Raw genomic sequence first — 144,179 nt, forward strand, 5'->3', positions numbered from 1 at the left:
GAATAACGGTGAGACAGCAGGAGGAAGGCGGGAGTAGGGGAAGGAGAGAGAAAGAGGGAAACAGAGACAGAGTATGCATGTGCTAGCTGACTGAACGTGGAGCCCTGGATCTAGGTGTTCCTGAGGCCAGTTCCATGTCCCAAGCATGGTTATGTCAATTAATGCATTCTGCCTCTCGGCTTACGACATTAGAAGTTAGGCTGTATCATTTACAGTCCAAAGAGTTACTATTTCAGTTGTACCTAAAGACCCTTAAAAATCTATAAAGGCACCTCCAAAATCACATCATTTCTGGAAAAACTAAGGAAACCAAAGTTGGTTCTCTTTTTTCTTTTTTTGAGACCCGGGTCTTGATCTGTCGCCCAGGCTAGCCTCGACTTCTCAGGCTCAAGCTACCTACCTCAGCCTCCTCAGCAGCTGGGACTACAAGTGCACACCACCGTTTGTCTAATTAAAAAAAAATTTCTTGGAGTCTTTCTCAAAGAAGCTATTCAAATGAAAGTATATTTATTTTTATACATGTTTCCTCCAGTAAGTTTATGTTTGACTGTATGTAAGAAACAGGAAAAAAAACAACAACCTGTAATTAAACTGGTGCCAAGATTAACCAGTAGCCTCCACTGCTTGTTTCCCATTATTACAGATTGGGTATCCCTTATCTGAAATGCTTGGGAGCAGAAGTCTTTTAGACTTTGGATTTTTTGTGTGTTTTGGAATATCTGTATTATATTCACTAGTCGAGTATCCCAAATCTGAAAATCCAAAACCTGAAAAGCTCTAATGAGCATTTTCCTCCAATGTCATATCAGTGCTCGATATGGTATTGCTCTGTGTCCCCACACAAATCTCATGTCAAATTGCAATCTTCGGTGCTGGAGGAGGGGCCTGGAGGGAGGTGACTGAATCATGAGGGCGGACCTTCCCCTTGTTATTCTGTGCTAGTGAGTTCTTGGAGATCTGGTGTTTGAAAGTGTGTACCATCTCCCCCTTTGCCCTCTTCCCCCAGCTCTAGCCATGTAGGACATGCCTGCTTGTGCTTCACCTTCCGCCACGATAGTAAGCTTCCCGGGGCCTCCGTAGCCATGCTTCCTGTACCACCTGCAGAACTGTGAGTCAATTAAACCTTTTTCTGTACTTATAAATTACCCAGTTTCAGGTAGTTCTTTCTAGCAGGGCAAGAAAAGATAAATACAGTGCTCAAACAGTTTTAGATTTTTGGATTTGGGACGCTCTCAACCTGCGCCATTAGATTATACTCTCTTGGTATAAATTATTTAAAAACAAATCCCAAACTAGTACATAAACAAGCCAAACAAACCTATCAACATACACTTATAAACACAAACACAGGCAATACACAGACACCAGGTAAAACAGAGATGGTATTTCCGGATGGTTTAATCATGAATGGCAGTAGGCAGTGTAGGAACAAAGTTCCTAGAGCATGATAAATCTTGGTTTCTAGCACAGGATAAACCTTTCATTTCATGGTGTACATTTCACAATATTAAAAAAAACCCCAACCTGGTTCACATGATTAAAACCACGGGGAAAGGACAATGTTTCCAGGGAGCAATGACTTGCAAGCTCACCCTTGGGCTATGTGGTGGCCATCGGCAGGGCCCAGCTTCACAGTCCAATCCACAAAGCACAGGTTTTCAAATCTTTACCTCTGTGTACAAGAATGTACATGGAACTTTAAAAACGTGTGTTCCCTTATCTGTGTTGAACACTCTTAACGACGATCAGTTTGGGGGAGACGTACCCCTCCCTAATCACAGGTAGGATCACTTCCCAAATCAATGAAACGACCGTCCTCTTTTGTGTCTTGACTTCAGGTGTCCGGCTGAACGACGGAGTCTCTTCCTTTCTTGTCGATGCAGTTTCTCAGCCTCCTGTTGCTTCTTCTGCTGTTCAGACTAAAAGAGAAAATTAAATGAGTAGAGGGAAACAGAGAAAATCCTATACCTCTTTTCTGGTAACCGTCAGGATGCCAACAGTACTGCCACCAATCTCAGACCTGCTGCCAGGAGAAACGCTGCCCACAGGCTCCAGGGGACATGGTGGGGCTGCCTGGACTCCGCTCTGACAAACGCTACCCTGGCAGAAACAGCAGGACCAAGGCCAACTTTCACCATCAATGCAAAAGCAGAAATTCTGAACCCCAGGCAAGAGAAGGGCCCTAATAGACCAGTCTACTACAAAGTAGGAGACTGGTTTTTCAACCAACACACTCACACGACCACTGTGTTGTTTTAAAAGAGCCTACAAAAGAGCCACCTTGAAGATGGTATCACTTACAGAGTGTCCACTTTCCTTTTAGAGATCTTTGTTTACAAACTAGAGCCATTCGTTTATTCCCACTGTTTTTAAAAACAAAAGAAAAAAATTCTTAAATGTACTAAAAGCACGTTATTAAAACACTCATTCATAGAACTTGCTCCCAAGAATTTTTAGCTGTTTCCCAAAACTCCACCTCTCCTTCCTTAAAAGCAGCAAACTGCTCTCATTAATCACTGATGAAAGCGAGGCAGACGATGCCCAAGTTCACAGCTGCAGTAAGCATGTGGACTCTCAGGCTGACTGCTGGAAACGTGCTCACTTTTGTTCTCAATGCTCATTGGCTCACATGGGAGCTGGAACTCCTCCCTCCCCATCCCCAGCACCAAATGGTTTAACTACTTTCAGCAGAAATCCTTAGAAGATTATCAATGCAGAAGCCACAACAAAGTAAGAATTATACAGTTTTAAAAACACATTTGATGGTTTTGAAAATACAAACACCTGAATGTAAAGCTCAAAAAAAAAAAAAAAAATTCTTAGTGGTGGAACTGCGCAGATGGTAAACTGAGAAAGCATTGTCAGGGGCCTCAGTTGATAAAGTGGAAAAGCATCGCCTTATGGACACCCAGGGAACCTGCTTCACTGGGATCTGTATTTTCTTTTTCTTTTTTTGAGATGGAGTCTTGCTTTGTTGCCAGGCTGGAGTGCAATGGCACACTCTCGGCTCACTGCAACCTCCGCCTCCCGATTCAAGCGATTCCCCCGCCTCAGCCTCCAGAGTAGCTGGGACTACAGGTGACCACGCCTGGCTAGTTTTTTTTTTTTTTTTGAGACCGAGCCTCCCTCAGTCACCCAGGCTGGAGTGCAGTGGCGCGATCTCTGCTCACTGCAAGCCCCGCCTCCCGGGTTTACGCCATTCTGCCTCAGCCTCCCGAGTAGCTGGGACTATAGGCGCCCACCACCATGCCCGGCTATATTTTTTATATTTTTAGTAGAGATGGGGTTTCACTGTGTTGTCCAGGATGGTCTCAATCTCTTGACCTCGTGATCCACCCACCTCGGCCTCCCAAAGTGCTGGGATTTCAGGCGTGCACCACCACGCCCAGCCAGGATCTATATTTTCTACACACCTAACACAAAACATGCATCTGTATGTTACCCTTGAGGAGAAAGTCTCCACATTCACCTCTTGTGGATATTACCCAATCTTCTAAAATTAAGCAGTTGAAAGTGAGAGAATAGTGGGGAAGGAAAGCAATTTGTAATGTCAAAAAAAAAAAAAAAAAGATGCATTTCTCCTATTCTAAGAAGCTCTTAAACCGGGTTTCTGAATAATTCTTTAAGTCCCTTCTCTGATTATTACCATTCTTCGACTGTCTTTTCAAAGTAAATCCTATCCTGTGTATTCTGATCCTATCCCAAACTCCTCTACTGTGCTCTGTCTTGGAGGGTACCACCCGAGCCCAGGCTGCTGCCCGTCCTAACCATGGCCACCACGGAGTTGCCTTCCTTGTGCTCTGCTTCCTCTCAAATACCCCTTAAGGCAACTCTCCATGCAACAGCCGGAGGATTTAAAAATAAAATAGAAATACTATGTCAGTTCAGTCCTGTGCTTACTGAAACTGTGCAAAGTTTGGTCCTTTACCAAACAATCTCACAGCCCTCTGCTCACCTTTGAAGCACTTGCCATAGTTCTAATGACATAATTAGAGGTATATAATTTTTACCCGCTGTCTCTCTCTCCCATAGACTGAGAACTGTGGTGGCAAGAGCCATGTCTGTCCCTAGCATGAAGCACAGGGCAGGCATCAATACACACGCATTAATGGAAAACTCAGAACTCCTTCTAACACTCCCTAGCTGAGCGAGTGATGACATCACCAGGAGCCCGGTAAAGTGAACCAATACCAGTTATTCAATATTTCGCTTCTTCATGTTAATCAGAATTTATTTAAAAAGGGTTTCTTCAGGCCAGACGTGATGGCTCACGCCTGTAATCCCAGCACTTTGGGAGGCTGAGGCAGGCTGATCACAAGGTCAGGAAATCGAGACCATCCTGGCTAACACGGTGAAACCCCGTGTTTACTAAAAATACAAAACATTATCTGGGTGTGGTGGTGGGGGCCTGTAGTGCCAGCCACTTGGGAGGCTGAGGCAGGAGAATGGCGTGAACTCGGGAGGTGGAGCTTGCAGCAAGCTGAGATCGCACCACTGCACTCCAGCCTGGGAGACAGAGCGAGACTCTGTCTCAAAAAAAAGAAAGAAAGAAAAAAAAAAAAGGAAAAGAAAAAAAAGTTTCTTCATATAATTTTGGAAAATGATGTGCTAAATACAGATAAACAAGGTGTGTTGGAGCTTCTAAGTTAAGGCACCTTCATGAGTCTTCAACATGGACATCAGTCCAAGGTTTTTCCCTTATCTGTCTGATAGCAAAAGTAATCTTCCAGGGTCACTATTTACATCTCCTGGAACACATGGTGGGAAGCTCTGTCAGACTTTCTCCACCAAGGTAGGAGCTTGGAGAGGAGCTTGTAAGCAGTGGTTATTGTTCTGCAGACAAATTTCAGTGCAGAAAAAGGACTAGGACTAGCCTCTCTTCCACGGCTGCATCGGAAGGCCTTGCCGCCATGTGGCGGATCCAGGAGGATCTATGGGCCCGTTAGCGCTTCTCCCGGGTGCTCCTGCCTCCTCTTGCCTACTAGTTCACCACAGCCTCCAGCACTCCTGTCACAGAGGGAGGAGAAGGACAGGTGCAGACAGACACACTTGTATCAGCAACAGCCTCAGGCTTGATGAGGAATTGTACTAAAAGAAATTTTAAAATTAGATTTGCGACTGAATCCCAGTTTTACCACTATACAATCTTAAACGACATTAAAGCATAGATTTTTCCTCTTAAATTTTACTGAAATTTTAGGAGATACATATGCAAATATGGGAAAAACTCAAGATTCTACCTGAGCGTATCAAACATGCAGTATAAAAAGAGACTTCTATGAACAACTGCCTGAATAAGTAAAATTTACTGAAAACCTGAACTCAAGTAAAACTGAGATTTAATAATTAAAATGTTTATCAAGTAAGGAAACAAACACATCAAACATTAATTGACACATTCATCAAAAACAGTTTCAAAGCCTCTGCTTGATTCAGTTATGAGGCCATAACTTAATTTAAGCAATTCTTCATACTTTTTTTTATAAACAAAAATATAATTTCAGAGCCATCTTATTTTCATTTTACTACAAATTTTAAACTGATCTTCAACTCAGTTCCTTCCAATTTAGAAAACAGTGGGAAAAGGCTTGTATTTTCAGGTTACTGCAAAGTAGGTACTCACTCAACCCAGCAGAGGGGCCTCTGCAGGAGCTGAGGTGGCCACGCTGCAGACCTGGGATCCTTCCAGGCTGTGCTGCTCCTGCCCCATTTGACATCATTTGAGTTTCAGAGGGAATCAAGGATTGCTTCCAGGTATAAAGAAAATTGATAAGGAATTAGGAAGAGGCACAATGAGGTCCCTCTGAATGTGTATTTGGCTGATATAAGTGATAAATGTAAGAGGGCAAATTTGCTCTCAGCAAACAGAATTAACTGAAAAGCTTTTTGCACTTAGAATAATGAAGTTTTTAAAATTACTTGGCAAGCCTTCTGATGCAGGTTGGGAAAATTTTAGAGAAATCAGAGAGGAATGGGTACAGGATGTGATGAGGTGGTTCTCCAGAGATGATACACAAATGACCAATAAGCACATGATAAAATGCTCAACTCATTAGTCATTAGGGACCGCAAATCAAACAACACACCACTCACACCCACTAGCATGGCTATAATAAAGATGACAGACAGCAACAGGTTTGGTGTGGATGTGGAAAACCTGCAACCCTTATATGCTGCTTGGTGGGAATGTAAAATGGTGCAGCCACTTTGGAAAACTGTCTGACAGGTTTCTTAAAAAGTTAAATAGCTACGCTGTATGACGCAGCAATTCCGCTCCTAGGTATAGACCCAAGATAAATGAAAACACATGTTCATGAAAAAATTTACACATTCATTTTCATAGCAGATTATTACTCACTTCCCCCAAAAGAACACAACCCAAGTGTCCCTTAAAAAAGAATGAATAGCAAAATGTGTTATATACATACAATGGTATATTATTCAGCCATAAAAAGAAATGCAATTCCGATGCAAAGTTACACCACTGAATGAATAAACCTTGAAAACATTATGCTCAGTGAAGAAGCCAGTTACGAAAGACTTCACATTGAATGATTCCATTTGTATGAAATGTCCAGAACAGGCAAAGCTATAGAGACAGGAAGTAGATTAGTGGATGCCAGGGGCTGGGGGATGAAAATATGGGGGTAAATGCTAAAGGGTATAGGGCTTCTTTCTGGGGTGATGAAAATGTTCTGGAATTACATAGTGTGATGGTTGCCCAACTCAGTGAATACACTAAGAATCATTGAATTGTACACTTTAGAAGGAGCATATGGTCTGTGAATTATATCCCCCTACTACTGCTTAGGAAAAAAAAAGGGATGAAATCTTTGTCATTCTATTTGGTGACTATATTGAAGAGGACTGACTACGAATGAGAAAAAATTTTTTTGAGAAATACAACTGGATCCAGTTAACAGTAAATACTTAAGCAGATTACTCTCCCTATAATGTGTGACAGGCATTATTACCAGTGGCTAAAAAGATGGATCTTATAAATCAATTTAGAATAGGATGACCACTGGCAGAGTAGTTTGTCTTCTAAAATGATAGTATCTGGGCAAGCTGGGGGTGACTGTCACGAGGTATCAGAACTCACCAATTCCCATTCTTCTTCAAAGTCCATATACATGCGAGGTAGCCCTACATCCTTAGAGGGTCAGGATGGGACTTTTGCTTTATAAGCCACACCTCAGGCCACAGAGCGATCCAGAAACCAAGATAGCTGGTTCATCTCCAACAGAGCTAACTCTAGGGCCACTAAGTCCCTGTCTCCCTTGGGACACCAGTGATACTCCTGGCTCTACTGTAGTCACACACTGTGCTCTTGGCCCACCAGGGGCTCTGGTTGCAGAGAAAACGCTAGAACAGGGAACACAGCTTCCTCAATAGGGAAGAGGTATGAGAAGGCTGGTCTTAGGACACACACACAAAATACTATTGAAAGCCTATTATTCTTTTGTGAATTAAAAAATAACAATAAAAGATAACTCACCCTCTTTAATGTGAATGTCAATTGTTTGCTGCCAACAGTGGTATCGGATACACTCAACGTCCCATTTTTTGCTTCAATTTTCAAACGATCTTCAAGTGTTTTGCTACGGGAAATTTAAAAGAATGCCACATTAATCAAAATTATGTTTTAATTTACTATTTGAAACAAGTTTTGATTAGAATTGATTGCGAAGAAAAATGTTTACACATGTAAATGAAAATATCATTCACTTAACACAATAAATTGAAAGAATTAGGCGCACTCAAATAGTCATTATTCATATTCCAGAGATAGACTGTAAAACAATGACTGGCAAAAACACCCACTAATTTAATATCTTAAGTGGCAGTATCAAACACTTCAATGCCTGCTACTTTTCTTACTAAAATCAATCATATTTCTGAAGACCAAATGCAAAGAGCAATCTACTTCTGAAGCCTGTAATTGACCATAATGGTCAATGGCATTTATGATATAATGATATATTTAAACAATACACAAATTCGGTATGTGAGTATTTTAGCCACTCGTCCACCTTTTACAAAGGAATGAGCACAAATTAAGTCCTCCAGGTCAAGTCACAGAGAAGAGCTATGATAATTCTTATTTTTCCTTCACTCAGTCTTAACTCAGTAGACTGCAAGCCATCATCCCACAGCATGAACAGCTTGAAACATGAATCTGTCTGATGACACTGAGAGAAAACAAAAGCAATTACACTTTGGGTAATTCCACCTGATTCAGCTCTAGTCACTGATATCTCTCCAGGTATCTTCCCTTTTAGTTTCTTACTTGACTTACTCTTTCTGACATACTTTATCCCAAATTTAAATCTCATTTCATTTCTCTCTTTTTTTTTTTTGAGACGGAGTCTCGCTCTGTTGCCCAGGCTGGAGTGCAGTGGCCGGATCTCAGCGCACTGCAAGCTCCGCCTCCTGGGTTTACGCCATTCTCCTGCCTCAGCCTCCCAAGTAGCTGGGACTACAGGCGCCTGCCACCTCGCCCGGCTAGTTTTTTTTTGTATTTTTTAGTAGAGACGGGGTTTCACCTTGTTAGCCAGGATGGTCTCGATCTCCTGACCTCGTGATCCGCCCGTCTCGGCGTCCCAAAGTGCTGGGATTACAGGCTTGAGCCACCACGCCCGGCCTCATTTCATTTCTTGATCACATTTTCCAAATTTTTCTAGGCTCTCTTTATATAATCTGTGTCTCTGTTACAGTCTGCTGTGCCCTGCATTTCACTGTTATCTGTATAATTAACACAACCCCCCTCTGCTTTCCAATAAAGAGGTTAAGTATGAATTTTGTACCCGTTATATGAAACTTCACTGAATGTTATAATAATTTTTTATTATAAACTAGAACACTGGCCCTTTTTGTTAACTTGGTTTAGAGGGAAATAAACTGAATTAAGCCTAATGATATATATTTTCAGTATGTTTAAACAGTTACTTTAACTTTTCTAGAAATGGCTAAAGCAATAGATTCTTATTCCCCTGATAAGACTGAGATAGATGAGACGGAAGACAAAACAAAGAATATGGTTCTCTTCTATTCTGTTCCCTCCTCAAAAATAGTATACTCCGTCTCCTGCCCCCCGTGCCCCAAATCACATTCAACGCAGCCTGTTAAAGTGAGGGCTAAGAAACCTGACTGAAGAAAAAAAAAGTCTGAACTGTGTGAAAGGGTCTTCTTTTCCCTGAAATATGGTCTTTGTAACTAATCACTGAGGAGAACACAGCTCCTAAATGATCCCCCAAAGTGATCCTTCTTTGAAATTCTGAAGCTAATGTTTGATGTTCACACCATGAGAAATTTATCTCTAGTTTACAACTTGTAGTAACGTACTAAACACACCTTCTTTATATAATTTGAGACATAAAGTGGTTAGCATAAAAGTGGCACTCTTTTCTAAGCAATAATGTTATTAAGAAGCACTTTTAAAGTACTTTTCATCTTCAAAGTTCTTTATAGACTAACTAATTAATCCTTTCAACATCCCTGAGACAGAAGTATTTATCCTTTATAGATGGCAAAAAAGGGAGGTAAGATGTGAAATGACTTGCTGCAGGCCACGTAAGATTCAGTTCTAAGCCGGATTCCAGTTTCAGAATTGCTGGTTTCCAGGCGAGTGTCAGGCCATACTTGATTTACACAGTTTTGTTCAGGAAACTTGTCCATTAAGTATACTCAATGACAAGCTTCCACATGACAAACGGAATGAAATTAAGATTTAGGTTAGCTTTTTTCCTCTTCTAACAATTCAAAAGTAAAGTGTAAACGGACTGTAGTGTGTATGTGAATTATGTGAGCCTCAGCAAATTCCTCAACCTGCTCATTTCATTCTTCTTTCTTTTCATAGCTATAAACTCTGAGGTTTCAAAGTTAACAGGGCTGCTGTGCCTATGGAGTAGCCATTCTTTTATTCCTTTACTTTCTTAATGAACTTGCTTTCACTTAAAAAAAAAAAAAGTTAACAGGAATTCCAAATAACTATATAACCATTGAGAGAAGACGGTATACAGAAAACACTAATTTAGGAAGAAAAAGACTTTTCCAGTCAATTGTGGGCAATTATTACTCTGTTAAGAATGACCTTACTTCCTCCATGATAGGGCATACACATTCTGGGGTTTCTCTCAATGTACTTTCAATGTGCACTTGTAAAAACTTGTTCTGTCTAGGCTATTTGGAAAGACAAGCTGAGTTTTGGAACAAACCATGGCAGAAGATCAGACACAGAGACCATGTGTGGAGATTTCTACATTAAAGAAGTTCCACTTCCCTCCCTTTGAAAGTCAGTTTACTGAAAGCGTTTGCTAACCAGCAGTTCCACAGCCTGCTTCTTGAGTGTGACTTTGGTCAGAGATGACCTAAGTAGACACTGCTGTAGGAACACCTGAAAACTCCTTATTGAACAGAAAAACAAAAGGGAGAACACCACACTGCATGCGCTTCTCAGCATGTTTCTTCCAGGACACTGGCAGGTGGCAGAGGAGGACTGCAGAACTGGCCTTTCCCTCCCCCTCCTCTCCCCTCCCCCACACCCCGCCCCTACTTCTTTTCCCTGCCTAGGCTTTACTTTAGGTCTGACGGCCATGGGGGACTTTTTCATTGGTTTATAGTAAAGGATTCTAGGGGAAAATCTAATTGGAACAAGTAGATAAAAACAATCCCCAAATTTGTGATTGGTAAGAAAACAGATGTAGGCTTTACAATGGTAAAAGTGGGTAGAATTACTCAGTATAGAATGTAGAAAGCTCCCAGGGGAAGAAACGAGATTATTAGTATATTTATCTTAAAATAAAAAGGAAAGTGGGCAGAAACTACAAGGAAGAAAATCAAATTAAATATTTAGATGCACCAGGAAGGTTGACTGATTTACTTTGGGGTTTTAAAATACGAACACACGTGCACACACACATATTTAATTAAAACGTAGTGCTCCTCAGATGAGAGGTTTTGAATCCCGCTGCAGGGAAGGGGCAGTGTGGGGGGTGGGGGTCATATTCATAAAGGCATGTGCTTCAGGACAGAACTGAGAAGAGTTAATTAACTCTAATTAAAGGAGCCCCCGCTCCACAGTCTATACCGGAGGGAATAAATTAGAAAATGGAGAAAGAGAATCCGCAGATAAAGGATTAAGTATTTTTTAAATTTAAGTACTTTGCTTTAAATAACTACCTCAGACAAATATTTACATATGCCATAAAGTTTACTAAAAACTTTATTTGAATGCTTTCTGTTTCCACGTGTTGCTTCAAAGGCCCTATTTCAAGAGACTGAAACTCAGGCAACCATCAAATCTGATGCTTCTTCTATAGGCATAATGAAGATTTAAAAGATTCCTAACATCCGGCGATGCTGGAGTGTGGGGAAACAGGCGGTCTGGCCACAGTGCAAAGTGCTCAAGCCTTTTTGGAGGGTGATCTGGCAGTCTCTATCACACACCCCTGCTGATCCAGCAAACTCCTATTAGGAATATACTCTAAAGAAATACTTGTCCGTGTGCATACATATTTGTGACTGTGAAAAGGGTAAGAGAAAAAGCAGCAACCTAAACACCTACAGTTAGAGGAATAGTTACATAAATCACAGCACATCCACCTTATGAAATATTTATGCAGCCAGAAGGTAAGCCTACTGAACTTATAAAGAAACATTTCTAAGACTTGCTGTTAAATGAAAAGAGCAAGTTAAACAGTATAATTAGGCTGGGCACAGTGGCTCATGCCTGCAATTCCAGCACTTTGGGAGGCTGAGGCAGGAGGATGTCGTGAGGCCAGAAGTTCAAGACCAGTCTGGGCAACAAAATGAGACCCCAACTGGACAAAAAATTTAACAATTGTGGTGGCCTGTAGTCGCAGCTACTCAGGAGGGAGGGCGAGGTGGGAAGATCTTTTGAGCCCAGCAGATCGAGGCTGCAGTGAACCATGATTGCGCCTCTGCACTCTAGCCTGGGCAACAGCATGAGACCCATCTCAAAAAATAACATAAAGAGTATGAACCATTCACGTTAAAGAAAAAAAGCTACAGGTATAGATCTGTGAGTGTGGACACATATAGGAGTGAATGTATTTTTTAAAGGCAAGAAATATGGTGCGCACACAGCCATGACCTCAGGAAGGGAGGTGGGGGATAGGAGAGGCTTTAACCTTCAGTCCACACTCTTAGGTATTACAATGATAACATGCCTACATAGTACTGAGGACATATTCATTGAGTAATACAAGATTCTCTTTTCAAAAATGTAAGTCTGGAATTTAATTACTTCCCAGACTAGATTTTTAAATGCTTATATTAAAACAAAGCTGCATTACCTCAGCTCTTATCCACTATCAGAGGAACGTGAGCTGAAGAGTAAAAACATGCCATATTAATTAACAAAGTGGATAATGTTGCAGACATGATAAAAAGCTCACCCAAAGCTACCAAGCTACCCGGTGAAGAAGATGAGCTCCCCAAAGGCAGGAACTGTCTTAAACAATTTCTAGGACCTACCACAGGGCATTTGAAAGCATTCAAAGAATGCTTTCATAAATGGAACTGAAAGGCTGCCTGGCAGCTAGTATTGACTACCCAAGAAGAGAAGTTATCCCCATCTACTGAAATGTGGAGAGTTTTCATTCTAAGGACTCTCTTCTTCCACTGTTCACCAATGCACACAGCTCCACTCCTATACTTTGCAGGCCACGGCTGCTCCAGATACCAGAAACGGTTGATGTGCCCAGATTGGAAGGCATGGCCTTCCCAATCTTTCTACCTCTAACCAGAATTATGTCCCCTATGTCCATGCATCTGGAGTTCTTTCCTCCGTGTCTCTGAGGATGCACACCTTGTCTTTTCTGAGGCTCTCCTTACCTGGTTCTCGGGCCCACTGCCACCCGGTTCCTTACCAGATGCTACTTTGTCAATTGACTCAATTCTCTCAATTCCTTACTATCCCCTTTCTGTGGCTGAGTCTTCTCTGCCTACTAACAAATCATGTCTCTCGAGTCTATAAACCGCTTCCCATCAAGTTATTGGCTTTCATCCCTTTCTTTCACTACCAAACTTCTTGAAAGACTTACCTACACTAACTGTTTACCGTGTTTTCTATCTCCCAGTCACTCGTCTCTCTACTGCAGTTGGCCATTTGGCGGGACGGAGAAACAGTGCCAGTGAGGCCAGCTGCATACCGGCCTTTTCCCAGCCTTCGTGCCTGGGCTTCTCTGTTCCGCTGGGTGGCAGGACCACTCCCTTGCCTCAGACACGCTCCAGGTTTGGCCCTTGCCAGTTTTCCTCTCAGCTGGTTACTGCCCATCTTCTTTGTCTGCTTTCTAACAGAATTCTTAGTCCTAGGCAATCAGTACCTCTGTGAAGTCTCTAAAATTCTATGCAAATACATCACAGGCATTTGTAATTTTCTCTAGAGAGGTGTATGGTATGGATTTTATCACAGGTTCAAGTAAAATAATTGTTTTTCCCCAAGGTTCCATTCTTAGCCCTAATCTTACTCTATACAATGATAGTAAATCTCTTTTCATTCATGATCTTGACCACACAATAAAGGCTGGTATCTCTCAAACTGACATCTCCAGCCTCCTCTTCCTGGGCCTGATGGACATTGCCATTGATTTACTGAATGTGACACAGAAGACGCATGGGCTCAACCCAGCTCATTACTTTTAGCCCTAAACCTACTCTGCATTCTGTATTTTTTACCTCAAGGGCAACATTGCTAGACATCTCCACATCATCCCTGACTATTCCCTTCTCCTTTGATATTATCAGGAACCGACGGTGGAGTTTGTGCCCATTTTTCTTTCTCACTCTTAGTCTTCTGGTCTGTCTGCTCCTCTCCACCCCATTATTCAGGCCTGTGTCCCTTCTAACTGGGACGATTCTAATAGTTTGAGAGCTGGTCTCTGGGTGTCCAGCTTCTCCGCACATTGTCTTTCTAAAATGGAGGTATTTTGCTAATGGGTTTCTGGGATTAGGGACTTTTTATGCCTATGCTTTTATTTGCTATAACAAACATGTACTGCTTTTATTATAAAAGTACTTATAATACTAGGGGAGGGGTTGGAATAGATTTGATCCCATTCTTCTAAGCTGTTCAGATTGTGGCTTTCCAGTGCTTGCTCGGCCACCCCTTCAGGCACCCGGTGCTCTGGCTGCAGGAAGGCACCCCCCACCCTTCGAATGGCTCGCCTGTGGCTGTGCTGTGCCTCTGCCAGGAATGCTATCTTTCCCACCAGCCCTGAGTGCTCCACTCTGCATCTTTCCACAACCAGTTTCCATATGACTTCAAGGCCCCCCAAATTCAGCTCCTTCTTTCTTATGGTCTTTTCCCATGAATGCTTCAGGTACACAGGCCACGTCTTTCTTCCCATCCCCTGGGTCTAGAATGCGGGTCTGCTCGCACTGAGCAGTTGATAAATGCTTGATGAATGGGTGGTGGAGAGGCTGATAAGTGGATGAACAGACTCACAAATAACGTTAGCACACTGTAAGGCATAAAAATACATGTCAACAGACACACGTTTATCTAAAGCCATATGACCACACCAAGCAACGCAGACAGCTCACTCAAGGCTCCAGTTACCATTCATGATCCACCTTTCCCTTTATAGAAACAGTTTTAAAGCTGGGCAAGTCCAAGTCAACATTTAAATAGAACACATTCAATCTGATGTTGTCTCTTGTTAACTGGCTTGCGGTAACTTGCAGAATAAACATACAGAGTCACTTTAGTTCTCTGAAGGATCATGGTTTAATGCTTCACTAAATACTCATGTAAATATTATCACTTGTATAGTTCTCAAAAAGGATGTTTAACTTGGTGATATTTAACTTAGTAAGAATGTTTAACTTGGTGATATTTAACTTAGTAAGAATGCTTAACTTGGTGATATTGCTTGGTAGAATGTTTTAGCAGGTGATATTTAACTTAGAATGTTTAACTACAGTTTATTCACCTCACTATGGTTTATTCTTAGATATAAATTTTTATTCCCTTTGTTTTATACTTCCATTTCCTACTACAGCCCCCAGGCAAAAGGAAGAATGTTAGAGAGATTAGTCAGACCGCCTACCCCCAAATCACAGCCTCCTGTTGCCGTGGTCACACTCAAAACAACTGCTCCCAGATTTTCCTGGTCAATGGCTATAGGGAAAATGAGTCCTTTCTCAGCAGATTTTGAAGGAGTAAGTTCTGAGTTACCTGATGTGTTGTCACGGCAAAGAAGATTCAACTTTCAGCAAGTATTTCTCAAGTGCCCACTCTATTCTAAGTACTTAATCAAGAGCCAGAGATAAAGCAGTAAATAGAGCAAGACAAAAACAGCATATACTCAACAAATAAATTTAATCCACAGAACCAGAACAGCACAAACCAAGTAGGACTCCCAATAAAACACCTACACATAACAGCTGTATAAAAAGTGAGACTGCACACACTGCTGGAGAATGTAAAATGGTGCAGCCTGTGCACAAGTTTGCTGGTTTCTGAAAAGGCTAAACGTAAGAGTTACTATATGACCAGCAATTTCTTCTGATTCTTACACATAGATGAAAACACATGCAAAACACATGTAAAACTGTATAAACCAATGTTCGCAGCAGCATTATTCACAATAGCCAAAAAGTGGAAACTACCCACGTGTCCATCAACTGACGAAGGAATACACAAACTGGTCTACACACACACTGGAATATTACTTGGTAATGAAAACAAATGGAGTGGAGTTGTCCCTTGGTATCCGCTGGGGAATTGGTTCCAGGACCTCCCTTGGATACTAAAAATCCATGGATGTTCAAGTCATATAAAATGGTGTGGTTATTTCCATATAACCTGTGCACATCTTCTCCTATATGTTAAATTATCTCTAGATTACTTATAATACCTAATACAATGTAAATGCTACATGCATAGTTGTTATACTATTGATTAGGGAATAAAGTCAAGAAAAAAGTCTGTACACGTTCAGTACGGTTACAAATTTTTTCTGAATATTTTCAACCCATATTGGTTGAATCTATGGATGAGGAACCCTCGGATACAGAGGGCCGACTATACCAACAGATGCTACAACACAGATGAACATTAAAGACACTGTGCTAAGAGAAAGAGGCCAGCCACAAAAGGCCACACATCGTACAGTTCCTTTTACATGAGATGTCAGAATAGGCAAATCGAGAGACAGAAAAGGAAACTACTGGCTGCCTCAGGATGGGATATGGGGTGATGTGGGGTGACTGCCCATGAGGCATGGGGTTTCCTTTTGGGGTGACGGTAATGTTCTAAAATTATGGTGATGGTTCCAGAATTCTGTGAATATACTAAAAACCAGTGAACTGCATGCTTTTAGTAGATTAATTGTATGTTACATAAATTATATCTCAAGAAAGTTGTTATTTTAAAAAGTGAGGTTGGTCACTAAAGAAAACATCTTCAAAAGATATCAAGAACACTAGAGTTGACCCTCGAACGACATGGGTTTGCACTGTACTGCTCTACTTACACAGTTTTTCCAATAAAAGTTAACACCATTACTTGCCTCCCCTGCCTCCCTTTCACTTCCTCCTGTTCTGTCTTTGCCCCTGAGACAGGAAGACCAATCCCTCCTCTTCTTCCTCCTCAGACTACTCCACATGAAGACAACAAGGATGAAGACCTTTACAATGATCCTCTCCCATCTAATGTATAGTAAATATATTTTCCTTTCCTTATGATTTTCTTAATAACATTTTCTTTCCTCCAACTTATCTTATTATATGAGTACAGTATACGATACATAGAACATACAAAATATGTGGTAATTGACCCCTGACTGTTAAAAATTCTGGTCACTAGTAGGCTATTAGTAATGTTTTCGGGGATATTCTAGGATCTAAGTCACCAGGAAGGTTTAAAAAAAAAAAAAAAGTTTTCGAGAAATCAAAAGTTGTATGTGTTAGGTCTAGACTTTCTAGTGAAAATAAATAAGTAACACAAAAAGTTAAATGCATGCATATATATATATATATCTTCTTTTTTTTTTTTGAGATGGAGTCTAGCACTGTTGCCAGACTGGAGTGCAGTGGTGCGATCTCGGCTCACTGCAACTTCCACCTCCCGGGTTCAAATAATTCTCCTGCCTCAGCCTCCTGAGTAGGTGGGACTACAGGCATGCACCGCCACATCAGCTAATTTTTGTATTTTTAGTAGAGACAGCATCTCACCATGTTGGCCAGGATGGTCTCAACTCCTGACCTCATGATCCGCCCATCTAGGCCTCCCAAAGTGCTAAGATTACAGGCGTGAGCCACCGTGCCCAGCCTAAATGCACATTTTTTTTACTTTCCAGGGCATTGGCACTCCTAGCCCTCAAGTTGTTCAAGGGTCAACTCTACTAGCTTCTTTATTCATGGACACATCTTTTGTTAGTTCATCAGAACCAGAATTTTGAGGTGCTTCTGAATTCTAAATTGAAGGATTCACTACCTCTGGTGTTGCAGATACTTGCTAGAAGATGGTGAAATAAAGATGAGTAAAATACATCTCAACCCCAGAAACAATTCCACCTGTTCACTGATGTCCTCCCCACCCTTTTCCTCCTCCCACTTCGGAAAAAACACCTTTTCCTGCATGGAGAGCTGGGAGCTGGAGAAGTGCAAGGTACAGAAATGTACTGACCCCAAGCTAACACCTCGTCTATTCTGCCCAATCCTTCTGCTCCACCTCAAGACTGCTCCCCTGGCTCCCCAGACATTCCAGTTATTCTTTTAAGACACCTCCTGTGACTGTCTATCATATTCCAATCCTGTGCATCAATACTTTGCCTAAGAATTCTCAAAGCAGAGAATTGCATAATTTAGAGTTTATATACAACTTGGGCTTGACACCTAGCTTGTTCCTCATGCAGACTCTTGACAACTGAAAATTATTCAAATAAAACTACCTTTTCTGGGGAAGGTTAATTTTTTTGGAGTGGGGGTAAATATAACATAAAACCTACCATTTTATTCATTTTTAACTAGACAGTTCAGCAGCATTAAGTACATTCACACTGTTGTACAACCACCACTACCAACTATTTCCAGCACATTTTCATAATCCAACCTGAAACTCTGTACCCATGAAACACTCGACAACCACCATTCTGTTTTCTGCCTCTTTCTACATATTTGCCTATTCTAGAATACCACTCTTTTTCATCTCTCAATTTTCCTGAAAAAGACTTAAAACTTCTGGCAAATTTTCCAAGTAACTTTTTCAATAACCAGGTAAAGCGAGATGGGGTAAACATAACCGAGGTTCTAATTTTTTAAAATAACTTTGTGAAGAAGCAGAAAAGTTGTCACCTCCTAGCAACCACTGTCCAAAAGGCTTCAAAGCACCGATCTGTAGGGCACAGAATAAGTATTTGTAGGTGAGGGAACCTCATGGGGAAAAAACAAGCACAAGGAAAGTGTGTGGCTTTTGCAGCTTAAAAGTGTTCCACTGATACTCATAAGGCTACCTCTACCCTATATTTTACTGCATGTAAACTATACCTCAAAAAGTTGTGACAAATAAGTAAATCCCCTAGAGACCAATGTACTTCAATAGCAACACTCCCCTCAGGCCTCCTGCGTGCTTCCCTCACATCACCTCCCACATGGCCTTACCTCCCGCTTCCCTCGTCCCCTCTACCCTCTGCACCTCCATCATCCAAAGACAGAAATGTCATCTTTAGGGCAATGTGCCAGAGAGGAAAAGCAAGGGCTTGGCTACATGTCAACTGTGTGCTCAGGCAGTGCTACTCACTTCATCAGTTTCTGCTTTGTGGCAGAATCTTTGAAGCTTCTAAATTCTTCTCCTGCTTTGATCTCATAAAACTGGGGCTTTAGGACTGTCTGCTGGTCCTCCTTGAGTCGTTCCTGTCGCTTCACTTTTTCCTCCTGCTGGAGAAGTCTGCGTTGCTTCCTGACCTCTTCAACCCAGGCTTTTTCATCATCTGAACTCTCCGAACTTTCTGCATCACTCGGTTTTCCTTCCGGCTCTTCCTCCTCTTCCTGAGAATAAAAATAGTAAGCAGCAACTCCTTTCCCCCAAACACAGACCCCTTGTTTTCTCTGAAGCAGCAACTGGCCCATTAATGAGTGCCTAACAGCTACTCTACTGCATGCATCAGGAGAAATGCCTTTAATTAAATAAGAGAATACTCCTAAGCCCAATGTCAATCACTTAATATGGAATTAATTACATCTCAAGTATAATCGAAGACTCTTCTAACTTACAAAGAAAACATTATATTAAAGAAACAGTAGCAAATTCTAAAAGATAAGGAGTACATTACTTTTTCATGCAGTTCTTGTTGCTCTAAGAGTCTTAGCTTCTTTTTCCTTTTTTCACTAATTTTTGAAACAAGTGGATTCAGAAGCCTGAATTCTTCACTCTCTTCATCTACTTGGAAGTCAGGGTTCTCAAACATAACTTTAAATCGATCATCGGTGAGAATACTAGGAAGACTCTATAAGGAGGAAAAAGTATGTAAAAATTTAAGTTAATATCTGATTAAAATTTGACCAGAAACATGGTTTTAAAACACTGATTCTATTATAAATTAATAAGCGGTACGAGGCATACATTATGAACTCATTATGAAATTTCTTCCAGGACTTCCATTGTGCCCCTAGGTTTCAGCTGCCACCACCAAAAGAACCTCTACTAATCTACTTTGCAGATGATCTACACCAGTTGGCCATTACACACAATGAGCTAAGAATGAGTCTTTTGGCTAACTTTATGCTTAACGCATTAGAAAGAATTTCTTCAATTAACATTTTAATGCAAAAAGTACCTTTTAAGAAAATACGTAAGTTTTTAAAACATGGCTTTTATTATTTTTTAGAGACAGGGTCTCACTCTGTCACCCAGGCTGGAGTGCAATGGCACAATCACGGCTCACTGCAGCCCCAACCTCCTGGGCTCAAGTGATCCTGCCACCTCAGTCAGCCTCCCAAGTAGCTGGGACCACAGGTGCACCACCGCACCTGGCTAATTTTTTATTTTTTGTAGAGATGGGTCTCACTATGTTGCCCAGGCTGGTCTTGAAGTCCCGGGCTCAAGCAATTTCTGATGCCTTGGCCTCCCAAAGTACTGAGATTACAGGTGTGAGCCACTGTACCTGAAAACAGGGCTTTTAAACAAAGCTTAGTTACTACGCTGACTTAAAATAAGCAATTCTTTCAACTTCAGATTCCAAAACTGGGAGAGGAAGTATACAAAGTCAGTAACTCACATGGTGGGATGGAGGAAGCTGGTGATGTAAGTTTACCAATTCCAGCTGAGTTACTGGGAAACAGAAGGGACGTTTCCATCTCCTACCGGGTGATTTCATTAATATTTCCCCTCAGGTCAACTAACTGTTGTCAAAGGATATTGTGTATCCTTCAGACACAAAAACTTTGGCTACTGAGACCCATTTAGATAGCTCGGGACTGACACTAAATTCCTTTTTATTTGTACCATTTTCAATGGAAAGTTTTCTAAAACTGTACTGTAAACTTACCTGTTCACTTAAGTAGATGACAGAGAATCTTACACATTTAGGACTGTCTTATCGTTCCTTCTCTGCTATAGGCTTGGAAGCCAGATCAAACAGCCTACTTAGAATTGTTTGTCAATCAGAGTAAACAGCCCTGAACACTGCTGGAAAAAGCTGACCTGTTTGTGATGGACTCTGACTCTGCTGAACAGACTACTTTACTATTTCTCCACTGTTGAGAGTAAATAAGGTTGCAGGCAGTTGAGTTCTGACTATTACTTGTGATACTGACAGACCTATACAAAAGTTTAATAAATCATAAGATATTAAGGAACTTGGCCTGTTTATTATTTGTATATACCTAAAAACAGATAAACCCTTACCTAAAATTCTGAGATATTAAATGCAACAAGTCTTCCCTGATTAAACATCATTTCCAAGAAAGACTTAGGACGAAGGGAAAAAGAAAGGTAAGATTGGGTTCCTGATCCTAATCTAGTAAGGAAGAAAAAACACTGCAAACACATTTGCTACTAGGCCCCTTCTGAGGGCTGCTTGGTAATGCTGAAAGTGTCACAGGAGAGGACAGATAAAGGAATCCCAACAAAAGACACCCCAGGAGGGGCCTTGGGGGGTGTGGCATCAGGGAGGGGGCTTGGAAGATGAGGTTTCAACAAGTAGAAATCTGAAGAAACAGCATTTCCAGCCGACAGAAGTGGTGAATAGTCTGGTGACATAAGAATGATGCAATTTCAAAAACAATTTTTTGATCAGGCCATACTGTAAAGGATTTTAAATACCATGACTGTTATTTTGAAGATATAAGGGGAAACCACTAGTGAAGAGGAGGAGGGGGAGGAAGAAGAGGAAGAGGAAAAGGAAGAGAAACGAAGAAGGAGGGAGACAGGGAAGCAGGGAGGAAGGAGAAGATGGATGATCAACAGAAGTGTGCTTCAAGACTCTTCAGATGACAGAACTGTGCTTCTGGCCAGGTGTTGGTTCACACCTGCAATCTCAGCACTTTGGGAGGCCAAGGTGGGAGGACTGCTTGAGGCCAGAAGTTCGAGATCAGCTTGGGCAACATGGTGAGACGCTGTCTACACAAAATATAAAAAATTAGTCAGGCGTGGCGGTGCACGCCTGTAGTCCCAGCTACTTGGAAGGTTGAGGTAGGAGGATCGTGTGAGCCTGGGAAGTCAGGGCTGCGGTGAGCTGAGATCATGCCATGCACTCCAGCCTGGGTGACAGACCTTGTCACAAACAAACAAACAACCCAAAATTGTGCTTCAAGAGTCTGCAGCAGCATGATGTCTGACGGACTGCCGAGTAAGAAGTTAGCATCATGAGAAGACTAAGAAGCCATTTTAAGAAACTGGCGAGAGAGATGGTCTGAATTAGGGCAATGGGAACAGTTTTTAGGAAAGAATAATTGTGAGATACAGTTCTAAATTAGAATTGACAGATCCAGCTATGGAGATAGGAGGGTTAAGAATTAAAAGCGGTTAGAAACCTCTCTCAAACATGTAGCTTAAGCAACCAGAAAGCTGGCGACAGTGAGTTAGGATCCATCACTGGTGAGCATTAGGAAAAAACGCAGGGGTGGGGTAAACGGGAAGAAATCACGCTCCATTTAGGGCTGCCTATGCCTGTGATACAGGGAGAAGAGCACCAGGATTCGGACGGACACCACTAGGTGTCTGGGAACTAGGCGCCATGTCTCAGGAGAAAGAAGGGGGCTAGGATGTAAATTTTGGAGTTATCTGTAGGTATCGGACAGGTGATATTGTCAAAGATATTTTCAAATGAATACCTAACTGCCTATTACACATTTTCAGGTTAAAAAAACACCAAGGGCAAATATTTTCTTTTCATCTTACTATATTTATTAAAGTAATAGTCATATTTAATAAATAGATAAAATGTTACAAAGACTATGTATGTTGCTGGTATTAAGCTTTTTTTCTTAATTTAAAACAAATCAATTGCTTTGCCTCAAGACAAGTATGCTTTGGATGAACAACTATAAAATAAAACCTCTTCTGACCCATCTGTAAAAATATTTCCTTCAGGGTTTTTTCCTAGTCTGTTTGTTTTCACAGCTGTCTTAAGGAAAAAAGTAGGATAAGGTATAGCTATTAATGTTCTATAGGAGCTTACAAGTGTCTGGCTAGTGATTCATCCTATAAACACCTGTCTACACATGCTCAACTTTACCATTAAAATACAGAAAACATTAAAGTACTGTCCATACCACAGTCCTACCTGGAAGAATGGTATCTGTCTACCTGAGTGGGATGCCTATTATTATTTTGTTCCACATAGTAACATATATGAAGAATGACTGCCATTTGAAACAAATTAGTTCTTTTTTTTCTTTTGAGATGGGGTCTTGCTCTGTCACCCCAACTGGAGTGCAGTGGTGTGATCTTGGCTCACTGCAATCTCTGTCTCGGGTTCAAGCGATTCTCCTGCCTCAGTCTCCTAAGTAGCTGGGATTATAGGCACGTGCCACCACAGCTGGCTAATTTTGTATTTTTAGTGGAAACGGGGCTTCACCATGTCGTCAGGCTGGTCTCAAACTCCTGACCTGGTGATTTGCCCGCCTAGGCCTCCCAAAGTGCTGGGATTACAGGCGTGAGCTACCACGCCCCAGCCAATCAAATTAGTTCATTCAATGCTATGATACCTATGAAGTTAGGCTGGTACAGACTTCTGAGTAAAGACGGTAGCTTGCACACTAGTATCTTCTTCTCATCTCTCCTAAAACCTCACTAGAACAACAGAAAAGGAGCTTTTTAAAAAGGACATAAACCCTCAAAAGAAGGAAAGGAAACAGGGGTAATAAAAATTTGAGAGTCAGAAAGAAAGCCTATTTAAAATCACACCCCAGCTCTGGAAAGCCTGGTCCTGGCCCTTTCCCACTGAGTTGTTGTCTGGCTGGGGTTGGCACTGCAAGAGCAAGAGAAGTGTGCTGGCCACAAAGAGGGGAGGACAAGGCTGGCACGTGGGGGTGAGGTGCCCTCTGGAACCCTCCAACCTCTTGTGACCTACGGTGGTCAGTTCTAGGAATGCTGGTAGCCAGGCCTTTACCCCCAAGCAGGAGGACCTGACCAGCCAAGAGAAAGACTTAAGAGACAATGACATGTGCAGCGTCCTTCCCCAAATAGACAGTGTGGCCAAGTCACCGCACAGTGACTGAGGGACCCTGTCCCCACCTAGAGTTTTCATTCACTTTTTAAACTCTTATTCCTCACTGCCAAAAAATAACTATGGATCATGGCAGGAAAAACTAATAGAAATTTTCTTTCAAGAAAATTCCCCAGCACTGAAGACCGAACTTCTAGACTGAGATGGGCTTGCAGCACAGTACAGTCGTTTTGTGTGAGGTTTCCCAGGATGCTTCCTCTCTCTGTTATTTTAGAGAAGCAACTCCTCTAGCAATTTCCCAAGGAAACACAGCATTTAAGGGGAATTGGCTGCTGTTGAGAACTTGCACGTCTGAAAAAATTTACCATACTCTCACATGGATTGACTGCTTGTCTAGGCTGGAAACTGTATTTCTTCAGGAAACTGAAGGTTCTTGTAATTCTCTGTCCAACATGGGTTGAGGTGAACTGAATCCACAGGATAATGGTAAAGGGAGGTCCCAGGATTAGAAGGTGACCAGGCCAGAATGGAATGGGGTAGAAAGTTCTAGAAGCAACTTCTTCAGGAAGGTAAATAAGTATAAGTCTAACCTATCTAAATACCTCAAAATAAGACTTAGAGAACTGGCATAAATTGGGGGTTGATTAGTGATAACTACATAGAAAACAAGCAAGAGAGACAATTATTAACTTCAAAGGACACAAAGATTGAACAAGAAATGCAGTCACAGATTACTACTGACTCGGCTGGAAATAGCACCTACATAGGCCAGGCATGGTAGCTTGTACCTGTAATCCCAGCACTTTGGGAGGCTGAGGTGGGAGGATCTCTTGACCTCAGGAGTTGGAGACCAGTTCAGGCAACACAGTGAGACCTCATCTCTACTAAAATATATACATACATATATATTAGCTGGGTGTGATGTGCATCTGTAATCCCAGCTACCTGAAAGGCTGAGGTGGGAGGATCACTTAAGCCAAAGAGACTGAGGCTGCAGTAAGCTATGATTTTGCCACTGTACTCCAGCCTGGGTAACAGGCCCTGTCTCAAAAAAACAAAAGTTACAACAATGTAATGCTGAATACCAACTTAATCAAAACCACAATATAGCTTCCTTGGAAAGTTATCAAAAGATAATGCCTAACACTAAAATGTTAAGAGGTAGGACGACAGGCAAGAGGGAAGGAGGGAGGAGACAGAGAGAGACAGAGAGACAGATTCATACCAAAATAATCAGCTAAAAAGGCAAAAGTGGTTGTCTGAGAAGAGGTGAAAATGGAGGAAGGGGGAGGGAAGAAAAGGGGGGGACAATGGGATGGCCTACATTCCTAACAAACCTTGGAGAAATGTTTAGTTTTTTTTGTTTTTGTTTTTGACAGAGTCTCACTCTGTTACTGGGCTGGAGTGCAGTGGCACGACCACGGCTAACTGTGGCCTTGCAGGGAGATCGTCCCACCTCAGCCTCCTGAGTAGCTGGGACCACAGGCATGCACCACCACACCCAGCTAATTTTTGTAGAGATGCAGTTTCGCCACGTTGCCCAGGCTGGTCTTGAACTCCTGGGTTCAAGTGATCCTCCCTGCTTTGGCCTCCCAAAGTGATGGGATTACAGAAATTTTATTTTATTTTATTTTTGAGATGGAGTCTTGCTCTGTTGCCCAGGCTGGAGTGCAACGGCGTGACCTTGGCTCACTGCAACCTCTGCCTCCCAGGTTCAAGCAATCCTCCTCCTGCCTCAGCCTCCCAAGTAGCTGGGATTACAGGTGCGCACCACCATGCCCAGCTAGTTTTTCTATTTTTAGTAGAAACAGAGTTTCACCATGTTGGCTAGAGTGGTCTCAAACTCCTAGTCTCAAGTGATCTCCCTGCCTTGGCCTCCCAAAGTGCTGGGATTATAGGTATGAGCCTGTAATGTTTGTGTTAGGCATTGTGTCCAGCCTGAAATATTTAGTTTTTAAAACTATGTATGTATAACTGTAATTTTAAAAAAAATTGATACTAAAAAAGCTTTAAAAATAATATTTTGGATGTAAAAACTAATCTGATCCAACCCAAAGTATCTTTACCTAATTGTATTCCCTAGACAGATGAAGTATTACTTTAATATAAGTTCTTAGTGGTATTTAGTGATTCTTGAAACTGCTAAAATATCTCTTCCATGGGTTTCTAGCCACAGAATACACATGGCCTAGAACAGTGGTCCTCAACATTTTTGGCACCAGGGACTAGTTTCGCAAAAGACAAGTTTTCCACAGATGGTGGCAGGGGGAGCAGGGGTGGAGGGCGAGGGAGTTTTGGGATGATTTCAAGCGCATTACATTTATTGTGCACTTTATTTCTATTATTATTACACTGTAATAATAATGAAATAATTATACAACTCGCCATAATACAGAATCAGTGGGAGCCCTGCACTTGTTTTCCTGCAATTAGAAAGTCCCATTGGGGACTAATGGGAGAGAGTGACAGATCATCAGCATTAGATTTTCCTAAGGAGCAGGCAACCTAGATCCCTCGCATGTGCAGTTCACAATAGGGTTCATGCTCCTATAAGAATCTAATGCAGCCGCTGATCTGACATGAGGTGGGACTCAGGCAGTAATGTGAGCGATGGGGTGTGACTGTAAATACAGATGAAGCTCAAGGCTCACCTCCTGGTGTGCAGACTGATTCCTAACAGGCCCCAGACCAGTACCATGGCCTGGGGGTTGGAGACCCCTGGCTTAGAGATCTCATGCACAGTCCTGCCTGAGCTGTTGCAGAATGCAAGAAAAGTACATTCATCAGAGACTTTAAGGCCACAGCCAGAAAGTGACAAAAAAGGCTAATACACAAAAAATGATACCTGGAGGAAAAACAGCTCTAATCAAAACTCGTACCCTCACAAATCAAACAGATCACAGATGCCCATGCCTCTCAAAGCTGTTTGTGCCTACTGGGAATTCAACACCTATGTGTTGAAAGAATGAATACATTCCCTTTTTTTTTTTTTTTAAAGAGATGCTGTCTTGCCCTGTAGCCCAGGCTGCAGTACAGTGGTGTGATCATGGCTCACTGCAGACTCAAACCCCTGAACTCAAGCAATCTTCCCACTTCCCAAGTATTGGGAACACAGGCATGAGCTACTGCACTGGTCCTTAATTGTTAACTAGAATTAATACAACCAAAATTTCTGAGTTTGGATAATGTCCACTGATTGACATTATGTGGTGGGCCACCTCCCATTTGAGGTTCAATATCAACCATACAGTAAACATCTTACTAGATTTTTGTGTTATCAGTGGCAGCAATATTTGGGAACACTTTTCACTGTCTCCCTCCAGTAAATTTCAGCTGCAGACAAGGCAAAACATACCTTTCAAATTGGTATTGCAAGACACCAACTTTCAAATCAGGAGGTATCATAGCTAGTAAAGCTCTCAAGCTTTTGAGGAGCTGAGTTCAAAGGCGAGACTAATGATCTGCTGATGGGACTTAGCAATTCTTTCAAGTATTCTTTTAAATTATAATAAAGGATTCTTTCCTTAATTCATGAGTGATTTCTACGATCTTCACTTTACCTAAGATGAAACTGTTCAACAACAAATTATACAAACTTTTTCTAAGCACAGCCTCAGATTTTCAAAAGACCATATATAAATATTTCTGGAATGAAACTGAGCTCTGATAATAGGTCTGATTTGGGCTAGGAAGTCACCAAAAAGCAGATTAGGGGCACATTTTACAAATACTACTCTTTGGAAGAATTCTGTTATCACGTGATATGGCTACAAAGATCGCATTTCCAGCTATGAAGAGCTGAAGAGAAACTGCTGTTTGATGGAAGAAGATAAGAATTTCTAAGGTTCTTCCTCCTTTTCACTGGAAGTAAAATGGTACACGGCTTGGTAATTCTTTACAGGGTGACCCACAAATAGGTTCTAAAATAATCAAATGCCATCCTGATAGTTAATTAGAGAATATGTAGCAACAAAATGAGCGAACACCAACGGAACGTAGATGTGCCTGGAGATAACAGAAAGGCAAGTCCTTGATTCGCACAGTGCCAACAGGAAGGAGTAGCCAAGGAATGTAGTTAAAGAATACCAGGTGCCCCAACAAGATGGTTCAAATTTCAGTTATCTCTGTTCATCAACTGAGTATGTGCATAAAGTGTAACTCCGCTGCGAGCTCTTTAGTCCACAAATCCCTGCGTAAATAATGGGTCACTCTTCTGAAAGCCTGTCAGTGACTGGTCACTGCATTGGCAGTGTGATGCGCAATGAATTTCCTGTTCGGTTCATGCAGACAGGATGCGTGTAACTGTTGCGTTGCTTCTTTAGATACCAAAGACAAACTCTTTACAAAAAAGTACAATTTAGAGAGAACTAATCAACAAGATAAAACTGCAACAACAAAAATGTGAATCAAATGTAAAGAGACTTACATAAGAAAGAGCTGGCTGTGGGAATATAGGGAATGTGGCTGCTGTCGCTGGCTGGCACTCTTTAAGTCTTTAGTGAGGGGAGCATGTAATGGTAAACTTCTCTAAACAAATGAGGAAAACAGTTGTGACACGAAGAAGAAAAGTGTCCCAGTGGAAGTGACGCTGGCAAAGAACTTCACATTAAAGGAACTCTCAGAGACATTTCATAATGTCAAAAGAGCAAAGGATAAAACATCGGAAGCTTATCTAAACTTAGAAAATGAGTATGACAATTTGCTAAGGCAAAGAAAAATGCTGGCTCCATATCAAAAGTTTAGGAGGAGAAAAAAGCACTGTTCCAAGTACTACTGACAAAAGAAAGAAAGAAAACAAAGAAAAAAAAATCACGCTTTATTCCTAATGTTTTAAATTACAATATACTAAAAAGATCCTAGTTTTCCAATTTATAATGGACAGTAAGAGAGTTTTTAATGTTTTGTCAAAAATGTTTAAAGGCATGGAACAACGCTAATTTTCCCTACTGACCATGAAGACTGCTCTGCATGTGTTCAACCTGTAAGGTCATTTCTACCATCCTGCACTACTGTGTATTCTAAATCTTCTCTGGCCGCCCTCAACCTCAACAAAGGTCTACCAAAGAAATGGGGGGAAGGGAAGGGCCGCCCTCAACCTCAACAAAGGTCTACCAAAGAAATGGGGGGAAGGGAAGGGCCGCCCTCAACCTCAACAAAGGTCTACCAAAGAAATGGGGGGAAGGGAAGGGCACTTCTGCATCTTGATAATCACAGGGCCTTATCAAAAGGCTCTGGTATACCATGCCGCACAAAGTAGCAACATTACATTGTAACTTACGTATTCTCATCTCTATCAGATAATAAGGACTCTGAAACCTTAGGGCATGTACACCCAAAGATCACTTCCATTTAGCTTTTACTGTGAAATGACATTACAAAGCTGAAAAGTTACCTCCCTAATCATGCTTAGGCTTGGCTAACAGGAAGATCAGTGTGAATACTCTGAGGAGAGAGTCAACACAGCAGGAAGGACTGGTATTTTAAGCACTTAGACATACATATTCATTTATACACATTGGTGTAACTCAGGAAGGTGCAGAGCCATAGCACACAGACATAAATTCAAATATTAATAAGTTTGAGGAATTATTTCAACATTGGCATATTATTCATGTCATGAAAATGGAAACCTAAAAGTCCTCTATTTACTTGAGAGGCTTCCAGAAATTAAAATTTAAATAACATATTAAAGAATGTAATAAACGAGGATGAGGCGATGCAGGGAGAGGCTAAGGAAGCAGAAGACAGCAAGGGGGAGTCTTGAGTCTGAATTCATTTGGAAATCACAGCTCTAAGAATGCCCATCTCCGGTCCTTGCATGTTACAGATGAAAAAACTGTGACCCAGTGAAGATAAGCAATCACCCAAGATTACACAACCGGTGTGCAAAGAGCTAGGAACAAGATCCTTTAGTTGCAGTCCCTGGGTATTGAAGAGCATGAACAGAAACGAAGACAAAAGGAGCTCACTCATCTTAGATGCACGTACCTGGTTAAAAACCAGAGGACAGAGAAAGAATAAGCTAACAAAAGAAACCTCACGAGGGCACCACACAGCTGGCCCAAAGCTACTAGGTCATCTATCTGAAACCAGAAAAATCTCACCTCTGGACAATACCAACTAAACAAAGTGTGAACTTTTATTTATTTTATGACTGATCTTTGTCTATTTTCACATTTATAAAGGAAAGCAGGTAGAAGTTACACTTCAGCCTGCATATATGCCCTAAAACACCAAGTCTCAATAAAAATCAGTTACTTCTGGAGTTATAAACAAAGAAAAACAATAACCTAAATGTTCAACAATAGAAGGATTGAGTAAATTATAATCAGTTCATAGAACAGAATATGTAGCCATTAAAAATATCTACAAATAATTTTTAACAACATGGGAAATGACCTGAGTTATTTTAAAGAATCAGGATAAACATTTTACACATACAAGACTCTTGCTATTGTAGTTTCTAATTTTGAGACAAATAAGACAGGAAGAAAATTCACTAAAATATTAACGGTGCCTTTCTCTGGTATAAGAATTATAAGGATAGTTTTCTTCTTGATATTCTTTTCTGTTTTCCAGACTTCCCATCTTAAGCATATACTAATCTTATAAGCAGGAAAGAAAAAGTCCTACATGTACTTTTAAAGTAAAAAGAGACAATAAAAAAGATGTAAGTTACTATCAACAAAATGCAGAAACGATTTCCGATACTTTTACATCTTACCTTAACTTTCTTTTTCCATGTAGATTTCTGCTTCTCCTCTTCTTCCTCAATTAATTTAAGTGCCAGCTCTTTGTTAACTTTTGGCAATTTCTAGAAAGAAAATAAAAGCTGATATTTTATTTTATTATAAAACCTAACATATTTACATATTAGCTTAAAGGTTAACAGTTCTGTGAGTATAATCTCATAAATAGGAGATAACTAATTCTTATTTTATTTATTTATTTTTTTGAGACAGAGTCTCACTCTGTCGCCCAGGCTAGAGTGCGGTGGCACGATCTCGGCTCACCACAACCTCCGCCTCCCGGGTTCACGCCATTCTCCTACCTCAGCCTCCTGAGTAGGTGGGACTACAGGCACCCGCCACTATGCTCGGCTAATTTTTTGTATGTTTAGTAGAGACGGGGTTTCACTGTGTTAGCTAGGATGGTCTCGATCTCCTGACCTCGTGATCTGCCTGCCTTGGCCTCCCAAAGTGCTGGGATCATAGGTGTGAGCCATAGGGCCCAGACAACTAATTCTTATTTTTAAAATTTCATTATCCTCATAGTAGGAAATGTAGACAGGTGATGATGCCGGGTGGGCCACATGGCACAAAAACGGCAACCCCAGCTCACTGTTGGGGAACTCGCCCTCATGTCTCTTCCCAGGGCACTGAGAGCCTCTTCCAAGCAAACTGAGAGGCAGTGCAGTGGCTCATGCCTGTAATCTCAGCACTTTGGGAAGCCGAGATGGGAGGCTCGCTTTGGTCCTGAAGTTCAAGACCAGCCTGGGCAACACAGCAAAATCTTGTCTCTACTAAATCTACAAAAAATTAGTTGAAATGGTAGTATGCGCCTGTAGTCCCTAGCTACTTGGGAGGCTGAGGTAGGAAGATCACTTGAGCTCAGGCGGAGGCTGCAGTGAGCTCTGATTGTGCCACTGTACTCTACCGTGGGCAACAAAGCAAGATCCTGTCTCAAAAAACACCAGAAATCTTTTAACAGTCTGGAAAAAGAAAAAAGTACTGAGGGTAAATGCAGAAAACAGTCACTAGTCTTTTACAGTGACAGAGTATGTACGCATACCAGTGTTCAGTTACAAACACTGGTATCATTTGGTGGTTGAAATGAACCAACAGAGGCGGCTGCAGACAGACTGCAAGGCAGGCGAGGGAGCAGGGCCTGCCCTTCCCTGTCTGCGCTGGCACCACACAACAGCAACTCTTTGTCCTGGAAACAACAGATGATCCCACAGCAGTGGTGGATTCCAGTTTGCAGTTTCCAACGCTCCCGGGAACATCCTTGCTATGCCTCAAGGGCCCTGGAACCTGCCTGCGGCCTCTCCTCAGAAGCCTGAGTCCAGCTCCACAGGGCCTCCTCTTCCTATTCCCCAGGCTGCTCCCCAGCCCTGAGCTGGTGGCTACTTCCTGTAGTTCACCACTCTCCTCCATCCTTTAGCAGTTCTGCCTTTTCAGTTCTTGAATACCAAGTTAATCATTCTTTACATTAAATTCTATGTACTCAGACAGCGAGTACAGTTTATGACTGTCGACCATTTCTGATGATCCAAATAGCCTAAGATACGGCCAAAGGTCAGTAAGAAATGGGGATTAGCAAAGCCCTGATACTCCAAAAATCGAAAACACATTTAAAAATGCTATCAGGTTTTTAGTGGAGGTGACAATATCAATCATCCTAGCATTATTTCCCACAGTACAATTACCACAGAGGTCATAATGCTAAAATTGTAAAGAGTTTTTACATCCTCATGACAAACATGACACACTGATGACAAACAAACTATACCAAAAATATTAGCAAAAGACGCAGATTAAAGATGGAAAACCAAGAAAAGAATGGCAGATTTCTTTGGAATAATACACAAAATGAAAATTAAGTACTCTTCTCTGATAAATTCAATGGTAAGTATAATATTTACCTTTAACTGGACTCTCTGTGCACGCGTTTCTTCTATTTTCTGTCGTATTTTATCTTTCCTATATTCTTCATAAGCAAATGGATTTACCATCAGTTTCACCTTTTCAAAATGAAAAAAGTTTTTAAAATAAAAGAATGGTATTTAGTAATATCATTTTCATATACACCATGACAGTTATACCAAAGAACAGGCAGATCCCCTACAAATCCCATGTATGTTTTATGAAAGTGCGAGTAGCGAGGAAATGGCTACAGATTGCTCATTAGTTACCTGAAACATAATAACTGTAGTTTTCTGTTTACCTTGTGATAGAGTCTTATATCCATGAAAAACCCATGCATATATGCCCGGAGGAAAGGAGATCCAATGAGGTGGGTGAGCCCTGGGAAAGGTCAAACAGAAGACAGCAGGTCCTTATGCAATCAATCTTCATTAAAATTCAACAGTTTTTCTTGGACCACAATTTGATTATAATAAGATTTCACTTCAGAGTAAAAATTTGAGGATTAGAATTACTAATCTTCTTTGATATCTATAGAGAACATTCAATCGACTTCAGCAATATCATCCTTATTTATTTTAATGTTATAATACTACACACAAAAATGATGAGAAAGTCCTTATGAACCATGACAAAGAGGATTCTCTTACACCCTCTGAGTGGTCCTCAGATTTTTTATTTCCACCAACCAGTTCAATTTAGAAAATAATACTGTGAATCAACAGTAAGTTGCCAAATTGAAATGAGAAGGGAGTGAGGAGAAACACTGTTATCTCCCACCATTTGCAAAAACAAAGGACACTCACAAAAACAAAGTAGAAAGAACCGTCTTCCAAGAAAGAACAGCTGACAAATTCCTACCACCATATAGAAACATACATACATGCATATTAATACATCACATACGCATTCCTCATCAGGGACTAATGAAAAGTCCACTGCCAGTCAGGATTTGAGAACCCTGCCTCAAACGATACCTTTCAGAGTTTCCCAGTTGTAACAGATTACACTTAGAACTTGTGGTGCTGGTGGTCACAAAAGAACGCTCCGACTATGTCATAGAAATTATTTCTTAATTGCAAATATTGACACAGAAAAAGGCTGAGACTATCTTCAAAATAAGGCCACATGTGATGTAGTCACATGCAGAACATTTATGGTATATGTCAGTGGTCCCCAACCTTTTTGGTACCAGGAACTGGTTTTGTGGAAGACAATTTTTCTACGGATGGGGGGAGGGATGGTTTCAGGATGAAACTGTTCCACCTCAGATCATCAGGCATTAGATTCTTACAAGGAGCACACAACCTAGATCCCTCGCATGTGCAGTTCACACTAGGGTTCACGCTCCTATGAGAATCAAATGTCATGGCTGGCAGGAGGCAGAGCTCAGGCGGTCATGCTCACTTGCCACTCGCCTCCTGCTGTATGGCCCAGTTCCTCATAGGCCACCGACTGGTACGGACGGGTCCATGGCCCAGAGGTTGGGGACCTCTGGTATAAGTGACTATCTTTCTAAGGAAAACATTACTCTAATTTCCAAATTTTAGAAATACCCATCCTTCTATACCTGAAAATCAAGCACTAAGCAAAATCATAAGGTAGTGCAAAATAGTGTATGTTGTAGAACAATATAAAGAGCAAAAATAAATTTAGGATACTCTCATAAAGTAATTCTAAAACTTGATTAGGAAAATACTATTATAGAATTCATTAGGTTAATAAAACTATGGAAAAAAAATAAAAAAATAAATAAAACTATGGGGTTTGAACTTTCACAATGGAGTCTTAAAAAAAGAGGGCTGAGCCTTAATGAAATGTGAATGTATACAACTGCACATGTATATTCTCTAAACCTTCCTCAGGATAAGGGTCTGATTAACCACTACATTATAAAATACATATACCAGTGATTCAAGTAATTTTTTGTTTCCTTTATTAATCTCACAGAATTATTCCAAGTCAGGCCATAAATAAAAACCGAGTGAAGTGCTTTTCACAGTGAAACAATCCTAACCCAAGAATCGGATGCAGCAGCATTTCCTACAGTTAACCCCATGGATCACTAGTCCCAAGAGATCTTCTGAGAAAACAGGGCTCCATGGTCAAGTAAGTTTGGGAAATGTTTCATACTTTCCTCCCGTGTTTGGAGATTTACAATGTATAATGATATTAAAGGCTCTAAGAAGTGAGACAAAGAAATTGATTTAACTGTGTTTAATCTAGCATTTCCCAAATTTATTTGCCACAAATCTCCTAAAATAACAGGGTGCTGAATATTTTCCAAGCATTTTCTGATTCATTCCCCAAGCAACCCTATGGGTAGGGACCAATATTATTCCCATTTTACAGATGAGGAAACCAAGGCTTAAAGAGGCTAACTAAACTGGCCAAGTTGTGCAGATATTAAGTGAGAGAGGTGGGATATAAACCCATGTCAGTCTACCCGTGGTGTCCATGATATCAGCCACTATGCTATCTACCCCAGTCCTTTTTACAGAAGTAATATTCCAAAGAACGCACTGTGGGAAATACCAAGCTATAAGATCTGCTATAGGCCATATCCAGAACAGTCAGAACTTGCAAATCTTCAATATACTAATGTTGCACTAAAAATAATCTTAGGAAGTAAGGGAAGTTCATTACTTACTTCTACTCTTAAGATATCTATTTAGAAGGTTTTATATATTATGGGGAAAAGATAAAGGCTCATTTGACATCAAAAGATATTAGTAATATACATAAAATGCTTTCTAGTATGACTGTCGTTTTGTTGAATATCTATTTCTATAGTTTTAAAAATTAGCAGTACAATTACATTTTAACAAAACATACCTAAACTTATATAACTGCTTTCTTCATCCAAAATAAACCCAGTAAAGAGACTGAAAAAGAACCCAAAATGTACTAAATATAGTAGTTTTTTAAAAATCCACAAAAGAACAATGACCTTTTTTCATTCAATTTAGGAAAGTAGGTGAGTGTGACATAGCATATTATAAAAATTACTCTGGAGACACTTAAGAAGGCACTGCACTAAGAAGGTCCTATTTCATTCAAGTCATTTTTTAAAAGGCTAAACTCAGTTCTTTTTTGGTAGTAACTGACAGAAAGTAATTCTGCCTGGATTAACTGTGCTATGAGATATGGGTTAAAAAGGAAGTTTAATTAATCTAATGGTAACATGATTCTGTTTTCTTTTAATACTCAACTGTTGTTGCACATCTATTTGTTCCAAAGACAACTAAGTTGCCTTGCCTTGTACAGAATGGATCCTCTAAGTTTTCCCACTCTCAGTAACTTCTGCAGTAGCCCGTTGGCAGCAGCAGAACAAGATGAGCACCATCTACTCTAACCTAGAGGAGTGCTAGGCAAGCAGGCCCAACATGTCCTGCAGGGGCTGGGATGGCTGGGGGAGGGGCATAGACTCTGGATTTAAAGCTCAACTCTCAAGTTTACTACGACTGAAACTTCTGGCGACGTACATTTATCTCTTTTTTTTTGGCCTCAGTTTCCTTATCTAATGGAATCATAATAGTACCCAATCCATAGGGATGTGAAGATTAAATGAGTTATGTGTAGAACGCTTAGAATACTGCCTGCACAGACTGAGTGTGGTGGCTCACACCTGTAATCCCAATACTTTGGGAGGCTGAGGTGGATGGATCACCTGAGGCCAGGAGTTCAAGACCAGCCTGGCCAACACGGTGAAACTCTGTCTTACCATACCGCATGGTGGCACACATCTGTAATCCCCGCTACTCAGGAGGTTGAGGCAGGAGAATCACTTAGCCTGGGAGGTGGAGGTTGCAATGAGACAAGATTGGGCCACTGCACTCCAGCCTGGGTGACAGAGCAAGACTATCTCAAAAGAAAAAAAAAAAAAAAGAAAAAGAAAAAGAAAAAAAATACTGCCTGCACATAGTAAGCCCTATCTCATAAGTATTTGCTGTTCTTTCAAGACATTTCTTGGCTTATGACCTTTAAACATAAAGTAACTATTAAGGTTCTTGTAGATCTAAAGTTTCAATGTATCACTTCTACGTTTTAGATTGGGTCTTCTATAATTAAACCTAAAAGGGAGGCAGGAATCATTTACTTGCCGTCTTTGAGGTATTTTCAAAACCTTATTATACTTCAGATAATACTGGGAAAAAAAAAATCACTGCTTTTGTGACAATTTGTTTTCTCTATATAGCTAGTATGCTAAAAGAAATTATTTGCTAAAATAAATTCTCATTTAAAATACAAAAAGGCTTCAGTATGTTAAATTTATTTTAACTTTTCTCTAAGGAGAAAGGTTACAAATCTGGCAATTTATAATATGTTTAATATCTGATTTGGCAGAAAGGGAAGATTTGGGAGATGAGGGAAACATGGCTCAGCCAATTCTCATGTTCAAAACTCAAAAAAAAAGTAGAAATAAAATAATTACATAATATTTTATCACAATTTTTTTTTTACCTAAATTTTCAAGGTCTTTCTTGGTGACAAATTTATAATCATCATAAACTGTGCTTTCTGGATTCTCTTCTAATTCTTCGGTCAAGTTGTCTAAGAAGGAACACCACCGAGGAGCAGGACCTAAAACCTGTTGGTATTTATGAGAAGGTCAGCAAAGGCACAGTTTCCCACACCATCCAAGTCTCAGTCATTTATAACCAAATTGTGTTAAGTATGATTTCTAAATCCTTTTTTCTCTCAGAAGTATTGACAAATAGATGCAATATGGATAATGAACAAGTATATAACAGAAGAGAATAAACAAATCAGTAAATTTTTAGGCTTGTAAGAGAAAACAATCTCAGTCTATGGCACAAAAGTATTAATGAATGTTCTTATATTAGCACTATCAAAATATAGATAAATAATTCAGATACTTATTAACATCCATTCATTCATGTATCACCTCCTTCCTTCAAAATACTACTAGAATTTTACAAAAGCATTATTTGGTATACTAGATTTTTTAGGTTTGCCAAACAAAGGTCTAAAAGAAAAATTACCTTTTTTAAAAACAATATTTATTAGTATTATTATTATTTTGTAGAGGTAGGGTTTTGCCATGTTGCCCAGGTTGGTCTTGAACTCCTGAGTTCAAGCAATCTGCCAGCCTCAGCCACCACACTCGGCCCAAAATTACTTTCTTTTAAGGTTTTTCAACTAATTACTTGACAATTACATTCCATTCTGCATGGTCCACTTCATTTAATTCATTTAACTCATTAAAAACTAAAATTCTAGACTATAATTAATGGCAATATATTGTATTCTTGAAAATCGCTGAGAGTAAATTTTAAATATTCTCATTACAAAAAATGGTAAGTACTATGTGATCTGATGCAAATGTTAATTAGCTCAATTTAGCCATTCCACAACATACACGTTTCAAAACATCACGCTGTACACAACTAATACATATAATTGTTATTTGCCATTTAAAAATAATTAGTTGATTTTTAAAATTTCTGTATAAAGAATTCTTCAAAACTAAATGGGTGACCAAGCTCCATGAGTTATCCCAATGAAAGGCTGAGGAACAAAAGGCTGAACAGAATTATAACCAACTAATAAAATATGAATCATTAAGTTTATAATCCAACTATGAAAAAACATAATCCAACTACTTTCATAAAATACTATGATCGCTTTGTACATTTTTGCTATTTTTACAAACCTTTCCTAACAAAATGCCACACCCACTGAGGTGAATGTATGCCAAAGGAAATCTGCTCAGTCAACAGAGAAGATATGCTAGTGAAATCCTCCCTTAAGCCAGAGGTATTCCGATGAGAGAACACTGGGCTTGGGCAAAATGGAACTTCCAGTGACGACTTAACCTGTTTATTTCAGTAACGATCAAGCATACCGGAAAAAAACCCGGAAATCATAATGGAAATCATTAAATCTAGCTTGAACTTTCTGAAGAAGGAAAGGTAGAAGGAAGAGAGTTATAACAAAGAAAAACAGCCCCTGTTAACACCCTCTTCAAATAAAAAGAAAATGTTAGATATGGCCATAATAATTTAGTTATAATATTTTGCCTGATTAGAAAGAGTGATTCTCTTCACCCCAACACAGCTATGGTACCCATAAACATGAAAACACTCGAGCATAAAGAGTCTTCCACAGAAATTTCATATTAGCGCAATCTACAATTTTTAAAAATAGAAGTAAAGGTTTTTACATACTAAGTGGTTTGACTCCAACCATAAAAGACAAACCTTCAAGAAATGCAAGGCATTTTTTAAAAATTCCATATAGAACACTTTTTTAAAGAACTGCCAAGGTTTTAAGCAATTTTAGTATAGTAGCTTGAAGTCAACAACTAAATGCTACCACATACAAAGAAAGCACTGTGCTAAATTAAAGACACTGACCACAGTCTCCCTGAAGAAGTTTAAAATGCAGCTGAAGCACATGTGTGCACTTGCGTGTGCACATGTACGCACACACAATGTGTGCGCAATGAACTCAGATTGCACACTGAGTCCAAGGGGAAGATGGCTTAAAAAAAAACCAGGGAAGGCTGGGACACCAAATAAGTCTATTTGAAAGGACTTCATGTCGGAAGGAGCACATGAGCAAGCCAGGAAAATCACAGGCATCTTCTGAAGCCGAGAGAGTTGAGGTGTTTGTAACTACAGGGGTATTTGCTTCCAGTGAGTCATAAACCTGCAAATGCAAAGCTCTATCAGATAATGGTGTACTCCCTAAAACAGCAATCTTTTCTTTTCTAGACTAGATCAAAGTATGCTATTATTGCTTTTTTAGAATATAATATCCAAGATATTGTCCTCTGAGGAGAGGAGAGACATCTGTTTTGTTAACTGCTGAATTTTTAGTACCTAGAACAGTGCCTGCCAAATAGTAGGTGCTCAATAACTATGTGATAAATAAATCTATTCATGTATAAAACACATTCGAATTTCATATGCATGAAGTACTAAAACTTAAAGGGTCCTCTGTGGCAAAAGTATTCCTAAATTGGTCTAATATTCCTTATTCAGATAAAAACAAGCAAATACCTCACCATAAGGCTACTGGGTATATGAACACTTCTGGTGAAAGTCAGATCTATCTTGACTCCTATGCAAGGGTACACTGCTACCGAAAGAACATCGAAATAAATTGTTCCACCTTTTTAAACCAACCATAAACATGGGCTTCCAAGACAATAAAAAGATTATACTGTGTGCACTGACTTTTGGAGGTGAGGGGAAGGAATACTAAAACAGTCTAGATGTGAATTTACTTTCATATAGCCCTCTTTTATAATGTTTCACAACATTCTTTCTGATTATCTAGATTTTAATGGAAGTGGTTTAAATTGCCTGTCAGGGGACACGTCTAGTTATGGCAAATAATCTCCGCAATCAGATTCATGGCCATTAACTTTTCTAGGAAAAAATATTTCCATCAAAAACAAAATTAAATCTAGTAGTTGACCTTATTAATCACATTTCCTGAGTTCCTTTTCAGAGAAAAAAACATCAAAACCACCATAACAAAGTTGAAATGACTGATTTACACTGGTATAAACTGCAGGTTTTATCCACATTAGACCTTTCCTCAGAGGCCTACCATTAAGTTTCAAAACAGTGGCCGGCTTGGCCGATAAGGAAGGCTCAACCACAGGCACGTCATACTCTCTGATGTAGCTACAATGACCACAATGTCAATGTGTAAAATGTCTTTGTTGCCTTCACAGCCATAAAATATGTTAAACCTCAACTAACCCTTTAAAATATATTAATTTACTTTCTAAATTCCACATTTTACAACTTGAGGAAAACATCCTTTTTAGCCATATCTGGACTATCACTACTACCTCAAACTTTCCAGTTTTCTGTCCTGCTGTTACATTGCTGTATTCTATGTTTCGGTCACACCATGTTGCCCATGCTGTGGTCAATTTACAAGCCTTTCTTTTTTTCTTTTTATTTTTTTAGAGACAGGTTCTTGCTGTGTTGCCTAGGCTGGTCTTGAAACCCTGAGTTCAAGAGAGCCTTCAGAATAGCTAGAATTACAGGCACTGGCACTGTGCCCAGCAAATATTTCTTCAACTCACAGGTCAGTATTAACAAAAGTAGAAAATTGAAAACTGATTCATCAGATTGCTAGAAAGGGACAATGCGGCTCCCTTAGTAACTTTAATGATAATCATATCAACCAATCTAAATGGAAATACTTGATTCTCCAAAACATGAAAGAATCTTTATGTACCAACATGCTACAAGAAGGCTGCAACTCAAATGCAGCAAAGTATCTGCTTGTGCCAATCTATTTGAGCAGAAGAACCAATTTTAAAGGACATGAAAATACATGCCATGTGCCCAAGATGATCACTGCTTCTATGATTACAATCTGTCTTTAAGATGCTAATTATAAAACTCAAAATTCTCATATATTTCTGTAAAGGACTACAAGCGGGGAGGAGAAAGGGTGAATACTAAAAATCTTAGGGGCTGGGTGCAATGGCTCACGCCTAATCTCAGCACTTTGGAAGGCCAAGGCAAGAGGACTTCCTGAGCCCAGGAGTTCAAGGCAGCCTGGGCAACACAGTGAGATCCTATCTCTACAAAAATACATATTGTTGGCCAGGCGCAGTGGCTCACACCTGTAATCCCAGCACTTTGGGAGGCTGAGGCGGGCAGATGGCCTGAGGTCAGGAGTTCGAGACCAGCCTGGCCAACACGGTGAAACCCCATCTCTACTAAAGATACAAAAATTAGCCAGACGTGGTGGCGCATGCCTGTATCCCAGCTACTCAGGAGACTGAGGCATGAGAATTGCTTGAACCCGGGAGGTGGAGGTTGCAATGAGCCAAGATTGTGCCACTGCATTCCAGCCTGGGTGACAGAATTAGACCCTGTTTCAAAAAAACAAAAAACAAAAAACAAAAAAACAGATTGTCAAAATCAGCTGGGCATGATGGCATGTACCTGCAGTCCCAACTATTATCCCCGGAGGGTGAGATGGGAGGATTCCTTAAGCCCAGGATCTGGAGGCAGCAGTGAGCTATGATGGTGCCACTGCCCTTCAGCCTGGGCAACACAGTGAGACCCTGTCTTGAAGAACAATACAAATAAAAATAAACTCTTAGGGAGCTGAAAGAGGATACTCCTTCCCTCACTCTACTTTAGAAAAATCACTGTGCTACATCCCAAAGCTGTGCTGAGACAAAATAAAAGACTGAGGATTACCAGATAAATGGTTTTAACAGATCAAGGGTGATTAAAACAACAACAAAGTACTATTAATATTACAGACAAAGAACCAAAGTCTACTAACCCAATACAAATGCCATCATTTTTTTCTGCTTGCTTATAATGCTACTGAGTATGACAAAGCATTTCATTATCTAATGTACTATTAATGGAACAAACAAGAAAATAACTGATAACACAGAACAGCCATTAAATCTGAAATTATCTTTTTTCAGAAATTTTTGTTTTCTTTGAGACACAGTCTCCATCTGTATCCCAAGCTGGAGTGCAGTGGCGTGATTTAGGCTCACTGCGACCTCTGCCTCCCAGGTTCAAGCGATTATCATACCTCAGCCTCCTGAGTAGCTGAGATTACAGGCACTCACCACCACACCCAGCTAAATTTTTGTATTTTTAGTAGAGATGGGGTTTCACCATGTTGGCCAGGCTGGTCTCGAACTCCTGACCTCAGGTGATCTGCCCATCTTGGCCTCCCAAAGTGCTGGGATTTCAAGAGCGCCCAGCCTAGAAATATTCTTTTACAATCCTGGGCAATGTAGTGAGGCTTTGTCTCTACACAAAAATTAAAAATATGAAAAAATTAACCAGGTATGGTGGCATGTGCCTGTGATTCCAGCTATTCCGGAGGCTGAGGTGGGAGGATCACTTGAGGTTGAGCTGCAGTAAGCCATGATCACGCCACTGCATTCCAGCCTGGGCAACGGAGTGAGATCCTGTTTAAAAAAAAAAAAAAAAGAGACAGAAAGAAGACCAGAGAAGACCAGATAAGACAAGACAAGAGAGAAAGAAAAAGAATCATATGGAAAAAGGACCTAAGTATATTATTGTAATTTCAGGAATAAAACTGAAACCATTAAACGTAACGAGATAGATTTTAATTCAATTTTTATTCATCACATATTTATTAAATTCCATATTTATTATGTTCCAGGTACAGTATACTCTATAAAAATAGGTAGTAGAATGAAACCCAAAAGGAACAGAGTTGTTTCAAATATAGCAATACTTATGTGGAAGGACTAAATGATTCTTAATTTCTTCAACTTCATTCATTCATTCAAAAAGTTAACTGAGCATCTGGTAAAAGTTAAGTGCTAAAGTCAAACATAAGTATGGAAAACAATCAAGTACAATACAATGGGATTAGTGCCAAAACAGAAATTTTTAAAAGGTTCTAGGAAGCCCTTTATCTGCTGAGGCCGATCAAGATAGCTTTGCAAGGGGGAATTGAGCAAGACCCTGAACAACTGAGAGGCTGTGGTTTCATAGTCAGTAAAGATTAACTGCCACACTAAACAGTTAGAATGTAATGCTACATAAAATTTATATATTTAACTGGTTGATTACACAGAAGATGTTTAGTTAGGAGAACTGTCATTTTTACCTTTTAGTGATCTTATACTATTACAATCCTAGAAATTCAATTTAAACTTTTATGTTATGATGACACTATTAAATCAAACAGGTAAGAACCACATTTATTGACTAGCAGGAACAGGGAGTTTGAATATAAAAGTTTTTTTACCACCTAGCAACTATATCAAGTATCTAGTTATTTTACTATAGAACTGTTTTGAGGACACTCTAAAAATAGATATAAATATCAGTTCTGGAACTGGAACAATAATAAAAACAATAATAGCACTAGCAACCCACACTCTAAGAGGTAGACGGTTTTAACCCCCATTAGAATTTTTTTTTTTTTTGAGATGGAGTCTCACTCTGTCACTCAGGCTGGAGTGAGGTGGCGCAATCTCGGCTCACTGCAACCTTCGCCTCCCGGGTTCAAGTGATTCTCCTGCCTCAGTCTCCCTAGTAGCTGGGACTACAGGCGTGCACTACCACGCCCAGCTAATTTTTGTATTTTTAGTAGAGATGGGATTTCACCACGTTGGCCAGGCTGGTACTGAACTCCTGATCTTGGGTGATCCGCCCACCTCGGCCTCCTAAAGTGCTGGGATTATAGACATGAGCCAGAGCGCCCAGCCCCCTATTAGAATTTAAATCCAGGTCTAACCACAAATCTGTTACCCTTACTGTGAGGCCATGATTCTTTTTGGGAAACAGGATCTTGCTATTGCCCAGGCTGGAGTGCAGTAGTATGACCGTAGCTCACTGCAGTGAGGCCCTGGTTCTTTATCAGAAACAACTGGGGCCAGGGTTTGAAACAAATAACGTTTTGCATTTTAAAAAAGTAATACCGTATGTATGCTGTATATAACAAAAAATCTTCAGTGAGGTCTGTGTCAGTGGCCCATGATCAAACGATATTAACATCTCTGCAGCAAAACCTACACATATTCACACCAGTGATGTGGGATAAACACAGACCTACAAGGAAACTCATTATTTCACACAGGTTGAAGTCCTAATGAATCAGGTCCAGTCGGGGTTCACCACAGAGTTATAAACAAATTTTCAAGGCTTTTTAAATTTCAGAATTGCAGGTAAGAGATGATGGAGCTGTACTATAATGTATATACACACCATACATAGCTACATATGGTAAATATATACTAAATATAGATATAGTATAAATATCACTGACCACTATTATGATTAATGATAATTTTTCTAATTACATAGCCTGCATCTCCGGTGGGAAAATGGGATTTTGCCAAGTAAGAAAACCAACTCTGCATATAAACTCAAAAGAAAATTTTCTTTTCCAGCTTTTCTTCCATTATTGGTGGAAAGGCCCCACTAGCAGCAGCATGTATTTTCAAATTCTGACAGCTGAGGCTTAACAAATGATCATAAACCCAAGAGAAACAACTGGGTGAGCCAGAGGGAGTGGCCATGACCTTAAGCATGTAATTGCATTTGCAGCATAATGAGCTGCCTAATTGCATACCCAAGTTTACATGCATTTGTGTGAGTAATTATGAGTCATTTAAATGTACTCTACTTGTAGTGTTTTGTTCTTAAAAATCAGATTAGCAATGGAGTGATTTAATTTCAACATTTTAAAAGATTTTTAAAAAAGAAAAACTATTATCTGCGACAACTTGATTTACTATTTGAAAAGATAATTTAGGGACTGAAATGAAATAACAAGAAAAATAAGGCCAAGTTAAAAAAAAAAAAACCTGTAAGATTCCTTAAGCCATTATCTCACTAATAGCCCCTCAAGCTAGTCAATCTACGTGACACTATGAGTACAAATATGAATGACAGAGTGCCTTCAATCAAGGGCTAGCGCAGACGGAGACGGGACGCCCCAAGCAAACACTTAAACACCAAATTGAAACTGATGTTAAGAAACACAGAGCTTTCGGTTAATAATGGTACCCCCACCGCTGTCAAGCCTTTTTCAAATGACACTAAATGAATCTAAAAAGGTATTAACCTTTAAGAACAAAAAGAACTGAAGAAGAAGATGCAGTGGTTTAAGAAACTTAACCTGGTAAATATGAGAGCTTACAGAGGTGGACAGCAAAGAGAAAAGAGAGCAGATTCCTCCCTCAGAATCCTTGGGACAAGAACTTCACGGTTCTAAGCATGGGGAACGACAGGATGAGGCACAGGCCCGAATAAAGGGGGAACAATGGAGCTGATGAACACCCAAATCCCCACCATGCCTAAAGAGACCAGAAGATAATTATCTGGAGGAGGGGAACCAAAGCTGCCCTATGTGGGGGTGGTGGGGAGTATATCACCAGGCACAGGTGACTTGAGCTGTGGGGCTCAAGTCAGGACAATTAATGGCAGTCTAGACATCAAACTGTGGGACCCTCGCCGCCTTTTCCCAGTCCCTGGAATGCTGAAGTCAAGCCTATGCTGCTGTGCGTCCACTCTACCAGCCCAAACCCCTGACACCTCCGAAAGAAACCGGGGGTTTCTTCTCTGGAGAAAATGAAAGCTCCCAGAAGACAGACTTTAAGATACTGATATCTGGGTAGAGTCATTAGCTGAAGGGTCAACATGAAAACTACCAGTGGACAAGACCACCCTGCATTTTTTTTTTTTTTTTTTTTTTTTTGAGACAGAGTCTTGCTTTGTCACCCAGGCTGGAGTACAGTGGTGCGATCTCAGCTCACTGCAACCTCTGCCTCCTGGATTCTGGTGCCTTAGCCTCACAAGTAGTTGGGATTACACGTGTGTGCCACTACACCCAACTAGTTTTTGTATTTTTAGTAGAGATGGGGTTTCACCATGTTGGCCAGGCTGTTCTCGAACTCCTGGCCTCAGGTGATCCGCCTGCCTTGGCCTCCCAAAGTGCTGGGAGTACAGGCATGAGCTACCGTGTCTGGCCCCAGTTGGCATTTTAGGACATCATTCTTCATGTTGTTTTTTGAAACAGGGTCTCACTTTATCACCCAGACTAGAGTGCAGCAGCACAATCTCAGCTCACTGCCGTCTCAACCTCCCAGGGTCAAGCAACTCTCCTACCTCAGCCCCTCAAGTAGGTGTGCGCCACCATGCTCAGCTAATTTTTGTATCTTTTGTAGAGATGTAGTTTTGCCATATTGCCCAGGCTGGTCTTGAACTCCTGAGCTATAGTGATCCACCGGCCTCGGCCTCCCAAAGTGCTGGGATTACAGGAGTGAGCCACCACATCTGGCCCTCATTCTTAAACACGAACAGGTTGCCTAAGCTCCCTCACCATTCAATTATTCAACAAAGAGTTACGATCAGGCACTTTCCCCCCTCTCTAGATACTCAGTAACAAAACACAGAAGAATCCCCACCCTCAAGGAGCTCACCTTCCAGAAAGGGGAAACAACAAACAAGGGAGAGGCAGTGGAGGCTATGACAGACAAGAGATCAGTGCTGTGGAAACCAAAGGAGAGAAGGCAATGAAGAATAGAGGGGAAGGGGAGATGATGGACACGGACCCAAGGGGCAGGAGGGAGTGACCCTCAAGACTACCTGACAACTACAAAGGTCTAGAGGTTGGAATTGCTTGGCTTGTTTGTGAATCAGTAAAAAGACCAGCCCAGTGTGGCTTGAACAGAGAGAGCAATGGTGAGCAGGGGCATTCACAAGGATCACTCTGGCAGAGGCTGGGCGACTGACTGGTTCCGGGCATTGAAGGAAATCTCTGTTCATTCATTAGCTGACAATTCAGCAACCAGCAGAGACTTCAGTGGTCACACGTCACAAAGAAATCAGATTTTATAGAATTAGTCCAGGACAGTCACTCAACAAACAACCACAAACCCTGGGGACCTGGGGGAGGGACTGAGTTCCATAAATCCTAAATTATATTATTTAAAGCATCCAGATTCCAACAAAAAAATTCTAAGACATGCAAAGAAACAAGAAAAGCAGGGTCCATATGCAGGGAGGGGGGAAGTCGCCAGAGAACTCATCTTTAAGAGACTAGTTATTTCACTAAGTCCAAACACTGGACTTAGAAAACACTGAGTAATGACATTCATCCACTGACGAAGGTGAACAAATGTGATGTATCCATATAATGGAATGTCACTCAGCAATCAAAAGGAATAAAGTACTGAGACATGGTACAACATGGACGGGCCTGGAAAACATGCTAAAGAAAAAACAGACCACATACTGTATATGAAATGTCCAGAAAAGGCAAATATATAGGCAGAAAGTAAGTAAGTGGTTGCAGGGGCTGGGAGAGGGAGGAGAAGGAAGAAAAACTGGCATGGGGTTTCTGGTTAGTGTGACACAACGTCATGGAATTAGTGGCAACCACCACACAACTCTGAGTGTACTAAAAACCACTGGACTGTACACTTCATGTTTTCTTTTTGATTTGAGATGGGGTCTCACTATGTCACCCAGGCTGGTCACAAACTCCAGGGCTCAAACAATCCTCCCGCCTCAGCCTCCCAAGTAGCTTGGATTATGGGTGGGTACCACAGAGCCTGGCTTAGGACTACACACTTTAAAAGGATAAACTTCATGGTATGTGTATTATATCTTTAAAGAGCTGTTTTGTTTGTTTGTTTGTTTGTTTTTAAATTGAATTAAGGAGGTTATTACGTCTCCTTAGTTTCCTTTAATCTAGGAGCCCCCAACCTTCACTGACTTTCAGGATGTGGACATTTGCTCAAGGCTCAGGCGAGAGCTCTTAGAAAGAGCCCTGATTTGCAGAGGTCCCCACAGTCCTCTGCTGATCACTGCTCATAATCAGATGCAGTTAAACGTTTCTGGTGAGAATCACACAGGCAATGCTGTGCCAAAAGAATACTTCAGACTATTTCTATACTATAAGCAATTGGCTCTGTATGATTAATATTTGCAAAGTCGTGTGTTTACACACAGCACTTTATTTTCATGTGTTTTCATATTTTTGTATTTTTACTTTTTGGTATTTTGGGGATAAAATGAGGTTCTAGGAAGGCGGCCCAGTAAAGGTTTGTATGGGGACTATCTCCCACAAGCTACCCTGGCTTAGGAAGGGAGGCCAGAAAAATCCAAGAAACATTTATTCCCACCCACTACCCCAACACACAAATAAATTGGAAAGATGGTAGGTTTGGGGACGGGGCACACCTCAGTTCTTTTCAAAGGGAGGTGACAGGAAATTACTTTTTAGCAAACTTACCTGAAAAGACTATGCCTACACTCTGCTATTTCACCAAACAAAAATATATACAAAATCAATTCACTCCTTTTCCTTTTTAAACTTTTAACATTTACTTGAGGAGCTGGAATGTGAAGGAAGCTTCTGGGAAACCAAAGGAATAATTTGCTGAAAACTAAATTCACATACCTACTGGAGGTTTATAAACTTTGAACTTAAGCAGGATTCAGAACATGCAAGCTTGGTGAAAACCAGATATTCCTAAAACATTTAGGAACAGGACATATAGAGTTACTCTCAAATGAACCACTGTAGTATGTATGTAGGTATGTATGTATATATGTATTTATGAGACAGAGTCTTGCTCTGTCACCCAGGCTGGAGTACAGTGGCATGATCATAGCTCACTACAGCCTTGATCACCTGGGCTTAAGTGATCCTCCTGCCTCAGCCTCCTGAGTAGTTGGGACTACAGACACCCATCCCTGGCTAACTTATTTTATTTTGTAGAGATGGGGTCTCACTATGTTGCCCAGGCTAGTCTTGAACTCCTGGACTCAAGTGATCCTCCCACCATGGCCTGCCAAAGCAATGGGAGTACAGTTGTGGCCACTGTACCTGGCCAAACCACTGTAGTTTAAGTGCAAAAATTTTATTCAAAATCATGAAACTCACTCATAAAACAAATCTGTTAAAGTTCTCTTTTAAATATTCAAAACTGGATCTAACTTATTATTCCAATTTGAAGTAGAATAAAAAGCTTTACATGTCTGTCTGCTTTTCGTGAAACACTACAAATGACATGTTAAATAGCATGAAAAAATCCTCAGTTGACACTTTTCTTCAATTCTCAAGGAAGAAAAAGAAAATCTTAACATGGCCCCAATCTTCTTCAAAGTCCACTGTTAGCTGAACAAAAAAACAGATGTTTATTTTAAGGTCTCCTATTCATTCTTTCCTGAAGAGCCTGGCCTTGCACTTTGGCTACAGTCATTTGATGTTTATCATCATATTACACTTGAATTCCAGTGCAGTTTCCTAGAGTTCACTTCCAGAGTTTGCAATAACAATGACTCTAAGCAATGTTAAAGTCCTCTACTTCCAGCCTTTTCCTCTCCCAGTTTCCTAACTACACCAAATGCTAAACTCGCCCACATGCATACGCACACATGCCCCAAGGATGCTAAAGGCACTACGCCAATTTTCTTACATGAGAATGTATTTATCTTTTTGATCACGCACCTGGTAATGAGCATCTCCCAAGATCTTGTTTTGTCATTTTATTCCTGCCAAGAGTTAGTAACACAGATGGTTTAGTGTGTTATCCTTAGCACATCAGTAGTTTCCTGGTTCTACTCGACTTCCTTGCAGGCAAAAGTGTTTATTAACAACTTTTCTGCATATTCTTATTGCTTTCTAATTCTTAATTTTGAAATCTATGTAAAAACTAAGGGTACCAACATATTTTAAAATACCCAGGGTGGAAAACTCGGCAGAAAAAAAGGAAGAGCAAAACTTTAAAAAAATTACATGTACTTTTACTCAAGGTTCTATACCTTAACAGTGCTATTCTAGGAAGGAGAAAAAATATTTTAACACCATTTAGCAGTTACTGATTATCTTGGGGAGGCGGTCATGCACAGAACTAGGAAATCCTGAAGAACATATTTTAAATTCATACAAAATAAGACTTCCCATATGTTCCTTCAAATAAAGCTGAAGGAAAGAAAGCATGATACTGGCACAGCAAAGGATGTAAAGGAACTCAATCTGTACTCAGTGGAATAAAATGCGGTCAACCACAAAAGTACTTAAGTAGAGTCTTAAATATGCATAGTTTCCTCTGAGGTGATAGACAGGATTCCACGTGATAATATTTAGAATCTCACTAAGATGTATGATATGTGAGTGTGCATGACTGTGGGAGGGAAGCAGTGTGTATATACTGTTGATTTTTGTTGTTGTTGTTGTTTTTGAGACAGAGTTTTGCTCTATCACCCAGGCCAGAGCGCAGTGGCATGATCCCACTTCACTGCCACCTCCACCTCCTGGGCTCAAGCGACGCTCCTGTCTCAGCCTCCTGAGTAGCTGGGACCAAAGCTGTGTGCAGTAACACCAGGCTAATTTTCTGTATTTTAATAGAGACGGTTTTGCCCTGTTGGCCAGGCTGGTCTTGAACTCCTGAGCTCAAAAGATCCACCTGCCTCGGCCTCCCAAAGTGCTGGGATTACAGGTGTGCGCCACTGTGCCTGGCCGATGCTAATCATTTTTTTTAGTGAAGTTTTAGGATAGATCCAAAAAGAATATGAAGAGCTTTATTAAAAAAACGAAAACAAAAACAAAAAACACACATAATGAAATCTTTAAACTCAGAAGGAAAACAAAGTGATGAAATTTGATAGGGATGGTGGTGAGAGGCAAAAAAAAAAAAACCTGCTATAATTCAATAAAAAATTTAACTCTGGGGTGTGGTGGTTCGTGCCTGTAATCCCAGCACTTTGGGATGACAAAGCAGGAGGATCATTTGAGCCCAGGAATTCAAGACCAGCCTGGACAACATGGTGAGACTCCATCTCTATAAAAAATACGAAAATTATCTGGGTGTGGTGGCACATTCCTGTAGTCCCGGGTACTTGGGAGGCTGAGGTTGGGGAGTCACTTGGGCCCTGGAATTCAAGGCTGCAGTGAGCTGTGATCAGGACACTGCACTCCAGCCTGGGCAACAGAGTAAGACCCTGTCTCAAAAATAATAGAAATCAAAATTAACTTTGGGCTCCTAGGCAACCAAGGCAAAAGGAGATGCAGAGTAAGGTGGACAGACACACTTGACTTGCTGAAGGGAAGTACACTGATAGATCTGGAAGGAAAAATTCTCTGTTGGAACAAACTCAAGCAGCATAATATAGACCTTTAAGGGAGTCTGGCAACAAAATGTATTTCTTTGAGAGGCTTACAGAAGTTCAACATCAAAGAAAAATCATTAAACTATAATTTATGAAGGCCAAAGTAATGTGGTCTAAGGAAGTGGCCTAATGATCTCACTTGACTCTGGAATAGTTTAGAGCTATGCTGCCCAATAAGGCAGCCACTAAGCCACTTATGGCTATTTAAGTTAAAATTAATTAAATGAAATTAAAAATTCAGTCCCTTAGATGCAGTACTCACATTTCGAGTGCTCAACAGCTACATATGACTAATGGCTACCACATAGGACACAGCAGATATAGAACGTGTCTGTCATCATAGAAACGCTGCTGGCAGACTTTGGTTTAGAGAACTGGACAGTGCTGGTTTAGAGAAGTGAAACATGTAGATGGTAAATAGTTACACAGGAAACTATGTAACTAAAGTATGATACATCTATACAACAAAACAGTATGCAACTATTAAAAAGAGTGAGTTTGGCCTGGTGCCGTGGCTCAAGCCTGTAATCCCAGCACTTTGGGAGGACGAGATGGGCAGATCACGAGGTCAGGAGATCGACACCATCCTGGCTAACACGGTGAAACCCCGTCTCTACTAAAAAATACAAAAAAAAAAAACTAGCTGGGCGAGGTGGCGGGCGCCTGTAGTCCCAGCTACTCGGGAGGCTGAGGCAGGAGAATGGCGTAAACCCGGCAGGCGCAGCTTGCAGTGAGCTGAGATCTGGCCACTGCACTCCAGCCTGGGCCACAGAGTGAGACTCCGTCTCAAAAAAAAAAAAAAAAAGAGTGAGTTTGATTTATGTGCTGACCAAAATGATACTGTTAGTGATCAAAAAAACCTTTGAGAATAGTATAAGGAGACCCTGATTCTGCTCAAGCCCACGCCAGTACTGTGTGCGTCATACATGACTTGACAGCACAGCATGTGCACCAACTTGTTAATAACTTGTTAACAATGGTAATGAAGGACTTCTATTTTCTTGGTTATGTATTGTTACAAGGTTTAATTTTCTTTTAGTTAGAGCATTTTTCCAAAAAAAAAAAAAAAAGAGAGAGAGAAGAAAAAATAAACACCCCCCAAAAGAATACAGGCACAGATGCAGACACCAAGTGGTTAACAAGTCCCTTACACTATCAACTGAAACCTCAATTACTTCAAATACTCTGTAAAGGAGCAGAGACACGACCCCTAATTCAAAATCGAGGCTATTAGTGAGCACTCTATTAGAGAGTACCAATGCCGCTGGCTGACAACAGGTATTCAAAGTGTAGAAATAGACGGCTTTTTTTATTCTCCAGAAAATTCAAAAACTTAACGCATAACCTTTGATCTTTTCCATGGAGATGAACTAGAAAAACAAAAGCTCAAAGCTCTCTCCCAGGAAGCAGTTTAACTCATACATACGAAGAGTTAGAATTAAGACAATTCAACACGGCCAAAACTGAATTGAGTCATTTCTCCACCTTATCTCTGTGAATGGTATCACTGCTCATTCAGTTCCCCTCTCTCCCTCTCATCCATCACTCCCCACGAATCACCACACTCTATGAGCATACACCTTACTGTCTCTCACACTCAACTCCTCCCTCACCATGCCTACTGCCTTAGATGGCGCCCTCATTATTTTTTCTAATTAATTACAGTGTGTCCTATCCCTGGCTTCCAAAGCCAACCCCCATTATACAGGCAGAAAAATCTGACACACCTATCTGATTTCACTCCCTTGAATAAAACCCTTCAAAGGCATGCTACTCTTGTTAAAGCAAAAGCAAACATTTTAACACGGTACAGAAGGTTTGGCGTTAAGTCCTGATACTTCTCCAGTAAAACTGGAGATACTTTTATTGGAGAAGTATCAGTATCTCCTGTTCCTTAACAGCCCCTGAAAAACCCAAGCTCCTCCCAAACAGACTGAACGGACTGGGGCTCGGGTCTTACTTCAGCTCCCTCTGTACAGGATGATCTCCCTGATTCTGCCACCCTTCTACCCATCATCACTGCCTAATTCCTGAAACGTCCTTCACCTTCTACCCACCATCACTGCCTAATTCCTGAACGTCCTTCACCTTCTACCCACCATCACGGCTTAATTCCTGAACGTCTTTCGCCTTCTATCCACCATCACTACCTAATTCCTGAACATCCTTCAAAATTTGATTGAAACATTACTTATGGGAAAGTGACTTTTTTACCTCTTGTAAGATCCTGGATATCAAAGTCCCTTATCATCTGTACTATCCGTTCCTTTACTAGACTATCAGCGGCTAGGCAGCAAGGCCCGAATCTTCAACGTCTTAGATATCCTAGTACAGGTTTTGATATCCTACCCTTGGTTCAGGCACAGGAAAGATGCTCACTAAGCGTTTGTGCAATAAATGTTTGTATAATAAATGACCCAGCCCCCCAAATACTCAAAACTAACAACTAATTAACACAACTATCTAATTAAGCCCACAAAGACAAAAATCATGGTGTGTCATTTTCATGACTGACCAACATAAATAAATAATACTTGCAAATTAAAACAACAATAAGATACTATACCACTATAAATCGATTAGAATGGCTACAATGCAAAAACACTGACAACACCAAATGCTGACAAGGATATGGAGCAACAGGAACTCTCATTCACTGCTGTCGGCAATACAAAAAGGTACAGGCACTTTGCAGGGCCGTCTGGCAATTTCTCAAAACTAAACGTATTGTGACCATGACATAGCAATCAGGTTCCTTGACATTTACACAAACAAGGTGAAAACCTATGTGCACATAAGAACCTGCATGAGAATGTTTAGAGCGGCTTTATTCCTAACTGCCAAAACTGGAAACAACCAAGAGGCCTTTCAATAGGTGAATGGACAGACAAGCTGCAGTACATCCAGAAAAGAGAATGTTACTCAGTGATAAAGGGAAATGAGCTATCATGCCACAAACAGACATGGAGGAATCTCAAAAGCACAGGATTAAGTGAAAGAAGCCAATCTGAAAAGCCTACATACTGTATGAGTTCAGCTATATGACATTTTGGAAAAAAGCAAAACTAGAGCCAGTAAAAATACCAGTGATTGCTCGGGGTCTGGAGGGTGGAGGATGGGATGAACAGGTGGAACAGAGAGGATTTTTAGAGTAGGGAGACTGTTCTATGTGATATTGTAATGGTGGATACATGTCGTCATACATTTGTCAAAACCCACAGAATGTACACCACCAACAGTGAACTCTAATGTAAACTATGACCCTCAGGTGGTGATGTGTCAATGTCTGTTCCCTGGCTGCAGCAAATGGACCACTCTGTTGTAAAGTGCCGATGGTGAGGGAGCGTGTGGGGGAGGGATGTAAGAACTCTGTACTTTCCACTCAATTTTGCTGTGAGCCAAAAACTGCTCTAAAAAATAAAGACCACTGAATGAATGAATGACGTAACCATGTACAGACATGCAAGAGACATGGACAGGCAGATCTAATCTTTCTTTCAATGTCCCACTACTATCATTTATATAGTACTTGTTTTCCAACCAAGAATAATGTTCTGTTCCTCAGGAAGGTAAACATATAATCCAAATGAGGGTATGTGCCCATGTCAAGATCTAATATTCGTTCCCATTTAACAATCTGTAATAACTACTTTCTAGAGCAATTTACAGTGCTAGTAATACAATACAAGCTGACTTTATTTCCACCCCACCGACCCCCAAAAAAAGCCTGGGGGAAAAGCTTGATAACATGGAAGCAAAAGGATGGGTAGAGGATGGGTTTGTTACCTTTCTCTCTACTTTTATGTCTATTTGAAATTTTTTCTCCTCTGAACAATGAGAGAAAATTAAAATACATTTTTTTCATAATACATTAAAAAAAATGTATCAGGTCGGGTGTGGTGGCTCATGCCTATGATCACAGTACTCTGGGAGGCCAAGATGGGAGGATCCCTTAAGCTCAGGAGTTCAAGATCAGCCTGGGCAACATAGTGAAACCCTGTCTCTACAAAAAAAAAAAAATTTTTTTTAATTAGCCAGGCATGGTGGTGTGTGCCTATAGTCCCAGCTACACGGGAAGCTGAGGTGTGAGGATCACTTGAGCCCAAGAGTTTGGAGGCTGCAGTGAGCCATGATCACACCACCGCACTCCAGCCTGGAGACAAAGTGAGACCCTGTCTCAAAAAGTAATAAAAAAGAAAATAAATTTTAAAAGGGTCAATAATATTCATTACTTCAAACCAGCATGCATGTAGTCAATGAAAGCCTATGAAGTATAAGACACTGTTCTAGGAAGCAAGGACACAGCAAAAAGCACAACATACAAAGTTCCCACCTTGTGGTGCTTACATCCTACTAAGTGGGCATCAGAAGAGAAACTTGCGTGGGATCTGAGAACACTGAATCAAAGTAGAGACGGTGTAAGTCCCAGAACTTTCTTATTATTTTCTGTATAAGGTGCGCATTTTAAAAGAATGTAGTCTAAATTTCTGGCTTACTTGTATAAGCTACCTTCTTTTTTAAGGAAAAAACAAAACAAAACAGAACAAAAAACAAGAACAGATAATGGCCATGTTAACTAAAGACATCGCCACCTAAGTGACTACACAACCAGGACACTGAAATACTAGGTTTGATTCCCACTCTATCTCATCCAAAATAAGAACGGTAACGAGATCGACTAGGTAAGCACCAAGACGGAGGAAATGCTAGAACCAGGAGACAAGGCCTTTGGTCAACATTGAAGTCAAACTAGCATCTGAATAGGAAGTTGTAATTTATTTTCAAGAAAATGGACATGTCAGATGTAAGACTATTTAAGTAAAAATAAACACCATCTGATATACTAACACAACATATGTCAAATGTGTATCAAATATCTCCATGAAAATTACATATATTTTTACTCAATCAGAACTGAAATTAACTTTGAAAATGTGACCGGATGCTCAGAAAATTACTTCCTGATTGTCACACATTAATGCTTCTGTATGTCTACTATTCTTGTGATCCAATAAATTGTGATGGGAAATGGGGAGGATATCCTTTGTTGAGAAAAAGGCCACAGATACTGTTACTACCTCAAAGTGTTTAGATTAAAATAGGAAGCCCACATTTCCCCTTTGTAAAGTCACAAACAACTTGTTTGTGTTACAAAAGAATATGTATTAACCACCTGACTTTCATGCCTTGCTTCTCAGTTCACAGTTATGAATATATAACTGAAAAATTATAAAACAGAACTCCACACTTTTTCCCCATAAAATTAGGTCTTTTGCCTTCCATAAGATGTCTTATCTTTCCAGATCTTTCTTACAGGCTTGGGTTTATCATTGTCATACCTTTCTTGGAGAATAAAATTAGGCATGTTTCTTTTATCCTATTATGAATCAAGACATCTTAAAAATACACATCTTTTGGAGAGGGAGGGAGGGAGGAAGGGAGGGAGGAACAACTGTTGGATACTATGCTCACTTCCAGGGTGACTGGTTGAATCACACCCTAAACCTCAACATCACACAATATACCCATGTAACAAAACTATACATGTATCTCCTGAATCTTAAAAAAAGGTTAAAATTATAAAAAATAAAAATTAAAAATTAAAAATATATATCTGAATTCAAATTTGAACTCAATTTAAAGTAAATCATGTTTTTCATTCAAATTTGTCTTTTTCCTCCTTTGAGAAGCTCTGAAAGGCGAGTGCTTCACTGTCTCCCATCGTCTGACAGGTCTTCCCATACCCTCAAACAATGAAAACTTTCTTCTTCAGGCCAACGTCCTATCATTTTCTGTACCTCATACAAGGTACCTTTCTTGCATGATCCTACTCTTTTCCTAGATCCTAAAATCATGCCTTCTCTAGATGGTGCCTGGGAACACAATTCTTGAATTCTTTTCTGAGCTTTCTCCAACTCACCACCACTAGAAGAAATAACAAACATAGGTACACTCCGCACATGAAGAGCCCGAAGACAGCCCCTTCACTGTGCCATCCTGACATTTTCCACTCCCATTCACATGTGGAGTCACTGCCAACATTCTACTTAACCTTTATTCCTTTCACTTACAGTTGACTGAAACGGCTCTTTTTGTTAATAGATGCTGCTGCTAAGCACCATCTCACCCATTCTGCTAATTATATTTTCAAAATCATTCCCCTTCTCCTACTCTATCCACTGCATTAAGTATTTCTGAAGTTTAATTTCACTGGTTTAATCTCTCGTATAAAGATGAGGTTCTAAAGTCAAGCAGATAAGACTAAATGGAATATAAGCAAACCTAAACTTGAAAGGCCCATCAGAATATTTCCCTCTGGTGTTAGAATAGGACCAGATACAGCAGGAGACTTGCACCTGGTGACTATGCCATACCAAAAAAATCCCGTGTTTAAATGACCAGAATCACACTCAGTGTAGTGCTGCCACGAGAGGTATTAGGAAACAACAGATTTAAGCAAATCTTTTCAAATAGTCTTCCTCATCTCAACCAAGAACACAAAAATAACGGAGTAACTGTTTTCTCAATTCTCCCAACAATAATCCATCACTGGAGCCAGCCTAAATGCATGGGAGAGAAGGTAACTGATCACATGAACTGGACGCTTTAGGGAATTAGGAACACGTTCTCTCAGTTGAGAAAGGCCCTCCCATCTCAAGTTTAGTCCAGGACATATGCCCCCTGAGTGAATGGACAGCCACATAAGTGAAACTGCCTAAGAGTGTGAACATGCTCTCTTGCTCACTCCACCTCTCCCCTACATACACCTCCCTCCCTCCCCCTCCCGACCCCTACACCTCCAGCCTCCAACATCTTGAAGGGCTTTTATTGAAACTGACGTAAGCTAAATGAGCTTCTGACAGAATTTCACTTTAAATCCAATCAGTAGCCACTAAAATATCCCAAATGCAAAGAAAATGTAAAAGACATGTTGGCAAGAATGTCTCTGACTAGTGAAATTTATAGTTTTTTTTCATCTTTTTCTGATATTTATGTATTTTAAAAAATAACTATATTACTTTATATTCATACAGAAATATATTTTTAAATAATTTCCAAGAGTTTAATAAAGAGAAATATTTAGTGGGAAAAAAACAAGATATGAAACCATATTAACAAAGTTTCAGATTAAATATTGAAAAAATATAGCAAAATGTTAATGTTTGTCTTTAGGCGGTGGAATTTAGGGTATTTGAGTTTTCTTCTACTCATCTGTGTTTGCCACATTTTCTGCAAAGAGTGTGCCTTGATGATATACTCGGGGAAGATGAACTTCATTTTAAAAAATTAGATTTCTGGCCGGGCATGGTGGCTCACGCCTGTAATCCCAGCACTTTGGGAGGCCAAGGCAGGTGGATCACAAGGTCAGGAGATCGAGACCACAGTGAAACCCCGTCTCTACTAAAAATACAAAAAATTAGCCAGGCGCGGTGGCCAGTGCCTGGTGCCTGTAATCCCAGCTACTCAGGAGGCTGAGGCAGGAGAATGGCGTGAACCTGGGAGGCGGAGCTTGTAGTGAGCCGAGATTGCGACACTGCACTCCAGCCTGGGCGACAGACTGAGACTCCATTTCAAAAAAAAAAAAAAAAAATCAGATTTCTTATACAAACAACCAGATGTTATCACTGTTTTCTGTTTCAACAGTCAATGGCAAAACTAATGGCACAACAGACCTCTCTCAATCTATATCTTACACGATCATCAGACTAAACAATCTCAAATCATGTCTTCAGTCATTTTCCTTGCTCACATTCACAAGTTTGTCACAATCTTTTCCTGTAATTGTACAGCTTTATTTTGCTCAACACAATATTCCCTTCTAAAAGCTACATAAAAGTCCATGCTCACATAATGCCATAATTATTTTTTTCCCCTCAGTCTCCTGAGTGACAAAGACTACAGGTGCACGCCACCATGCCCAGCTAATTTTTTAAAACATTTTGCAGAAAGAGGGTCTCACTATGTTGCCCAGGCTAACCTAGAAATCCTGGCCTCAAGTGATCCTCCTGCCTCAGCCTCACAAAGTACTGGGATTACAGGCATGAACCACCATGCCCAGCTCAATGACTTAATTTTATCCAAATACTCTTTGGCATGGACCCCATGAATTCTGTTCATTACAAGAAATCAGTTGAACAGGAGAAATGACTGAATGTGTATATCCATTCTACATAAATGCCTTAAAATATTATTCCTCTTTTGTTGCTCAAGAAACTAGTGCTTGGAGAGAATAAGTAACTCATTCAAGGTCACAACATTTACAAATGGCAAAGCTGGTATTCAAACTTGGGTCCAACCAATTCCAAAGTCTAAGTTCTTTCTACTATGCAATGTGGAATGAAGAAATGCCTTTTAGATCCAGCTGTCACCAACTTGCCATTTGACCTTAAGACAGTAACTTACTTCCTCAGCTACAAATTAAGGGCTGGACTAGATGACTTGGAGATCCCTTCTATGTCTGATGGTCTATGCTCCAAAGCTTCCCCTTTCCTTTAAGGCACACTGAAAAATCCTTTAGTGTGGACAAGATTTCAGCAACGACTTTCCCGTTTACGTTCTGTCTGGAACATTGTTTGTAGGCTGATAAATTCCCTAGGGAAGAGTTTTCTTTTCATCTGACACTACCTTCCCAATAAAGAGAGTATGTTGCTACTGGTACTATAAAAGAGCAATTTCTAGCAAAATTACATCTGTCACTATTTCTAATAGCGCTCTGCTTAAACATGCACTTTAGATCAAAGTGTAATCTGTCATTTTTAGGATCCTACATGGACACTAACAGATTCAGGGCCATTTCAACATACACTAATGGGGCAAAGAGATCTCTTACTGGGGACTTCTCCAGAATATCAATTTAGTACACATAAATGATCCTACATTGTTGGCTTTGAACTGAAATACATCAAATGGACCAATCATGGTCCTGATTCAAACCCAAATCTTAGGGAATGGCATGTATAGCACTCCCAGTAACTCCAGTTAAAAGCACAGGGAGAAAAACAAAAGGCATTATTTTCAATCTTTAAAACATATAATAAGGCTGTCATACTCTCGATGCGAAGCCAACTTTCGCACAAATTGCAAAAAAGTTAAGACAAAAGTTAAATGCCCTTGCTTTCATATTCTCCTTTTGGATTTTTATAGGAAAAAAAGTTTAATTAACCTATCTTCTTAACAGAATCACTATTAAATCTTTTGGACAAGATATTACTTTTAAAAATCCGTTGGCACTCCCAAACACTATTGCATCATACCATCATTCTCAGATGTGGCTGATTAGAAGGCACTGTCAGAGCCAAAGAACTGATGCTAATCCTACTGTATAAAAATTATACTCTGGCACACATGAACCATGTTATCCCTTTCTATATTTTTTAATTTATTTTTAGATGGAGTTTCGCTCTTGTTTGCCCAGGCTGGAGTGCTATGGCGCAATCTCGGCTCACTGCAACCTCTGCCTCCTGGGTTCAAGCAATTCTCCTGCCTCAGCCTCCCCAGTAGCTGGGATTACAGGCATGTGCCACCACACCCAGCTAATTTTGCATTTTTAGTAGAGACAGGGTTTCTCCATGTTGGTCAGGCTGGTCTCGAACTCCCGACCTCAGGTGATCAGCCCGCCTCGGCCTCCCAAAGTGCCTTTCTACATTTTAACAGTAGTGGTAGAAAAGGGCAAATGCAAAATTTCAATCTGGCATAAGTACAGTCAAGAAGCACTGCAAACCAGCCATGGTCAAAGTATACAACCATTATTGAAGACGCTCCAAATTGTAGTAATCAGGTCACTCTCACATGTGTGCTCACTAATTTTTCAACACCCATTAAGTGAGGGCCTACAGTGTGATAGGCACTGCTTTAGGTGCTGAGGATATAACAGGGAAAAAGACAAAATAATGTCCCTGCATTCATGTCTTACATTACAATGGGGAAAGATAGACATAAAGAAGTAAATAACTGAAGAGAAAATATTTTAGGGCTCATGAGTAATATGGTCTCTGTCACAGCTACTTAACTTTGCCATTATAGTCAGAAAGCTGCTTAGGTAATACATAAATGAATGGGCTCACTGTGTTTCAATAAAACTTCATTTACAAAAACAGCTGGTGTTTAGTTTCCCAAACCCCAGTCTAGAGTACACCCTGCAAGATCATCTAATTCTCATTCTATGGGACCTATTTTACAACTCTGCAAATTGTAGGTAACTGGAAACAATGCAAAATAATTGTCTATAGACATGCAAATGAATTACGTCTGGTGGACAGTTTATACCTTTGGAAAAGGCCCAAAATAGTCCAAAATAGACCACTTTGTGTTTACTTGCACATTCCCAATTCAATATAACTTTATTCCATGTAAATTTGTCCTTTTTTACACTTCTCCTTTTAAAAGTTAAATTAAAATTTTACCTTTTGATTTAACCATAGGCCTGGTTCCCTCATTTAATTTACAGGTTAAATTAAAATGTGAAATTTTTAAATTTTTAAATATTATTTAAAAAAACAATAGAAACAGTGTCTTGGTATGTTGCCCAGGCTAGTCTGAAACTCCTGTGCTCAAGTGATCCTCCCACCTTAGCCTCCTAAAGTGCTGGGATTACAGGTGTGAGCCACCGCACTAGGCTTAAATTAAAAATTTTAACATGTATTTATCTCATATCTATATGAGAATCATGATTTCATGTTTTGGGGAAGTTATCTTTTAGCAGTTTTGGAGGTCTCACTACGATACCTGATGGACTCACCTGTCAGAACCAGGAAAACTTCCTCACCACAGTGTACCATACTTGGACTCCTTAAATCCAAGCACAGTTTTCCTTGGCTCGCAGGCGTGAATCCAAAGGAACAGTAGAACTTGGCTGTGTCTGTCTTTCTTTTTTATTTTATTTATTTATTCAGTTATTTTTTTGAGACAAGGTCTCACCATGTTGCCCAAGCTAGATTTGAACCAGGCTCAAATGATTTGCCACTCCTGAGTAGCTGGGATTACAGGTGGGTGCTGCCGCAAAAAGCTCTAATTTTAAATGTCTTATCTAATAATGCTTATCTAATATATAATTGATATATTAACAATACATTAATATACCATAACATTGGTACTAATTATATATTGATATATTAATATACAGCCCATAAGTTATTCCCCATTTATGGTGGCAGTGGCTGGGGATTTGGTTTAACAGTCTGACCATTTGGTCAGATCTTTATAAATAGATTAATGCTTTATAGAGATATATTCTCTGTTGAGTGAGAAGAAAACAGAGAATCTGATTCTTTAGTCTCTTTCTGCTGTTCTATTATGTAAGACTTTTCAAGTTGTAAGCAAACTAATGAGCCACTGGAAGGTTTTAAGCAGAAGAGTAACACAATCTGATTTATATTTGTTTTGTTTATATATGTGTGTGTATGTGTGTGTGTGTGTGTGTGTGCGTGCGTGTATAATTATTATTTTAAGCAACAGGGTTTTGCTCTGTCACCCAGGCTGGAGTGCAGCAGCAAGGTCATAGCTTACTGTAGCCTCAAACTCCTGGGCTCAAAGGATCTATAGGTGCACGCCACCACACCTGGTTAATTTTTAAAACTTTTTGTGAAATGGGGTCTCACTATGTTGCCCAGGCTTGTTTCAAACTCCTGCGCTCAAGTAATTCTCTTGCCTCAGCCACCGAAAGCACTAGTATTACAGGTGTGAGCCGCAGCACTGAGCCTGTTTTGTTTATATTTTTAATATTTTATATCAGTCTGGCTGTTACATGGAAAACAGGTTACAAGAGAGACAAAAGCAGAAGCAGAAAGATCAGTTATGGCCATTACAGTAATCCAGAGGCCTGATGGAAGAGAAGCACTGAGAAATGGCTGGATGTGCAACAAAATCTGCAAACAGCCAATGGACTGGATGAGGAGGCATGAAGTGGAAAGGAGAGGAAACAAGGATGGCTCCTGTGCTCTGAGCCTAGACAGTCGAGTGAGCAACAACAGGGCTTCAGCTGAAATGGAGACCCTGGCAGGTGCGGTGCAGGTGGGGAGCTGGATCAGAAGTTCTCATGTAGACACATTAAACAGGATGTGCTGTTAGACATTCAAGTGAAGACGCCGAGTAGACTGGTGGATATGTACCTCTGTAGCTCAGAGGGAAGGCTGGAGAGGGAAAACTGGATGTCATTAACACACAGCTGTTATATAAAGCCTGGGCATAAACAAGCTCCCTGGGAGAGAATATAAATAAAGAAGAGACAAGGACTAAGTCCTAGGGCTCACTAACATTCAGAGGTAAGGCGAGAGAGGCAAGATCCAAAGTCTAGGATGTTATCAGCAGGAGGAGGAGCCAGTGAAGACGGAAAAGAGGTAACTCGATGAAAGAAGGAATCCCAGGGGAATGTGGCCTTCTAGAAGTTGGGCACAGAGTTTTAAGGAAGCCTGGTCAACTGTGTTTCTAAATACCACTTGGAGATAAAGTAAAATGATCTGCATATGAGACGTATGTTCAAGGAGAAACGGGGGCTGACTGTACACATGTCTGTCCAGGAAAAGCAATACAGGCTGAGTAGCCTTTTTCTAAAATGCTTGAGATCAGAAGGGTTTTAAATTTTTGATTTTTTTTTTTTTTTTTTTTGCTTTTGGAATATTTGTATAAAAATAATGAGATATCTTGGGATGAGACCCAAGTCTAAACATGAAATTCATTTATACTTCATATACACCTGATACACACAGACTGAAGGTAATTTTATACCTTTAAACATTTTATATTTTTAATAATTTTTGGCAGGAAACAAACTTTAGGTTAAGTCCTCATGTTTGGATTTTCCACTTGTGGAGTCATGCTGGCACTCAAAAGAGTTTTAAATTTTGGAGCGTTCGCATCTCAGATTTTTGGATTATAGAGGCTCAACCTCTGCCTTCTCCATTGGCCAACATTCTCTCTGCTGTTCTCTCGTTTCCAGAGATTGTGGGACAAATATTGTCATTCACTATTTTGCCCTAGATACGTGCTATGATCTTAAGACAAAGAAAACCCCAAGTCTCCAACCCTGCAATTCAAATTTAAGATGAAGGTGGGGGAGATTTTCACAAATCTATATATAATATCTACATAAAAGAAGGGGGCTCATAAAATATCTATATAAAGAGACTGATACGAAGTGCCTGACCCTTGACTTAGGGAAAATGCTCAGGAAGCCACCGAACCCTGCTGCCTTCCTTCAGAGCACTTAGTCACAGATCTGTCTATCATCACCCCCTCACCTAGATTGTAAGCTCACAAGGGCGGTGAGTGTACAATAAAGAATACGCTGGTTTTCTTCACCAAGATATTCCTGCAGCCTAGCACCCTACTCAGTATATCCTTACTGAACAAATACAAGACTTGTTGGTCTCCTACATTTACTAATATAGGAAGACAAAATAAAAATATTAATAGATAAAAGAGCAAAACACTCATCTATCTAGGAATTTCATTTATTTTTTATTTTTTTTAAGACAGAGTCTGTGTCACCCAAGCTGGAGTGCGGTGGCACGACCTCAGCTCACTGCAACCTCTGCTTCCCGGACTCAAGTTATTCTCACGCCTCAGTCTCCCAAGTAGCTGGGATTATAGGTGTGTGCCAAAGCATGCCCAGCTATTTTTTTGTATTTTAATAGAGACGGGGTTTCGCCTTGTTGGCCAGGCTAGTCTCGAGCTCCTGGCCTCAAGTGATCCACCTGCCTCGGCCTCCCAAAGTGCTGGGATTACAGGTATGAGCCACTATACCTGGCCTATCTAGGAATTTTTGACACTTATTTTCAAGATATTGTCAAATCTACTGTTAAACTAAAACAACATATACTCTGGATAGCTGATAAAATACGGCATCTTTGGCTGGGCACGGTGGCTCACACCTGTAATCCCAATCCCAACACCCTAGGAGGCCGAGGCAGGAAGACTGCTTGAGCCCAGGAGCTGGAGACCAGCCTGGGCAACATGGTGAAACCCTGTCTCTACAAAAAAACAGAAACAAAAAACAAACAAAATTAGCTGGGCGTGGTTGCATATACCTGTAGTCCCAGATACTTGGGAAGCTGAGGTAGGAAAATCACCTGAGCCCAGAAAGTTGTGAGGCTGCAGTGAGCCATGATCACACCAATGCACTATACCCTGGGAGACAGAGTGAGACCCTATATTTAAAAAAAAAACATATTTTCTTAATGAAGCTGAGGAGTAAGGTTGTGTTCTTAAGACTTTGGAAAATTATGCCAAAACACACCAGAATAGTAATGTTTCAAATACTGAACTTGAAAAAAGATACCATCTATGAAGAAGGTCACATAGGGATGATTAAAAAATATCCATAAGTACCTCTCTAATAGACAACAGTCACTGACATAGTCATGGAGTTTAGAACTAGACTAACAAATTCAATTCACCACAGACAGAAGTTAAAATTGTTTGCACCTAAATTTGTTTTTGTCACAAAACCTCTTAGAGGCTGGGTGTGGTAGCTCACAACTGTAATCCTAGTACCTTGGGAGGCCCAGGCAGGTGGATCACTTGAGGCCAGGAGTTTGAGACTAGCCTGGCCAACACAGCAAAACTCCATCTCTACTAAAAATACAAAAATTATCCAGGTGTGGTGGTGCGCACCTGTAAGCCCAGCTACTTGAGAGGCTGAGGTAAGAGAATTGCTTGACCCAGGAGGCGGAGGTTTACTGTACTACTGCACTCTAGCCTGGGCCACAGAGCAAGACTGTCTCAAAACAAACAAACAAACAAACAAACAAAAAACACTAAAACCAAAAACCCTTACAGAAAAAAACCCGATAAAAAGACTATAATATCTATTTTTATTTCTTCATTGAGCAAGAAAAAAATCTGCCAGACTCCAAATACCCATATTTACTAGAAAAATTTCCATGCCCTTTCCCTAAAACTGACTTCCCAATGCTATAATGATTTCAAAAGCATCTCCCTGACAACCCCTAAAACTCTGCAGCACGCACTGCCTTGTCATCTTTATTGGAGAAGAAGCACAGATGTCTGCCCTAGCCCAGTGACTGAAGCCCCGAGGAGATACTAGCGCTGAACTCTGCGAAGGCATCAGAAGGCCTCAGCTCCGTGGGGAGTGTGCTACCCACTCAGCTGACAAGCTTAGAAGCATTCACTAAACAACCTTTTATTACATTCCAAAAATTTTGGCTTCTAAAACTTTTGTGCATTTCCTTTGGTTTGCATGCCTCTGTGAAGTTGTGTTGTGTGTATTTTTGAGGTCTTATGCTTCTCAACATAGTCTCCTCTATTTGCAAAGACAGCGTGTTGTGGGTTTATGAACTGCTGGATAAGTTCAGTGCTATTCTGAACAGATGCAGAAGCACTAGTGCAAGTTAGAAGGATTCTTCATGTTTTTAATACTGCCTCATTTGCAGGCTCCAAGAGTACTTTCCAAGTTTTAAATTAAATGGTAAATGTTAAAATATTTAATCAGTGTTTTATTTTAAATAGTCAAAATATTTTAATAGAAATAATATAGGAGTTTTTTCCTAAGAAAATGTTTGAAAATAAAATACCTGTCCAGGTGCAGTGGCTCACACCTGTAATCCCAACATTTTGGGAGGCCAATGTGGGAGGATCGCTTGAGGCCAGGAGTTTGAGACCAGCCTTGGCAACACAGCGAGATCCTCTCTCTACAAAAAAAACAGCATAAAAATTAGCTGGGCTTGGTGGCACATGCATGTAGTCCTACCTACTCACAAAGCTGAGGCGGGAGGATGCTGGAGCCCCAAAGGATGAAGCTGCAGTGAGTTATGATCACGTCACTGCACTCTAGCCACGGTGACAGAGCGATACCCTGTCTCATTCAAAAATAAAATAAAATAAATAAAATTAAAAAGTACCTAACTGCCATTCTTGAAAGCTGGGTACAGTGATGTATTTATTCTTTATAACATCTTAAATATTGACATTTAAAAAAGAAAAAGCCGGGCGCGGTGGCTCAAGCCTGTAATCCCAGCACTTTGGGAGGCCGAGACGGGCGGATCACGAGGTCAGGAGATCGAGACCATCCTGGCTAACATGGTGAAACCCCGTCTCTACTAAAAAATACAAAAAAACTAGCCGGGCGAGGTGGCAGGCGCCTGTAGTCCCAGCTACTCAGGAGGCTGAGGCAGGAGAAGGGGGTGAACCCGGGAGGCGGAGCTTGCAGTGAGCTGAGATCTGGCCACTGCACTCCAGCCTGGACAGCAGAGCGAGACTCCGTCTCCAAAAAAAAAAAAAAAAATTAAAAAAATAAAAGAAAAAAACAAAAACAAAGCACATATCCTTATAGCTGAATTTCCTTTTTTTTTTTTTTTTTGAGATGGTATCTCACCCTGTCACCCAGGCTGGAGTGCAATGGCGTGTTCTCGGCTCACTGCAACTTCTGCTTCCTGGGTTCAAGCAATTCTCCTGCCTCAGCCTCCCAAGTAGCGGGGATTACAGGCACCCACAACAACACCCGGCTAATTTTTTGTCTCTTTAGTAGAGACGGGATTTCAACATGTTGGCCAGGCTGGTCTCAAACTCCTGAACTAGTGATCTGCCCGCCTTAGCCTCCCAAAGTGCTGGGATTACAGGCGTTTGAGCCACCGCGCCTGGCCTAATTTTTTTTTTTTTTTTTTGAGACAGAGTCTTGCTCTGTTGCCCAGGGTGGAGTGCACTGGTGCAATCTTGGCTCACTGCAACCTCTGCCTCCCAGGTTCAAGCGATTTTCCTGCCTCAGCCTCATGAGTAGTTGGGACTACAGACACGCACCACCACGCCTTTGTACTTTTAGTAGAGACAGGGTTTCACTATGTTGGCCAGGCTGGTCTCAAACTCCTGTCCTTAAGTGATCTGCCCATCTCAGCCTCCCAAAGTGCTAAGAATACAGGCATGAGCCACCACGCCCGGCCAACTGAATTACTTTTATTCTTCTAAATCAAACAGCTTCCCAAACAAATAGTTTTCCTCCTACATTTTCCCTCAAGTTTACACATCTACATTACCAAGCAGCAAGCAATCACTTGCGCCCCAACCACCACCACCAAGCAATGAGTGGCTGCAGGAACGCCCTGATAAGCTAGGGGCTCGGAGCTCAGGAGCATTTCCAACAGAAACACCATTAAGCACAAAGGCTGGGTTCTGGGTTGTGTGCCATAGGGGACTTGGATTCCTTCTGGAGTCTACATAGTTGCCAAGGATGTTAATTATAAAGAACTAACCTGAGATTAAATTATGTTTCAGAGGAAAAACCAAGCTTGAAAAACTATTCTTGGCATTTGTCTCTGAAGCTGCAGATGAATTAGACCCTGAAGCAAACAAACAAACAAAACAACAGAACCTGGTCTCTGAGTGAAAGGAAAAACAACAAAAAAAAGGAAAGCACTGAGAAAATGGGACAGGGGCTGGAGACAACCCTTTTGGTCTCAAAGGACAAGCTGGCTACAGAGATATCTAAGTGCCAGAAGGTGGTGTATCAGGAACTGCATTAGTTTATAAAGATCTCAATTACTCAAGAAAGATGGTATCAGATAAAAAGGCAAAAATTAACAAGCTAAAAGAACACTAAGTTGCCTTCATCTTCAGCATGCCCCAAAGAGGGAGGTAAAAAGTTTTCGAACCTGATTTATAAGATGTTAATACAAATCACAGTCCAGGCCTCCTAAACTTGGCATGGATCATACATTAAACACACATTTCTCTGGTTCTATAGCCTCAAATGAACCTTCGTGCCAAATGTCAGCTTGGTAAGTTTGATAAAATCTTATGAAAAATGGCAGGCTTTCAGACCCCTGGGCTCTCTCTTTGCTTTGAAGGAGTATTACAAAGAGCAGTTTCCAAGTAAAGACAAGTGGTGCTATAAAAGATCACTCAGTACTGTGGGAGCAGGGCAGAAAGGTAGGTCAGAAAGGAACACTGAAGTCCAAGTTTCAGCATAAGGCTTTGCTTAACTAAAGCAACTTCTGCTCACACTGTCCCCATATGCAGCTCACCTAGGAGAGGGCTCTCTGGATTTTTTTTCACAGCTTTCTGTTAAATCTCAGGTACAAAGTTGAAACTAAAAAGGTCTTATAAGATAAGCTAACATTTGTCAAGAGGCAGTTTCTCATCACCTGGCCATCATCCGGCCCCTCACACTCATGCTAATTAAAGTCACCATTACTTGGAACAAAAACGCCCACCCGAAGAAACTGATCCAGAGAATCAGAAGTAAACAATGGGTCTCTTACAGTTCTAAGATAATAGACATGTCATAAACCAGCCAATGACATATAATAGAGATAACTAAAAATGTTTTAGGTAATTTCAGTACCTTAGAATTAATATTTCCAAGGTTAACTGCAGAAACCAGGAACCAATTTGTATATAAAATACAACTTCGGGGCTCATGCCTGTAATCCCAGCACTTTGGGAGGCCGAGGCAGGTGGATCACTTGAGGCTAGGAGTTCAAGACCAGTGTCTGGCCTGGTGAAACCCTGTCTCTACCAAAAACACAAAAATCAGGGCCAGGTACGGTGGCTCACGCCTATAATCCCAGCACTTCAGGAGGCCAAGGCAGGTGGATCACATGAGGTCAGGAGTTTGAGACCAGCTTGATCAACATGGTGAAACCCCGTACTAAAAATAAAAAATAAAAAATAAAAAAAAATTAGCTGGGTGTGGTGGCACATGCCTGTAATCCCAACTACTCAGGAGGCTGAGGCAGGAGAATTGCTTGAATCTGGGAGGCAGAGGCTGCAGTGAGCCAAGATTGTGTCACTACACTCCAGCCTGGGCAACAAAAACTCTGTCTCAAAAAAAATAAAATTAAAACTTAAAAAAAAAAATACAGGCCGGGCGCGGTGGCTCAAGCCTGTAATCCCAGCACTTTGGGAGGCCGAGACGGGTGGATCACGAGGTCAGGAGATCGAGACCATAACACGGTGAAACCCCGTCTCTACTAAGAAATACAAAAAACTAGCCGGGCGAGGTGGCGGGCGCCTGTAGTCCCAGCTACTCGGGAGGCTGAGGCCGGAGAATGGCGTGAACCCAGGAGGCGGAGCTTGCAGTGAGCTGAGATCCGGCCACTGCACTCTAGCCTGGGCTACAGAGCCAGACTCCATCTCAAAAAAAAAAAAAAAAAAAAAAAAAAAAAAAACAACTTCACACACATAACATCACAAATATAACTGAAAAACAATACATCCAAATATGAATGGTAGTTACAGTATTATCAAGAGGGAATAGCTGGTTTTTATTTTTGTATACTTTGTAATCCACTTAGAATAAACAGGAATATGCATACATTGTTTGCATAAACGAAAAAGTTGTTTTGCTTTCTTTAAAAGATCATTTCATAAAATGCAGAAAATACCAAAGGGAAAACAATTTTTAATATTCTCCTGCCTCTTTCTGGACATTGTCATCCACACATTTGCCCAAGCAAAAACTGGGGTGTCATCCTTGGTCCTTTCCTGTTCCTTACTTCCCACACTCATCAATTTCAAGTCTCTTATAAGCATAACAACCAATTCTATCCCCATGGCCACCATCCTCATATAGGTTTGTAAGGTGGCCTCACTGCAACTGTCCTCAGGACTGCCCCTCCCCACCTCTCTACAATGCAGCTCTTCAGCCCATACCTCCTCCTCTACTAGGCAGACCTCGAAGCAGCACTCCACACTGAGAGTGCTTTTCACCTGCCCACTAGTTGATTCTATCTACTTTTGACATGTGGAAGGGATCTAAGATCCAAGGCATGGACAGGCACTTGCTGTCCATGTTGCTGTAGTGATCAAAACACAATAAGCACTTCTAAGAGGAAGATGAAAGAGACCTTTCTCATGATGAAAAGGACAGGGCCAAGCTGATTTATTCTGCCTCTCCTGACAACGTTCCCCAAAGGGGCAGAAACTGGGAGAAAACTATGTAAGCTGGTCTGAGGGCAGCGTTTCCTGTGATCTATACAGCTCTCAGTCAATGAACACCTCTGAAACATGCCACTGGGCAATTCAAGGATGAATCCTGTGCAAGTACTGCCTACCAGATTAGACTTCTCTCACATTATCCCAGAACCCCAAAGAGCCACAACTACTAGAAAGGGAGCCTGGCACAGGTAATGCAGGTGCCATCATCTCTCCTGTGGGCTGCCACAGCCTGTGCTTGTTGTGTCCAGATTAGAGCCTGTTTAGTGAATTCCCCTGTGGCAGCAAAAGTAATCTTTTCAGAACACAGGTCTGATCCTATCACCCCCCTGCTTACAACTCTGCCAGGACTCCCTGCCCTACATCCCCACAGCTGGCTCACAAGACCCCTTCTAACCTGGTTTTCTACCTGCCCCCCAACTCGAATGCTCAGTCATGGGAGGTACTTGCTCCCACAACTCTGCACCCACTCTACTGTCAAGATCCTATCCCAGGTCTACTGCCCGACCTGGGAAAGTTGACTGAAAAGGAAAAAAAAAAAAATCCTTCTCCCACTGGGCACCTCACTCCACCCCACCCCTTCACCCAGTCTATGCAGCTATCCTCAGGTCCCTCCTTCAAAGTCTGTCCCTCTGGGAAGTTTTCCCTGAGTGCCAACCACACTTCTCATCAGCTCCCGGGCCCTCAGTGGGTACAGGTTCTCTCCTACGTGCTCCCACCACAGTACCCTGGTACCATTCCTCACACTGAAAGGCAACTGCCTGCTTTCTTGTTGGATTCCAAACAGTAACTCCTCAAAGTGAAGGGCAGTACCCTGGAGGCTGTAATACTGCCAGCATACAGCATCATTCCCGACACACAGCTGATGTAGTCCATAATATGTATTAACAAGTGAATACAAGGAAAGATGGATAAGTTGATAGGAATATGACCGCAGTATCTGTGAGAGTCCAGGGAAAAAGGAACAAATAGTAACTTAGGAAAACCAAAATGCTTCCTGTTTGAACAGCCTTCATTTTACTACCAACCAACCAAAGTATCTCTAAGTGCTTTCAACTACACATCAGTAACCACGGAGTCAATAGCAAGCAGCATGCTTTTTTTGTGTGTGAAAATACGTAACTGAGCAATTTTTTTTTTTTTGAGATGGAGTCTTGCTCTGTTGCCCAGGCTGGAGTGCAGTGGCGCAACCTCGGATCACTGCAAGCTCCGCCTCCCGGGTTCATGCCATTCTCCTGCCTCCGCCCCCCAAGTAGCTGGGACTACAGGAGCCCGCCACCACGCCCAGCACATTTTTTGTATTTGTAGTAGAGACAGGGTTTCACCGTGTTAGCCAGGATGGTCTCGATCTCCTGACCTCGTGATCCGCCCACCTCGGCCTCCCAGAGTGCTGGGATTACAGGCGTGAGCCACCGCACCTAATCCATAACTGAGCAATTTTAAAAGGACTATCATAGACAGGAAGAATTTTCATACCTGGAAGATGACAGTGGTTACAGAGAGTTCACCTCCCTCAAATTCTGATCTTCAGTACCCCTAACTCGACTCTCTTCTCAAATCTCAGGTAAGGGAGATATCTGCTGAGTATAAAGCAATCTAATGCCAACTTTATACTATGTGTTTTTCTGCTTATGAAATCATATTTCCTTGTTTCATTTCTACTATAAACTTAAAGGGAAGGGTGGGGAGCTTCTGGTTATCTAAGAGAATAATTATTTAAGGAGGGAAAAAATTGTTTTGTTTTTTTTTTTGCAAACTACATATCATCCCTGATCAGGATGATCTATGATAATTTATTTTATATGTGACTTATTTTTAAAAGAAACAAACAAACTATAGTGAGATGACTTGAAGAGTAATAGACTTTTTAGAATTAGACCTCTAGATCACTAACAGCTGAAAGTTTAAGATTCAGAAATACTTGGAAACAAAAAATAAATGCAAATCAGAAGAATAAATACTAATTTCTAAAGTCTATTTTAACATGATATTAAACAGTTTCCATAAAAGAACATTTGAGCATGAACTGATGAGCTCCAGAAAGCAAATTCAACCCACAAATGAGTCCACTGTGTCTAATGTACATAGCCACATGCAGACCCAGGTTCCTCAATACATCCGATTTAAAAAGTATCTTTGGCCGGGAGTGGTGGCTCACACCTGTAATCCCAGCACTTTGGGAAGCCCAGGCAAGAGGATCACTTGAGGTCAGGAGTTCAAGACCACCCTGGCCAACATGGCAAAACCCATCTCTACTAAAAATACAAAAATTAGCCGGGTGTGGTAGCGTGCACCTGTAATCCCAGCTACAGGAGGTTGAGGTAGGAGAATCACTTGAACCCAGGAAGCAGACATTGCAGTGGGTTGAGGTTGCGCCACTGCACCCCAGCCTCGGTGACCACCAGACTCCGTCTCAAAAACTTAAATAAATAATAAAAAGTATCTTTGCTTGTCCTATTTTTACTGAAATGCCTCTTTGTATTACTTACTGGAATATAATAGATGCCCATCTTGGGGGTTTCATTGGCCGTCAGAAGCATGCCTAAAAATAAACACAATGAAAAAGGTCAACGCATAGGAAAAAGAAAGTACCCATTTCTATTTGCTTTCCATTCTGAAATGCCTGAGGAGCTTCTGTTAATCACTGAACCAAAAGTAAAGTATTTCCCACAAAATGTCACAACAAATTCCTAACTTTTGCAAAACAAATTCAAATTTTGCAGAACAAATTTGATTCCTAACTTTTATAAAACTGATTGCAAAACAAAATGTCTACATTTTGTTATAGTCTACACCAGAAAGTCCTAGAGGGACTCTAACAGCCCTGACTACAGCACAGTCACGCCCTCACAGGGAATTATAACAGACTGAACCAACCAGGCGGTTAATAATTGAGTCTCCTTAGGATCAGCATATAAGAAAGCAAAACTGAAGAAAGAGATAACTTTCTGGCATTCAATAAAGGACTCTCTATAACCCCAGGAGCAACCTATAAATACATTATTATTTGGTACTAAACTACTTAGTATCAAAGTATTCAAATGTCTCAGTTTTGTTCCCTTTTCTCTGCCATTTTTGCAACACACTCCTTCCCCAAGTGTTTTGAAGCAGTTCCAACATGGCAATATGCAAACATCAAAACTCCTCAGAACCCCTGCTCAGGACCAGACCACTGCACTTTAAATAAGACTGAAACCAGCAAGCCTTTGGCCAGTCCTTCATAATCATCTAGGCACTTTCACATATATTATCTTAGTGAACATGCAACAACCCTCTAAAAGAAGATATATCATCAGCCCTATTTTATTGATCAGAAAAAGAAAGCTCAGAGGGACTGATGCCCCAGTCATGAGGGAATGTTAAAGGCAAACTCAAGAGTTTCTGTTTTTAAATAAAGACTTCTACAGATCAGTCAAATAATAATTCATTTTACAAATCTATTTGTAAGATACAAGAGGAATCCATAGAGGGAAGACATTTAGATTATCAGATCACATAATGCTAAATGAATATACCAAATGTTAAGGGCAACGATTAGATTCTGTTTTTAAAAATATTTTTTGCTGCCTTTCCTTTCATTACACAAAAGTTTGTAAAAGTGATGATATCTGACTCTGTTACAGAAATGAAATGCTGAGTGAATAGAGTCAATTATCACTCAAGCAGGAACTCAATACTATCTTTTTTTTTTTTTTTTTTGAGACAGAGTCTTGCTCTGTCACCCAGGCTGGAGTGCAGTGGTGTGATTTTGGCTCACTGCAAGCTCCGCCTCCTGGGTTCACGCCATTTTCCTGCCTCAGCCTCCCGAGTAGCTGGGACTACAGGCGTCCGCCACCATGCCCAGCTAATTTTTGTATTTTTAGTAGAGAGGGGGTTTCGCCATGTTAGCCAGGATGGTCTTGATCTCCTGACCTCATGATCCGCCTGCCTCGGCCTCCCAAGGTGCTGGGATTACAGGTGTGAGCCACCGCACCTGGCCTCAATACTATCTTACCACGTCTTGCCCACAACTCAAAAGTGTGAGCTAGACCTGAACTGGGACCAACAGGTCACCAAAAATATATGCACACAAAACTCATAGACACACACACACACCCCCTGTAAAAACATCTAAAAGCACCTAACGAAGTCTAAAAAAGCAAGAATAATGTCTACATTAAACCAAAACAAAATCGGAGCTGTTTTGCATAGCTTGTAACCCCTGCACAATCTTTCATCTTAGCACTTCTTCTGGCCTTCCAAACAATGTTCACTGAGGTCATGATGGATGGAAACGGCCTCTACTGATTGTGCTTCCTAGGTCTCCACTAACAGCTCTGCTGAAAGATCTCCAGGAACCTTCAGACATAATTAAAGAAGCTCTGGGGATAGAAGCCCCATCTTTACTACCACAAGGAAGGTTCCTACTAAAGACCTCTCCTAAGCCTTCTCCACTGGCTCAACCCTGAACACTCAACAATGAACATTCCACAATGAAATACAACACCACCTACCAACAAACCACAGAAAGTGCTCTAATGTAATTACACAAAAAATTCAGACTGCACACAGCTAGATTGTTTTCTAAAACGGGGGAGGATCTCACATAGCCACATATGGCTAATGATATAAGGAGGTCTACTACGAAACTCAAGTGAGGAGGGTCAGGGCTGAAAGTAATTATGAATGAGAAAAAGAACATCATAGAGCCCAAAGAGTATGAGCAGCTTCTAACAAGTACAAACAGAAAAATAAACCGGTGAAAGCAAGTCTTAGTTCAGCAGAAATTAAGATGATCAAGGCAGAAGAAGAGAAGAGCATGAGCACCGTGGCAGGCAAGTCACATTATCAGCAAGTTACCTCCCTTGCTCAGGGCCACCACATAGCTAATAAGTAGAGCCACTGACAGTTGACCAATTCCAAAGCTCCATAACACGGGACTCTGACATTTCATCAACTAAGATAAAACTAAAAGACCTCTTGCATGATCAAATAAGAAACCATTTTTAAAAAGTCAGTATAAATACCACATGGCAAAGTGAAAGATGTGTTTAATACAATGTCAAACTAAAAAGCAAAAGGTAACCATAAGTACAGTGTGAGGACAACTTAAAACATATGAACACAGGATTAATATGGTTTCACTCATGAAGACAGTAATAGTATGTAATAGTACGTGTAAAGAGTTTGTGGCATTGAGGACTTTTTTCCTTTAAATTTATTTTAGTGTTGTTTATTATTGTTTCCACAATAAAACTATGCATTTTTAAAGGAAGGAAAAGATATCACCTAGAGTCAAAAGAACACATTTCCAATATGAACCAGTACACTATAGTGTCTAGTATGCAGTGTACTGTACACTGTAATAATACAATAAAAGAGAATTTGACAAAGTAGTGCCCTCCCCAGAAACATGCATGAATCAGTACTCATCTGCATGTGCTCTGGGGACTAAAGGACTCACTGAAGTTCACGACACAAACACAGTGCTCTACAGCTGCTCAAACTGTGTCCCCAGAGCCAGACTGCAAACTGTCACCAGGCCAGGAAATAAGCGCAGAAATTGAAAAGAAGCATTTAGAAACCTGCAGTTCAACACTGCAGTGACATCCAAACGTGTGATCATATTCCTAGTAATTCATTTGTATTGTATTTTACAGACATATCAAGGTACAGTGGATTAGAAACTTCGAAACAAAACAAAAAACCAAAATCCCGGTCTTCGCCAAACATGTTGGGAAGCGCTGCACAAAAACATATGGCATCAGTCACTGCCTCGAACAGCTCAGAGGAGACAGGCTGTGCACACAGAACTGTGCCAAAGGGGACTGGCAGGGGTGCTCCTGCCCTATATAGAACCTCAAATGAAAGTATGGGGCATTTGAGTTTACTATACAAGGCACCAAAGATATTTACAGATGACCCCAACAGTTCTCCACGTATTTAGAGGGCACTGATAGGGAATAAAAGACTTTTTCACATTTACCAGTAGAGGCAGTCTCCAACAGCCCTGTAAAGCAGGTGAGAATGCTGAGGTTGGGGAATTTCCACCACTATTAAGCCTGAATTGGGTCTTTCTTGAGCCCAGTGCCCACGTTCTTTTCTCTCTACCAAAGGTTCTGAAACCACCAATGCTGATTCCACAGGTCTGGAATGGGACTCAAGACACACGTAAGCTTTACAAGCTCCCCGTGTCGTGAATCTGATGCACACCCAAGTCATAGAGCCATGCAGTCTCTTCAAGTGCCCTGACCCGCATGGAGCAGCTGCTCACTGTACAGGTGGCCGGATGAGCCATACAAGCAGGGCCCTGAACAAGGCAGGAAGGCGGAACCATTTCCCAACATACTGAGCAGCCTTGGTATAAGAAAAATATTACAAAACCATAATCATGATTATGCTTCAATTACTCCAAAATGAGTAAGTGAAAAGAAAAAAGAAAGACAGTTTCAGCTTTTCTAAACTATGATTAAGCCCACAATGATTAAGCACAGACACAAAGAGTACAGCTGGAGGAAAAGGTGTGGGAAAGCAAGGAATAGCAGAGCGCATGAACCTGCCACACTCAGATCCAAGCCACAAAGAAGGGGCGCCTACTGGTCTTGCTTTGCTTGCTCTCTTATGAAAAATTATTTGGCTAGCTTTTCTACTCTTGATTAACCTCTTACGAGTTATTAGATAGTAACAGTCATTCGTTTGTCCAAAACATCATGCTTGGATTGTTAGTTTGCATCAACCTTACCCCTCTCGGATACTGTGACTATCTGGAGACCCCAGCAGCCTGCACATTACTCTTGCCCCAAATTTAATCTAAACTTAATTAAGTCTTTAGACTTAACTTCGATTTTAGAAAAAATACAGGGTAGAGGATCAAGTTAAACAACATCATGAGAAAAAAAAAATCACATAAATCGAGGATGAGGGATATTCTGAGACCACTGGCCTGATCTTTAAAAAGTCAACGTCATGGAGAAGAAAAGAAAAAGATGTGGGGGACTATTCTGGATTGAAAGAAACTAAAGATATACAATAGCTAAATGTAACACACAACCTCAGTTATATCCTGGTTCAAAAAAAAACAACAAAAAACAAAAACAAAAACAAAAAAACCCACACCTAACAAGGGCGTATGGAGAACAATTAGGAAAACCTGAAAATGGACTGGATGTAAGATAATATTAGAAAGAGGGCTGCCATTTTTATTAGGCACGATAAGGGACCTAATAATTTCAATGATTTTCAGGAGATCAATGCCACCCTCGGTGCAGGTAAGTGCCACCATGTCTGCAGCTGGCTTTTGAGTGATTCCACAAAGACACCAGAACAACCACAGAAGCACCGAGATAAATAAATCAGTTATGGTGAAGATAACAATAACAAACATTGGGGAGAGAATATAAAGATGTTCATTCTACCACTTTTTCAACTTTCCTGTATGTTTGAAAATTTTTTTTTTTTTTGAGAGAGTCTTGCTCTGTTGCCCAGGTTGGAGTGCAGTGGCATGATCTCGGCTCACTGCAACCTCCGCCTCCTGGTTTCAAGCAATTCTCCTGCCTCAGCCTCAGCCACGTTTGTATTTTTGGTAGAGACAGGGTTTCACTATGTTGGCCAGGCTAGTCTCGAACTCCTGACCTCAAATGATCTGGATGCCTCGGCCTCCCAAAGTACTAGGACTACAGGCGTGAGCCACTGCGCCTGGCCTGAAATTTTTCATAATTAAATACTGTGGATAAAGTGACCTTTTTTGTTTGTATTAGTAATATGGACCAGGGATCAGCAAACTGTCTCTGTAAAGGGCCGGGCAGTAAACACTTTAGGCTTTGCAGCCCACCTGGTCACTGTTAAAATTACTCACCTCTGCCACAGTGCTGCAAAAGCCACATGGACAATGTATAAACGAACAAGGGTGGCTGTGTTCACATAAAACTTTATGCTGAAAGACACTGAAATCTGAATTTCAGTCACAAAAATTTGAATTTCCATGTCATAAAATATTACTCTTCTTTGATTTTTTTTCCCCAACCATTTAAAAATGTAAAACCCATTCTTAACTCAAAGGCTGCAAACTACCAAGTGGTAGACTGGATTCGGCCTATAGGTCAGTTTGCCAAATAGACTTTTTAAAATGCAACTCATTAAGAATGTTTTCTGACCAAACTGTCAAACATTTCTTCATAAATATTACTGTAATAAGTAACTATTAAAATCACTGTGCTACAAATGCTTCTACAATTAAAATGTTATCAACATAATTTTTTTTTTTTGAGGTCTTGCTTTGTCACCCAGGCTGGAGTACAGTTAGTTTCGAGATCATAGCTCACTGTAAACTCAAACTCCTGGGCTCAAGCGATCCTCCTGCTTCGGCCCTCTGAGTATCTGGGACTACAGGCGTGTGCCACTGCTCCTGCTAATTTCTTTTATTTTTAGTAGACACAGGGTCTTGCTATGTTGACAAGGCTGGTCTTGAACTCCTGGACTGAAGTGATCCTCCTGCCTCAGGATTATAGGCACGATGGGATTATAGATGTGAGCCACTGCGCTAGGCCATAATAATCTTCATTAAATAAGTGTTCTTCCCAGAGAGAAACACTTCTAAATTTCATTAAAAACCATGTTTATTTTTACAATTTTTATGTCATTTTTAATGACAAATCATTTAAATTTTTATTGTAAGACCAGGGGAGAGCCCAGCGTGATGGTGCGCATCTACAGTCTCAGCTACTCAGGAGACCGAGGCAGGATCGCTTGAGCCCAGGGGTTCAAGGCTGCAGTGAGCTATAAATGTGCCACTACACTCCAGCTTAGGGGACAAAGTGAAACCCTGTCTCTAAAAAAATAAATACAGACCAAGCGAAAAAATAAAATCAGTATTCCAGAGATGTGTGGTTGAATTATCAGCACCCTCTCAATCCAATTTAAGTCTCTTCCTCAGCAGTTACCTGGGTAACAACACTCACTACTAACATCAGCCTCCCTCCTCTCCTTGTCCTTGTGATTCCAAACACTGTCATCACAGGTGGAATTTCAAGAATGGGTTCCTCAATAGTCTGAGCCTGAGTATTTCTCAGAAAGAGGCTTCTTTGCCAAGGAGTCTCGCCCTTTGTGGGTTAATAGATCTTTACAGCCATTAAAGGTGGGGGACAGATGCACAAAACTTGACCTGAGATATCAAGTTGACCACAAGAAGAGTCCAAACTCTAGCCCTGCCTCGTGGAGAAGCCGTTTGTGCATAGCAGCCTCGGGGTGGCAACAGATTGGCACTCATTTCACTCTCTGAGCCTCTACATTCTTCGTTACAATGGAAAAACTGAGGCAACCTACCAGCCTCAAAAATCCCCGCTACACTGGGCCAGGCACAAGCACTTTTTTTTTTTTTTTTTTTTTTTTTGGAAGGGGGTCTTGCTCTGTCGCCCAGGCTGGAGTGCAGTGGCGCGATCTCGGCTCAAGGTAAGCTCCGCTGTGGGTTCACACCATTCTCCTGCCTCCGCCTACCGGAGTAGCCGGGACTACAGGCACCCGCCACCATGCCTGGCTAATTTTTTGTATTTTTAGTAGAGATGGGGTTTCACCATGTTAGCCAGGATGGTCTCGATGTCCTGACCTCGTGATTCGCTTGCCTCGGCCTCCCAAAGTGTTAGGATTACAGGCGTGAGCCACTGCGCCCAGCCAGGCACAAGCACTATTAAACCTTACCAGCATCCTAAAGGGTTGAAGATCTCCCAGTTTAGACCAGCACTGTCCAATGGGAACAGCATGTGAGCCACATATGTGATTTAAAAATTTTTAGTAGCCACATTTAAAAAAATGTTAAAATTAATTTTATTTTACTAATCCAATATGTCTAAAATATGTTCATTTCAACATGTAATTAATAGAAAATTATTAATGATCTATTTTACATCCTTTTTTCACAGAATGTCTTTTAAATCCAATGTATATTTTATACTCACAGTACATGTCAATGCCCTTCAGTGGCTAGTGGTTACCAAACTGTACAGCCCAAGGTGAGACTGTCTTTCTCTCCCCACTCTCTGTGCCCTTCAAAGTGTCACTCCCCCAGTCGCACTACCCCTGCTCATCACCCTTACCCAGCCTCAGCTCCACCTGGTTTACTCACTTACCTACTTAGCCCAGACCCCAGTGCAGGTTATTTCAATACCCTAACTAGGACCCAGCATCCTCAGCTGCAATCTGTTCCTGAACTCACCAGAATTTTACTTTACTCCCATGATTATAATAAAATTCTCTCAACTACCACAGATGAAATGTAAATTATAAAGTCCAGTGTTTCTCATCTTTCTTGGGAGAGCAGTGTGTAATTAGAAACAGCATGGGCGGCTGGGCGCAGTGGCTCACGTCCGTAATCACAGGACTTAGGGAGGCCGAGGTAGGCAGATCACGAGGTCAGGAGTTCAAGACCAGCCTGACCAACATGGTGAAACCCTGTCTCTACAAAAAATACAAATATTAGCCGGGCGTGGTGGCGGGCGCCTGTAATCCCACCTACTTAGGAGGCTGAAGCAGGAGAATCGCTTGAATCCGGGAGGGGAAGTTTGCAGTGAGCCAAGATGGCACCACTGCACTCCAGCCGAGGGGACAGAGGGAGACTCTGTCTCAAAAAAAAAAAAAAAAAGAAAAACAGCATGGGCACCAGAATCAGGAAGGCTGGGTTCTAACTGAGGCTCTGCCACACACCACCTGGGTGACCAACCCTGAATGAATTACCCAATTTTTCTGACCCCTTAAGAGGTAAGAAAAAGCAGAAAGAAAGAAAACAGAAGGAATAAAAAGCCATGGACCACTGACTACACAGTTATAAAAGATGAAATAAGTTTGTATTATAGCATTCGTCATCCAGATTGATAACAGCAGCATGCAATCAAACTTAGTTTTTTCCTTCCTGCCCCAACGTCTGTAATCCTTAGTAGTTGCTGAGCAATGCCCACTGAATCTCTCCCATACTTCAACAACTGTGGGGCCTGGCACTGTCATTCTGTCCATTACTGCCCAGTTTCTCAGCTGGCTCCTCCCCATCATTCTCCCAAATGAACTGGCTCTTGCTCACTTCCTATCTCACTCCCGCTTTCCCTATCAGTCACCTCATTCATTCCCACCACTTCTGGGATAATCGCAAAACATTCTATCTACAGACCCACTTACACTGAGACCACATTTTCTACTGGACACCAGACATGCCTCCCAAGCACAAGTCTGCGGATCAATTCAGGGCTTGCCGCCTAAGAATCCACTGGGAAGTATGTTAAAAATACACATTTCTGGCCAGGCATGGTGGCTCACACCTATAGTCTCAGCATTTTGGGAAGCGGAGGCAGGCAGATCACTTGAGGTCAGGAGTTCAAGACCAGCCTGGCCAACACGGTAAAATCTCGTTTCTACTAAAAATACAAAATTTAGCCAGGCATGGTGGTGGCATGTGCCTGTAGTCCCATCTACTTGGGAGGCTGAGGCATGAGAATCACTTGAACCTAGGAGGAAAAGGTTGCAATGAGCAGAGATCGTGCCACTGCACTCCAATCTGGGTGATAGAGCGAGACTCCATCTCAAAAAAAAATAAAAAAACAACAAAACACACATTTCTAAGCCCTCTCCATAGATACTATGAGTCAGTACACCTAGCATAAGGTCAAGGGAGCTGTACCTTTAAAGCTGTGCAAATGATTTTGACGGGAAGCCAGACACTGCCAGATACTGCAACTGCCCATCACCTCCTAATCCTCACACGTTAGAAAAAGAAGCCATAATCTTTACAAACTTGCTCTCTCACCTGTGCTCCCCATCTCAGCTCAGAATATCAGTTACTTCTGGGTCACTTTTGTTCAAAACCAATCTACCCTTGGAACACAGGGTAGACCTGCCTCTGAAAGCACAGTCGGAACAAGTCCTCTCTGACTGCACATGGAGCCCAAGACATTCAGCACATCATGCCCAGCCCTCCACCACCTGCCACTCTCTGCCTCCCACTTCAGCCTTCCCAGAGCCACCACAGCTCAGGCACAGGACACTCCTCCCGGCCCCAACTGAGCCCTCTGTGCCCATCCTTTCTGGTCGTCTTGGACTGCTCTCCTACGAGAATCACCTCAGCTCCAACTCCACCTAACCAAACCTCACTCGGCGCTCCAGCTCAACGCAAAGCAAAACTTTCTCGCTGCTCTGCTCTCGGTGGTCAGGGTAAAAGCACTCTCTCTCCAGAAATCTGTCAAGGTACTCTTTGCACAAACGTGATAGGATTTCTCACACTCTGCCTTACTTCCCTCCATCAGGATGATCTGGGCACCTCTGTCCTCAGAGTAGAAACTGTTCTCAATTTTCTCCCATACTCTGAAATTCTTCACAGATTTGCCTTGAATGCATTATTAAATTTTGAAATCTAACATGTAAATTGCTGAATAGCATACAACGTAGAATTTATAAAACCTGTGGTTTCATGAGCCATCTGTGTATTATCAGGCAATCTAGCTTTCTCCAAATCTCTGCCCTCAATTTCCACACACTATTACTAATCACATAAAAGAGCTAAAGAGCACACCAAAATAGCACTTCACCTGCCTCCTACCTGTATGCTGTTACCACTTTCCACTAATAGCTGGGCGGGCTGAGCACTGAGTCATTAAGAGTGCCATTTTCTGAATCATCGACACCACTTCCTGCTCTTAATTCTTCTAAGTTAAATATCCAAGAATTGTGCTGACAAAGCCAAATTCTATCTTAAGAAATAAAATGGGTTTAAAACCTAAAAAAGTATAGCCTTTTTATTTGTCTCACTGAATGTTCACTACAGAATGCATACCTGAGTTGGGGTAGAGACAAACATCATTAAGGTCATGCTCTGGCTCCAAGGAAGTAAATATCTTTCCCTAAAAATAGCAAGCAAAAATGAATTATTAAAGGTTAAAGGACAACAACTTTTGGCAATGTCAAATAAACTGAAGCTGTAACTCAACCATCTACTCCTATGTAAAGAAATAAAATAGCCTAATTCAAATACAAAATTTAAATTCTTAAAAATCTTAGAGAATTTATCTTATCAATTTATCAAAAAATCCCATTTTATAGATGAAGAAACAGGCCTAGGGAGGAGAAGTGACCTGTCCAAAAAAAAAAAAGAAAAATTGCAACATTTTAAAGATAACGTCAACATGGGAAGAAAAGATGAAGTTTAAAATATGCATCAACTTAAAAAAAAATATTTCATAATCTGTGAAGCGTACCCAGTTTAACTTGTATTGAAAGAAATCAGAGGACGGCTGGGAGCTGTGGCTCACACCTGTAATACCAGCACTTTGGGAGGCTGAGATGTGTAGATCACTTGACGTCAGGAGTTCAAGACCAGCCTAACCAATATGGTGAAACCCGACTCTACTAAAAATACAAAAATTAGCCAGGCATGGTGGCCTGGGATCTAGTAATCCCAGCTACTACAGAGACTGAGGCAGGAGAATTGCTTGAACCCAGGAGGTGGAGATTGTAGTCAGCCAAGATAGCACGACTGCACTCCAGCCTCGGGTGACAGAGTGAGACTCCATCTCAAAAAAAAAAAAAAAAAAAGAAATCAGAGGAGAGAGATGGCCAGCATGGAAAATGAGGACAACACTGCCATGCCTGCACCGCAAGTTTTCGAGGAGGATTAAGTGAGACAACGGATATAAAATGAAATCCTTCAAATACTTAAGCGTTAGTTACTATGTAGTTAGGGCTAAACCATTTCTATTTTAAGTGTTGGGGGAAGAGTGTTCTATCTTTCAAAAATTAAGAGAAGGAAAGTAAAAGAAAAAGATGCTAAGAAGGTGGGTGTGGAAAAAGATGATGAGAAAGATAAACAAGGTAAGCAAGTCAGGCAAAACCAAGTAATGTGGGTGTTAGTCAAGAGGAAGTCTTTAGTCATAAGAAACAAAAAAAAATGCCAAAATAAAATTTACTGTAGCAATTACAGTGTGATGATTTCAAGAAGTGATGTTGAAAATTGCTGCCAGCTCTTGCATTTGTAACTCATTATGAGAAGTCTGACACTAGGATGGACTGAGTGCCCACGGCAAAAAAGAGCAGTGTCAGAGCACAGACAAGATGGTTTGTGTCCAATGAAGAACACAGCCAAGTCCTACCCCAAGACTAACAGTGAGACTCACACAGCTGCCTCCCGTTCTTCTCAAGTTCCTACTGAAAGAGGAAGGAAAAGAGGGGAAACCAGGAAGCGAGGGGAAAGGAATTAGAATGGTACAGAACAACAATGACAAAAAGGTGTCAAAGGTGATACTAATCCACACATTGGAAACTATGCAGAAGTTAAAGGGTATGGAAAGACACATCCAGACTGGTAATAGTCTTTCCCTTAGGCTGGATGAAAGCCAGGTCAAGGATAAATAACTTCTACTTTACCACTGTTTTATGAATTTTTAAGAATAAAAACATAAGCATTTGCAGTATTAAAAATAAATATTGTTTTAATGCCAATTAGTTTGAATTGCCAGAAAAACAGCAGAGAAAGGTCGGGTCTAAGATCACGAATCATCCTTAAAAAAGCCCTCAATATCCTCCAAACTCAAAGCCAGCAAAGCAGACAGCACAGACACTTCCCTGGGCAATCATCAGGGTAATTCTTCCAAGAATTTAGACAGACTGAAAGCCTGTCTTTTTCTTTATGTTCTTCTCTGTAACATAAACAAAGTCACCAGAACTTATGAATGAGGTGACGGCCTCAGGGATGTAGAACACACGTCTGGTCTCCAGGAGAGATCCAGAGAAAAAAGGAAAATAAGCCAAGGAAGACCCATACTTCAGGAATTAACAAAATGAAATTTAAACAACCAAAGTAACAGCCTAGAAAGCCAGAGACTCAACAGGCAGCTGAACTGTGAGGGGCTGTCTGTAGCATATGTGCCTGAGCACAGGCAGCCCCCACGGAATAGACTGGCACTTGCACTGAGGCACGAACTGCTGAGGCTGGTGGACCGTTCACCCAACTTCATCACAAATAAGTTTTTAAAAGTGATCTGTTTTTAAACTAAGAATGCTAAGTTTCTAATGAATTAAATGCAAAGAACTCTTAAAAGCATAGCTATACTGAATGCATTTTTCCCATTGATTTGATGAACTTTCTACTATTCTCTCAAAATACTTCGGTTTTAAAATGAAAAATGAAAAACAGAAGACAGATTAAAAACAGCAATACAGGATTTTGTTACATTTCAAACGACATTTAGAGCTGAGGAAAAGGAACATCAAAATATTCTTAAGAAATACAGCTTTTAAGGCCAGATGTGGTGGCTCACGCCTGTAATCCCAACACTTTAGGAGGTCGAGGCAGGCAGGATCATTTGAGGCCGGGAGTTCAAGACCAGCCTGGCCAACAAGATGAAACCTCATCGCTACTAAAAATACAAAAATTAGCTGGGCATGGTGGCGCAAGCCTGTAATCCCAGCTACTCCAAGGCTAAGCCATGAGAATTGCTTGAAACCAGGAGGCCGAAGTTACAGTGAGCTGAGATCACAGCAATGCACTCCAGCCTGGGCAACAGAGCAAAACTGTTTCAAAAAAAAGGAAAAGTATAAATTTGAGATATGTAACAACACAAACATGCATGGAAGGATAATTAGTGGCTCTTAAAACTTTTCCTACATCTGTGAGGGAATCTCGATATCTAGGGGGTTTCTCAGGTCATGGATCAACTTTTTTAAACCATGATTTTCTCTCCACCTAACTTAACATCTAAAATGGATGGCAGTTCTAGATAATCAGGAAAATTTCTTAACAGAAAGAAAGCAATCATGAGTATCTTCTCTATCCAAAAGTAACTGCCCTCCCACTAAGTTCCCAAATGGATATTCAGTATCTCTTTCTCAACAACCCACATAAAAAAGGCAATTGAGAGGAAAGGATCATTCGGAACACCTGCAAATAAAGAAGCAAGTAATTTCAACCAAAAATACATACGGAGTTCTTATTCCACATCTTGATAATTCGAGAGTCAGCAGACAAAATCAGATCTAATGAATCCTGGAAATGAATGGACTTAATGGGCAGCCCATACTGGTGATCTTTAACTAGCAATGGCTTATCAGATCGAAGGTCATATAATAAAACCTGAAAAAAAAAAATCAAAACCAAGTTATTTCTGTTTAAACAAACTAGACATTTTATCTTCAAACGAAATATTTATAAGTGAGAATAATGGCAGCCATTTTCTTCATTACTTTGTTATGAACACAATGAACACCCTTATTCAAGATGTTGAGATTTGAGATTCTCTCCAGAAAGATCTCTTAAATAATCCTTAAAGTATACATTTTATGAATTCAACCCCAAGGGTAATTTTTAAGAGTACTGAACATACTAAGAAAGGAACAAAAAATGAAATCCCATAAGAATTTGTTTAATTTGTTCAACAAATACATACTGAGGGCCTACATACCAGGCAGTGTCATAGCAACAGATATAAACAAAAATGAAAGACATAATTAGCAACAGTCCTAGTAGATTCAAGACAGGTGGTGGTAGCAAGGCTATGACTCCTTGGGAGAAGGGGAAATCTCTTCGGACCCCTGTCATTAGGGGCAAGGAAGCCTGGGGAAGCTCCCCTAGGATTAAGTCCCAGGTGACAGATCCCCTCCAGCCCATGATGACAGAGAAAGTTAATCTTCCAAGGCAGGGTTTCAGACCTCTTGCAGGGGGAGGCAAGTGTACAGGCTCTACCTTGAAGGAAAGAAAGAAGTACTCCTCGGACTAGCACTGCTAATGCATGTTCTGCTGACCACTCATGGCATGGGCTAAAGTTAACGATGCTATGTTTAAAAAACAAAAAAGCCTCCTTGAACACACGAATTTTGGAAATATTTATTAAACATATTTCTTGTCTGCAAGAATTCCTCAGTGCCTTTATTTAAAAAGCACTGAAATCCACTGTGAATCTTTAAGAGTAGAAGTCTGGCAGACTCCCAAGACTGTCTGACCACAGAATTCTGTTCCATAGACTCTGAGAAATGCTGTTCCAAACCACTAATGAGAGTACTTATGGCCAGGCCCAGTGGCTCACGCCTGTAATCCCCACACTTTGTGAGGCTGAGGTGGGAGGATCGCCTGAGCCCAGGAATTCAAGACCAGCTTGGGCAACACAGTGAGACTCTGTCTCTACAAAAAGTCAAAAACTTAGCCAGGTGTGGTGGTGCAGGCCTATCCCACTGCAGCTCCAAGTCCACAGCACCACAGACTGACCAAGGCAAGAGTCAAGATTTCTCAAGGTGCTAGAAGAATCCAGCATTAAGGCATATCCCCTGCTCTGGCTAAAATAGTATGGCCTCGTTTTGTGTTCCTATAGTATATTTCTCATGACACATACACACACCACTGAAATAAAAACTTAGGTGTGAAGTTTCCAAATTAAACATATTTACCTGCCCTGTGGATGTTCCAACTGCCATGGTCAAGGCACCATTAAATTTCAAAGCAGAGATTGTTGGTAAATTGTTTATCCTGAAAAGCAAAATATTCATGCTTCATGAATATATGGCCAAACCTCCTTCCAAGTGACAAGTTCATTATTAATCTTCACTTCAAATCTAATGGGGGAAAATCACATTTCTAGCCTTCTGTTTAAAAGGTAACTGCAGCCTGGTAAGATGACTCACACCTGTAATCCCAGCATTTTGGGAGGCTGAGGTGGGAAGATTTCTTGAGGCCAGGAATTCAAGACCAGCCTGGACGACACAGTGAGACACCATCTCTACAAAAAATTTAAAAAAAAAAAAAGCCAGTTGTGGTGACACACACCTGTTGTCCCAGCTGTTTGGGTAGCTGAGGCAAGAGACTGCTTGAGCCTGGGAGGTCGAAGCTGCAGTGAGCTGTTATTATTCCACTGTGCTCCAACTGGGACAACAGAGCAAGACCCTATCTCAAAAATAATAAGTAAATGGTAATTGTATTCAAACTTTCATAATCAAAATAAAATTACACTTTATATACAAAATGTAATCTACTTCTTTCTTCCATTTTAATTAAGCCAGAATAAGGTATTTACAGAAACATCCCCTTTTATATTTAAGAAGAAATAATTTTGTTTGGATATGGGTACACCATTTCCACTTTAAAATTAGCCAAGCTCAGCTAAAACAAAAGACTAATCCTCAAATGGGGACCCCAGAGCCTCTGAAAGTACCAAAGACAGAGTGAATGCTATGGCCACAACTCTAGAATATGCTTCTCAAATACCAATCAAGCCAATCAGCAGCAAAAGCAATGATCTCCAGTGGAAAGAGTGCTAGGCGATGAGTCAAATGTGGACAATATTGCTATCAATCCCATCGTCCACATGCCCTTGGCCCCGGACCTAGAGTCCTGGCTGTCGGCTCTTGTCATCATCAGATCTCTTCTGCCACCTAGAGCTTGAGCCTGTAACTGCACTGGGGCACCTATGGGAACCTTGAAGCCTCTTATCTACAGCAACTTTAGTCACTCGCTCTTCAAAGTACACTCAATCATTTCTTTCAGTACAGTGATAGATTTCTCTACTTATTCTTTTATCATTTTCTTCATATGTATTTTTTTGGAGACAGGGTTTCACTCCTGTCGCCCAGATTGGAGTGTAGTGGCATGATCTCAACTCACTGCAACCTCCACCTTCCGGTTCAAGCAATTCTGCTGCTTCAGCCTCCCAAGCAGCTGGGACTACAGGTGTGCGACACCACTCAAAGCTGATTTTTGTATTTTTTTTGTAGAGATGGGTTTTCACCATGTTGCCCAGGCTGGTATTGAACTCCTGACCTCAAGTGATCCACCCGCCTTGGCCTCCCAAAGTGCTGGGATTACAGGTGTCAGCCACCACACCTGGCCCATATATGTTATCGAGTTTTACAATTTTTGTTGTTATAAGAATGTTTTTCCATTTATAACCTTTCTAGCCGGATAGTGCTAATAAATAACAAGGTCACTGATTTTTGCACATTTTATGACCAATTTATTTAACTGTTATATTAGTTCTTATAGATTTTCAGTTATTCTCCTGAGTTTCCCAGGCACAGAAACTTATGTCATCTGGAAATGGCAGCCTGCTTCCCCTATCTTATTACCTTCTCATATTGTGTTGGTTCCACCTAGAACTGACAGCTTCTAAGGTTTGTAGGGAAAACAAAAACAAAAAAACTAAGCATTAAAAAAAATAAATAAAATTACCTAAAATCGAATCAGAAAAAAAACCCTAGTTTTAACATTCCGGTATACACCCAGGCTTCTTCCTGTGATTATGCTTGTGTTCACTGTTTTTCTGGTAACAAGGTGGCAACACTCTATAGGCAACGGTATGGTTTGCTTTTCCACTCACAGGCACATTTGGACCACCCTTCCCCAATAATAAATATGCTTCTGCAACATAATTCTTAAAGGCTGAATAACAGGTATGCCATTGATGAGTATTTTGTTCATCTGTAAAATAAATATAATAACAGTGCCTATAGCAAAGGGCTGTCATATTAAATAAGTTAATATATGTAAAGAACTTAGACCCAGTACCTGGCAAATAGAAAGCACTATCTGTTAGCTATTATTTCTGCTAAGCTTCATTTAATCAATATCTGCAGGTTCTTTCTAAGACTTATTGTTGGCAGGGCTGTGATGGACTGTCCAGGCTGAGGAGAGTGAGCAAATGCATGCTCTGGGCACACAGGCCTGAGGTTATGTTTTCTGTAGGGCAATTTAGCAATGTACCAAAAACCTTCAAAACATGTATGCTATTTACTCCAGAAATTCAGGTTCTAGGTATCTTTTCTTAGGAAATATCATAAAACTGTAAATGGATGTATAATAGTGAAAACTCTTCTGGTTGTTTTAAATGTAGGAATTAGGGAAACAGGAACAAGAAAATATTAAAAAAAACACTTGCTTCCTTCCACCTTAGAATTCAAAGCACACCTCTGTGGACTTTGTGGTGGACTCCTGGTTCTATCACTAGATCCTACAAAATCAGAATATAAATTCCTGCAGTGTAATTGTTTTAATAAAATTCTACAGCAACTAAAGAAACAAGACCTTCTGTACAGTATTTGGAAAGAAATTCTATCTGGCTTACTCACTAGTGAGCTTTTACAGGAGAAGATTTTTATGAAAAACAATCATGGAAAGTACAATTTCAGACACCCTTTAGCAATTTATTTGAATTTAATACAGATACATTACTGAAATCAAAAGTTGATGAAAACTGACATTGCAAATTAATTTCTACTTACTCTGAATCTGCTGTGACACTGTTTAAGGCGCAGTCTAACAGACCAACTCTATTTCGAGTTCTTGGGTCCCAGCACTCCACTCTACCCTATGCAAATGAAAAACAATTTAAAATAAAAGCTGTAGAAGGCCAGACACAGTGGCTCACGCTTGTAATCCCAGCACTTTGGGAGGCTGAGGCGGGCTGATCACCTGAGGCCAGGAGTTCGAGACCCAGTCTGACTAACATGGCGAAACCCTGTTTCTACCAAAAATACAAAAAATTAGCCAGGTATGTGGCACACACCTGTAATCCCAGCAACTCGGGAGGCTGAGGTAGAAGAACTGCTTGAACCCAGGAGGCGGAGGTTGCAGAGAGCCGAGATTGCGCCACTGCACACCAGCCTGGGCAACAGAGTGAGACTCTGTCTCAAAAAAAAAAAAAAAAAAAAAAAGCTGTAGAATAAAAATTAAATAAATAAAATCTGCTACTAGGAAATCCTTAAAACACATACAAAAATAAAGCTAATTAACATTGTTTATTTCATAGAAAGTAAAAGTTTAACTGTTTATCTTATAACCTTTTTAGTACTGTTTAAGTGTTTTGACATGAGCTGAATTTCTTTTAAATTACAAAAAAAAAACGCGAAAAAACCAGAATAATAAAACAGTCCAAAATGCAATGCATAATCTTGACTGGAACTTGGATTGGATGGAGGGGCAGGGAGAACCGTGCTGAAGGACATCTTGGTATAACTGGGAAACTTTTTAATTTTAAAATGATTGTATCAATGTTAACTACTTAATATATATTATTGCACCAATATTAAATGTATTAGTAATGATAACGATACATATATGACTTTATAGGAGAAAGTCCTTATTTTTAAGAAATCCATTTTAAAGTATTTAAGGAAGAAATATCATGTCTGCAACTTATTTTCAAATGGTTCAAAAAATATTTTTAATATATGTACATTTTTATAGGAAAAGAAAATGCAAAATATATATAAGTTATCACTAAACTTTTACAAAGATGTGAACTCTTTGAAAATAAAAAGCTGGGGAAAATTTTTTTTTTTTTAAATGAAAAAAAGAATCCCGGCCAGGCGCGCTGGCTCACTCCTGTAATCCCAGCACTTTGGGAGGCCGAGGCAGGTGGATCACCTGGGGTCAGGAGTTCAAGACCAGACTGGCCAACATGGCGAAACCCCATCTCTACTAAAAATACAAAAATTAGCCAGGCATGGTTGTGCGTGCCTGTAATCCCAGCTACTAGGAGGGCTGAGGCAGCAGGATCACTTGAATCTGGGAGGCGGAGGTTGCAATGAGTGGAGATGGTGCCACTGCACTCCAGCCTGGGTGACAAAGCGAGACTTTGTGTCGAAAAAAATAAATAAATATATACATACACACACATACATACATATACATATATATATAAGCTATCACCTCATTATCCTGCTCTAAGGAATCAAGCAACTCAGTCTTTAAATAAAAAGTCCAATCAAATATAAAACAAATATTCTAAAAAATAAAGTCAATATATGCTTACCTCTATGGTTCCTGTGGCAAACAAGCCATGCTCTGAATTTATGTCACAAACATTATTCTCCCTAACACAGGAAAGCAGTAAGAGAGAAAGTATTAGTTAGCAGCTACTTTAGCGGGGAAGGAATATTAAATAAACAGCCAACCCAAATTCTGGGAAGAAAGAAGACACACAGATTCTCTCTCACTAATCTGCAAATGGAAAACACCAAGGTTTGAAAGGGTTAAGTGCTTGGCTCACAGTCACTGGAGTTTCTGATCCCCAGGGTGACACTCTACCTGCTAGGTGACAAACGAGGAGGGACTTCCTTCTGAAATACTATTCCACTACCATGAGAAGAAAGGGTCACTCTATTTTTTCAAGGTATTTTCTTCCAAGGCAGGTAACATTCTTAAAAGAACACACGCTATCACCATGACAATCCTGAGCCTTGACAAGCTTCTCCTGGGTGCATCACTCTAAGTCTCATTTTCTTTCTCTGTAAAATGGATATTTCACCTACCTCAGGGGGTTGTTATGGGGATTAAATGAAAAAGACAGCAAAGTGTTCAGCAGTGCCTAAAGTACAGAGGACTCTCAATATAATGCATTGTGAAGTTACTACTACAAGTTTTTAAAAATAAAAATAAAAGCATTAATAGCCAATGTGAAATAAAGAAAATTGGAGTTTACTTGGTTCTTATTATCACAACATGTTCGCCTAACCTTTAAAAATCCTCTCAAAGCACTAAGAAAAATTCAGCAAGCTCTTCATATACACAATGAGAAGTAATCCAGCTTCTATTCTTGACTAGTTGTGTGGCCTTGGGCAAACTACTTACCTCTCTGAGCCTCAGCTGCCCTATCTGTAAAATGGTACTTACCATAGAAATCTGTTCTAAGTTTAAAATGAGTTAATAAAAGTAAAATGACTGAATAACACCTGGCACAAAGTAAGCGCTTTCCTACTGAGTTTATCGTTATTATTTGTTGTGATGATGACGATGATGGATTCATTCCTAAAAACTCTTAATGCATAATACGTATGTGCAGACTATAATGTATGATAAAAGGAAACTTTAAAAACCTTAAATGTCCGCTAGCAAAGCATAAAAATTGAAAAATGGCACTCCAAATTAATTCAAAATTAATTTGAATTACAGGAGAAACAAATTCATGAATGTAAATTTAAAGAACACTGCAAGTCATAATAATAAACTGTTTTTAACTGACTTAAATTTGAGTATATGAAAAAAAGCTTTAATTTTGAAAGTAATCACCGATCTTTCGGTGAATTTTTTGTTTAAGAATAAATTCAACAGCACTTTTTAACTAAGTTGCTGGGAGTTTTGCTTAATTGCAGTATTTTATGTTACTTGTTAACAAACTGAGCATCTGGCTCCACCTCCTGGTCAAAATGTATATAGCAGTATTACTAAACCAATACTCACGCAGCATCAGTTTGTAGAGGATTCAGGTATCGTCCTTGTTCTAAGTTTAACCTATAAACTTCAGAACTGTAAAGTAATAAAGAAAGTCAAAAACCTGCTAAACTACAATGAAACTTTAAGTAAATATAAATTTTATAAATATATATCACTCATAAGCCATCACTTCTTTTTATAAAACTGATACAAAAATGTATTCTAAATCTGAAAAATATTCACTTTATGAATTTGTTCATGTATAAAAGTGATTTAAACCATTCACATGCCAAGAAAATATTATTAAGTCATTACGTAGTATACTATTTACAAATAAGATGGAGAATACAAGATCCAAAAGTACACGTAATGTATCTACATATGTATATAAAAAAGGACTAGAAGGAAACATATTAAGGATTGTCTCTGGGTGGTATAATTATGGCTGAATTTTTTCTTTTTTTTTGGGATGGAGTTTTCCTCTTGTTGTCCAGGTTGAAGTGCAACAGTGCAGTCTCAGCTCACAGGCGCCCATCACTACACTCAGCTAATTTTTTGTATTTTTAGTAGACACAGGATTTCACCATGTTGGCCAGGCTGGTCTTGAACTCCTGACCTCAGGGGATCTGCCCACCTTGGCCTCCCAAAGTGCTGGATTACAAGCATGAGCCACAGTGCCCAGCCTGAATTTTTTCTCTTCTGTATTTTCCCAGTTTTCTAAAATGGGTATGAATTTGTATATATTTTTTCATGTATTTTATACACACACACACACACACACGCGCACACATATATATACACACACATACATATAAACACACACACATAATAGCCACCAGCCAAATACCTGGTCAAATGCTACCTTTTTGATGACTATAAAAATAATATAGGCGGGGCGCAGTGGCTCATGCCTGTAATCCCAACACTTTGGGAGGCCGAGGTGGGCAGATCACGAGGTCAAGAGATCGAGACCATCATGGCTAATATGGTGAAACCCTGTCTCTACTAAAAATACAAAAATTAGCTGGGCATGGCAGGGCGTGCCTGTAGTCCCAGCTACTCAGGAGGGTGAGGCAGGAGAATCGCTTGAACCTGGGAGGCGGAGGTTGCAGTGAGCGGAGATTGGACCACTGCACTCCAGCCTGGTGACGGAGCTAGACTTCATCTCAAAAGATAATAATAATAATAATAATACAGGCCAGGTACAGTAGCTCACACCCGTAATCTCAACATTTCGTGAGGCCAAAGCAAGAGGATCATTTGAGCCCAGGAGTTCAAGACCAGCCTGGGAAACATAATGAGACCCCATCTTTATAAAAAACTAAAAACCAAAAAGGTACTTCGAATAAAAAGTTTTGAAATACTGTGCAATAGGGCTAAGAAACTGACTTTATCAACTACATTATACATGTATATATCTCCAAATTTAGCACCATAGTAACAGAAGCCAAAGATATAACTCCTAAATGAGTTGGTCACATGTAGGAATTATACTCTTTAAGCAACTTAAAAGCAAAGATAATGTCTTATTCTTCTTTAAAAAAATTAGTCCTTCAAATACTGCTGTACTTTCAGGGGGAAAAAAGGGGTGTTTCTATTGAAATTGTACTAAATTTTTGCCTACAATTTATCCTGTTAAATATTGTAGATAAATTGCCAAAACTAACAGTCAAATAGATACACTAATGGCTTTGGTTAAAAAAAAAAAACAAAAAACCAGGCCCAGCACTGTGGCTCATGCCTGTAATCCCAGCACTTTGGGAGCCAAGGCAGGTGAATCACCTGAGGTCAGGAGTTTGAGACGAGCCTGGCCAACAAGGTGAAACCCTGCCTCTACTAAAAACACAAAAATTAGCTGGACTTGGTGGTGGGTACCTGTAGTCTCAGCTACTCGGGAGGCTGGGGCAGGAGAATCACTTGAACCCAGGAGGCGGATGTTGCTGTGAGCCAAGATCGTACCACTGCACTCCAGCCTGAGCGACAGAGCGAGAATCCCTCTCAAAAAAAAAAAAACAAAAAAAAAAAAAAACAGAAAAACAAAACAAAAAACATGGGTAGATAGTGGTGTTCTAAAGTTATGACTTCTGTCCTAATTAATTTCTTAAATACATTTACTACTTAATGGTTTTGAAACAACTGTTCAATTTTTTAAAATTTTGAAAACTTGCTAATGACCTTTTGTTCAGAATTTCGTAGACTGTTTAATGTAGGACATCAACTACACAATGAAAGATGCTTGAAATGCTTTTGTCATTTCATGCAAATCAAATTAAATCAAACTATCAAATTACCAAAAATAATAAAGCCCTCTCCCAATTTTTTAAAACTAGAATCCATAACCACATATGACCTATTAATCACAAAGTGATCAGATAGAAACTGATTACTGACATGAAACAATCTTAGAGACAGAAATCTAGAAGATAAACAGATAACTAAAATACCGTGTCTCGTAAATTGTGGTAACTGGGCTAAACTGAAAAGGTTCACACACTTCCCATCAGTATTTCCCAATGAGGCAGGTAACTATCAAAGATATTTTTAACATTAGAAAATATCGTATTAAGCAAAACAACAGTTGTTAAAACAGCATATGTAGATTATGTACCATATGTAGATTATGTAGAAATCAATTATGTAGAAAATAATTTTTTTTTTGCCTATCCTTTGTTTTCTACTTTTTTTTTTTTTTTTACAAGAGCCACATATCACTTTTTTATTAAAACAAGCTATCTACAGAAATTGTACAAGAAATTTAGGAACAGAAGTTGGTTGTTTTAGGAGGTGAAAAGGAGAAAGAGGGACTAGATCCCATACCTTGCACCAACAAAGTACAAGTCACAAGATGGATAGTGGTAAGAGAAATCTCTCCCGAACTTTGGTATTCTGGTTTTGTAGTAAAAACCTGATTGTGAATGAAATTCAATGTATCTATCATTATGTAAGAAGACAATCTGAAAATAAAACAAAAAAAATTAATTTGCTTAGGTTCCTAGTTAGGTGTTTATTTCATCATCACTAAAAAACTGGCAAACCAAGAAAAACTCTTACCCCTCTCTCTCTCTCTCTCTGTCTAAACACACGTCTGTGCACACACTCTCCACTGAGATTAAGAATGAAAACTCCCCAATGGCTCCTTAATGCCTACCTGCATCCTGATAGCTTTTCTGCAAACCTTACCTACTAATTAAAGACTTGCAACAAATGCCCTTCATTTACCTGGCACGAGCATGTCATAACACAGAGCACTCTCATGGTACCCTCAATGAGCAGCTTCCTCTTTCACTTGGGAACACATTTAAATAATCCCGGTGGGGCGCAGTGGCTCACGCCTATAATCCCAGCACTTTGGGAGGACGAGGCGGGTGGATCACCTGAGGTCAGGAGTTTGAGACCAGCCTGACCAACATGGAGAAACCCCGTCTCTACTAAAAATACAAAAGTAGTTGGGCATGGTGGCGGGCACCTGTAATCCCAGCTATTCGGGAGGCTGAGGCAGGACAATCACTTGAAACCGGGAGGCAGAGGATGTGGTGAGCCAAGGTTGCACCATTGTACTCCCAGCCAGGGCAACAAGAGTGAAACTCTGTCTCAAAAAATAAAAAACAAAAAATGATAATAATAATCCCACCATTATCACACAAGGTATGATAAACTCCTTGTATCTTTGACTTTAGTGTCAAAGACACTCCTTGTAACTTGACTTTAGTGTACTAAAGGGGTATCTCAAACATCAACAGATGGTATTTAAAGGCAAATTCATCAGTATTTAGAGAAAATACACTCTAAAATTACATGTTCCAAAACGTATGATAAATGACACCATAGACAAAAGGATAAACTGTACCAGATAGTTTCCAAAACTGAAAATACAAAGTCATGTCAGCTAAGAAAATTCAATTTTCTTTCAAGATGCCATTTGACATCACTAAAAATGTTTTACTTTTAAATCCAAGAGTTTACTGACAATTTTATAACTGCTGAAAGTGACTATAAGAGTTGAAAGATAGGTTGGGCGCCGTGTCTCACGCCTGTAATTCCAACACTTTGGGAGGCCAAGGCAGGCAGATCACTTGAGGTCAGGAGTTTGAGACCAGTCTGGCCAACCTGGTGAAACCCCATCTCTACTAAAAATACAAAAATCAGCCAGGTGTGGAGGCGCACACCTGTAGTCCCAGCTACTCGGGAGGCGGAGGCAGGAGAATCATTTGAACTCAGGGGGTTGATGCTGCAGTGATCCGAAATTAAGCCACTGCCCCTCCAGCCCGGGTGACAGAGCGAGGCCCTGTCTCCAAAAAAAGAGTTGAAAGATGGACTAATGGCACCAAAAAAAGAAATAAATCTACTTAGCTATATTTTGAACTGTTTCAGAATATACCCCAACAATTTGCAAAGTTAAAAAAAAAAATTAAACATACAACCCTGCTAGTTTACTTTTCACATATAAATAAGAAAATGAAAGCAACCTGGTATATAAATCTAGGTTAAATGTAAAAATCAGAATCACAAATCTAGAATATAAGATGATATAAAACATAACTGCTGCCAATTCTTAAAAATATAAATAAGGTTTCATATATGATATGAAAAATTAACTTTGCTATTAGATTGGCCAAAGGCTATCTGTATCATTGTATTATTAATAAAAAACGATGGGTTACATTTTACTACACAGCCATTTTTGTTTAACAATAGAACTACACAGCCATTTTAGTTTAACAATAAAAATATCATAAAACTGCTCATCATCAAAATAAATTCCACTCATTCATTTCTTGGGTCTAGTCAGTACAAACCAATGCTATAAAACATACCTTTGAGTAGTCATCAGACAAAATTTCAAAGGTGACAACTGAAAAACAAGAAATAGGAAAAATACAATTATCAATCAACATTCTTAATAACAATGCAAACTTGATGCAAAGATTCTAATTCAACACAGAAATTATGCACATACCAGTTTTTTTTCTGCCTCTACGTGAAACAAGAAAATTGTCATAGTATATTGTCCCAAAACACCAACAAAAACTTAAAAGCTTCATAATTTCTCAATACATATCAACTAGGTTTCTTGTAGAACTGAAAGCAAATTCACAAAATATAATGACTTCTAAATTCTGACACTCTTTCTGAGATGTTGAAAACAAAATCATTTTAAAGACTTTCAAGGCCGGGCGCAGTGGCTCAAGCCTGTAATCCCAGCACTTTGGGAGGCCGAGGCGGGCGGATCATGAGGTCAGGAGATCGAGACCATCCTGGCTAACATGGTGAAACCCAGTCTCTACTAAAAATACAAAAAATTAGCCGGGCATGGTTGCTGGTACCTGTAGTCCCAGCTACTCGGGAGGCTGAGGCAGGAGAATGGCGTGAACCCGGGAGGCGGAGCTTGCAGTGAGCCAAGATCACACTACTGCACTCCAGCCTGGGCAACACAGTGAGACTCCGTCTCAAAAAAAAGAAAAGACTTTCAAATATACATTAAAGAACATTTAAAAAATTGTTGCTTAACAAAAAAGATAACAGTCATTTTTTTACCCATTCATAGTCTACCTGATAAATAAAAAGAGTGAAAAATAGCCATTATTAGTGGCACACAGAGTTTCTATTGTTTTCAATAAACAAAGTAAGACCCTATCACTATGGGGGAAAAAAAAACAGAAAAAAAAATTAGCCAGGCACGGTGGTGCACACCTGTGGTCTCAGTTATTTGGGAGACTGAGATAGGCAGATCTCTAGAGCCTGGGTAGTTGAGGCTGCAGTGAGCTGTGACCACAACACTGTACTCCAGCCTGGGTGACAGAAAAAGATCCTGTTTCTAAAAAGTAAAAAAACAAACAAAAAAAAACCCAAAGGGTGAAACAAGTTGTGAGACTATGTATAAAATTCCACAGACCACATATCCCATTAACTCCTTTCCCCTCAATCCCAAATTCTAGGCCAATTGATAAAAGTACTTGAACTTTCTCATTTTAATTTGACTTTAGTGTCATTCAGAATTCTAAGAATGACCCCCAGTGACCTTTACTCTTGTATAACCCCCTTCCCTTGAGAGTGTGTGTGGAAACTGTGAATTGATAAGACATTGCTCTAGTGATTACACTACATTTTATGGCAAAGGGGAGATTTATAATCATATGAGCCCTTTAAAAGCAGAGTTTCAGCTGGGTGCAGGGGCTCACGCCTGTAATCCCAGCACTTTGGGAGGCCAAGGTAGGTGGATCACAAGGTCAGGAGTTCGAGACGAGCCTGGCCAAATCTGAAACCCCGTCTCTACTAAAAATACAAAAATTAGCTGGGCGTGGTGAAGTGTGCCCATAATCCCGGCCACTCAGGAGGCTGAGGCAGGAGAATCGCTTGAATCTAGGAGGTGGAGTTTACAGTGAGCCAAGATCGTGCCTCTGCACTCTAGCTGGGTGACACAGCAAGACTCTGTCTCAAAAATAAATAAATAAAAAATAAAAGCAGAGTTTCTCTGGCTGGCAGCAGAATAAAAAGTCAGAGAGATCCAAAACACAAGGGGCTGGGTGCAGTGGCTCATGCCTGGAATCCCAGCACTTTGGGAGACCAAAGTGAAAGGATGGCTGAGGCCAGGAGTTTGAGACCAGCCTGGGCAACATGACTAGACTCCATCTCTACAAAAAATTATAAAATTAGTGGGGCGTGGTGGCTCACATCTGTAGTTCCAGCTACTTGGGAGGCTAAGGTAGGAGGATCACCTGAGCCCAGGAGTTCAAGGCTACAGTAAACTATGATCACACCACAGTACTCCAGTCTGGGCAACAAGATCCTATCTCTTTAAAAAAATAATAAATAAATAAAAGAAAGAAAAGAAATACAGGGAGGATGTGATGAGCTTTTGCTGGTTTGAAGGTGGAGATGAGCGTGTGATGAGAAATGCATGTAGCCTCTAGAAGCACAGAGTGGCCCCCAGCTGACAGCCAGAAGGAAATGGGAACCCAATCCTATAACCACAACAAACTGAATACTGACAACAACCTGAGTGTGTTTGGAAGCAAATTCCTTTTGATTTTTTTTTTTTATTTTTTTTGGAGGGGGCTTTCTCTGAAAACCAGAAAAGCTGCTAGTCAATTCTAAAAGAACTACAAACTAACACGTGGAAGCATATTCTTTTCCAGCACCTCCAAGTCAGAGCTCCACCTGGTCAACACTCTATGAGCACAGAAGCTGCACAGACTTAAGATCCACACAACTGTGAGCTACTAAATGGATGTTTTAAGCCATCTGGATTGTAGTACAGTAATCTGTTATATAGCAATAAAAAAAAATTACAAACTGTTCTCATTTTAAAACCAGAAAAGCAAACAACATAAAAAGTCATTTTCACGAATTCAAATTTAGCTTTTTACTCACCTTCTGAATCTAAGCACCTTTCAAACTTCAAGGATAACTGATAGGTGTCATAACATCGAACCCGAGGTTTATATGTTCCTACAAAAAATTAATGTGATGTAAAACCTAAAGACATACTTTCATAGTCAACATCCACAGATACATTGAGTATACCTCTTGTTCAGAGATAGGCAGGATTAATTGCAATCAAATCAAAAGAAAGGAATGTAAAAGCAGCTCCTCTCAAACACCCCAAGGAAAAACTGAGCAAAAGCTAAACAAGCAAGTCATAGAAAACCAAACAAAATTACTAAGAAACTTTACAAGTAATCTAACAAAATACATGAAAACGACGAAACAGTTTTGTCCACCAGAATGGCAAAGATTTAAAAAACGGTTAATATCTGTGTTGGTGAAAGCGTAAAATATTCCCATATACTGTTGTTGATTAGTATACAATTGATACAACTTCTTTGAAGGATAATCCCTAAAATACATGATGTTTCTATACTTTCAATCTATATTTCAACTTACACAAATTGAACTCACGGAAATATATCCACAAGCCTGCCAAAGATATCAAGAATGTTCACTGCAGCATTATTTATAAATGGTCAGCAACTGAAAACAAATAAAATGTCCACTGACAGGAAAATGGTTGAATGACTGACAATAAATCCACGCAAGGGAATATTACATAGCCCATAAAGTGGATGAGGCAGACTTGTAGTAACCACTGACATGGAAAGCTGCCAAAACGTACTATAAAGTAAAAGTACACAGAGAGAGCACAGGCGAGTGCTGGAATATGATCCATATAATACAATCCCAATTCTGTACAATGCAATGGTAACTTTGGCACACTGTCTTTTTTTTTTTTTTTTTGAGACAGTCTCATTCTATCGTTTAGGCTGGGGTGCAATGGCGTGATCTCGGCTCACTGCAACCTCAGCCTCCCAGGTTTAAGCGATTCTCCTGCCTCAGACCCCTGAGTAGCTGGGATTACAGATGCAGGCCACCAAGACCAGCTAATTTCTGTATTTTTGGTAGAGATGGGGTTTTACCATGTTGGTCAAGCTGGTCTCAAACTCCTGACCTCAGGTGATCTACCCGCGTTGGCCTCCCAAAGTGCTGGGATTGCAGGTGTGAGCCATCGAGCCCGGCCTTTTTTTTTTCTCTTTGAAACGGAGTCTTGGTCTGTTGCCCAGGCTGGAGTGCAGAGGAGCAATCTCGGCTCACTGCTACCTCTGACGCTTGGATTCAAGTGATTCTCCTGCCTCAGCCTCCCAAGTAGCTGGGATTATAGGTGCCTGCCACCATCTGGCTAATTTTTGTATTTTTAGTAGAGACAGGGTTTCACCATGTTGGCCAGTGTGGTCTCAAACTCCTGAGTTCCGGTGATCTGCCTGCCTCAGCCTCCCTAAGTGTTAGGATTATAGGCGTGAACCACTGTGCCTGGCCTAACTTTGGCACTTTGTAAGGCAAAAGTTGGAGGAACTAACTTCACAATGATAGTCTATCTCCATGAAGTGCAGTTTCGGAGACTTTCATATTTTATGTTATGTATTTCCAATAAAGATATCTTAAAAGAATGAGGTAGTCCTTTGTTTACTGACATAGATCAAAACCCAAGATTTCATTTAAAAAAAAAAAAAAAAAGGTTATTTTGTGGGGTTTTCTTTGGTGAATTTCTTTTTCCTTTTTTGAAATAGGGTTTCACTCTGTCAACCAGGCTGGAGCACAGTGGTGCAATCACGGCTGACTGCAACCTCAACCTCCCTCGGCTCCAGTGATCCTTCCACCTCCGCTTCCAAAGTAGCGGGGACCAAGAGGCGCCTGCCACTATGACTGGCTAATTTTTGTATTTTTTGTAAAGATGGGGTTTCACCGCATTGCCCAGGCTTGCCTCAAACTCCTGGACTCAAGTGATCCACCCACCTCAGCCTCCCAAAGTGCTGGAATTATAGGCATGAACCACCGCACCCAGCTTAAAAAAGAGAAGTTTAAAACCAGTAAATATAAGCCCACTGTCGTATGGCAATAATTTTAATAGATTTGTATGCATGTGTGTATGTGTATATATACACACATATATATGCATGTGTGTATATATGTGTGTATATATATCTACATTCATACAGATAGATATATACACACAATTTTACACACACACCCCCACAAAATTTGAAAGGCCACACATAAAACTTTTAATATAGCCAGGACCTGTATTCCACTGTCGTTTGTTTTTGGGGCTTTAATTTTTTTCAGAGACAGGGTCTTGCTCTGTTGCCCAGGATGGAGCACAGTGGTACAATCATAGCTCGTTGTAACCTCAAACTGCTAGGCTCAGGCAATCCTCCTGCCTCTGCCTCGTGAGCAGCTGACACTATAGATGCACACCACCACATTCAACTAATTTTTTTATTTTATTGTAGGGACAGAATCTTGCTATGTTGCTCAAGCTGGTCTTGAACTCTTGGCCTTAAGTAACACTCCTGCGTCAGCCTCCCAAAGTGCAGGGATTATAGGCATGAGCTACTGTACCCTGTTGTTTTTTATTGCTGTGTTGTTTAAAAGGCTTACAAGTATTACTTTGGCCATCAGGGGGAAAAAGTGGTAAAAAATATAAACATTAATAAAAGTAGGCCCTCTATTTTTTATCTTTCATCCCCACGTAACGGAAAAAACTAACACCACCACTAACGATAGATTTAAATCTGGCATGATCATAAACCCAATGCTTCCAAAAGGAATTAAGAGGCCAGTCACTACCATAACAAAACAATACTTAGCACATCCCCTGGGTTCATTCCCTTAGATAATCTATTTCCCCAACCAGAATGAAGGGTCTTCAGGGCCAATCTCATTCAACTTGTTTTTAGCCACACGGCCTAGAACACCAAAGGGAATCTGAGAAAGAAGTACGGATAGATACCAACATTGAAAGAAAAACCTCTACCAAACTAAATGGAGAAGCAAGTGACACTCCAACTCCATTTCCCCTACCAGTACCAGAAAAAGGCCTCGAGGAAAGTCAAACCAGAAGGACTCTGGACTTTACAATTGTGCTGTCCAATATGGCAGCCACTAGCAATGCATAGCTATCTAAATTAAAAATAATTAAAATCAAATTAAATTAAAGATTCCAGCTGGGTGCTGTGGCTCATGCCTATAATCCCAGCACTTTGAGAGACAGGTGGACAACCGCTTGAGTCCAGGAGTTTGAGACCAATATGGGCAAAATACCCCATCTCTACTAAAAGAAATTTTTTTGGCCTGGCACGGTGGCTCACACCTGTAATCCCAACACTTTGGGAAGCCGAGGTGGGCAAATCATCTGAGGTCGGGAGTTCAAAACCAGCCTGACCCACATGAAGAAACCGAATCTCTACTAAAAATATAAAACTTAGCCAGGTGTGGTGGCGTATGCCTGTAATCCCAGCTACTTGGGAGGCTGAGGCAGGAGAATTGCTTGAACCAGGGAGGCGGAGGTTGCGGTGAGCCAAGATCGCGCCATTGCATTCCAACCTGGGCAACAAGAGCGAAACTCCGTCTCAAAAAAAAAAAAAAAATGTAATTAATGGCCATAGTGGTGAACACCTATAGTTCTAGCCACTCAGGAAGCTGAGGAAGGAGGATGGCCTGAGCCCAAAAGTTCAAGGTTACGAGTGAAACCCTGTCTCTAAAAAAAAATGAAATTCAGTTCCTCAGTCTCACTACCATGTTTCACATTTTCTTCCTTTTCTTTTTTTTTGAGACAGAGTCTCACTCTGTTGCCCAGGGTAGAGTGCAGTGGCACGATCCTGGCTCACTGCAACCTCTGCCACCTGGGTTCAAGCAATTCTCATGCCTCAGCCTCCAAGTAGCTGGGATTACAGGTGCATGCCACCACACCCAGCTAATTTATTTTTAACAGAGACAGGATTTCACCATGTTGGGCAGGCTGGTCTCGAACTCCTGGCCTCATGTGATCTGCCTGCTTCACCTCCCAAAGTGCTGGGACTACAGGCGTGAGCCACCCTGCTCAGCCCACATATTATTTATGAAATATTTTTAAGATAAAATAAAACCGAGAAGTTCTGAATAAGAAGGATAGTCATTAGGCCAGGCGCAGTGGCTCACACCTAAAATCCCAGCACTCTGGGAGGCCCAGTCGGGTGGATCACTTGAGGCAAGGAGTTCCAGACCAGCCTGGCCAACATAGTGAAACCTTATATCTACTAAAAAAATACAAATATTATCTAGGTGTGGTGGTGCACACCTGTAGTCCCAGCTATTCAGGAGACTGACGCAGGAGAATCACTTGAACCCGGCAGGCAGTGGCTGCAGTCAGCCAAAACCATGCCATTGCGCTCCAGAATGGGTGACAGAGTGAGACTCTGTTTAAAACAAAAACAAAAGAAGAAGAAGAAAAGCCACCAATTTTGCATAGAAATAGAGGATGATTTCATAAAAGAAAGTGTCATTTAACAAATCTGTATCCTAGCTTTCTTAAGTACTAGATCTGTGAGCTTAGACAAGTCACTTAATATCTCTGGATCTATAAAATGAAGAAAATTTAACTTTCTTCTAGTCTTCAATAAGGGTGTCCATATAGCTTAGATTTCCTCAATTCTTTTTTACCAGTTTCTGAACATAAAACTGAAGGCTAACAGATGTAGATAGTGTTAGTTAGTACTGAGATAATCATTAACACAAAGCAAAAGAGACTGGCCTGTGTGGGTATAAAAGGTGTTACCAAAAAGAAAGTGGTTGGAAAAGGAATACTGATACCAGCAAAAAATGTTTGGACAATATACAGGACTAATGCACCAAAATCATAACCACTAAAGGTTGGGTGACACTGTTCAACACGCCAACACAGTAAAAGTTCTCTATATTTCATGATTTTTTGATAATGATAAATACTGTTAATGTAAAATCTTAGGGATATTTTTAAAAATTAGTACATTATACAGAAAACCATGTTATAAGTGACCTTTCCTGAAACTCTCATTCATTGTTAGTAGGAGTGCAAATGATACGATCACTTTGGGGAAAGACTTGGAAGTTTCCCAGATTACTAAACATACACCTACCCAGGACCCAAAAATTCCACTCCTAGGTATTTACCAAAGACATGAAAGCATATACCCACAAAACAGACTTCTATGCAATTGTTCAGAGTGCTTTATTAGTAATAGTCAAAAAACTGAATGAAAATAGCCCAAGTGCTCATTACATGGAGAATGAGTAAATAAACTGTGGTTTAGTCATCTATTTTTTGGTAATAAAAAAAAGAAGCTATTGACACATGTAACAACATGCATGAATCTCAAATACAAAATCCTACATGAAATAAGTCTCACAGAGAAAGAATATACAGTGTATGACTACATTTATATTAAGTTATAAAACAGGCTAAACTTGTCTATACTGAAAAAAATCAGCAATGGTTGTCTCTGCACGAGTGGGAGACATTTTCTGCAGGAAAAAAACGTTCTGTATCTTGATAGAGCTTTGAGTTACACAAGCATGTGCATTTGTCAAAACTAATCAAATGGTAAACTTAGGATCTGTGCATTTCACCAATGTAAATTTATCTTGAAAAAAGCCATAAGTAAATATTGATAAATATTGAACTCCAGCTAATGATATACATGCTAAGGTGTTTTGGGGTGAAGTACACTGGTATCTTCAACTTACACTGATATGCATCGAAGAAACAAGATGGACTGATGTATGAACAAAGAGACAGATGCACGGGATAAATCAAATACTGCAGAGTAAACTATTTACTGCGGAATTTAGGTAGTAGTAAAGTGGGTGTTTACAATTTTTTCAATATTTCTGTGCGTTTTAAGTTTTTTATAATAAAATATTATGGTTAAAAACAACAACAACAAAAAAAATCTTTCCCATCACAGCATTTCCTGGTACAAAACGCATGGAAATCATAACCAAAAAGATGCTTACCAGTTGCTAAAATGTACTGTCCGTCTTTTGACACCTTAATAGTGGTACATACAGTGGGCATTTCAAAATCCTGAATAAGTTCAATTCTCCTACGGACATCTAAAAGGAGAGAAAAAAACAACTTAGTTTAGCTAACATGTGCTTATTGTCTAACATAAGAAGACAAATGTATGCCAAGCAGTCACCACAACCATAAACAGGTAAAATTCATCCCAAATGCTTCCCAGCCTTGGGAAATGGTTGGCCTTCCAGCCCAACCATTAAACAGCAAAGGTTTTTTTCCTTAGCTCATATATTGTTTTTCTAAGCTAAGTATTTCATTTTCACTTTTCAAGAGGAAAAAAAGTATCACCATTAATTGAAAAAAAAAAATTTCCACAACAGTGTATCAAACATTCAGAGTTATAGGAGGAAGAGCATAAACATTAAACCACTTTTTGAGACAGGGTCTCACTCTGTCACCCAGGCTGTAGTGCAGTGGCACGATTATGGCTCACTGCAGCCTCAACCTCCTGGGCTCAAGCGATCCTCACACCTCAGCCCCCCAAAGAGCTAGGACTATAGGTGTATGCCACTGCACCCAGGTATTTTTGTATTTTTGTAGAGATGGGGTTTTGCCACATTGCCCAGGCTGGTCTCGAACTTCTAGGCTCAAGCAATCCTCCCACTTCAGCCTCCCAAAGTTCTGGGACTGCAGGAGTGAGCCACTGCACCAGGCTCCTAAACCACTATTATTACTCAATCACGGCAAAGAAAAAAATCTTATAATTTTTTTTTCTCCTAAATGACAGGTTTAAGCCTCTAAACTCTTTTTTTTTTTTTTGAGACAAAGTCTTATTCTGTTGCCCAAGTTGGAGTGCAGTGGCACAATCTCGGCTCACTGCAAAATCCACCTCCCAGGTTCAAGCGATTCTCCTGCCTCAGCCTCCTGAGTAGCTGGGGCTACAGGCACGTGCCACCATGCCTGGCTAATTTTTGTATTTTTAGTAGAGATGGGGTTGCACTATGTTGGCCAGGCTGGTCTTGAACTCCTGACCTCGTGATCTGCCCGTCTGGGCCTCCCAAGGTGCTGGGATCAGAGGCGTAAGCCACCATGCCTGGCCCGAACTCTTAAGTTTATATAAGAAACTACTACCAAGCTGACTTATGCCTCTGTTGGCACCAATTATCTGCAGACAAGAGGAAATCCCTTTGATACCTTAGGTCTTTAAAGAATAAGTTAAACAAAAATATGGGAAAATAAATTTTCTTTCATATGTGACAAGCTATAATGAAGAAAACATAATGAAAACTTGTTCACCAAAATTATTTAAGTTAGAATTTTTCTTACAATTTCTTGCTGCCGTAAATTTAAAAGAATCATCTTCTACAATCATCTTTTAATGTTCAGGTTCATATATCCTACATGTAAAATTCCTTTCTTCAAAAAATGCTCATTGTCTCTGTATCTCAAACACTGATAAATGGATTTAATTCACAGGATAAGATTTTGATACACCAGAGAGCAAAGCAACAGGAGAGACAGTCCTCCTTGGACCTGCATGCTTACTGGGTATGGCGAGATTGCAAGGCCCCAGTCACTCTAACCTGAGCCATTTCTCAGGGTTGTTTACGCTGCTGAGAACCTTGACAGAGAGGTAACACATCCCTTCTAGACAAAGCACAGGTTTGCTTACCACTTGCTAGAAAAGCAGTGGACTTCCCAAGCTGTGTTGCTCAGCCACAACACAAATCCACTGTGTGCCAAGCATCCATCTGGACTGTGCTAAGTGTCTCCAGGAGACTCAAGAGGGGAACTGGCACAAATATGCTGATGTTCATGCTATTTACTGTGCTGTGAGTAATAAAATCTGCATCTCTAACTCAGGAGTCTTGCATCTTACCGTTGTTATCCGTGAAACAGTAACAGGCTAACTCATTAGTTAATAAGGTAAAATCAAAATCCCATACCCACCAGGAATATATCAATCACAGTAAAAAGTTTCTTAAGAAGGAGAAAGGCAGCCAGGCGTGGTGGCTCATGCCTGTAATCCCAGCACTTTGGGAGGCCAAGGCAGGAGGATCACCTGAGGTGGGGAGTTCGAGACCAGCCTGACCAACATGGAGAAACCCCATCTCTACTAAAAATACAAAAAAAATTAGCCGGGCATGGTGGCTTGTAATCCCAGCTGCTCAGGAGGCTGAGGCAGGAGAATTGCTTGAATCCGGGAGGTGGAGGTCGCAGTGAGCTGAGGTCGCGCCATTGCACTCCAGCCCAGGGAACAAGACTGAAACTCCGTCTCAAAAAAAAAAAAAAAAAGAAGAAGAAGAAGGAGAAGGGCTGGGTGCAGAGGCTCATGCCTGTAATCCCAAAACTTTGGGAGGCCAAGGTGGGAGGACTGCTCAAGCCCAGGAGTTAGAAACCAGTCTGGGCAACACAGCGAGACCCCATGTCAAAGGAAAAAAAAAAAAAGGAAAGAGACAACAGCATTCATTTTCCACTATATGTTACTGCATTCTTATAAATCCTCACTTGTATATGATAACAGCAAATGAGTAAAAGCATTAGAACACGAATCACTAATGCAGCTGAAGCGGGAAAAAACAATACTCACCTACATCTTTCTTCTGTAGTGCTCTCTTCTTCCTATCAGAAAGCCACTTAAAGAAAATGAAGAGACTTTATTTTAAAACAAACTTTGCTAAATTTTTTTCAGCTTGCAAAATCAATACATGCTTATATTTAAAAATTCAAACTTTATAGGAATATATAACATATGAAGCAAAAAAATTCTCTAATCCTAACTCTACTCTTAACATATTAAATATCTCCTGGCTTTTTTTCTTGTGTATACTTACATACATTAGATAATTTCTTTTATTTTTACTTTTTTAGAGGCAGGGTCTCATGCTTGCCCAGTCTAGAGTACAGTGATGCAGTGTGACTGCAGCTCACCGAAGCCTCAAGCTCCTGGGCTCAAACAATCCTCTCACCCTTGCCTTCCACAATGCTAGGTCTACTGACACGGGCCACCAGGCCCAGCCAGCTAAGACATTTTTTGAACTACAACCTTTTACACAAGAGAAAAACTAACCCATCTAACCTAATCCAATCTAAACTAACCCAATCCAATCTAAAGGAAAACAGAAAGCCTCAAATATTATCGGTTATAACTAAATATACAGAACAACTTAATTTATTTAAGTGAGAATTTAAAAAGTAAAACATTTATAGGAGAATGTTTCTTATAGAAATACATTTTTTACAAAGAATAAAACCAGATAAGTAACTGACCAAATAGCTGATACTTGGCCAGGCACAGTGGCTCATGCCTATAATCCCAGCATTTTGGGAGGCTGATAGACACCAGCCCGGCCAACATGGTGAAACCCTGTGTCTACTAAAATACAAAAAATTAGCCAGACGTGGTGGTGGGCACCTGTAATCCCAGCTACTTGGGAGGCTGAGGTAGGGGAATCACTTGAACACGGGAGGCGGAGGTTGCAGGGAGCTGAGATCTTGCCACTACACTCCTGCCTGGTGACTTCGTCTCAAAAAAAACAGGCTTAACCACTGGAAAACTAATGAAAATAAATTTAACAGCGTTAAAAATACAACAAAAGCTGATTAACTCCAGAATGGGAGATTTTTAGGTCAAATTGTATGAACAAAAATCACAGCCCCAAGTCAAAAGTGTGATAGGGCTGGAAATGAAAATTAACTTTATTCATCAATACATTAAACAAATATTTATTTAGTATACTAAATGCCAGTAATTAGGTATAGCAGTAGTAAATAAAACACGGAAAAAAAAAAACCCTCTTGGCTGGCTGCAGTGGTTCATACCTATAATCCCAGCACTGAGGCAAGGGGATCACTTGAGCCCAGGAGCTCGAGACCAGCCTGGCACTAAAGTGGGATCACTGTCTCTACCAAAAAAAAAAAAAAAGAAACTGGGCATGCTGGTGCGCACCTGTAGTCCCAGCTACTCAGTAGGCTGAGGGGCAAGGATCGTTGAGCCCAAGGGAAGTCAAGGCTGAGGTGAGCCATGATTGTGCCACTGCACTCCAGCTTGGGCAATGAGTAAACCCCTGTCTCAAAAAAATTAATTAATTAATTAATTAATTAATCTAAAAACCCCTCCTTTCATGAAGCTTTCTTTCAAGTGAGGGAACACCAACAAATAAGGAAGTAAAACAATTAAAATGTCTGATGGTTATGTATACCACGGAAAAAATAAAGCAAGAAAAGGAGACGAAGTGTTGGTGGAGAATTATAATTTTAAATAAGGTTAAGGTTCTCTTGAGCAATGACCTGAAAGGCATGAGGAGGCAAGCCTGGTGAACATCTGGGAGAAAAGCAGGCAGGCAGGGGGAATCCCCAGCACCAAGGTCCTAAGGCAAGCGTGTGCCTGGTCTCGAGCAGTGAGGAGACTTGTGAGGCCAGTGGAAGGTGGAGAACAGCGACCGCTGAGCTCAGAGAAGAGGGCAGGAAGGCACAACATCAAGTAGGACCTTATAGGCCACTCAAAGGACTCTGCTTTTCACTCCCAAGAGACCAGGAGCCACTGGAGGGTTTTGAGTAGAGGATCACTCTGCCAGCTTACTGATAATAGACTGTGGAATAAAGGGGTAGAGGGCGGAAACTGAGAAACTGCTTGGAAGTCAACTGCAATAACTGCAATTGCATAATCCAGGGTGACAGTGTCTTGATCAGTGGCGGTAATGGAGATGACTGGATTCTGGATCTATACTGAAGACAGAACCAACAGCATTTTCTAATGGATTGTATGAGAGCAAAGAAACAACAAAAAACCTCCAGTGCTTTTGGCATCAATGGCTTGAGGGATGGAGTTGCCACTGACTGAGAGAGCAAAGACCACTAGGTTGGAGGAGGGGCAAATGTGGGGGGAAAGCTGGTGTTCTACTTTGGACAAGTTAAGTTTGAGATACCTATCAGACATGCAAGTAGGGATGTCAAGAAACAGCTGGACACACAAGTCCAGTTCAGCGTAGAGGTAAGGGCTAGAAATGTCAATGTGATAGTTAAGGATACGCAGATGTGCTTAAAGCTGCATCGGATCACCTGGGGAGTAAATGTAGAGGCTTCTCTACATTAACAAAAAGGTAAAGCCCAGAAGGAGAGAAGCAATATTTGCACAGATCAGACAACAATAGGGTTCCACGTGTAGTTTAGGTACCACACCTCAAAGAAATAACCAGAAAACGGCCAGGGGCGGTGGCTCAAGCCTGTAATCCCAGCACTTTGGGAGGCCGAGGCGGGAGGATCACGAGGTCAGGAGATCGAGACCATCCTGGCTAACACAGTGAAACCCCGTCTCTACTAAAAATACAAAAAATTAGCTGGGCATGGTGGTGGGCACCTGTAGTCCCAGATACTCGGGAGGCTGCAGCAGGAGAATGGCGTGAACCCAGAAGGTGGAGTTTGCAGTGAGCAGAGATGGCGCCACTGCACTGCAGTCTGGGTGACAGAGCAAGACTCCGTCTCAAAAAAAACAACAAACCAGAAAACATTAACCAGGACAAGCAGGGCATTAACCAGGACAAGCAGGGGTTTCCAAATCCACTCAGCTCAAGCTACTCTCCCTACCATTCCACTGGAACTCCTCACCAAGGTCAATGGTGCTGCATCATGCCAAAGTCAATGGTCTCTTTTCTGCCTTCATCTTACTGAAGCTCTCATTAGCAGTTGACACAGGTGACCACTCCTCCTCCTTGAAACACTTGCTTCTACAAAAGCACACATTTCCGAGTCTCCCCTTCCATCAGTGCTTACTACTCCTTCTTCTTTGCTGGGTTCCCCTCCTCTTCTTAGATGCAAACGTTAAGACTGCCTCAGGTCCTCAGCCCAGTTCTCTTCTGTTCATTCTCTCACAATTTGCTCTCACCCTGTCCCAAACAATGACAGTGACTTAACTGCAATCTCCATACTAGTATCCATGCAACTGCTAACTACTCAACATTTCCATTTGGTATGTATTAGAACTTCAAATGTTCACCATTGAAAATAAAAATCTTGGGCCAGGCGCAGTGACTCATGCCTGTAATCCCAGCACTTTGGGAGGCCGAGGCGGGTGGATCACGAGGTCAGATCGAGACCATCCTGGCCAACATAGTGAAATCCCGTCTCTACTAAAAATACAAAAATTAGCTGGGCCTGGTGGTGTGTGCCTGTAGTCCCAGCTACTGGGGAGGCTGAGGCAGGAGAACTGCTTGAACCCGGGAGGTTGCAGTGAACCAAGATCAGGCCATTGCATGCGATCTCAAAAAAAAAAAAAAAAAAAAAAAAAATCTTGATTCTTTTTGCTCACTACGTTCCTCCTCTCCACCCTTTAACGTGTTCCTTCTTGATTCTTCTCCATGTCAGTTAGCAGCACCACCATGCACCCACTTGTTCAGACTCAAAACTGAAGAGTTCTCTGATTCCTTCCTTTTTGTCACCTCAACTTCCCTCTACCAAGAATCCAATCCATTAGTAAGTTCCATCAGCCCTATCTACAAAATATGTCCTGAGTCACTGTGTCTTAGCATCTCCTTTCTTCCCAGGCAAGCCCAAGCCACCAAAGTCACTCACCCGGACTACCTAATTCATCCCCACTCGAACCCTCCCCAGCCAGTCATCTGTCACACAGCAGCCCACGTGGAAACACAACAGTGACTTCCAGCAGCACTAAGAATAAAACTTGAACTTCCTACCTTTCCTACCAGGCCTACCTCTCCAGCCTCATCCACTCTGCCTTCGCCCCCTCACTCAGCATACTACAATCACACCTGTGCCTCTTCCGGTCCTCCTACATATCCAGTACATTCCCATGTGGGGACCTTTGCACCTTCTGTTCTCAGCACTGAAAACTCTTCCCCCATCTTCATATGACTGACCCCTCTTCATCATTCAAGTTTCTGCTCATATGTCACCTCTTGTAGACAGGCCTTGCCCGAAGGTTTTATCCAAAACACTTTCAACACTTTATCCAAAACGGCTCTCTTCTAATCATTCATCACGAAAAGTACTTTTTGACTACCTGAAATTGCCTTATTTGCTCACTTGTTTATTTTCCTTTTCCCCAACAGGGAACCTTATCTGAAATGTCCACCATATATCCCAAAACTTAAAACAGAGTTGCTTGCACATAGTAACTTCTTAACAGGTGCGGAGAATGAATAAACAAAATGAGAAAGCTCATGAGGTGTGAAGAACAACTGGAAGACAGGGCAATATTTAAATCAGAATTTTAGGAAGAAAGGAAAAACCTAAGCACTGGCTCCAAATTTTTGTAGAAGCAGACACATGGAAGGAGGGCTATATTTATTCTGTTTTCCAAGGGCAGGACTCAGACCAACAGTGGCATGCTATAAGGTGACATATTTGAAAAACCACTTTCTAACAAGTGCAGAGTCTCAAAATGGAAATGAGCTTCCACAAAAGGTAGTGCTTGGACAGAGGCTTGATCACCACGTAGAAGAAACAAAAGAAAAGTTTCATTGCCTAGGTGTGTCATGCTGGACAAGCCACCATTCCCCTTCCTGGATCTCAGCTGCATATTAAACACATTATTAAATCTCAGCTGCATTATTAAACACGAGAAGATTGGAAGCGAATTACCGATTTGTCCAAGCCCTTTCCAACTTTAAGACTAGGAATCAAGTCTTGAAAATACTGTCCTCCACACCATAAATTCTGCAGATGCGAAGTCTGTATCTCCCTTGTTCACCGTTGTATCCCTAAGACCTGGCAAATGAAAGGGACTCCACAAACAGCTGATGGCTATATGGGGGAGAGATCTGTCCATGTTTTCCTTCTCAGTGTGTGGCAAGGACTGTGAACATCCAAAGAAGCCCAAATGGATGCGTTCTCTGGAACAGAAAACTTTACAAAAGTTCCAGCAAAGTTCACCGACCCTGATTATCCCTTGGTCCAGCTTCTGGCGCGGTGACGGCAGTGTCCTCGTTTCCCAATGCCGACACCTCCCCAGGAAACTGTCAGCCGCCTCTGGGCCTCCCCGAGTCGGGGGGTGACCACAGTCCAGCTAAAACAGACGCTAGGGCCCAGGAGAGGGGCGGCTGTCCCACGAGGAGGACGACCCCAAAGAGTTCGTGAGGGGGCCGGAAAGTGACTCACCTCAGGAAGGGACTTGCCGCAGCTGAGACTGTAAATCTTCACCTCATTGAGGCTGGAAACCTGCATGGCGGCGCACAACACTGTTCAAGTCCCGGGTCCTTTCCTACCAGCGTGCTCGAGCACCGGAATCCCCGGCCCTCAAAGCCCCTGCTCAGCCGGCATGCGGCCGCTGGCGCCGGCTGATGACGCACTTGCGGGCGCCGGAAGACGTGCGCAGGTTCCCAGAAGAGGGAAGGGGGTGAATGCTGGAAGAGCGGCGGCCGGGAGGGTAACTAGTGAAGTTCTGGCAACCCGGCGCGGCTGTCGGCGACGCTCCTACGGGCAAGACTAGACACTGCTCTCCCTGCTGTTAGCATCCCGAGCGGCAGGAGGAGGCTTTCGAGTCTCTGCCCAGGCCGAGATGTCATCCTTCCAGGCGGGGGCGAGGCGGTTCAGCGAGCGAACCCAGCGAGCGAAGGCGACCAGGGTGCGAATTCCGAGTGGAAGTGTATTCTTTTCTCTCCTCCAATGTTTCTGAGATGTTACGTTAGAAGTACTGTAGGCCGGGTGCAGTGGCTCACGCCTGTAATCCTGACACTTTGGGAGGCCGAGGCGGGCCGATCACCTGAGGTCAGGAGTTCAAGACCAGCCTGGCCAAGATGGTGAAACCCCGTCTCTACTAAAAATACAAAAATTAGCCGGGCCTAGTGGCGCGCGCCTGTAATCTCAGCTACTCTGAAGGCTGAGGTGGGGGAATCGCTTGAACTCGGGAGGCAGAGGTTACCGTGAGCTGAGATCGCGCCACTGTGCCATCCTGGGCGACAGAGTGAGACTCCGGCTCAAAAAAAAAAAAAGACTGTAGAGCCATCTTCAACCCATTCCTATCTCTGGCCCTCATTTTCAGTATCTAAACCTGGATATTTCTAATTATGAAATATTTCCTTGAAGTAATTTGTTTTCATTCCTCCTGCTGAGACTCAAATACTTACTATTTTTGGATTATCACTTTCCCAACTGGTCTTACCGCCTTTGATTTAATGAATAAATTATTTTATGCCTTACTTTCTAAAACCCAAATGTTTGTTTTGCTCTCCTACCCAGAACATTTTTGGAAACTCTCAAATACCAACACCACATTGCATCTGAATTAGGTTGAGAGTTCTTCGTGGACCCTATATCATTTGTCCTTATATTCCCTATCCACCCCTACCCAGAGTACCAGAACAGTGCCTGGCCTCTATTAGGCATTGCTACGTATTTACATTTAGCCATGTACATAGGGATATATTCCTAAACTCTGTCCTCAAATTTAAGATCCTCCACGAATTTTTAATTTTCTGCACTGGTTACAGTTAAGAAAAACTGTAAACGTCCTTGGGAAAGGTGGCATAATAGAATGGTTAGATCACAGACTCTGGCTTGGCTTGGTGGCACAGGTCTACAGTCCTAGCTACTAGTGAAGCTGAAGCAGAATCACCTGAGCTCAGGAGTTCTTGGCTGTAGTACACAACGAGCATTGGGTGTCCTCAGTTTGGCATCAATATGGTGACCCCACAAGAGCCAGGGACCACCATGTTACCTAAGGAGGAGTGAAGCAACTCAGGTCAGAAATGGAGCAAGTCAAAACTCCCATGCTCATCAGTAATGGGATCATGCCTGTGACTAACTCTGCACTCCAGCTTGGGTAACATAGCAAGACCCTATCTCTTGAAAAATAAAGATCACAGACTCTGAAGCCAGACTGGCAGGGTTCAAATCCTGACTGCCATTTTTAACTGGAAGATCTTAGGTAAGTTACTTCACCTCTCTGTACCTGTGTAAAATGGAGATAGCAATAGTATCCACTTGACAGAGTTATGAGGATGAAATACGTTCATATTTATAAAGCGTTTGGAACGCAGTACTTGGCACATAGTAAGACCATGTAAGTGTTTGTAAAATAAAACAAAATAAATGGCATATACCAAATAAGTGGAAATGTATCCAAATTCCATTAGCATTTCCTTTTTAACAGTTTTATTGAGATACAATTAACATGCTATAAAATGTCCCCGTTTAATGTACAATATAATGACTTCTAGTGTATTCAGAGTTCTGCCACCATCACCACAATCATTTTTAGAACAAAAAGAAACCCCAGCCTCAATTAGCATTCACTCCATGCCCCATCCCCCACCCAAGCCCTAGACAACCACTAATCTACTTTCTGTTGGGGTTGTGGGTTTTTTCCCATGGGGGCATCTCACTTTGCCATCCAGGTTGGAATACAGTGGCATGATCATGACCCACTGCAGCTTCAAACTCATGAGCTCAAGCTGTCCTTCCACCTTAGCCTTCTGAGTAGCTGGGAGTACAGGCATACCACCACAGCTGGCTGTTTTGTTTTTACAGAGATGGGTCTACCAGTTAAGCATCCCTAATCCAAACATTTCAAATCCGAAATGCTCCAGGGAGCATTTCCTTTTGAGTATCACATTGACAGAAAGTTTCAGATTTTGCAGCATTTTAGATTTTGGGTTTTCAGATGAGGGATACTCAACCTGTATTTTATAAGGGCACCAATCCCATTCATGAGAGCTCTGCCCTAAAGACCTAATCATGGGTCAAGCACGGTGGCTCACACCTGTAATCCCAGCACTTTGGGAGGCCAAGGCAGGCAGATCATGAGGTCAGGAGTTCGAGAGCAGCCTGGCCAACATAGTGAAACCCCCGTCTCTACTAAAAATGCAAAAATTAGCTAGGCATAGTGGTGCGCACCTGTAGTCCCAGCTACTGGGGAGGCTGAGGCAGGAGAATTGCATAAACCCGGGAGGCATAGGTTGTTTTGAGCTGAGATGGTGCCACTGCACGCCAGCCTAGGCAACTCCGTCTCAAAAAAAAAAAACAAAACTAATCATGACCAGGCGTAGTGGCTCATACCTGTAATCCTAGCACTTTGGGAGGCTGAGGTGGGCGGATCACTTGAGGCCAGGAGTTCTAGACCAGCCTGGCCAACGTGGCAAAACCCTGTCTCTACTAAAAATACAAATATTAGCCAGGTGTGGGCGTGGGCACCCGTAGTCCCAGCTAATGTGGAGGCTGAGGCACGGGAATTGCTTAAACCCAGGAGGCGGAGGTTGCAGTGAGCTAACATCACAGCATTGCACTCCAGCCTGGGCAACAGAGTGAGATCCTGTCACACACACACACATACAAACACACACAAGACCTAATCAATGTCCCACCTCATACCATCACATTGGGGGTTAGGATTTCAACATGAATTTTGTGAGGAGCATAGCACCCTGTCCTGATCCAAAGTCGTAATTTTTTGTTCCATGTAGTTCAGCCTTTGGTAATATTAAAAACAGCATAGCTCACTGCAGATCTCTGCAGATGACTGTCTTTTTTTTCTTTTTCTTTTCTTTTTTTTTTTTTGAGGCAGGATCTCTGTCACCCAGGCCAGAGTGCAGTGGCACCATCTCAGCTCACTGCAACCTCCACCTTCTGGGCTGAAGCGATGCTCCCAACTCAGCCTCCTTGAGTAACTAGGTCTACAGGTGTGCACCAACATGCCCAGCTAAGTTTTAAATTTTTTATAGAGACGGGGTTTTGCTGTGTTGGCCAAGCTGCTCTTGAACTGGGCTCAAGCGATCTGCCTGTTTTGGCCTCAAGTGCTGGGATTACAGACCTGAGCCACCACGTCCAGCCTGTTTCTCTTTTTAAATGTTTTATATGTATATATATACACACACACATATATATCGCTTATATATATACACATACATATGTCATATATATACACACACAGACATATATATATATTTTTCATAATAAAGACGTGGTCTCACTATGTTGCCCAGGCTGGTCTTGAACTCCTGGGCTCCTGTGATCTTCCTGCCTTGGCCTCCCAAAGTGCTGGAATTACAGGTGTGAGCCATGACGCCCAACCAGATGATTCTTCATTTTTCATACACATCCACTTAAACATTTTGTCTCTCCAACCAAGAGTGTCAGAGCTTATAGTCAGGAACCACATGCAAGGGCACATGGTGTTTACTTTGAGATGAAACGGGGTATCCACAGTCCTCATGCCAGGACAGCTCCCTCTCTACAATCGCTGGCCTGAGAATTTGACCTGCTTCCCTTCTGGGTTGCTTCCCGCTGAGAATGGAGCTGCAGTGCAAGGTGCAGCTTCTCCACTGTTTCTAGTATTGTGTGTCACACAGCATCCTGTCCCTAGGCAGTCATGAACTTAAATGTAATGCTGTATTAGAAGCCTGTGCTTGCAGCTAAGAGCACAGACTTCAGAGCCAGACTCCCTGCGTTCAAACACTGGCTCGACCCCTTGCTACCCATAGAGAGCTTGTAGAGAGCGAGTTAACCTAATGTGTCAAATGAGATTAATAGTACTTAGTTCAGAGGGTTGTTAGGAAATCAGTGAGTTGGGCCAGGCACGGTGGCTCACGCCTATAATTCCAGCACTTTGGGAGGCTGAGGCCGGTGGATCGCCTGAGGTCGGGAGTTCGAGACCAGAGACCAGCCTGACCAACATGGAGAAACCCCATCTCTACTAAAAATATAAAATTAGCCGGCCATTTTAAATATAAAATATAAAAGATATAAAATTATAGGCACGGTGGTGCATGCCTATAATCCAAGCTACTCGGAAGGCTGAGGCAGGAGAATCGCTTGAACCTGGGAAGCAGAGGTTGTGGTGAGTTGAGATCGTGCCATTGCACTCCAGCCTGGGCAGCAAGAGTGAAACTCCGTCTCAAAAAAAAAAAAAAAATGGCCGGGCACAACGGTTCCTGCCTGTAATCCCAGCACATTGGGAGGCCTAGGAGGGCAGATCACGAGGTCAAGAGATAGAGACCATCCTGGCCAACATGGTGAAACCCCGTCTCTACTAAAAATACAAAAATTAGCTGGTCATGGTGGCACACGCCTGTAGTCCCAGCTACTCAGGAGGCTGAGGTAGGAGAATCACTTGAACCCGGGAGGCGGACGTTGCAGTGAGCTGAGTTCGCGCCACTGCACTCCTCCAGCCTGGCAACGGAGCAAGACTCTGTCTCAAAAAAAAAAAAAAAAAAAAAAAAAAAAAAGTGAGTTTATGTCATAAATCACTGATTTCAGGACATCCATTTTTTTTAACATCTCTGAAAGGATGTGTCTAGTGTATCATGCATATCTTGAGGGAAGGGTGCATCTTATAGGTAATGGTCTTTTGGAGTCAATAAAATAAAGTGCGTATAAAGCACTTAGAACAGTGCCTTACACAGAACACTACATAAGTGCTAGTTATTAGAAAACCAAAACATTAAAAACGGTTCCAGAAAAACTAGTTGTTACAGATTCCAACTAACCTTAAATGTTCTGGTGTTAGTTGCCATGCCAGAAACCTTCAAATAACATTCAAGCTTACTCTCCTAATTCTTTTTGTTGTTTTTTTTTTCCCGAGACAGTGTCTCACTCTGTCGCCCAGGCTGGAGTGCAGTGGTGGGATCTTGGCTCACTGCAAGCTCTACCTCCCAAGTTCAAAGAATTCTCCTGCCTCAGCCTCCCGAGCAGCTGGGATCACAGGCACGTGCCACCATGCCCGGCTAATTTTTTTATTTTTCGTAGAGATGGTGTTTCACCATGTTGGCCAGGCTGGTCTCGAACTCCTGACCTCAAGCGATCTGCCCACCTCGGCCTCCCAAGGTGCTGGGATTACAGGTGCAAGCCACCGTGCCCAGCTCCTCTCCCAATTCTTTACCTCCATGGCCAGTGGGTCTCCAAAGCATTTGGTTCCTTCTTTCCAATATCAGATTCCTTCTCTGTTCCTGCTGCCGCTGGAGTTCAGACCTCATTCTGTCCTACCTGACCCACTGCAGTCCCTTTTCCTGTTCTCCCGGCCTCAAGTCCATCTCCCATAAGAGACAAACTCATTCTCTCTAACAGGCAAATCTGATTATGGTGCACTCCTACAAAAACTCTTCAGTCCTCCTAAAGCCAAAAAGAACTATCTGAAGGTCGAGCGCAGTGGCTCGTGCCTGTAATCGCAGCACTTTGGGAGGCTGAGGTGGGCAATCGCTTGACCTTAGGAGTTTGTGACCCACCTAGGCAACATGGTGAAACCTCGTCTCTACAAAAAACACAAAAAATTAGCCAGGTGTGGTGGCACACGCCTGTAGTCCCAGCTACACGGGAGGCTGTAGGAGGATTACCTGAGCCTAGGGAGGTCAAGGCTGCAGTGAGCCATAATCATACCACTGCACTCCAGCCTGGGTGACAGAGTGAGACCTTGTCTAGGAAAAAGAAAATACTACATTCGAACACCCTTACAGGTTCTGGCCTTATGGGCACCTGGCCCCTCCTTCATTTTCCAGCCAGTGCCGAAGCTGCTGCCTCTCTCCTGCATTCACTACCCTCTCCGAAAATCCTGGATTACTGACAGCCTGAAAAATACCTCTCTCACCCTCTTCTTGCCTTTGCTCCTGCTCCTCTGGCTACTTTTAACACCCTCCTCTGTGTGGTGCTCTGGTTTGAATGTCTCTCCAAAACTCACAGTGAAACTTAATCTCCAATGAGGCCGTATTGAGAGCTGGGGCCTAGAAAAGGTGATTGGATCATGAGGACTCTGCATTCATGGATAAATCAGTTAATGGATTCATGGGTTATCATGGGAGGGGAACTGGTGGCTTCATAAGAAAAGGAAGAGAGACCTGAGCTGGGACACTCAGCCCCTTCACCATGTGATGCCCTGCACCGCCTCAGGACTGCAGAGTCCCCACCAGCAAGAAGGCCCTCGCCAGATGCAGCCCCTCGACCCTGGGCTTCACAGCCTCTATAACTGTAACAAACTCTCTTTCTTTATAAATTACCCAGTTTCAGGTATTCTGTAGTAAACAACAGAAAATGGACTGAGACACCTGGATAACTCTCCTGAATCTTTTCTTCGCCTGCAAGACGTCATAGAGATCAAAGTTCTCATTGTGTATCATCTCACTGTTTTGTTTCTTAAACTAGGGCGTACAATTTTTTTTTTTTTTTTTAGATGGAGTCTCCCTCTGTCACCCAGGCTGGAGTGCAGTGGCCAGACCTCGGCTCACTGCAACCTCCGCCTCCCTGGTTCAAGCACTTCTCTGCCTCAGCCTCCTGAGTAGCTGGGATTACAGGCACCCACTACCATGCTCAGCTTATTTTTATATTTTTAGTAGAGATGGGGTTTCACCATCTTGGCCAGGCTGGTCTTGAACTCCTGACCTCATGATCCACCTGCTGTGGCCTCCCAAAGTGCTGGGATTACAGGCATGAGCCACCACACCCAGCTTTTTTTTTTTTTTTTTTGGAAACAGAGTCTCGCTCTGTTGCCCAGAGCTAGAGTGCAATGGTGCCATCTTGGCTCACTGCAACCTCTGCCTCCCGGGTTGAAGCAATTCTCCTGCCTCAGCCTCTTGAGTAGCTGGGATTATAGGCATGCACCACCACCCAGCTAATTTTTGTATTTTTAGTAGAGATGGGGTTTCACCCATCTCTTGAACTCCTGACCTTGTGATCTGCCTCCCTTGGCCTCCCAAAGTGCTGGGATCACAGGCGTGAGCTACCGCACCTGGCCTACTCTTGTATTCTTTTTTTTTTTTTTTTGAGACGGAGTTTCACTCTTGTTGCCCAGGCTGGAGTGAAGTGGCTCAATCTGGGCTCACCGCAGCCTCCGCCTCTCAGGTTCAAGTGATTCTCCTGCCTTAGCCTCCCAAGTAGCTGGGATTACAGGCATGCACCACCATGCCCGGCTAATTTTGTATTTTTAATAGAGACGGGGTTTCTCCATGTTGGTCAGGCTGGTCTCAAACTCCCGACCTCAGGTAATCCGCCTGTCTCAGCCTCCCAAAGTTCTGGGATTACAGGCGTGAGCCACCGTGCCCAGCCTACACTTGTGTTCTTAAGATAACTGGCGCCAGGCGCAGTGGCTCACACTTGTAATCCTAGCACTTTGGAAGGCCGAGGCGGGTGGATTACCTGAGCTCAGGAGTTTGAGACCAATCTGAGCAACATGGTAAAACCCCATCTCTACTAAAATACAAAAAATTAGCTGGGTGTGGTGGCGTGGGCCTGTAGTCCCAGCTATTAGGGAGGCTGAGACGGGAGAATCACTTGAACCTGGGAGGCAGAGGTTTCAGTGAGCTAAGATCCCACCACTGCACTCTAGCCTGAGCAACAGAACAAGAATTCGTCTCACCAAAAAAAAGGCCGGGCATGGTGGCTCACGCCTGTAATTCCAGCAGTTTGGGAGGCCGAAGCAGGTGGATCACCTGAGGTCAGGAGTTCCAAGACCAGCCTGACCAATATGGTGAAACCCCGTCTCTATTAAAAATACAAAAAATAGCCGGGCGTGGTGGCAGGCGCCTGTAGTCCCAGCTACTCAGGAGGCTGAGACAGGAGAATCGCTTGAACCCAGGAAGTGGAGGTTGCAGTGAGCCAAGATCACGCCATTGCACTCCAGCCTGGATGACAGAGCAAGACTCCGTCTCAAAAAAAAAAAAAAAAAAAAAGATAACTGGCTGGGTGTAGTGGCTCATGCCTGTAATCCCAGCACTTTGAAAGGCCGAGGTGGGAGGATCACTTGAGGCCAGGAGTTGGAAACCAGCTTGGCTACATGGTGAAAACCCATCTCTACTAAAAATACAAAAATTAGCTGGGTATGGTGGCACATGCCTGTAATCCCAGCACTTTGAAAGGCCGAGGTGGGAGGATCACTTGAGGCCAGGAGTTGGAAACCAGCTTGGCTACATGGTGAAAACCCATCTCTACTAAAAATACAAAAATTAGCTCGGGTATGGCTGAGGCGGGAGAATCGCTTGAGGCTGGGAGGTGGAGGTTGCAGTGAGCCAAGATCTCGAGTTTGTGCCACTGCACTCCAGCCTGGGTGACACAGCGAGACTCTGTCTCGAATGAAATAAAATAAAAGAGAGATAACCTTTAGGTGTTTTTCTTCTATTAATGCTTCAGTGATAATCTTTTTATAGAAGCACACCCAATTCTCTGGTTGGCCATCTTCTAAGAAGCACTGCTGCTTGATTTCAGTGCCAAGTTTGCATTAAAATTTACAGTTCACTGGTGCCATGTGCCACTACTATTTTTTCTTTTTATTTTAAGACAGAGTCTTGCTCTTGTCGCCCAGGCTGGAGTGCAGTGGCGCGATCTCAGTTCACTGCAACTTCCGCCTCCCTGGTTCAAGCGATTCTTCTGCCTCAGCCTCTCGAGTAGCTGTGACTACAGGCATGCGCCACCATGTCCGGCTAATTTTTGTTATTTTTAGTAGAGACAGGGTTTCACCATATTGGCCAGGCTGGTCTCAAACTCCTGACTTCATGATCTGTCCTCCTTTGCCTCCTAAAGTGCTGGAATTACAAGCGTGAGCCACTGCACCCAGCCTCTGGCTAATTTTTTGTATTTTTAGTAGAGACAGGGTTTCACCGTGTTAGCCGGGATTGTCTTGATCTCCTGACCTTGTGATCTGCCCGCCTCAGCCTCCCAAAGTGCTGGGATTACAGGCATGAACCACTGCACCTAGCCCCACTACTTTTATTGTCTTGACTCAGTGATTAGGAGAGGGTCTGGCCGGGGCATGGTGGCTCATGCCTATAATCCAAGCACTTTGGGAGGTCGAGGCAAGCAGATCACTTGAGGCCAGGAGTTCGAGACCAGCCTTGCTAACACGGTGAAACCTGTTTCTACTAAAAATAGAAAAATTAGCCAGGCATGGTGGTACGTGCCTGTAGTGCCAGCTACTCGGGACGCTGAGGTGGGAGAATCGCTTGAATCCAGGAGGCAGAGATTGCAGTGAGTTGAGATTGCACCACTGCAATCCAGCCTGGGTGACAGAGTGAGACTACGTCTCAAAAACAAAGGAGATGGGTCTGGTAGGAGGTAATATGATACGGGCAAGTTTGAGCCAAGTGAAAGTCAATGATGTCATGGCTCACTGTGGGAAAAAGGGTTTTGCAATTGACCAAATCGAAGTCAGGGATGGGAAGAATTAAGTCATTCCAGGGAACGTGATAGTGCAGGGATAGAAGCAAGAGAACTCTTGCCATACCTGAGCTCTCCATTCATTTAGCAAAGAGCAGATTTCCATCAAAACAATATCAATCATCGCACTAAATTAATTTGAATTATACTAGGTTGAAGTTTTAAAGTTTTGCTTGAAAATAACTTATAAAGGGCCGGGTATGGTGGCTCACACCTGTAATCCCAGCATTTTGGGTGGCCGAGGTGGGCGGATCACGAGGTGGGGAGATGGAGACCATCCTGGCTAACAGGGTGAAACTCTGTCTCTACTAAAAAAAAAAAAAAAAAAAAATTAGCTGGGCATGGTGGCACACGCCTGTAATCCCAGCTACTCGGGAGGCTGTGGCAGGAGAATCACTTGAACCTGAGAGATGGAGGTTGCAGTGAGCCAAAATCACACCATTGCACTCCAGTATGGGTGACAGAGCAAGACTCTGTCTCAAAAATATATATATATATATAAATTTGTTTTGGTTTGGTTTATAATAATAAAAGAGTTAAAAGCATAATACATTTTGTAACTAGGTTTGTATTTGTACATCTTTAAGTAACATTTAAAAGAATTATGTCTTTAGTCAATGTAGTGTCCTGGACTCAATGCTGGAATAGAGGGAGGACATTAGTGGAAAAGCTGGTAATATCTGAATACAATCTGCAGTTTAGTTGACAGCATTGTATCAGTGTTCGTTTCATATTTTGATATATATACCATGGTTATGTATGATGTTAACAACCAGAGTGCTGGGTGGGGGGTAAATGGGAACTCTAGGATATTTGTAGGATATTTACAACTCATTTTCTCTTTTTTGAAATTAAAAAGTCTTAAGAACATATATATTTGTTTGTTTGTTTGTTTGTTTTTGTGAGACAGAGTCTCACTCTGTCAACCAGGTTGGAGTGCAATGGTGTGATCTCAGCTCACTGCAGCCTTGACCTCCTGGGATCAAGAGATCCTCCCACTGAAGCCTCCCGAGTAGCTGGGACTACAGGCGCACATGACCATGCCTGGCTAATTTTGTTCATTTTTTGTATTTTTAGAAAACTTTTATTTTTTATGTTTTATTTTTTTGAGACAGGGTCTTGCTGTGTTGCACAGGCTGGAGTGGTGTCACCACTTGAGGTCAGGAGTTTGAGACCAGCCTGACCAACGTGGTCAAACTCTGTCTCTACTAAAAATACAAAATGTTAGCCAGGCATGGTGACACATGCCTGTAGTTCCAGCTACTTGGGAGGCTCAGGCAGGAGAATTGCTTGAACCCAGGAGGCGGAGGATGCAATGAGCAGAGATTGTGCCACTGCACTCCAGCCTGGGCGACAGAGCAAGACTCCTTCTCAAAAAAATAATAAGTAGAAATACAAATAAAAGTCTGGCTGAGATGTTTGTCTGCACTGACAAGGAATTCTAGGGACTGATGAATGAAGTCAGGTGGCTTGGCAGTAGGACAGACCAAAGACCCTTAGACTTGACCATGAAGACCCTTGCTACAGCCTGGGTCCCAAACCATGCCATAGTCAACACCCATACCCTACCAAAATCAGGGGATGCCACCTCACTGTAGATTTCCTCCTTCAATCACACACCTAAGTGTTGTATGAGTAATACCAAGTACAAATAAATGTGCATTTCCAATCTATTCTGGGGAGGGACATTTAATTTATAGAATCCTTTGAATAAGAACATTGTCAGATACTTACTGAGAATAAGCACAGGCTAATTACGCTACATAGAATACAAATTGAACACAAGGTGACTTCTGTGCCTGAATGCTTATCACAACCTCTACCTTTGTGATGAAACTGCTGACTGACATTGTGACACTGCAGTCCGTTCAATCACGACTCACGATGCCTGATCTTAGGGCTTCTCACACACTGTCATTGGTTAACTGCAGTTTTCAGAACTGAGTAACTGGACTGTAACACTATGAACGTTTGACCTTGTAAGAGCATTTACGTTAATCAGATTATAACAAAAGCCAAAGCCATTGATTTTGGAAGAAAGCAACTTACTTCATGGATGATTTGCCTGAGATCTCTAGAGCTCTAGGGCTGCCTGTTTATATCACAGAAACAGAGACATTAACAAGTATGAGATGTACCAAGGCCCGGCATGGTCATACAAGGTCCCCCTGCTCAGAAGGGCCCCACACTTGGTTTAACATTCTACTGTCAACTCTTGAAATTCTTAACCATTTTTGAACAAGGGACCCCATGTTTTAATTTGGCACTAGGTTCTTGAAATTATGTAGCTGGTCCTGTGCACACAGCATTATAGGCACACTAAGAAGGGACCCCTACTCATTTGTGGGATACAGGAGACTTTCAGAAAAACAGAGTACAGGGAATATCAGGAAGTACAACTGAAGGGTGGGGAAGGGTCAGATCATGAGCACACTGCATCTCAGGTCAAAGCCATCAGGACTTCGTCTTAGAGCCCATGGGCTTTGAACCAGAGTGGCAGGGTCGATTTGCAAGAGCAGTCTCTCTGAGGCTGAGTGCAAACTAGATTTGCAGGGTCCAGCCTAGAGCAGAAAAACTAGTTATGCCGTGATTGCATTTACCCCCGTGAGTAACAAGGAAGGCCTACATTAGCACAGTAGTCGTAGGGACAAAGAGTCACGAATGAATCCAGTAAGATTTAGGGGGCAAAGTCAGCCAGCCTTAAAGATTGTTGTCAGGGCTAAGGAAGAGGGCGAAGTTAAAAGTGCCTCCCAGTTGCAAGGTCAGGCAGGATAGTAGATAATGGTACTCTACCTAAGATAGAATATACATCAGTAAGAGCAAGTTTTGGTGCACAGTTGAATAGGGGAGATAAGTAAACAATTCAGGATGAGACTTATTTTTAAGATTCCAGTTCTCTATACTTTCAACACAATCTCGACCAGAGTCTCAGTAATCGTTTTTTTGATAGAAGTTGACAAGCTGATTCTAAAATGTATATAGAAATGCAAAGTGTTTTTTTCTCAAAACACTTCATAAAAGAACAAAGTTAGGCCAGGCATGGTGGCTCACGCCTGTAATCCCAGCACTTTGGGAGGCTGAGGCGGGTGGATCACCTGAGGTTAGGGGTTTGAGACCAGCCTGGCCAACATGGAGAAACCCCCGTCTCCACTAAAAATACAAAAAGTAGCCAGATGTGGTGGCACATGCCTGTAATCCCAGCTACTCGGGAGGCTGAGGCAGGAGAATTGCTTGAACCCAGGAGGCAGAGGTTGTAGTGAGCCCAGATCGCACCACTATACTCCAGCTTGGGCAACAGAGTGAGACTCCATCTCAAAACAAAAAAACAAAAAACAATAAAGAAAGAACAAAGTCAGAGGACTTACACTGCCTGATTTCAAGACATACTACAAAGCAACAGTAATGAATTATGTACTTTTAGTTTGAGAATCTCCAAACAGATCATAAAAATAATAAAGAGCTCAGAAATCTATTCCAATTTGTGTAGTTACTCAATTTTCAACAAAAGCACCAAAGCAATCCAATGGGGAAGGAAAATTCTTTTCAACAAATGGTACTGGGATACTGTGTATCTGTATGGCCAAAAGTGGACCTTGAGTCCTACTTCTATCATACAAAAAATATTAATTCAAAATGGACCATAGGCCAGGCATGGTGACTCACACCTGTAATCCCAGCACTTTAGGAGGCCTACATGGGCGGATCTCTTGAGGCCAAGAGTTTAAGAACAGCCTGGCCAACATGGCAAAACCTATCTCTACTAAAAATACAAAAATTAGCCAGGCATGGTGGCATATGCCTGTAATCCCAGCTACTTAGGAGGCTAAGGCACTGATATTGCTTGAACCTAGGAGGAGGAGGTTGCAGTGAGCTGAGATTGTGCCACTGCACTCCAGCCTGGGTGAGAGAACAAGACTCTGTCTCAGGAAAAAAAAAAAAAAAAAAAAGACCATAGACCTAAATATCAAAGTTAAAACCGTGAAGTTTTTGTTTTGTTTTGTTTTTTGAGACGGACTCTCACTCTGTTACCCAGGCTGGAGTGCAATGGCATGATCTCAGCTCATTGCAATCTCTGTCACCCAAGTTCAAGCAATTCTCCTGCCTCAGCCTCCCAAGTAGCTGGGATTACAGGTGCCCGCCACCGTGCCCAGCTAATTTTTGTAGTTTTAGTAGAGACGGGGTTTCACCATCTTGGCCAGGCTAGTCTTGAACTCCTGACCTCATGATTCCCCCACCTTGGCCTCCCAAAGTGCTGGGATTACAGGCGTAATCCACCATGCCTGGCCCGTAAAGGCTTTTAGAGGAAAACCTAGGAGGATATCTGTGTGACATGAGGGATAGGCAAAGGTGTCTTAGGTCACAGAAAGCAACAGTTGTAAGAGTTGTTAAATTGGATGTCATCAAAATTAAAAACTTCTGATCATCAAAAGACATAATTAAGAAAGTAGGAGCTGAGGCCGGGAGCAGTGGCTCACACCTGTGATCCCAGCACTTTGGGAGGCAGAGGCAGGTGGATCACGAGGTCAGGAGTTTGAGACCAGTCGGACCAATATGGTGAAACCCCGTCTCTACTAAAAATACAAAAATTAGCTGGGCATGGTGGCGCGTGCCAGTAGTCCCAGCTACTCGGGAGGCTGAGGCAGAAGAATTGCTTGAACCCAGGAGGCGGAGGCTGCAATGAGCAGAGATCGTGCCACTGCATTCCAGCCTGGACGACAGTGTGAGACTCTGTCTCAAAAAAGAAGAAAAGAAAATAGGGCCGGGCACAGTGGCTCATGCCTGTAATCCCAACACTTTGGGAGGCCGAGGCCAGAGGATCCCCTGAGGTTGGTTAGACTAGCCTAAACTAGCCTAACATGGAAAAACCCTGCCTCTACTAAAAATACAAAATTAGCCGGGCATGGTGGTGCATGCCTGTAATCTCAGCTATTCAGGAGGCTGAGGCAGGAGAATTGCTTCAACCCTTGAGGCAGAGGTTGCGGCGAGCTGAGATCGTGCCATTGCACTCCAGCCTGGCCAACAAGAGTGAAACTTTGTCTAAAAAAAAAAAAAAAAAGAATAGGAGCCGGGCATGGTGACTTGTGCTTGTAGTCCATGCTACTCAGAAGGCTGAGGCAGGAGGATTGCTAGAGCCCAGGAGTTTCAGGCCTCAATGAGCTATGATGGTGCCACTGCACTGCAGCCTGGGTGACAGAGTGAGACTGTCCCTAACAAAAAAGAAGAAAGAAAGAAAATAAAATAGGCAAGCTATACACAGGAGAAAATATTCACAAAGGATGTGTCTGACAAAGGACTAGTATCCAGGATATATATAAAGAATTCCTACAACTCAATAATATAAAAGCAATCCAATAAAAATCCAATAAAAATATGTTATTAATATTAGTGTATTAATAACAAGTAGCACATAAAAATGTCCTCTACATGATTAGTCATTGGGGAAATACAAATAAAAACCACAACCAGCTGTCATTACACACATACCTGAATGGTGAAAGTTAAAAATTCTGACAATACAGTTAAGGTTGGAGATGTACTCACACATTGCTGGTGGGTGTGTGAATGAGTACAATCACTTTGGAAAGCTATTTAGAATTGTCTACGTACGTTGAACATATGTGTCTCCTACGACCCAGCAATTCCACTCCTAAATACACACTCAACAGAAATATGTACAATTGGCCCAGCGTGGTGGCTAACACCTGTAATCCCAGCACTTTGGGAGGCTGAGGTGGGTGGATCAGAAGGTCAGGAGTTCAAGACCAGCCTAGCCAACATGGTGAGACCCTGTCTCTACTGAAAATACAAAAATTAGCTGGGCGCGGTGGCAGGTGCCTGTAATCCCAGCTACTCAGTAGGCTGAAGCAGGAGAATCACTTGAACCTATGTGGCAGAGGTTGCAGTGAGCTGAGATCGCGCCACTGCACTCTAGCCTGGGCGACAGAGTGAGACTCTGTCTCAAAAAAAAAAAAAAGAAAAGAAAAAAGAAAAAGAAATATGTACAGTCCAGCACAGTAGCATGTGCCTGTAGTCCCAGCTTACATGGGAAGCTGAGGCAGGAAGATCACTTGAGGTCAGGAGTTTGAGGCTGTAGTGCTATGATGGCACCTGTGAATAGCCACCATACTCCACCTGTCTCTAAAATTTTTTTAAAATTAAAAATAAAGAAATGTGTGGCTGGGCATGGTGGTTCATGCCTGTAATCCCAGCACTTTGGGAGGCTGAGGCGGGCAGATCACCTGAGGTCAGGAGTTTGAGACCAGCCTGAACAACATGGTGAAAACCCATCTCTACTAAAAATACAAAAATTAGCTGGTCATGGTGGTGCATGCCTGTAATCCCAGCTACTCCGGAGGCTGAGGCAGGAGAATCGCTTGAACCCAGGAGGCAGATATTGCAGTGAGCTGAGATCACGCCATTGCTCTCCAGCCTGGGCAACAAGAGCAAAACTGCGCCTCAAAAAAAAAGAAAAAGAAAATAAATGTGTACAATATGTTCACCAAAAGACATGTACAAGAATGCTCAAAAGACATATACGAGAATGCTCACAATTGCATTATTCATTATAGCCTAGAGCTTGAAACAGAAGTCCACCAAAACACACTATGGGACATCAGACAATGAATGCTGCACAGCAATGGACGAGAGCAAACCATTGCTACAGCTAAGAAAGTAGAATCTCACAAGCATAACGGACTGACGAAGCCAGGTGTCCTGAAAAGCCAATGGCAGATGATTCTACTTATGACAGGCAGAACTGGTCACTGGTGTGCAGGTCAGCCTGGTAGCTTCCTTGGGGGGTGGGCAAAGACAGTGACTGGCAGAGGGCAAGAGGGGGCTTCTGGTCACACTTAGGGCTCGTTTTTGACCTGGGTGGTGGCTTCACGGGAATTTCCACTTATGATCTGTCAAGCTTCTCACATGTAATTTGTTATCTTTCCTGTATATGGTTCATTTTTAAAATAACAGACTTAAAAAAATTTTTTTTTTTTTTAGACAAAGTCTTGCTCTTGATGCCCAGGCTGGAGTGCAATGGCACAATCTCAGCTCACTACAGCCTCCACTTCCCAGGTTCCAGTGATTCTCCTGCCTCGGCCTCCTGAGTAGCTGGGATTACAGGTGCCTGCCACCACGCCTGGCTAATTTTTGTAATTTTAATAGAGACAGGGTTTCGCCATGTTGGCCAGGCTGGTCTCGAACTCCTGATCTCAGGCGATCCACCCACCTCGGCCTCCCAAAGTACTGGGATTACAGACGTGAGCCACTGTGCCTGGCTGGACTTTATTTTTTAGAGCAGTTTTAGAACCTTGTTCTTCAGAGCAAAATTGAGCAGAAGGTGCTCAAAAGATGTCCCATATCCCCGCTACCCCTACACATGCACAGCCTCCCCCACTGTCAACACCATCCACCAGAGTGGCACATTTGCTATAGTTGAGGAACTTACATTGACAAGTCATTATCACCCGAAGCCCACGGTTCACATCAGGTTTCACTCTTGGTATTGTATATTCTGTGGCTTTGACAAACGTACAATGACATGTATCCACCACTACAGTATCATACAGATCCTCTGTGTCTGCCTATTCATCCCTACCCAACTGAATCTTCAGGGTTTTTTTGTTTTGTTTTGTTTTGTTTTGAGTCGGAGTCATACTCTGTCACCCAGGCTGGAGTGCAGTGGTGCGATCTCAGCTCACTGCAACTTCCGCCTTCCTGGTTCAAGCGATTCTCCTGCCTCAGCCTCCTGAGTAGCTGGGATTACAGGTGCCTGCCACCACGCCCGGTTAATTTTTGTATTTTCAGTAGACACGGGGTTTTGCCATGTTGCCCAGCCTGGTCTCAAACTCCTGACCTCAAGTGATCTGCCCGCCTCGGCCTACCAAACTGCTAGGATTACAGTGCAGTTTTCAACTTAAAAAAGCTATACATAGATAGTACTGTGAAAATAGATGGAATCTTTCTGGGACAATGAAGAAATGAAGCTTCTTAATTTGGAGTTCACAACACTTAGTGGAACCCTCAAACCCCTTCATGATGCTGTATGAAAAAAATCATATATATGTATTATGTGCACTTATTTTTTTCTGGGAAGAGTGACCAGCAGAGAATCAAAGGAGTCTATGACCCCGGAAAACGTTCTGACCCTCTGGTGTGGAGTGAGGGAGCAGTGGGTGAGAATGGAGACTCAGGTCAAGCAGACCTGAAGGACGGTCAGGGAAACAGCATCGGAAAGGAGCCAGGCAGGGAGTGGGCACGGATGCAGGGAGTGGGCACGGATGCAGGGAGTGGGCACGGATGCAGGGAGGGTGGGGGGCATTCCGAGTCATGGAAGTCACAAGAGGGGGTGGCTCCAGAAGAGAAGATCAAAGAAGGAGAAATGGAGCAGGGAGGACTAACCAATATGGCAGAACCCGCTCACTGGGCTCACAAAGGAGAAGAGTGTGGCTTCTAAGGCGGTGGCAGGGGAAGAAACCAAGCTGTGGAGGGCTGAGGAGGGCGTGGCGCCCACCCGCACTTGCTTTCCCTAAGCCATGCGGTTTCTTAGCCCTGGGCACTGCATTTTCTCTTCCCAGGGCCCCTCATGCTCTTCCCTCCACTCCTCACATATCTGGATCATTCTAAACTTTCAGGCACTAGACTGGGTGCGGGGCTCATGCCTGTAATCCTAGCACTTTGGGAGGCCGAGGTGGGTGGATCACCTGAGGTCAGGAGTTTGAGACCAGCCTGACCAACATGGTGAAACCCCATCTCTACTAAAAATACAAAAATTAGCTGGGTGGGGTGACGAGCACCTGTAATCTCAGTTCCTTGAGAGGCTGAGGCAAGAAAATTGCTTGAACCTGGGAAGGGGAAGTTGCAGTGAGCCAAAATCATGCCCCTGTGCTCCAGCCTGGGCAACAAGAGTAAAACTCTGTCTCAGAAATAAACAAATGAATAAATAAATAAACTTTCAGGCACTGTTGTTGCTTCAGAAAGAACACTCACTGAAGTACATTTTCTCAGTTTCTCTCAGTCTCTCTCTCTCTCTTGTTTTTTTTTTTTTTTTTTTTTGAGATGGAGACTCACTATGTTGCCCATGCTGGTCTCAGATGATGTCCCACCCTTCCCCACTTTGGCCTCCCAAAGTGCTGGGATTACAGGTGTGAGATCCCATGTCCGGCCTGCTCAGTCTCATTGCCTCTTTTTGTCTTCTTCATAGGACTTTAAAAGAATATGTGCACTTCTCATTTTTAGTTACCTATCTGCTTGCCGATTTCCTGCCTTCTGCATTGGAATGTAGGCTTCAGGAGGTCGGCGGCCTTGTCTGTTGAGTTTTCCTGGTTCTCCCGAGCCATGAGCCTGGTGCACGTGCAGGTAGGTCCTCCGCCATGGGGGGAGTGCATGTGCGTGCAGGCAGTTGCTGATGACTGTGATGAGGCCTCCCTTCTGAGGAGCTGAGATACTCAGGGAAGGACAGAGATTAGATAACGGCTGATGGGCATCAGGGACCCTGGAGGATGGCATTAGGACAGAAGGCAATGGTGCATGCTTGCCAGCTGAGGGGAGGGGTCAATCTAATGAGTCTGAAGATAAAAGAAAATGAGGAAATAGCCGATGGGAAGCTGGGGAGGATTCTGTGTCCAAACAGGAGGTGGTAATGACCTTGAACCCCAGGTGCTACATCCCTTGAGCTAAGAAGAAAGAGGCAACCCTGGGAGAGGGTGAGACTGTGATATAACAAAAAATGTAGCCAGGCACAGTGGCTCACGCTGGTAATCCCAGCACTTTAGGATGCTGAGGTGAAAGTGTCATTTGAGGCCAGGAGTTCAAGATCAGCTTAGGCAACATAGTGAGACCTACTTTAGGATGCTGAGGTGAAAGTGTCATTTGAGGCCAGGAGTTCAAGATCAGCTTAGGCAACATAGTGAGACCTCATCTCTACAAAAAATAAAAAAATTAGGCGGGCATAGTGCCTGTAACCCCAGGTACTCAGAAGGCTGAGGTCCTGTGCTCCAGCCTGGGTCCTGTGTCCAGCCTGGGTCCTGTGTCCCTTGAGTCCTGTGCTCCAGCCTGGGTGACAAAGGGAGACCCTGTCTCAAAAAAAAAAAAAAAAAAAGGCTGAGCTAGGCTGGGATTCTGCTGAAACAAGGCGAGGTACAGAGAAGGAAAGATGCTGATGAGGGGGAGGTTCAAGCAGCCCAGGGTTCAGGCTCGGCTGGAAGAGAAGCAGGACCAGGAAGAAGTGATGGGGTGGGAGGGAGCAGAGGCGGTGTGTGAGTTAAGGAGAAGGTGTGGTGGGAGGCAGGCATGGGGGATGGAGGTGGGGTCAGAGAGTGGGGTCCTGGTATTCAAGATTTCAGGGGCGGAGCAGTTTCAGGTGATGACAAGGTACAGGGTGTGGCACAGGAGTGGGCACCTGAAGGGAGAGAAAAGGGAAGGCCTTGGAGTGGAGGAAGTGAAGGTGCACAGAGGCGGCCATTCGGTGTCCTGCGCGGGGCACTGAAGCCACCCTTCCTGGGCTGAAGCAAAATACCGCTCTAAAGCTAGATGCCTGAGTACTCACTGCGCAAGGGGGAGTGGGCAGTGGGCATTCATCATTCATTTCTTCATTCAGGGAAATACTTACTGTTTATTAACTTTACCGCATGGTGAGCCAGGCAGACGCAGATGCTTCCCTAGTGGATCTGACTGTCTCCCACGAAGCCATCATAGCAGACACACGTGAGTTTCTCTGGTCCCTTCCTAGGAGGGGCAGAGGGTGCTCAGCAGGATGGCAGGAGGCCTGGGGAGCAGAGGCTTCTACACAAGTGTGGAGGTATCGGGGTCTGGCAGCAGCAGCCTGGAGGGCAGAGACCTCAGTTCCCCACGGTGTCCTCAGGGGAGGGCCATGGCAGGGGTGGAGGCAGGTGGATGATGTCACAGGGTCTCTGTACTCCAGAAGATGGCTCCAGGGAGCTGCAGGGCTTTTAGGATCTAGGGAGGACACAGGCAGATTGGGAAGAAGCAGAGGTGCCCAGGAAGTAGACGGGAGGGATGGTCTACAACATTGTAGCAGGACTAGCCGCAGACAAACCTCCTCAGACACTGAAATAAAGAAGGAAGGGGTTTATTCAGCCAGGGGCCTTGGCAAGACTTCTGTCTCAAGAGCCGAGCTCCCCAAGTGGGCAATTCTGGTCCCTTTTAAGGGCTCACAACTCTAAGGGGGTGCGTGTGAGAGGGTTGTGACTGATTGAGCAAGCAGCGGGTACCTGACTGGGGGCTATGTGCACCAGTAATTAGATCGGAACAAAACAAGATAGGGATTTTCACAGTGCATTTCTATACAATGTCTGTAATCTATAGATAACAGAACCAATTAGGTCAGGGGTCGGTCTTTAACTACCAGGCCCAGGGTGCGGCGCTGGGCTCTCTCCCTATGGATTTCATTTCTGCCTTTTAGTTTTTACTACTTCTTTCTTTGGAGGCAGAAATTGGGCATAAGACAATATGAGGGGTGGTCTCCTCCTTTAACATGAGGGCCCCCCCATCAAACTCCACACTCTTGGGTAACTTCCACAATGCACACGAGGCTCAGGCTTGCACCCAACCCAGACCCACACATGCCTCTGACTCCCACAAGTGAGTGCACCCCTGTTTCTACTGACATCTCGAAAGTCCTACCTTGTATGCTGTCACATATTGCAATGGCTTCACTCTGCCAATAGACTCAGCAGGCTTCCAGCAAACAAGAGACCTGGAGAAAACCAGCGCTGTTACTCCATGGCTTTCGTGTGCCAAGGCAGAAGGAACCATTATTCCTTCACAACATTCGAATCCAAAATTCCCTATTCTCATAGTGCCCATTTCCCAAGTGTATACACCTTAAAAATGATGTGCGCTGAAAAGAAAAGTTGCTAATTCCTGATGTTGTATTCTGTCCATCTATCAGTGTGCCACTCCCGCCAAATAAATCCTGGGGGAGAGAGAAGGGGGTCACTCACATTAGCATAAATGTTCATAGGTGAAACCAGCAGTTCTAAATGGGATCTTGAAAACCTCTTTAAGAAAATGATGGGGGCCGGGCGTGGTGGCTCACACCTGTAATCCCAGCACTTTGGGAGGCTGAGGTGGGAGGATCACTTGAGCTCAGGAGTTCCAAACCAGCCTGGCCAACATGGTGAAACCCTGTCTTTACTGAAAATACAAAAATTAGCTGGGTGCGGTGGCAGGCGCCTGTAATCCCAGCTACTAGGGAGGCTGAGGCAGGAGAATCGCTTGAACGAGGGAGGTGGAAGTTGCAGTGAGCTGAGATCGCGCCACTGCACTCCAGCCGGAGCAACAGAGCAAGACTCTGTTTCAAAAAAAAAAAAAAACAACAACAGGACAAGTGTTCTTCTGAGAATCAGACATTACTGACCTCTAAAGTTATTAATCAGTGTGTGTTCTCTGAATTTCAAGTTTCCACGATGTTTATCAGCTATTGGCAAATTAAGCGCATATTATTTATGGCAATGAGCAATATATTTTTTCCAAATAATTAAACATTTGATATATTTACTAAAGAATTAAAAATCACAATGTCTATCAAAATAATTATAAGAATTCATGTATTAAACAAACATTTGCTGACAACCTACTTTACGCCAGGCACGGTGCCAGGCATTAACATAGAGCTGAGCTGGGGGTGCCCTCTAGTAGCTCCCAGTGTGAGATCAGACAGATGAGGACGCAGGACTTTGGGATCAGGCACTAAAGCTGTGATAGAGGGATGGGAGATGCCAGGGGCAGAAGCCCAAATGAGGATCGTGAATGGTTTCAAGGGCAGGTCATGCTTGAGCTGACTTGATTTTTTTTTAATTAAAATTTTTTTTAAGTATTTTATTTTATTGTTTGAGATGTGGTCTCACTATGTTGTCCAGAGGCTGGTCTCGAACTCATGAACTCAAGCGATCTGTCTGCCTTGGCTTCCCAAAGTGTTGGGATTATAGGTGTGAGCCACCATGCCCAGCCATGTACCCCTGAACTTAAAATAAAAGTTATAAATAGGCTAGGTGCGGTGGCTCATGCCTGTAATCTCAGCACTTTGGGAGGCCAAGGCAGAAGGATTGCTTGACCCCAGAAATTCAAAACCAGCCTAGGCAACATAGGGAGACCCTGCTCCATTGAAAAAAAGAAGATGTAAGTAGGTTAGCCAGGTGTAGTCATATGCACCTGTATGTGGTGCCAGCCACTCAGGAAGCTGAGGTGGGAGGAGGATCACTTGAGCCCAGAAGGTCGAGGCTGCAGCAGTGAGCCATGATCCTGCCACTGCACTCCATCCTGGGTGACAGAGCAAGGCCCTGTCTCACACAAACAAACAAACAAAAAGAAAAAGAACCACCCATAAGTAAGGATGGGAAGAGTGATGGGGAGAAGGAGACTAGAATGAGAGGGAGGAACTTGGTGGTCTGGAAATCACCATAAAAAGAAGAGTAGGGGGCGGTATGTCCATACTTCACTGCCCAATACAGTAGCACCAGCCATGTGGTCAATTCACGTTTAAATTAATGCAAATATTAAGGCTGAGCATGGTGGCATGCCCCTGTGGCACCAGCTACTCAGCAGAGGCCTCAGATGGGAGGACCACTTGGGCCTAGGAGTACAAGGCTGCAGTGGGCTGTGACTGCACCACTGCATGGCAGCCTGGGCAACAGAATGAGACCTTGTCTCAAAAAATAAATTAATTGGCCAGGCACAGTGGCTCAAGCCTGTAATCTTAACACTTTGAGAGGCCGAGGTGGGAGGATTGCTTGAGCTCAGGAGTTTGAGACCAGCCTAGGCAATGTGGCAAGACCCTGTCTCTACCAAAAAATACAAAAATAAGCCAGGTGTGGTGGCATGTGCCTATAGTCCCAGCTACTTGGGAGGCTAAGGTGGGAGGATGTCTCGAGCCTGGGATGTGGAGGTTGCAGTGAGATCACACCACTGCACTCCAGCCTGGGCCACATAGCCAGACTCTGTCTCCAAAATAAATAAATAAATAAAATTAGCTAATTAATGAATTAATAGTAAATGGTTTTTTTTTTTTCTCTCTCTCTCTCCCTTCATCTACCCATCTCAAAATCTAAGAGTTTAGACTGGTACCTCAATCAAGTAATGAAAATTAAATGAAACATAAAACTGTTCCTTAGTTTCTACAGTCTCCTTCAGGTGCACATGTGGCCAGTGACTTCCGTATTGGGCAGTGCTGTTATAAAACATTCCAGTCATCACAGAGAGTTCTATTGGCCAGTGCTGGTCTATGCAGAGATTGGAAGCTAGGGGTGGGGATGAGGGGAGTTAGGGCAGAGTGCGGGAGAAGGGTCTGACGTGGCAAGATGGAGCAAGGAGAATTGCCCCAGTGCTGGTAGGTGTGGGGACAGGAAAGAGCCAACCCCTGAGGGGTTCTGAGTAAAACAGTGTCCTCAAGGGAGTGCACAAGGTGGGGAAATTGAAAGAAGTTGGGAGCCAGAGGTTTTGTGGATGAGGGACATGAATGCCAGAGAGCACAGACCTAAGGCAGAGGGTGGAGGAGGGACTGGAAGACAGACAGAAGAGGGGGTGTGCTGAGCCACATGGAGATCAGAGTGAGCAGGGGAGGATGACCTCGGAGCCTGTGGCTTCCTGAACTGTCCTCTAGGCAGAGTGGGGCCAGGCTGGGAGCTGGGGGTGGGAACAGGATTGCCCTTCTCACTTCTACTAATAGAAAGAAGCCTGCCAAAGGGATTTTCCTGTTGTTGGTTGATAACTTTTTATTTTAACATAATTTGTTTTCTTTTTCTTTTTCTTTTCTTTTGAGACAGGGTCTGGCTCTGTCACCCAGGCTGCAGTGCGGTGACATGATCTCGGCTCGCTGCAACTTTAACCTCCCAGGCTCAAGTGGTTCTCCCACCTCAGCCTCCTGAGTAACTGAGACTACAGGCATGCACCACCACAACCAGCTAATTTTTTGCATTTTTTGTAGAGATGAGGTCTTGCCATATTGCCCAGGCCAGTCTCAAACTCCTGGCCTCAAGTGATCTGCCCGCTTCGTCCTTCTGAAGTGCTGAAATTACAGGTGCGAGCCACCATACCCAGTCTCGTTAATTTCAGCCTTACAGAAAAGTTGTAAGACTAGCACAAGAAACTTCCGTAGACGGATATGTGTATATGATAGGGCTACTATATTGTCATGTCAGATATATTACATAGTTTTCTATATCATCTAATATATACTTACAATATGGACTATATATTATATAATGACATAATTATATGTATAAAATATTTGAGAGTAAATTGTATTTGTTAACTTTCCTGTAATCCAGCCTGGAAGCCACTCATTTCTCCAAGGTCCCTTGGTTTCTTTTAATGGATAGTGGTATTAGAAACTAAGATATGAACTACTGATATATTCAGTGCTGCTGGTAAATCATTGCTTCTGAGGTCTCACAGCAAACAGAGCTAGTAAATGGTTTATCTTTTTTTTTCTCTCTATCTCCCTTCATCTACCCATCTCAAAATCTAAGAGTTTAGACTGGTACCTCAAGTTTCAGTCCAGTAACACAGAATTTCTTCCAGTTTTCTCCTTTTCCATATTTGGTTTGGGATTTCATTTTTATTTTTCAGAGAGTCTGTCACCTAGCCTAGAGTGCAGTGATGCAACCATAGCTCACTGCAGCTTCAAACTCTTGGGCTTAAGTGATACTCTTGTACTTAGCCTTCTGAGTAGCTAGGAATACAGGTGTAAGCCACTGCACCTGGCTAATTTTTATTTTTTGTAGAGATGGGGTCTCACTATGTTACTGAGGCTGGCCTTGAACTCATGGCCTCAAGTGAACCTCCCACCTTGGCCTCCCAAAGCACTAGGATTATAGAGAATTGGAATCTCTCTCTCTTTTTTTTTTTTTTTTTTTTCCTGTTTGAGACGGAGTTTCGCTCTTGTTGCCCAGACTGGAGTACAATGGCACATTCTCCGCTCACTGCAACCTCCACCTCCCAGGTTCAAGCGATTCTTCTGCCTCAGCCTTGCTAGTAGCTAGGATTACAGGCGCCCACCATCCCTGGCTAATTTTTTTATTTTTATTTTTAGTAGAGACTGTGTCGGCCATAGTAACCATGTTGGCCAGGCTGGTCTCTAACTCCTGGCCTCAAGTGATCCTCACGCCTTGGCCTCCCCAAGTGCTGGAATTACAAGTGTGAGCCACTGCACCTGGCCTGAGAATTAGAATCTTGATTTTGAATTTTCTGCTTAAAATTTAATGATCAGGCTGGGCATGGTGGCTTATACCTGTAATCCCAGCACTTTGGGAAGACGAGGTGGGTGGATCACCTGAGGTCAGGAGGGCGAGACCAACCTGGCCAACATGGCAAAACCCTGCCGCTACTAAAAATACAAAATTATCCAGACATGGTGGCAGGAGCCTGTAATCCCAGCTACTCAGGAGTCTGAGGCAGGAAAATCGCTTGAGCACAGGAGGCAGAGGTTGCAGTGAGCTGAGATGGTGCCACTACACTCCAGCCTGGTTGATGGAGGAAGACTGCATCTCAAAAAAAAAAAAAAAGTTAATGATCATTTATTTTTTAATTAATTAGTTAATTTTTAAATAGGAGTGGGGTTTTGCTACATTGCTCAGGCTGGTCTCAAAGTCTTTCCACCTCAGTCTCCCAAAATGCTGAGATTCAATGATCACTTATGTCATTTAATATTCCTCTAAAATGTTTTTAATGACAGCCTGATTATAAAATTACTAATTTGTTCAATCCTCTTTTGTTGGACATATGTGTTGTTTCCAATTTTCAATTTTTTTTTTTTTTTTTTTTGAGATGGAGTCTGGCTCTGTGGCCCAGGCTGGAGTGCAGTGGCACAATCTCAGCTCACTGCAAGCTCCGCCTCCCGGGTTCACGCCATTCTCCTGCCTCAGCCTCCCAAGTAGCTGGGGCTACAGGTGCCCGCCACCGTGCCCGGCTAATTTTTTGTATTTTTTAGTATAGACGGGGTTTCACCGTGTTAGCCAGGATGGTCTTGATCTCCTGACCTCGTGATCCGCCCGCCTTGGCCTCCCAAAGTGCTGGGATTACAGGTGTGAGCCACTATGCCTGGCCCCAATTTTCAATCTTATAAACATAATTGAATGGCCACAGATGTCGCTTATCCATAACATAGATACCCAATACTTAAATATACAGTGTTATATTTTCATGTCTCTTTCAAATCATGTAATATTTCTAAAAGAGATAGATCTAAGAGCAAAAACATTTACACTCAGCTTCCTCTGATTCTCCAGACATCCTCCAGCATGTAAGCTCCTTGCTTGAAGTGCAGTGATCCAAAATATATTGTCTATTTAGCACTACGAACTTGGCAGTGAACAGAGTGCCTTCCTGAAGCTTGTAATCTAAATAAAATGATGGGAGCACTTACTGTGAGCACACCAGGCTCAGTCATGCTTAGACATTTTGCATGCATTATCTCATTCCATTTTCATCACAATTCTCTAACTTGAACTTGAAGTCCCCATTTTCAAAACTGGGGTATTGAAAGATTGGGTGACTTGGAAAGGGAGCAGCTTATAAGTGGCAGAACTGAGACTTGAGGTCAGATCATTTTGACTCCAAAGCTAGAGTTCAAAACTCCTGCAGAGGGCTCTTGGCTGCAGCCCAAAGACTCTTCCCTAAGCACCAGCCACACTCCTTCCCTTTTTCTCTTCTTCCTCCAGCTCAGGACTCTTGAAGCCAGGGACCTCTCCTATTCCCTGTGGTACCTCCCAGATGTAGTTAACCTATCACGTAGGCAACTCCATCAAAGATAGGTTGAAAGTGACTGAATGCAGGAGTGGCAATGTGCCATGTAGATATAATAGGGCAAAATTCGTATCTTCCCAAAGAACCCTGTGAGGAGAAAAAGGAACTTGGAAGTGAGAAATAAAAGGAGGAAAAGAAGCAGAAATGAATGGAGCTTCCTAAAGTAGCAAATGCTAATAGCACGCCATTGCCAATTGCTTAATATGCACTGTTCACTCTGCCATATCATTTAATTCCCAGGAAAACCTTATGAGACAGATTTTTTTGTTCGTTTGATTTTTGTTTGTTTTGAGACAGTTTCGCTCTTGTTGCCCAGGTTAGAGCGCAAGGGTGCTATCTCGGCTCACTGCAGCCTCCACCTCCTGGGTTCAAGTGATTCTCCTGCCTCAGCCTCCCGAGTAGCTGGGATTACAGGCAAGTGCCACCACACCCAGCTAATTTTGTATTTTTAGTAGAGACGGGGTTTCTCCATGTTGGTCAGGCTGGTCTCAAACTCCTGACTTCAGGTGATCTGCCTTCCTTGGCCTCCCACGGTGCTGGGATTACAGGCATGAGCCACCATGCTTGGCCAACAGGTACTGTTATTAACCACAGTTTACAGCCCACCAAAAAGTCCGCTGACGTTAAGACACTTATGTAGGCCAGTTACAGTGGCTCAGACTTGTAATTCCAGCACTTTGGGAGGCTGAGGTGGGCGGATCACCTGAGTTCAGGAGTTCGACATTAGCCTGGCCAGCATGGTGAAACCCTGTCTCTACCAAAAATACAAAAATTAGCTGGGCATGGTGGCCGGTGCCTGTAATCCCAGCTACTCAGGAGGCTGAAGCAGGAGAATCACTTGAACCCTGGAGGTGGAGATTGCAGTGAGCCAAGATCGCGCCACTGTACTCCAGCCTGGGCAACAGAGCCAGATTCTGTCAAAAACAAACAAACAAACAAACAAACAAACAAACCCATAAACCTGTTGTCCCAGCTACTCGGGAGGCTGAGGCATGAGAATTGCTTGAACCCAGAAGGTGGAAGTTTCAGTGAGCTGAGATCGCACCACTGCACTCCAGCCTGGGCAACAGAGCCAGACTC

General features: G+C 41.9%; 1 protein-coding gene and 1 long non-coding RNA gene across 5 annotated transcripts; both read right to left on the reverse strand.

The window, feature by feature from the left end:
- Positions 1–490: 490 nt before the first annotated feature.
- Positions 491–116,842, reverse strand: NOL10 (nucleolar protein 10). 4 transcript variants are annotated; one of them, XM_017947280.2, is made up of 21 exons: positions 116,824–116,842; positions 109,843–109,888; positions 107,249–107,347; positions 101,315–101,392; positions 98,758–98,795; positions 96,761–96,897; positions 93,971–94,036; positions 92,544–92,604; positions 91,012–91,097; positions 88,189–88,267; positions 86,732–86,881; positions 83,591–83,657; positions 73,293–73,345; positions 36,749–36,875; positions 32,586–32,665; positions 32,284–32,382; positions 30,364–30,453; positions 19,302–19,475; positions 18,770–19,017; positions 7,499–7,601; positions 491–1,919 (listed from the first exon to the last, which is right to left on the reverse strand). In XM_017947280.2, exons 3-21 carry the CDS (start codon positions 107,307–107,309, stop codon positions 1,800–1,802), a joined length of 1,917 nt encoding a protein of 638 aa, XP_017802769.1. In that variant the 5' UTR covers positions 107,310–107,347; positions 109,843–109,888; positions 116,824–116,842; the 3' UTR covers positions 491–1,799. The 4 variants fall into 4 exon arrangements, with proteins under 4 accessions (XP_017802769.1, XP_003908321.1, XP_021780262.1 ...); XM_003908272.5 differs by lacking the exon at positions 116,824–116,842 and adding an exon at positions 115,368–116,000; XM_021924570.2 differs by lacking the exon at positions 116,824–116,842 and adding an exon at positions 114,852–115,327.
- A 17,564-nt stretch (positions 116,843–134,406) lies between these two features.
- Positions 134,407–137,450, reverse strand: LOC103876729. The gene is made up of 3 exons (XR_002516899.2): positions 136,980–137,450; positions 136,174–136,403; positions 134,407–136,061 (listed from the first exon to the last, which is right to left on the reverse strand). It is a non-coding gene; the product is annotated as an uncharacterized LOC103876729 (long non-coding RNA).
- Positions 137,451–144,179: the final 6,729 nt, after the last annotated feature.

The sequence above is a fragment of the Papio anubis genome, chromosome 14, assembly GCF_008728515.1.
Source record: "Papio anubis isolate 15944 chromosome 14, Panubis1.0, whole genome shotgun sequence".
NCBI classification, from domain to species: Eukaryota; Metazoa; Chordata; class Mammalia; order Primates; family Cercopithecidae; genus Papio; species Papio anubis.

Excerpts from the sequence above, each read along its gene's own strand:
- NOL10 (XM_003908272.5), bottom strand. The coding sequence starts at position 115,433 with ATGCAGGTTTCCAGCCTCAATGAGGTGAAGATTTACAGTCTCAGCTGC. Across the intron at positions 107,348-109,842 it reads ACTACAGAAGAAAGATGTAG|ATGTCCGTAGGAGAATTGAA; the intron begins GTGAGTATTGTT and ends CTCTCCTTTTAG. Across the intron at positions 19,018-19,301 it reads AACAAGAACTGCATGAAAAA|GAAGAGGAGGAAGAGCCGGA; the intron begins GTAATGTACTCC and ends TTTTATTCTCAG.